The 144179-nt window shown below is 41.7% G+C and overlaps 1 protein-coding gene and 1 long non-coding RNA gene across 2 annotated transcripts; one reads left to right on the forward strand and one right to left on the reverse strand.

Moving 5' to 3' along the window:
• Positions 1–1014: 1014 nt before the first annotated feature.
• On the reverse strand, positions 1015–75963 carry LOC130684560 (WASH complex subunit 2-like). The gene is given in 23 exon segments (XM_057505803.1): positions 1015–1744; positions 3078–3255; positions 4069–4403; positions 4406–4682; positions 16646–16825; positions 18501–18653; positions 22607–22709; positions 27073–27242; positions 28967–29029; positions 29031–29102; positions 30677–30778; positions 33872–33958; positions 35000–35028; positions 35031–35123; positions 36849–37022; positions 37392–37451; positions 38470–38527; positions 39004–39119; positions 40388–40475; positions 41025–41135; positions 55221–55283; positions 74712–74876; positions 75631–75963. Coding segments are annotated over 23 exon segments (3150 nt in total). The 3' UTR covers positions 1015–1604.
• A 4740-nt stretch (positions 75964–80703) lies between these two features.
• On the forward strand, positions 80704–86279 carry LOC130684496 (uncharacterized). The gene is made up of 3 exons (XR_008998774.1): positions 80704–81507; positions 84455–84524; positions 85646–86279. It is a non-coding gene; the product is annotated as an uncharacterized LOC130684496 (long non-coding RNA).
• The last annotated feature ends 57900 nt before the right edge of the window (positions 86280–144179 follow it).

Consider the following 144179-nt stretch of genomic DNA (forward strand, 5'->3'; position numbering starts at 1 on the left):
ACAAAAATCCAAACTTGTTCCATTATTCTGTACTGCTTCCAGATTTTTGTCTTATCTGTAAATTGAGGCCATTACCTATCTGGTAGTTATAGAGACCAAATAAAATAACATGCAAAGTACCTACAACTGGACCATTAGGTTCCCTCCCACTTTCAAACCTCTCAAAATAGCAATTGGCATATTTTCTGACTCAACTGTCTCATAAATTCCCTGGAATCAATCTTAATGGTAGACCATTAGATTCCATCACTCCAAAAAAAAAGCAACATGTTTAACAAATGCTTCTGAGTCAGCCCCACAGTAGGCCCAGACTTGGAGCAGAAAACTATGTACACAAGTAACCTAGCAGACAGAAGGTAGGTGGACAAAAGGGACAGGGAAAAGGAGTAGGCAACTAGTAAGCACCCACCTCTGCCATCAAGTCGCTCTCCTAGCACACAGTAGGGCAAACAGCTGATCTGTGGGAGCTGTACAAATTATTTTGACTCTTGAGCATGAACAACTCCCAGTTCAATCTTAAAAGTGCCCAAAGAAGAAGTCGGTGGTTTCAGGACTGGTGAAACCAACTGGGCTTGCCTACAAAGTTTGTGCTGTGGTATAGATTGAATACTCAGCACGAAGATGGCACAGCATAGGAAACACAGACTGGAGAGGGTGGGGGGGAGCAGTCATCCACAGGCTAGTGGCTACCACACTGGACAGAACAGTTACAGAACACTCCCATCAATGTAGAGTTCTATGGAACAGTGCTGCTCCAGAAGCTGACATTTCCACCCTTGGCACTTCTCCCTACCATTACATGGGTTCATTCTGCTTCTTTCACAAAATAATGCAAAGCTCCAAGGAATGGCAATGGATGCCTTAGAGCAAGGGTCAGCATAGTGTTTCTGTAAAGGGCCAGGGAGAAAATGTATCTTAGGCTTTGTAGGCTATCCACTGTCACAACTATTTAACCTCTAGTATTGTAGGTAGGGTAAAAACAGCCATAAATAATATGTAAATGAATGGATATAGTGTGTTCCAATAAAACTTTATTTACAAAAAAAGACAGTAGAATGCCATAATTTACCAGACCTGGCTTCAGTGAAACTGTACAGGCATCTTATAATTCAGTGGAGTCAGAGGAAATCCCCCTCTCCTATTGCAAAGAATCGTGAAGTATATAATCTCACATCCTCTTCCTTTATTACTTGTCCAGGCTCTGACTAAGCTCGGGCTCCCATCCAGGTTAGAAAGACTCCTGGCCATTTGTCTGGCATCTTCTACTTCTAGGATTCCCTGCCCACCCACGAAAGGCACAAATATATTTATTGTCAAACATGCCCTAAATCATACTGTGATCCTACCAAGGCTAATTAAAATATAGTTTAAAGGGGAAAAAAACAATGAAAAAACCCCAACAACATTGTGAAACATTTATTTTTGTTTTGCAGTATAAAGCCATGATTAAAACCACTGTAGAAAAATACAAAGTACACTGGATAAGAGGTAAGCTAGCTGTTTCAGTATTTGCTTATATAATTCAGTTAAGACAATGGGCACCTAAGATAGCATCATTAGCTCAAAGATGTAGCTGAAGGGTTAGATATGATGCCCCGTTCATTCTACTGGTCTCCAAAAGCATTCAAGGGATCATCAAATATGTCTGACACCTTCTGTTCAGATTTTAGTTCAGGCACTGCCTGTGAGGATCGACTTTTCGGTTTGGTTTTCTTAGCCTGGACACCAGAGGAGCATATGTCATCTTTAAAAAGAAAAAGAGAAAGAAAGAAAGAAAAAGAGATGTGAATAGGCAAGAAAATGAGTGCTTTTAAGGTGCATCTACACAAATCACAAAAGACTTAAGTCTGGTAAACAGTATGGGACCAAAAAAACACTATGACAGAGCCAAGCCTCCCAGATTTTGGTCCTGGCTCTGCAACTAACTAAGCTTTATGATCACATATCAGCCACAGGTTCTTCTGAGCACAATTTTCTCAGCTACAAAGGTATATATGTACATATGCAAGAGAGGAAAAGGGAAAAGAAAATGATATCCAATCCACTCCAACATTGTACTTCATTATACATTCTTTTCCCACTGGATTTTAAAAGAGCAATAAAAGTAAGCAAAGGGAATTTCAAAATAGGAGTTGCCCTCTTTCAGAATAAATGCATCAATCTGAGGCATATCAATGTAAGTGCTAAGAATATAAGTCTTGATGACTCCATTCCTGCTCAGTGTTCCACAGACACAAGTGTTTTATTAAAACAGGCATGGATTACTTTTTTTTATAATAAAACAAAATAAGTTTCTTTTGCACCCCTGGTGATGGGAAGCACATGGAGACAAAGCACAAGGCTCATGTAGGGAACAGAACCACTGTGGCCCTGCCATACCAGCTTTCTCCCAGTTAACCCCCAGATCAACCCCTGGGGGAGGAAGGGGAAAAGTAGCAAATGGGTATTTGGCCTCAACTCAAGCTCTATCTACTGACACAGAACATACCAGAAGCTGTACATTTAGGTTTATGGGACATTTGGATTAGCCCTCAGTAAAGTAGTTACACCATGGAAAGAAAATGAGTATGTTTACACACAGAGATTGTTGGTGAGATGCAATGTATGAGTTATAACCTGCTTTCCTATATAGTCCTGCTCTCCTGCACTGCCCCTCCATTCTCTAAACCACTGATGCTCACTCTCCTGTTAGGACTCTGACTCAATCTAATACCTCACATCCGAGACAGCCACCTCAATCTACTTTAGCCTGTGGGGTAGTTTCTGGTCTCCTTTCATAATCAGAGTGTTCCAGGTAATTGGCAGTGGGTGTACGAAGATATAAACTAAGTTATACTTAAAAATCAGATTCCGCCCCTTCAAATTCCTTAATGTCCATCATACCAAAAAGTTGTTTCACCAAAATGACTAATCCATTCACTTGTCCATCCTCAGCCTAACTCAGGGTTAGATAGCATGCCAAAGGAAACCCACTGGGGAACACTGTCCAGGCAAGGGCCAAGACAAAGGTAGCAGGAGAAATAATCAAGTCACTGAATGAATGACTTTCTATGGCATATGAAGACAGTCAAACTTACCCATATCATCATCAAATATAGACTTGGCTTCCACTTTCTTCTTGGACTTTTCTTTTGGTTTTACAGTTAAGTCAGCAAAGATGTTAATATTATCATCAAACAAGTTGGACTCAAATGTTCTTTCCTTCTTTCTTGTTTTTTGTGAGGGTTTAATTGCTTCTGTAGCAAATATATCATCCTTGTTAAGCCAAAAAATGAAACAATTTTAAATTAAAAAAAAATTTGATTTAACTGCCCCCTCAGCCTGGTATGTACTATTACAGGATCTCTGCCAGCCCTGGTCCTTCTCAGGCCTGTCTCAGCTCAAACGCCAGCTGTGCGGAGCAGCCTTCTCTACCACTCCACATGCAGGAGCTCCTCCCATCCCTATTGGTCATTCTTGTCCCAAGGCCTTGGATTGTTTTCTTTATGACACTTAACTTTGTCTGAAAACTTCTTATTTATCTGTGGCCTTGCCTGTAATCCCCTCTCCTCCCTAAGAACTCTGAGGAGCACAATGCTGGTTCTCGTTCTCCCTGTGCCCATTCCTGGATGCTCAGTGAACCCCCGCCAGAGAGTACCTGACCACTGAAGGCCTTACCGCTGCACTAAATCATCAGCCCCAGCCAGGGCCTGTTTTCCCACAAACCTGAGGTTCAACTCTCAAGCTGTACCAATAGTGGTTTATATATGTCAGAGTGGCATGCCAAGGAAACTGCACTGACATTCTGGTAAAAACGACAAAAACCAAGACCTGTACCAGTGATTATGGCTAACCAGGAACTACCTCCTACATGAAACAAAATACTACTTCTAGGTAAGTTTCAGAGTTATTAATAAGAAAACCTTATTGTAGTTACAAAGCAAATAGTGGTCAGACAGCAATGAATCAAGCTTAATGCAATCTTAATTATGCAAATGTAATGTACATTAATGTCATCAAATAAGCCAATCAGGTATTTTTTCCCTTAACATAAAACCATGCACAAAACATATTTTTATGTCTTATTACCTCAAAAATATCTTGTGATTTTGAGATGACATCCTGCTGATGGTTGGATTTTGACTCATTTTTCTTACCCATCTGGTCTATAAAGAGATCATCCTCATCTTCCAGGAGAGGGAAGGGATTTGTTTTCCTTGTTGGTTTTGGTGTAACAGACTGAAAGAGATCATCATCACTGCCTGCCTCACCTAGAGCAGGAAACACGGAGCTCTTTTCTTTACTTCCCCCTGGAGGTGTAGCTAGGCTCTCTGCTGCCTTCACCAAGACTGTTTTTCTCCCAGTGGACTGAGAAACAGAGCCCTTGGAAAAAATGTCTTCAGAATCAAAAATATCATCCTTATAAGCTGACCCAAAGATTTTGCAAAGGAGTTTACATACATTCCAAGCACGGGACCACCTGCCCAAGATGGAGTAGCAGTTGCCACAGGTTCCTCAGAGTCTTTTCCACCAGCTGTTCTGGGCTGTGGCTGACAGCCATTTGGTGAAATGGTGCCATCTGCCAATTGTGCAACAGATCTTTTGGGGACACTCATGTCCTCAGCCTCACTGGACTCCTGGGCAGCCAACTGCCGAGCTGCGCGGGTCTGTGGTCTGCGCTTTCCACTGACTTTGACCCTGCTCTGCAATGGCAAAAACCAAATGTTGATCTGATGATTAAAAAAAAAAGTTTTCAGGAGACTGGGAGCCAAGATGGCGGCGTGAGTAGGACAATGGGAATCTCCTCCCAATACAACAAATTTAACTATCCCTAAAAGAGAGACCAGAAGACACAGAACAACAGCCGGACTACATCCACACTTGCAAGAACCCAGTGCCTGGTGAAAGGGGTAAGATACAAGCCGCAGCCCAGCAGGACCCGAGGCCCCTCACCCCAGCTCTTGGTGGGAGGAGAGGAGTCAGAGCGGGGAGGGAGAGGGAGCCCAGGACTGTAAAACACCCAGCCCTAGCCATCCGCACCAGAGCGCAGACACACAGTGCATGCGTGGGGTGCTGGAAACTAGGGAAGCAGGACAGTAAGACCTGTGAGCGGGTGGCGCCCCTGGGACAAAGAAAAGCGAGTGCTTTTGAAAGTCTTAAAGGGACAGGGACCCCCACAACTGGACAGAAGCATCCCGGGTCACAGTTCAGGAGCTGGAAATTCCAGGGAACTCCGGGCGAACTAATGCCCTGTGCAACAGCTCTGAGACGCCTCACGGAGGTAAACAGCGAAACAGCCCCCCTGTCCATTACCCCTCCGGGGCCCCGCCATAGCAGAGCAGCGGCCTGAGACTGGCCACACCCACAGCAAGGGAGCTTCCTCCATAACAGACGGGCAAGGTACAGAGATCCAATCTTCACACAATTGCCTAACACAAGCCACTAGGGGTCGCAGTTGTCCCAGTAAAGAAAGACCAGGAGCCAGTAGAAAGAATCTTGGCTCTCCCAGCTGACAGAGGAGTCAATAGCATACCACTGCACCTATCAACATGAAAAGGCAAAAAAATTTGATCCAGACAAGACTAACCCAGACATATTCGACATCTTCTACATCTTCCCCTGAGAAGGAACCTGGGGAGATAGATTTAACCAATCTTCCTGAAAAAGAATTCAAAACAAAAGTCATAACCATGCTCATGGACTTGCAGAGAAATATGCAAGAACTAAGGAGGGAGAATACAGAAATAAAACAATCTCTGGAAGGACTTCAAAGCAGAATGGACAAGATGCAAGAGGCCATTAATGGACTACAAAACAGAGAACAGGAACACAGAGAAGCTGATGCAGAGAGAGATAAAAGGATCTCCAGGAATGAAAGAATATTAAGAGAACTGTGTGACCAATCCAAATGGAACAATATTCACTTTATAGGGGTACCAGAAGAAGAAGAGAGAGAAAAAGGGATAGAAAGTGTCTTTGAAGAAATAATTGCTGAAAACTTCCCCAAACTAGGGGAGGAAATGGCCTCTAAGACCACAGAGGTACACAGAACTCCCATGACAAGGGATCCAAGGAGGGCAACACCAAGACACATAATAATTAAAATGGCAAAGATCAAAGACAAGGACAGAGTATAAAAGGTCACCTACAAAGGAAAACCCATCAGGCTATCATCAGACTTCTCAACAGAAACTCTACAGGCCAGAAGAGAATGGCATGATATACTTAATGCAATGAAACAGAAGGGCCTTGAACCAAGGATACTGTAACCAGCACAATTATCATTTAAATATGAAGGAGGGATTAAACAATTCCCAGACAAGCAAGAGTTGAGGGAATTTGCCTCCCACAAACCACCTCTACAGGCCATCTTACAGGGACTGCTCTAGATGGGAGCACTCTTAAAAAGAGCAGAGTACAAAACACCCAACATATGAAGAATGGAGGAGGAGGAATAATAAGGGAGAGAAATTAAGAATCATCAGACCGTGTTTATAATAGCTCAGTAAGCGAGTTAAGTTAGACAGTAAGATAGTAAAGAAGCTAACCTTGAACCTTTGGTAACCAAAAACTTAAAGCCTGCAATGGCAATAAGTACATACCATTCAATAATCACCTTAAATGTAAATGGACTGAATGCACCAAACAAAAGACATAGAGTAATAGAATGGATAAAAAAGCAAGACCCATCCATATGCTTCTTACAAGAGACTCACCTCAAACCCAAAGACATGCACAGACTTAAAGTCAAGGGATGGAAAAAGATATTTTATGCAAACAACAGAGAGAAAAAAGCAGGTGTTGCAATACTAGTATAAGACAAAATAGACTTCAAAATAAAGAAAGTAACAAAAGATAAAGAAGGATGTTACATAATGATAAAGGGCTCAGTCCAACAAGAGGATATAACCATTATAAATATATATGCACCCAATACAGGAGCACCAAAATATGTGAAACAAATACTAACAGAATTAAAGGAGGAAATAGAATGCAATGCATTCATTTTGGGAGACTTCAACACACCACTCACTCCAAAGGACAGATTCACCAGAGAGAAAATAAGTAAGGACACAGAGGCACTGAAGAACACACTTGAACAGATGGACCTAATAGATATCTATAGAACTCTACATCCAAAAGCAACAGGATACACATTCTTCTCAAGTGTACATGGAACATTCTACAGAATAGACTACATACTAGGTCACAAAAAGAGCCTCAGTAAATTCAAAAAGATTGAAATCCTACCAAAAAACTTTTCATACCACAAAGGCATAAAACTAGAAATAAATTGTACAAAGAAAGCAAAGAGGCTCACAAACACATGGAGGCTTAACAACATGCTCCTAAATAATCAATGGATCAATGACCAAATTAAAATGGAGGTCCAGCAATATATGGAAACAAATGACAACAACAACACAAAGCCCCAACTACCGTGGGATACAGCAAAAGCAGTCTTAAGAGGACAGTATATAGCAATCCAGGCATATTTAAAGAAGGAAGAACAATCCCAAATGAATGGTCTAATGTCACAATTATTGAAATTGGAAAAAGAAGAACAAATGAGGCCTATGGTCAGCAGAAAGAGGGACATAATAAAGATCAGAGAAGAAATAAATAAAATTGAGAAGAATAAAACAATAGCAAAAATCAATAAAACCAACAGCTGGTTCTTTGAGAAAATTAACAAAATAGGTAAGCCTCTAGCCAGACTTATTAAAAGGAAAAGAGAGTCAACACACATCAACAGAATCAGAAATGAGAAAGAAAAAATCACGACGGACCCCACAGAAATACAAAGAATAATTAGAGAGTACTATGAAAACCTATATGCTAAAAAGCTGGGAAACCTAGGAGAAATGTACAACTTCTTAGAAAAATACAACCTTCCAAGACTGACCCAGAAAGAAACAGAAAATCTAAACAGACCAATTGCCAGCAACGAAATTGAACTGGTAATCAAAACTACCAGAGAACAAAACCCCAGGCCAGATGGATTTACCTCAGAATTTTATCAGACATACAGCGAAGACATAATACCCATTCTCCTTAAAGTTTTCCAAGAAATAGAAGAGGAGGGAATACTCCCAAACTCATTCTATGAAGCCAACATCACCCTAATACCAAAACCAGGCAAAGACTCCACCAAAAAAGAAAACTACAGACCAATATTCCTGATGAGCATACATGCAAAAATACTCAACAAAATATTAGCAGACTGAATTAAAAAATACATCAAAAGGATCATACACCATGACCAAGTGGGATTCATCCCAGGGATGCAAGGATGGTACAACATTAGAAAATCCATCAACATCATCCACAACATCAACAAAAAGAGGGACAAAAACCACATGAGTATCTCCATAGATGCTGAAAAAGCATTCAACAAAATTCAACATCCATTCATGATAAAAACTCTCAACAAAATGGGCGTAGAGGGCAAGTACCTCAACATAATAAAGGCCATATATGATAAACTGAGATAACATCATACTGAACAGCGAGAGGCTGAAAGCTTTTCCTCTGAGATCGGAAACAAGACAGGGATGCCCACTCTCCCCACTGTTATTCAACATAGCACTGGAGGTCCTAGCCACAGCAATTAGACAAAACAAAGAAATACAAGGAATCCAGATTGGTAAAGAAGTACTGAAACTGTCACTATTTGCAGATGACATAAAAAACCCTAAAGACTCCACTCCAAAACTACTAGAACTAATATCGGAATTCAGCAAAGTTGCAGGATACAAAATTAATACACAGAAATCTGTGGCTTTCCTATACACTAACAATGAACTAACAGAAAGAAAAATCAGGAAAAGAATTCGATTCACAGTAGCATCAAAAAGAATAAAATACCTAGGAATAAACCTAACCAAGGAAGTGAAAGACCTATACCCTGAAAACTACAAGACCCTTTTAATAGAAATTAAACAGGAAACTAACAAATGGAAACTCATCCCATGCTCCTGGCTAGGAAGAATTAATATCGCCAAAATGGCCATCCTGCCCAAAGCAATATACAGACTCGATGCAATCTCTATCAAATTACCAACAGCATTCTTCAATGAAATGGGAACAAATAGTTCTAAAATTCATATGGAAACACCAAAGACCCCGAACAGCCAAAGCAATCCTGAGAAGGAAGAATAAAGTGGGGAGGATCTCGCTCCCCAACTTCAAGCTCTACTACAAAGCCACAGTAATCAAGACAATTTGATACTGGCACAAGAACAGAGCCACAGACCAGTGGAACAGAGTAGAGACCCCAGATATTAACCCAAACATATATGGCCAATTAATATATGATAAAGGAGCCATGGAAATACAATGGGGAAATGACAGTCTCTTCAACAGATGGTGCTGGCAAAACTGGACAGCTACATGTAAGAGAATGAAACTGGATCATTGTCTAACCCCATACACAAAAGTAAATTTGAAATGGATCAAAGACCTGAATGTAAGTCATGAAACCATGAAACTCTTAGAAAAAAAACATAGGCAAAAATCTCATGGACATCAACATGAGTGAATTATTCATGAACATATCTCCCTGGTCAAGGGAAACAAAATCAAAAATGAACAAGTGGGACTATATAAAGCTAAAAAGCTTCTGTACAGCAAAGGACACCATCAATAGAACTAAAAGGTATCCTACAGTATGGGAGAATATATTCATAAATGACAGATCTGATAAAGGGTTGACATCCAAAATATATTAAGAGCTCACACACCTCAACAAACAAAAAGCAAATAATCCAATTAAAAAATGGGTAGAGGAACTGAAGAGACAGTTCTCTAAAGAAGAAATTCAGATGGCCAACAGACACATGAAAAGATGCTCCACATCGCTTGTCATCAGAGTAATGCAAATTAAAACCACAATGAGATATCACATCACACAAGTAAGGATGGCTACCATCCAAAAGACAAACAACAACAAATGTTGGCGAGGTTGTGGAGAAAGGGGAACCCTCCTACACTGCTGGTGGGAATGTAAATTAGTTCAACCATTGTGGAAAGCAGTATGGAGGTTTCTCAAAATGCTCAAAATAGAAATACCATTTGACCCAGAAATTCCACTTCTAGGAATTTACCCTAAGAATGCAGCACTCCAGTTTGAAAAAGACAGATGCACCACTATGTTTATCGCTGCACTATTTACAATAGCCAAGATATGGAAGCAACCTAAATGTCCATCAGAAGATGAATGGATAAAGAAGATGTGGTACATATACACAATGGAATATTACTCAGCCATAAGAAAAAAACAGATCATACCATTTGCAACAACATGGATTGAACTGGAGGATATTATGCTCAGTGAAATAAGCCAGGTGGAGAAAGACAAGTACCAAATGATATCACTCATATGTGGAGTATAAGAACAAAGGAAAACTGAAGGAACAAAACAGCAGCAGAATCACAGAAGCCAAGAATGGACTAACAGTTACCAAAAGGGAAAGGGACTGGGGAGAATGGGAGGGAAGGGAGGGATAAGGGTGGGGAAAAAGAAAGGGGGCATTATGATTAGCATGTATAGTATGGGGGGCCACAGGAAAAGAAAAAAAGAAAAATCACTGGCATCCTATGGCGTACCATATGTTGTTGTTTAGGATCTCAATTGGGTATTATTCACATACCAAAAAATTCTATATAAAGTGTTTACTTTAATGATTTTTAGTATATTCATAGCTGTGCAAATAGCACCACAATCCAAGTGTAGATCATCCTCATTACATCAGAAAAACTCCCAAACCTATTTATTAGTAATCACTCTCCGTTCCTGTCTGCCCCTTTCCTTACACCCAGGCAACCACTTAGCTATTTTCTTTCTCTATAGATTTGTCTTTCAGGACATTTTAAATAAATGGAATCATATATGTCTTTTGTCACTGGTTTCTTTGATTCAGCATATGTTGTCAAGTTTCATTAATATTATAAATAATTCTTTTTAATGTCTAATAATATTCCATTGTATGGTAACACTACATTAGTTAATGAACATTTATTTAAATTATTTTCACCTATAGGCTATTTTGAATAATGCTGTTGAAAACATAAAAGCTTTTGTGTGAATGTATATTTTCATCTCTTGCATACATACCTAGTAGTGGAATTACAAGGTCATGTGGTGACTCTTATGTTTAACAATATGAGGAACCACCAAACTGTCTTCCAAAGTGGCTACAGCATCTTACATTCCCAAAAGCAATGAATGACGAAGGTTCTAGTTTCTCCACGTACTCACTAACACTTGGCTAATACCAAAAAGTATACAAGGGACAAAGGAGCCAAGATGGTGGCATGAGTAAGGCAGCAGAAATCTCCTCCCAAACCCATATATATATTTTTGAAAATACAACAAATACAACTATGCCTAACAGAGAGACCAGAAGATGCAGTACAACAGCCAGCCTACATCTACATCTGCAAGAACTCAGCATCTCACAAAAAGGGTAAGATACAAAGCCGCGACCCGGTGGGACCTGAGCACTCTCCCACTCCAGCTCACCGGTGGGAAGAAAGGAGTCAGAGTGGGGAGGGAGTGGAAGTGCAGGACTGCTAAATAACCAGACCTAGTAATCTGCACTGGGAGCAAACACACACATTGCCTGGTGTACTGGATATAAGAGAACCAGAAAAGTAAAATCTGCAAGCGGGTCCCCACAGCCAGCTCCCCTGGAATAAAAGAAAAGAGAGTGCTTTTTGAAAGTCTTAAAGGGATAGGGGCTTAATAGCTGGATGGAATAGTCCAGGCACACTCAGCCCAGCAGGCTGCGAATCCTAAGGAACTTCAGGCTCCCTAACCCCCTGGGTCGCAATATAGCTCTGAAGTACCTCATGGCAATAATCAGCCTGCCATTTGTTCCCCCTAGCCGGCACTGCCCTGCCACAACGGCGGAGTAGCGGGAGAGTGGTACCTCCCAGAGCAACGGCCCTGAGTCTCCTCCCAGAGTGCAGCTACCAGGGCCATACCCACCTGCTGCTGCTGGCGTGCAGCTGCCTGGCAGAGACAGAGGAAGTTGGGACAAGGCACGAAGGGGCTCCATTCTTGCAGGAGAACACATCCGGTGCACCTGCAACTCTCCACAGGGCTCTGGGCTACTCTGAGGGCTGCCCCGCCACAGCAGCTCAGTGTATTAAACCAGAGGCTCCTCCCAGTGTGCCGGTAAACAACACAGGCAGTGGAGAAGGGCAAGGCACCCAGCAAGCAGGAAGGGACTTTGTTCTCCCAGCAGACACATGTGCCACCTGCCTACAACTACCTATCGCCATTAAAAGGCAGAAGAATCCGGTCCAGTCAAGAATCACCCAGACAACCACCAAGAGAGGGTGTGGGGAGATAGATATAACTAATCTCCCTCAAAAAGAATTCAAAATAAAGATCATAACCATGCTGATGGACCTGCAGAGAAATATGCAAGAGCTAAGGGATCAAGTCCAGAGGGAGATAACAGAAATGAAACAATCTCTGGAAGGATATATGAGCAGACTGGAGTAGGTGCAAGAGACTGTTAATGGAATAGAAATAAGAGAACAGGAGTACAGAGAAGCTGAGGCAGAGAGAGATAAAAGGCTCTCCAGGAATGAAAGAATATTAAGAGAACTGTGTGACCAATCCAAATGGAACAATATTCACTTTATAGGGGTACCAGAAGAAGAAGAAGAGAGAAAAAGGAATAGAAAGTGTCTTTGAAGAAATAATTGCTGAAAACTTCCCCAAACTGGGGGAGGAAATAGTCTCTCAGACCATGGAAGCCCACAGATCTCCCAACACAAGGGACCCAAGGAGGAAAACACCAAGATATAATAATTAAAATGGCAAAGATCAAAAACAAGGACAGAGTATTAAAGGCAGCCAGAGAGAGAAAAAAGATCACCTACAAAGGAAAACCCATCAGGCTATCATCAGACTTCTCAACAGAAACCTTACAGGCCAAAAGAGAATGCCATGACATATTTAATGAAATGAAATAGAAGGGCCCTGAACCAAGAATACTGTATCCAGCATGATTATCATTTAAATACAAAGGAAGAATTAAACAATTTCCAGAAAAGCAAAAGTTGACGGAATTTGCCTCCCATAAACCACCTCTACAGGATATTTTGAAGGGAATGCTCTAGATGGAAGCACTTCTAAGGCTAAATTGATGTCACCAGAGAAAATAAAATCACAGCAAAGAAAGTAGACCAACCAAATACTAACTAAAGGCAAAAAATAAAATCAACTATTCACAAAAGCAGTCAAAGGAAACACAAAAGAGTACAGAATAAAACACCTAACAAATAAAGAAAGGAAGAGGAAGAATAAGAAGGGAGAGAAAGAATCATCAAACTGTATTTATAATAGCTTAATAAGTGAGCTAAGTTAGACGGTTAGATAGTAAAGAAGCTAACCCTGAATCAGCGAAGAAATAAATAAAATTGAGAATAGAACAATAGAAAAAAATCAATGAAACCAAGAGCTGGTTCTTTGAGAAAATAAACAAAAATAGATAAGCCCTTAGGAAGACTTATTAAGAGAAAAAGAGAATCTACACAAACAGATTCAGAAATGAGAAAGGAAAAATCATGATGGACCCCACAGAAATACAAAGAATTCTTAGAGAATACCATGAAAATCTATATGCTAACAAGCTGGAAAACCTAGAAGAAATGGACAATTTCCTAGAAAAATACAACCTTCCAAGACTGACCAAGGAAGAAACAGAAAATCTAAACAGACCAATTACCTACACAAAATTGAATCGGTAATCAAAAAACTCCCAAGAATAAAACCCCGGGGCCAGATGGATTCACTGCTGAATTTTATTGGACACATAGAGAAGACATAATGCCCATTCTCCTTAAAGTTTTCCAAAAAATAGAAGAGGAGGGAATACTTCCAAACTCATTCTATGAAGCCAGCATCGCTTAATACCAAAACCAGGCAAAGACACAAAAAAAGAAAATTACAGATCAATATCCCTGATGAACATAAATGCAAAAATACTCAACAAAATATTAGCAAACCGAGTTCAAAAATACATTAAGAGGATCATATACCATGACCAAGTGGGATTCATCTCAGGGATGCAAGGATGGTACACCATTCGAAAATCCATCAACATCATCCACCACATCAACAAAAAGAAGGACAAAAACCACATGATCATCTCCATAGATGCTGAAAAAGCATTCAACAAAATTCAACATCCATTCATGATAAAAACTCTCAACAAAATTGGCATAGAGGGCAAGTACCTCAACATAATAAAGGCCATATATGATAAACCCACAGCCAATATCATACTTAACAGCAAGAAGCTGAAAGCTTTTCACCTAAGATTGAGAAGAAGACAGGGATGCTCACTCTCCCCACTGCTACTCAACATAGTACTGGAGGTCCTAGGCATGGCAACCAGACAAAATAGAGAAATACGAGGCATCCAGATTGTTAAAGAAAAAGTCAAACTATCACTATTTGCAGATGACATGATATTGTACATAAAAAACCCTAAAGACTCCACTCCAAAACTACTAGAATATCTGAATTCAGCAAAGTTGCAGCATACAAAATTAATACAGAAAAATCTGTGGCTTTCCTATACACTAACGATGAACCAGCAGAAAGAGAAATCAGGAAAAGAATTCCATTCACAACTGCATCAAAAGAAAAAAATACCTAGGAATAAACCTAACCAAGGAAGTGAAAGACCTACACCCTGAAAACTACAAGACACTCTTAAGAAAAATGAAAGAGGACACTAACAAATGGAAGCTCATCCCATGCTCTTGGCTAGGAAAAATTAATATTGTCAAATGGTCATCCTCCTAAAGCGATCTACAGATTCAATGCAATCTCTATCAAAATACCAACAGCATACTTCAAAGAACTGGGAACAAATAGTTCTAAAATTCATATGGAACCACAAAAGACCCCGAATAGCCAAAGTAATCCTGAAAAGGAAGAATAAAGCAGGGGGATCTTGTTTGCCAACTTCAAACTCTATTACAAAGCCACAGTAATCAAGACAATTTGGTACTGGCACAAGAACAGACCCACAGACCAGTGGAACAGAACAGAGACTCCAAACATTAACCCAAACATATACAGACAATTAATATATGATAAAGGAGCCATGGACATACAATGGGGAAGTGACAGCCTCTTCAACAGTTGATGTTCGCAGAACTGGACAGCTACATGTAAGAGAATGAAACTGGATCATTGTCTAACTCCATACACAAAAGTAAATTCAAAATGGATCAAAGACCTGAATGTAAGTCATGAAACCATAAAACTTTTAGAAAAAAACATAGGCAAAAATCTCATGGACATAAACATGAGCAACTTCTTTATGAACATATCTCCCTGGGCAACGGAAACAAAAGCAAAAATGAACAAGTGGGACTACATCAAGCTAAAAAGCATCTGTACAGCAAAGGACACCATCAACAAAACAAAAAGGCATCCTACAGTATGGGAGAATATATTCATAAATGACAGATCCGATAAAGTATTGACATCCAAAATATATAAAGAGCCCAAGCACCTCAACAAACAAAAAGCAAATAATCCAATTAAAAAATAGGGACAGGAGCTGAACAGACAGTTCTCCAAAGAAGAAATTCAGATGGCCAACAGGCACATGAAAAGATGCTCCACATCGCTAATCATCAGAGAAATGCAAATTAAAACCACAATGAGATATCACCTCACACCACTAAGGATCGCCACCATCCAAAAGACAAACAACAAGAAAGTTGGCAAGGGTGTGGATAAAGAGGATCCCTCCTCCACTGCTGGTGGGAATGTAAATTAGTTCAACCATTGTGGAAAGCAGTACAGAGGTTCCTCAAAAAACTAAAAATAGAAATACCATTTGACCCAGAAATTCCATTCCAAGAATTTACCCTAAGAATGCAGCAGCCAGTTTGAAAAAGACATATGCACCCCTATTTTTTTTTATCACAGCGCTATTTACAATAGCCAAGAAATGGATGCAACTTAAGTGTCCATAATTAGATGAATGGATAAAGATGTGGTACATATACAGAATGGAATATTATTCAGCCATAAGAAGAAATCAAATCATAGAATTTCCAACAACATGGATGGAGCTAGAGGGTATTATGCTCAGTGAAATAAGCCAGGTGGAGAAAGACAAGTACCAAATGATTTCACTCATATGTGGAATATAAGAACAAAGAAAAACACTGAAGGAACAAAATGGCAGCAGAATCACAGAACCCAAGAATGGACTAACAGTTACCAAAGGGATGGGGACTGGGAGGATGGGTGGAAAGACAGGGATAAGGAGGGAAAAAAAAGGGGCATTGGTATTAGCAGACATAATGTAGGAGAGGGCACTGAGAGGTTGTGCAACACAGAGAAGACAAGTAGTGATTCTATAGCATCTTACTATGCTGATGGACAGTGACTGTAATGGGGTATGTGGGCGAGACTTCACGATGTGGGGAGTCTAGTAAACATAATGCTCCTAATGTAATTGTAGATTAATGATACCAAAAAATAAAGTGTACAAGTGTTGATGAGGATGTAGAGAAACTGGAAGCTTCAATTCTTCAGCAACTCACATGACAGAACTAACATCATGAAATGAGATTCTTTTATCCTTTCAAAACTTGAACTGTACTACTTTTTGCTCACCTTTCCTACTGTCTTTGGCACTTGGATGCTGTTCTGATCCTCTGTTTTATCCTCTTCCTCATCATATAAGCTAAGAACAGTATTGGTTCTATTTTTGGTTTTTTTGTCCAATGGGGAAGATGAAGAAAGTAAATCAGAATGCTTGGCTGCTTCCTGAGAAGAGAGAGTCAAAGGTCCTTCCTGAAAATGGAAATAATAAGGAAAATATTAAGTATCACCTGGAAATACAAATTCTATTGTGGGGCCTCCAAAACTCCTTATTAATTCAGTAACTGGCACATTTGCATGTTTTGGGGCCCTACAGATAATCACATCTGCTCCCAGGTAACAAAACCCTGAGCTAGTTCTTCATTGGCTGCTCCAATAAAGAGTCCTGCACAGATAATTCATAGACAAAAGTAATTTTTCCAAACAGTTTAAAGCCATGGGTCCCTCCTTCCTACCATTATATATATACAAACACTGATACACACAGGTTGCTCAAGAACTGTAACTTCTAAGTCATAAAGACAACACAAATGCCAGTCATTGGGAGAGGATCATGTATTTCCTAGTATTTAACTAATACATAAGTCTCTAAGAGAAACCTAATTGACAAAATCAGACACTTAAATTTTAAAAGGCTTACACTGTATTACACAATTATAAGAATCTCTAAAATAATCTAAAATGCAGCATTTATTCATTTCACAAGTATACCACATTTCAGGTAAGATGCCACTGATTTAAGAACCACTATTACTATATGAACCACCAAGGACAAAAAAAACAACTCTCAATTAACATGCCACTGATTACAAGAGGTGTATCCTAGTTTCAGAGTGGTTAAACTGTGGGAAAAACATGCTTCTTTGAGGAAATGTAATTTTTAAAGTGCCTACTATGTGCAAAGTAACATGACAAGTAGTACAGATACAACGGTGAACAAAACAAACCTGGCCCCCATCTTCACGGTGCTTATATTCAAGCAGAGAGATGGTAGCACAGGAGAGCACAAGTGTGGGCTGGGTTATGACTGGGGTAAGCCAGGGGCTTCTGGACACAGAAAAGGTCCTCATGCAAACTTGGAGAAGAATGTCACACAATAATAAAATACAGCGTTTCTATCACTGTAGCCCCACGGAGCCTCAAACAGGAAAAGGATATGCAATGTTCTTCACAGGCCCTAGAAGAGAGATTAAACCTAAGTTCCTGAACACAAAGTATACAAGGAAAGTTAGAAAATAAGAAAAGGTTCATAGAAACAGCAGGTAATCACTGGTTCCCAGATGTATCCAGAAGCCTTATCCACAGACTTATGCCATCTCTTGCAGATGACAGATCACCATGGAAAAGAAAGCTAATGTTTCAGAGGAAAGACAAATATCACTTTACATTGGAATTCACAATATAAAAAAGTGCTAAACCATAATTTCTTAAAACTGCCATTTTAATTCAAGTACAGGTCGGGGCTAGAAGAGAACTGGAGCTAAAAGAAGCACTACAGAGAAGATTAAGTCAGAAAAAGCAGACATGCCAAGAAAAAACACCATGGCAAATAAGATGAGGAAGATCCTAGGGAGAGAAAGGAACAGACACAAAGGGACAATAATGTAAAATGGGAAAACAACACATCACTGTGTGCGCAAGCACACCCAGAGAGGTAACTGAAAGGCAGGAGCAATGTTGAAGGCTTCCCTGAATGGGGAGGATCACATGTTTTCTTCTTTGTACTTTGTACTGTTTTCAAATCTCTCAAAAAATGAGTCATTTATTTTCTGTGGTAGAAAATGTAAGGTGTGTGCACGTGTGGGTTTTACAAGAACAAATGAGAGACAAAACCTATCAGAATATACAAGAAAAATAAAAACTTGACCTTTTCTGACTCCTCCACCTGAGTTGTCCCAAGTTCTGATGATTCTTCAGCAGCCTCAACCTTCTTACCCACAGGTTTCACTCCGAACTGTGCCTCCTTCTCTTCTTCCCTGCTAAACAGCAAAGGTTGTACCTCAGGAATGGTCTCTTTTTTCTACCAAAAGAAGAGTAAATGACATCATCAAAAACAAAAAAAGTGTGTCTGACTAGCACGACAATGTGTAACACATGCCGAAACCACAGTTCTGTTTAGGGCATCTGCTAAGTGTGGTTGTGGGAAAGAGAGGAGAGCATAGTGAAGGGGCACAAACAGGAAGCAGGAAGCACTACAACCTCCAATGCGCAGACACAGCACTTCAGTTTCTGCCACACCGTCTGCTCCCGTCTCCTTGTGCCTGCTGACTGCACGACGCTGTCACTGCCTGGATCCTTACTTCTGCCCCCCAACTACTGGTCTCTCCTCTCTGCTTCCTTCCTCTTACATTTCAGATACATGACTACCATCCAGAGCTCTTGCTAAAATAAAACACCCATCCAATTACTTTATCTCCCACCCCAAACCTGCATTTTTGCAATAAGTTAAGTATTGAACATGACAATCAACTGACACCTCATTTTATCCCCCTAGTCACCTGCACCCCATCAGTCTCACCTATTCCTTACACGTAAACTCTCACACGTCCACACTTGTTTCTCCCTCTGTAGAAGCAAATCCTCCTCATCTTTTTAGCAAGGCTCAGCTTAGATCATCCTGCCACCCATGAAGGTTTCCTGTTCTTGTCAGTAAGAATCCATTTACTTCATTGATTAAGAATGCTATTGATATCTCTACCTAGCCCTTACATTACTCTCCCCCTAATTTACATGAATAGCTATCATACAGCTTTTTATCTATCCACTTGGAAGGATCATACAGTGCATTTCCACAGCCAGTCATGGTGTTTTATACCAGGGTAGGTGTCACCACAGGTTTCTGAGCACTTTGCACATTTCTCATCTGTTTCTTACCTGGGAGCTAGGGATTTCAGAGATTAGGAAACTGAGGTTACTAACTTACCTAGAGTTATTGGCATCCTTGGGGAAAGCGACTTATCAAAAATCCTTGAGAAAAAAAACTAAGTCCATCATACTAACTAGACTATAATATGTAAGGAAGTAAGCTTAATGCAATACTCATCAAGTTATCAAGACATTCAGCAAACTAAAGAATATTACTATGATAGAAAAAATGATAAAGTAGAATAGGATAAAGAGATTTTTTGTTATTGTTAGGAAAAGGTCCTTAAAATGCATGCTCATTTAAGCTTGAAATAAAAGACTGGAAACCCACAAAAGAGTTTCAGAAGAGGTATGGCAAACTGAAGTGATTAAAGGAAAAAATTTCTGTGCAATGTGCTGGACTCACTGAAAACTACATATAATTTCAATGCAAGCTGATAGGGAGAAAAACGAGATTAAGTATGGAGAAACATAACCTTTCATATAACCATGGTCCTTAAATCAAGGAATATGCTGCCCAAACTGTTGATTTTAAACCTTCCTAAAGATAAACTTCTTCATAAAATTAATTTTATTGATAGGCTTCAAACTGAGTCAAATTTAATTTACTTTGAAATATCCTAGGATCTCTAAAGAAAAAATATCTTATATGCTAATTGTGATTCTGTCTCACAAATGGTAAAAATAAAGTGTGCAGGTGGTTTAGCTACCTAAGAGGCATATCTTTGACCTTTTGTCTTATTTAACAATTGTAGTTAAACAGGTTGAAAGAAGTTTACATTTCCAGAACTTTCAAAATTCATTAGATTATTGCTCATTTATCCAGGGTAGAAGTTACTTTTATGATTTACACAGAAAATCAGATCTCTCAACTTTTAACCATTCAGCCACTAGATGTCTTCTTTAGGGAGACTGAAGGGTAGGGTTATGAGCACCTCAGAAGCAGGAGCAGGGAACTCCAGAGCCCAGGGAAGGCAGCGCTCCCCCAATGCTGAAAGCTTCTGGAACAACCTGTGCAACCCCAAATGTGGTGAGGAAAGAGTGCTTAAATCATGGACCTGCACGTGCTTCATCCAGGAAGCTTCAGAGGACAGGTTAACATTTCTACCATGTCTCAAAGTATGAAGAATGTTTCTATATAAGAGATAATAACCCTCCTCTGGAGTATTCTGGGATAGGATGAGTCACCTAGAATATATGCAAATGAGGCTGGAAAAGAGGTGTCCAGGTTGGAAGAGATTACAGATGGCACAGTAGGCTCAGATAAGGCATTTTGCCAAGAGGACAATGGGACTGGGTCTCTGAGACAAGAATGAGGGCAATGGTCAGGAGAGCAGATGGAGGGAAGGAGCATTCACAGAGAGACCACATAAGAAAGCACCTCAACAGTCAAGGCTAAAGATGACAAAGCAACAGGGATGGGAGGAAACAGCCTTAACTGGCAAGAAACAATGACGATTCCTCCATCAAAGGAGAAATAGCCACATGTGTCCTAGTGGTTATATTGCAGAATACTATATAGTGGTAAAAAAGGGCAAGGTGAAGCTTATGGGAATGAAAAACATGCTGTGGGACAAAAACTGATGCATAAAAATGTAGACATGATCATATTTAAACAATGCAAAACAGATGTGGATGCCTAGAAACAGGCCTGGAGGGACTGGCAATGCCTCACTATCAGTGATTACATCTCAGAAGGAGTATGGAGTGGGACTCTGGGTTCTTTATGCATTTGCTAAACCTTTCTTAAGAAGACATCTGTGTATTACACTGTAATTTAAAATAAGCTTTAAACAGAAAATATTTAGGAGGTATAGAAAAACCAAGTATCGTCTCTAGAAACAGGAAGTTCCAGGTTCTTTTACTGCCATGTGCTTATTTCACTGTATACAAGGAGAAGCCAGGTCCCTAGGGCCACACAGGTTTCAGGAATGTGGTCACCCATCACCACGGTGGGAGGGGGAAAGTCTTCATCAAGTGTCAGGGTAGGAGCAGCCATTTTGGATTCTGTGGCTGTTCCAACACGGGAAGTTTCCCTGGGGGCTCATACCTCCTTCCCTGTCTTGCAGGACTTTCTGCCCTCATCCATGCCAAACTGGAGTGGTCTCAAGTTGGGTGGGAAGACCGTCACAGCAGGCTGTGAGCTGGCTGGATTCTTGGCCTTTTAGGCTAACCCAGCACAGGTAAAGAGGTCTCCATGGGGCCTAGCCTAGAAAGTTCACTGTTAGCAACTGCCAGTTGGCAATAAAAAAGTGCTTGGCCTCACTGTTCTATGTGCACATACTTCAGGAGTGTGCTGGGGAGGGATTAATGACAGGCCAAAAGCAGGCTTCCAGTGTGTCTAGGTTCCAGACAAGCATTACGTTAATGACACCTTCCTCTCATTCTCTAATACTCCTTTTTGACATAAAATGAGATTGGCTATGTTTTAGCTTAGGTAACTGTGGTAGTGATGCCATTTAGACAAAATCACTGGAGGGACACTTAGATTAACTATTTCTTTTCTTATCATATATTTTAATTTTTAAAAAAACTTTAACTGTGGTAAAAAACATATAATAGAAATTTTTCCATCTTAACCATTTGAGCATATAGTTCAGTGGTGTTAAGAATAATCGCACTGCTGTGCAATCAGCTCCAGAATTATCTTGCAAAACCGAAACTCTTCACATCAAACAGCTCCCCATTTCCCCCTGCTGCTACCCTGGCAACTACCATTCTACTTTCTGTCTCTGAATTTGACTGCTCCAGGTACTTCACGTAAGTGGAAACATACAGTATTTGCCTTTTTGTGCTGGCTTATGTCATTCAGTATAATGTGCTCAAGGCTAATCCATGTAGTAGCACGTGTCAGAATTTCCTTCCATTGGTACTCTGCCCCCTGAAGACTATACCTGACACTGAATGGGTTGCAGACACGGAGGAGTCCTTTTTTCCAGGCTTCTGTATGTGTGCTTCATCTGTAAAATACCACTAACCAGAAGCTATCTTTCTAAAACTAGGAAAACAAGTTTTCCAAGGTCAGGTTTTAGGAGCTGATTCAAGGAGTATCACTATTCTGTAACACCACCTCAAGGATGTTTCCTGGGCCTAAGAGGTTAAGAATACCTTTGTTGCAGGAGGAACAGATGCAGGAGGAGAGCCAAACAGAAAACTTCCACTATCGGCATCCTCTTTGAAGAGCAGTGATACTCTCTGGGTCCTCTTTTGGCTACACAAACAGATGAAAGACCAAATTAAAGGCAAATGGGATTAAAAAAAATACAATATTCTTTCTAGGTCACACCTCTATGAACCCACCTGCCACCAACATGCCCAAGCTATCAGCTGACCTTATACAACTGAAAGCAAGTAAGAAAAACCTTTGAAGTAGGTGCGATTTGTGCCTAGCAAGTCATCAGCCTCTGTCCCCCACCCTTATGTAGAAGAGCTAAGGCCCTCCTCAACCTGGCCCTTGTTAGTTATTTCTGATACGGTGCGGGTGCACTAGCTGTTAGCTTTGTGAGGCACATGACACTACTAGCACTCTACTCTCATCACTTCTTAGGGCACAGGAAGAAACAGAGAACATGAACGCCTATTTCCAAAGTGGTCAGAAGGCAGCTGTCAAAAGATCACAGGGCCAGGGCCTGCTTCGGGCTGTGACCTGGTACCTCCTTGGCCACCTTATCCTGTCTTTCTAAGCATCCCCCTCCTTTCCCTTCAAACCCCAAATCCATCCCTTTCCATCCCCACCAGACAAACCTCTCAGAGCTGGAAAAGCAGAACTCATTTCCCTGTTCATCACATCACTAGGCACCCAGCTCCTACCCCATGTTGGGCAACCAGAGCCGAAATGCGGTCACAGCTCTCCTCACCACCTTCCTCTAGCCTGTCTTCACCTACCTCCTTACCTGGGATTCTGGCAGGCCCCTACACACAAGGTGCTCAGTAAATGCCAGAACAACTATTCATCAGTACATTTTCGGGAACAGAAATAATATGAAAGTGGAAAAACACAGGGAGGCTTAGCACTGGACTAATTTTTACTATATGATAAGGAATCATACAACTAACATACTAGAGAATTACCAAAGTAATGAAAACTTCAAAATCATTTTTTGCTAGGAAAAAAGCACAGTAATAGTAAGTCACTTCAGTAAATTTTTTACCATATCCATCTACTTCTATTAGAACAAAATTATAATTAACAAGGCAAAATCTATATAACTTGTTAGTTTAATATTGATGTCTATCTACATCTAAAAAAAAACAAAAAAACTAAGGATCAACCAAACAGTTGAGTGCACTTTCACTGGACACATACACTAAAGGACAGTTACAAACTAAGTCTGCACTTTGAAGAAGTTATTAAAGCAAAGAGCCAATTTGTAAAGGCACAGTAAGGTGGTACCTAGTATGCCTTTAAGGACATATACCAATACAGAGTTACACAAATGATAACCAAAATATTTGACTACTAGGTGATGAATGATCACAAAGTATTGACTATATCAGATGCCTGAAGAGTGCCGAACGCCTCATTAAGCAGCTATAGCAGAAAATCTAACTCATCATGTTCCGAACAAGAAATTCTAAACAAACTAACCAACCAAAACCTCCAAGAAAAACCCACAAGACATCTGGTGACTGATTCTGAAGGTAAGCTACTACAGAAAAGCTAGTTAGCTCTCTGGACAAGGTTACATAAAAGACAACAGTCCTTACCCTCGGCCTCATTCCCTAACTCTCAGCTTCTGCTGGTTAAATGGGGGCCTCCCGTGGAGACCTGTCCTCAGGAAACATGTGCTTGTTCAGTGAGCTACAGTATTTCTCATTATAAGTAACAGGTTAAGTATTTTGATTTATTTAAAAGGTACAGAGAAAATGATCATAGAGTCTATGGGTCTAAACCAGGCACTTTTGAGAGTGAAAGGGAAAGTTATTAATAATCATGCTGGAGTGAAAGGAACAAAGCAGGGCTGCCAGGCAAGCCAGGGCATTTGAATGCCCTGCTAATATTTCACAACTTCATTAGGGACACAAAGCTTCTTTCTTTTTTTAGAATGGTTGTGAGATACAATTTACATACCATAAATCTTACACTTTTATAAAAGTGTACAATTCACTGATTTTTAGTATACTCAGAGTTGAGCATCTATCACCATAATCTAAGTTCACAGTATTTCCAACAACCCAAAATGAAACCCTACTTGTTAACATTCACTCCCAATTCTCCTTTCCCCTCAGCCTCAGGCAAACACTAATTTACTTTCTGTGGCTATGGATTTATCTGTCTGGACATTATATACCAATGGACTCATACATGTGGTCTTCTGTGACTGGCTTCTTTCAGTTAACACAGTTCATCAATGTTGTGGCATGTCTCAATATTTTGTTCCTTCTCATTGTATGGGCGGAATACATTTTGTTTATCATTTCATCAGTTGATGGACTTTTCAGTTACTATGTACAATGCTTTGATGAACATTCATGTGCAAGTTTCTGTGTGGACAGGTTTTCATTTCTCTTGACCGTATACCTAAAAACGAAGTTAAGTCCTTTGGTAACTCCAGGTTTAACTTTTTAAGGAACAACTGTTTCCCAAAGTGGCTGCACCATTTTACATTCAGTGTCTGTAAAAGCAATTTTAGAGAGTCTGATGAAAGCTATGAATTATTTCCTCAGAAAAATGACCATACACAAAACTTTAAAACCAACTAGAAATGGAATAAATCTGGAGCAGAGAAAGCATTAATGAAAGCTAAGTATTGGGTATAGCTGGTATTGGAACCTCCAAGTGAGATGTTTCCAGGTCTCTAAACTGGTGACCATGTGTGCGTGGTAGGGGGCAAAGGGAGACAGCGCACATATGTAACGTAAGTTCTATACAACCTAGAAAATGCTCAAGTGCAACATGGCCAGAGATGAGGGCATATAAAGAGGGAATTATTTTTGCTCTAGACTTTGACTTTTTCTTCTCTCTCTCACCTGTCTTTTAGGTCAAGAAAGGATTCTTATAAGAGAGGGCTTAAACTGAGTCTTGAAGGAAGCTGGTCAGGTAAGAAGGGAAGAAGAGCATATCTCAGGAGAGAGAGTGCAAGAAAAATAAAGGAATGAAATGTTATTTCCTCTGCAGTCATGATGATAAATGGTAACATGTTAAGTGACTGCAATCTAACAGTTGTGCTAAGCATTTCCCATTTTTTGGATTTCATTTAATCCTCTCAATTATCCTATGTGAGAGGTACTATTATTATTTTTGTTTAACTGATGAGAAAACTCAGGCCCAGAGAACTTTGGTAACTTGCCCAAAGTTATTGTTATTCAGAAAGGAACTGGCCGGGCCAGAATTTATCAGGTACTGGAATTCCAGAGCCTATATTCTTCTTTTTTTTTTGTTTTAAGGAGAGCAAGGTACCGGCTTTTATTTAGAGATAAAGTGAGAGGAAAGAGCTTCCAGCTCACTCCAGGAGGGGACAAGAAAGTCCCCCAGAGCCTATATTCTTAACCAGAGGCAAAATATAAACCCAAGGGTAAAGTCACCAGCACCTAAAAGAAACGGTGAGATTTTAAATGATTACAATATTTAGAGATAGAAATATGAGGTACTTTTGAATCTATCAAATCAAAATTAAGGCTTAATCGCACCAACCCACAGGATTTATATGTCCCATCAATTACCTCTTTATGGTACTATCATTCAGTTGAATTCCACAGTAATCATTTAAAGCTCTTGAGGAAAAAGTACACATATTCTGTATTTGCAAGGGAATTATTCTAGATGCACAGCTAATCTGGCAGCATGTTACACCAACCACAGCCTATGCTCAGACTATACATCCTGCTGGCTTCAGGCCAAGTGTTAATGTGAATCAGCTAACACTTACCAGCAACTGGTGTGATAAACACAGCACTGTAGAAAACCATTCTCCTAACAGGATGTGTATCAATGCTAAGGGTATTTCTGTTCAAATGACAAACTTACATACCCTCAACCACACTTTGCATTCTTTAGGATTTCCCAGAGGAAAAACAAACAAAAGACAACAAATTGTACTTAAATCTCTAACAAACTAAGAAAGATGGTATTTTAGGGTTAAAGAGAAAAAAGTTAGGCAGAAGAAATTAGGTAAGCATCCCACAACAAAAAACAATGCCCAGTATCGGGGAAGGACACCTTACAAGTGAAAATCAACATATTTATTTTTATGACTACTGGGTAATGAGTGATTATCATGTCACCCCAAGCAACTGCACCTTGTGAATCAAATACATCTAACACTTGGACAACATGGCATTTAGGGGCATGTTGTCATCTGTCCCACAGCTGAAAATCCACACATAACCTTTAACTCCCTCCAAACTTAACCACTAACAGCCTACTGTTGACCAAGTCTCACAGACAACACAAACACTCAATTAACACGTATTCTGTATTACTACATGTATTATATACTGTAGTCTTATAATAATATCTAAGTGGATCCACTGCAGTTCAAACCTGTGTTGTTCAAGGGTCAACTGTACCTTTATACTTGTTACCACAGACACTGAGACACTGATTAAATCACTTCTTTCCATGACTAGCTCACCTGTCCTTAGCAATAACAAACAGGTCATCTTCATCATCGTCCTCAAACAGGCTGGTCTTTTTCACAGCCTTGGCCTCCTGGACCTGGGTGGTCCCAGAGTCCCGAAGTTCTCCTTTAGATCTATTATCAGATGATGAGTTGGCCTGTGAATCAGTAATATTCCACTGGTCCTTAAAATATAAAATGTATGTTAAAATTCAGTAGTAATTTAGACTGAGGAACCTGGGAAGTAAAATAATTCATCATTAAACAAAATTGTATTTAAACTAAGCATTAAATTAAGTACATTACTCTTGAAGAAAGCTGATGTCCAGGACTTTTCTTTGAAGTCAAATGTAGACAGCTGGGTTCTCTAGCCTCAAAGACATTCTCTTACCTTTCTCCTCCACTGCCTGCCACAATGTTTCTCCCCTCTATGGTTCTGTTGTGTGTTAGGACAAGGGAAGTTATCTACTTTAGGGGTTGAAAATTAATTTTAGAGGGGAATGAGAAGGAAGAGTGTTGAAAAAAAACTAACACTTGGAGGAAAGTGATATTTTAATTTAAAAACCTCAATGCAGGTTGGAAAAAAATGTGTAAAAAGCTCCTGTAAACAAGACACAGTGAAGCTGCTAGTGACCTTTTTTAACCACAAGTCTGAATCTGGCCTTTATAAAGTATTTGAGGGAAACCCCACCTGGCTATGCTCACCCCTTCATATCAAGTAACTCTTGAGCGCTTGCCAAGTGGTCCTTTGGTCTCTAGAGTCTAGGGCTTCAGAAATCAAAGTGGGGTGCACAGGAAACACCATGGGTTATGTAGAATCTCAGATTTCACCCCGACTTTCTGAATCGGAATCTGCATTTGTAACAGGATGCCCAGGTGATTTCTCCACACTGTTTGGTTTGGGATATGTTTCTCTAGAACAGTGACACTCAACAGTGACTACATGCTAGAATCCCTGACAGAGCTTTAGGAAATTCCAGTGATAGACCATACCCAAATTAAACAATTCGTAATCTCCACTGATGGAATCCAGTATCACTACTCTTTAAAGTTCTACAGGTGATTCCAATGGGCAGCCAAGGTTGAGAGTCACTGATCAAGACCCTGGGTTATCTTCACTTGGCCAGTACTGTTGCTCCTGGCTTTGGCAAATGTTTTTACTTTCCCTGAGTATGGTAGGAAAATGTCCTATCATGATGATGGGCCTTTACTACAGGGAGAATAAACAACTACCAACAATGCTAAGAATAAAAAAAGGAAAATCCATGATAAATTCATACATTTGAGTAGAAAAAACAAATTACGTTGTATAATTTTAGGTTGCTTTCCATAAAAAACATTAACATACCTCTGGTTTATCTATATACATCATACCCTCATAATTTGCTTATGGTATTAAAATGAAGAGGAGTAATTATAATAATGAAGATTTTTAATGCTTAGAGTTTTTAATATAATGTATGAAGTCTTTTTCTGTATAGCTCAATCTGAACAGCAGATAAATTATATTCACTACTGGCTCTGCTTATATGTATGTAGATATAGCAAATGGATCAAGACTCATAAAAAAGGGGTTCAACTTGCAAAAGCATACACCTACGTCTAGCTATAGTTCTTAACTAAATACAGTGTCATTCAACAAGTTAAAATAAGGCCTAACTCATTTGATTAGCATATATTACAATTTCAGGGACATATTTTATTCCTAACCATTTTGAAAAGATTAATCTTTTAAGTTAGTATATTAAGTACCTTTCTTCAAAAAAACAAGTCCTGTGAACATACAAGTCTTTGGTGACTGAACTTCACTAGATGTAAAAAAAGATAGAAAAAAAAAATGTTTAGGATAGCTTTAACTCCTAAATCCCATCAAACTATTCCTCTTTTCTAGGAGAAACTTTCAACCCACCTCCTCATCATCACTGCTGAACAATAAGGCAGATGCTTTTTTTCTAGAGGGCTCAGAGGATTTTTGATTTCTCTTGACTCTGAGTTAGCAGAGATGATGTCTGTTTCTTACCAGCTGTAGTCCCAAAAAGATTATCCTAAAAAACAAATGGCAAAATGTTCATACACTTAAAACTTCATACACATGAAACTAAGGGTCTAAGACAGTCTCTCAGATCAGACTGTTTTAAGTTTCTAGTCAGGTACAGAATATACGTAACATCTCTTGCAGGGGGCAGGGGGAGTATCACAAAATTCTTATAAATCCCACTTCTCTCATGTATAATCCCATAACAATAGCCTACAGTCTTCAAACTGTATACTCTATCCACAGAAGGTTAACAGATACCTTAGAACTCAAAGGTAGAACACTTGTGGGGGAGGGATGGTAATGTGGGAGACAAGCTCAAAGAAATGGGAGGAAGCCTGGTCCCACCCAAATCTGCTGGGGCAGGCCCTCTAGACTCTGTAGGGAGGACCTGCAGCCTACGTGGGCAGCAGAGCCCCACAGGCCCCTGCAGCAGACAGCAACTTGCACCATTCTTTCTATGAATTAGAAACTGGAGCAACAGACAGAAGAAGAGAAATAAAGAGCTTTCTCTAATCCCTTACATGTATTTAAAATAAAGACCCACACCTGGAACAGAAGAAAGGAATGACTGTGTTTCTGGTTAATTTTAAAGAGACAATACAAATTGATGAAGTAGTTTACTAAATAACATCACTAGCCTACTAAAGAGCTGCTTCTTATAGGTTCAATGGCATTTGTCAATAATTGTATAGTCAAGCACCCCAAAAGTACCTTTTAAGGTACTTTCATTAAGGTAATGGAACCAAAATCATCACAGAGCCTGAGCCCAAGTTAGAGAAACACTCTTTAACAATATCCTAGGTGAATAGTCATGAAATGTAAAGATTCAAAAAAAGGCAGGCTTTAAGGAGAGTGTGGGAAGATAGGAAAGGCCATGAGAAAATGAACTGGCATCCAATGGGGATACTAATGATAGGAACTAACCTTTACTCTGCATCTACTAGTGCCAGGTTCTGTGCCCAAAACACTATACATCAGCTGTTTAAGCTGTCACAAAGATCCTATATATTTCTACACCATATGAGATTCAGAAAAGTGAAGTTGCTTGTCCAAGGTCCCTAAATTCCAAGTTGAAACGCTGGGATATGCACACAGGGGTCTGACGCAAAGCCCATGAGCTAAGCCACTGCACAACGCTGCATGGAGGGAAGGTCTGTTTTGTCTTCTTCCTGATTTCTTTCCCCCACTTTGCTCTCATTCACGGTGGGAAGAAAAGCAAGGTGAGATATAACCTTCTCCACTCCACTCCCACTTTACCCAAGACATTCTTGTATCACTGGGTTTAAGAGAATTATAAAGTATTCTTTTTATCCTCTTAAAGGCAGATTTCAAAAATGATATCTGGGTCAAGAATTCAATGTCCTGCCCACTGTACAGTCAACAGAACCTAAGAAGAGTCACTTAAGTTAAAGAACTTAAGAAATAAACCCAAGATATTTTTGTTATGTAAGCCTCGGATAGCGTGACTGCTTCTCTATCACCTTGTTCTACTGAGTGAGCCTCTGGCTATAAAGCTATATCAGCAATGGTTTTCTATTTATCAGAAACTTGATGATCTTCTGTTGCAGTAACAGAGTTTACCTCTTTATTTTCATCATCAAAAAACGAGACTGACATTGGGGGTTTGCTGGGCAGGAGAGATGCATCTTTCGGCTTACTCACATTTTGAGAAGAAAACAAATCCTGTTGGATCAAGATTAAAGTTCTCAGCAAGATGTATTGGTTTTTAGAGTACCAGTCAGATATGAAACTCTAAAGACTATGACATAATGGCCAGGTCTAGGTCCCTGTCAAAGAGGGATGCTGGTAGGTTCAAGCTTAGGTCCTTTACTTTCCCTAATAAAACTTTTCCTTTTTTAAAATAAAATTTAAAAAAGAGAGAAGCTGGCTGAGACAGACCTTGAGGACCATGCTTCCGGCTGTATGCGACAGAAATACTTCTGTATGAGAAGGGAGAGACCCACATGAACTCCAGGGGGTCTCAGAGTTTTCTACATTCCCACTTGGATGGCTTAAGGTGGAGGAAATTTTCCAGTCAATCTCCTATCAGACTAAAAAGAATGAGAATGACTTCCTTTTCTTTGTCTACAAAGATATTAAATTCAGTAACAGAAATAGAGGCTACATTCCCAAAATACGGGATGTTACAACTCTGTTTTACTAACACTCCTCTGTCCTTTTATGAGAGTATGCTATTTCTTTCAAACCAACAAAAATTTTTATTTTAAAATTAGGAGATGTTGCAAAGTAGAGAAAGACCTGGTAGACTGAAGAAATTTTCAAAATGCTATAAAGAATCAACCTATAAAGCAAAGAAAGATCTGCAAATTTAGCTCCATGAATCAGAAACAAAAATAGGACTATTCCCTCCAGAAGAAAAACTTAAATACACAAGAGCCAGACAATTAACTAGGATAAGAACATAATTTATAAGTCCTCTTTGGAAAATATTTCTTACTATGGATTCAGTCTACTCTTCAAATACAGACTTAATGAATTCATTAATTGAAAAGAGCTCCTTTCAGCCCAGTGGTGTTTTGCCTGGGCCTCACGGAGTTTCATGGGCCTGTTCAGGTGTAAGAGGTCACACAGGCGGACTTCAGGCTTCTCCTGCTTCTCCTGCATTTTACACATTGGCAAGATTTCACTTAGGAAAAGGGTTCTACTGCTTTAAAAAGTGAATGAATGGATGAATAATAAACAAACAAAACAAATTTAACCTCATGGTTTTGGACCTTTGACATTAGTCTTCTTTGGTGTAATAAAAAAAGGCTTTTCCATTACCTCAAACAAGTTTCCAAAATTATTTCACAGAGCAAGTTTTAGCTCCACACTTGAGATACAGAGGCAGGAGTACAAAAAAAATAAAATCAACCCTTGTCTAAAGTTTTCTCTCCTAGACTGCATTGTTTTACTTCTTCTTGACCAAGTACTCTAACAGCATCAAAAAAAAACAATCTATGATAATACTCATGGGAGAAAGCCTTTGGTGATGGTATTAAAATCTGTCCACAAATTCTTCTACACTCTACCCATGATGAGGTGGAGTCTGTGCTGCCTGCCCTTGGACCTGGGCAGGCCTTTTGTGATGGCCGTGACCACAGAGTGTGGCAACAATGACAATGCTCACTTCCGAGGCTGGGTTACAGAAAGCAATACAACTTCCGTGCAGCTAATATGGGAATCTTACTTTGAAGCCCTGGGCTGCCACGTAAGAATACAGCTTTCCCAAAGCTGCCATGCTGGGAGACCACAGAAAAACAAACGGGGTGCCCCAAGAGCCCCAGTTGTTTAAGTCTTTCCTATGGAGGCACCAGACATGTGGGTGAGATGACTCTCAGCCTGGCCACCTTCAGACTGGAACTGTATGAGAGACCCTAAGTGAAAAACTGCTTACCTGAGCCCTTGTAGAACCATAAAAGGTAGTAAAACTTACTGTTTTTTTTAAGCCTCTAAGTTTTGGTGTATTATTTCACAGTAATAAGTAGCTGAAACACCTTTTAAGTCTGAAATTGGTGCGTGTTTGTTTGTTTTAATATAGTTGACAACTACTTGATGACTTACCAGGTGCCAAGCACCAGTCTAGATGTTAGGGGTATAAGCAGAAAACAAAACTGCTTGCCCTCACAGAGCTTATTCTAGCCAAGGCAATGAACAAGTACGGTGACAATGAGCATGTTGAAATGACATGTCATGTGGCAGTACATACTGTGGAGAACAATAAAGCAGAAGAATGGGCTAAGCAGTGCGCCGCGGTGTGTGCTGGCAGGCTTGTTATCATGCAAAGGGTCATCGGGGGAAGCCTCACAGGGCAGTGGAAAAATGTGAAGTAGCAAGCCATCCAGATTCTTGGAAGTGTATTTCTAGAGGGAGGGATAGGAGGAGAGGGGCAAAGACCCCAAAGTGCAGGTGTGTTTAATGATGAGGAAGTGAGAGTGTGGGTTAAGACGAGAGTCTGAGGTCCCAGTTTGCAGTGCTCATGTGTCATGAGTTTGCCTTAAGTGGACTTTTTCATTCCTATCTTCTGTACACTGGCTGTAATAAAAAAATAAGCCTCAAAAGGCTTTATTTACATCAATGGCAATCACTCTGCTTCCGAAGAGCTGTATGTTCATCCTGGCTGTTAGTGCAAAGTAACCAGAAAGCTTAACCCAGAGTTCACGGCTTCTTGAAATTACAGGTAAACTTCTGCCATGTCCACATATCTTTCTGTGCATGGGACTTATTACTGCCCACTACCTTCTCAGACAGGGCTTCAAACCCCTAAAAACCTAGCTGAAAATTATCTCCAAAGGGATGTGAGCCCATGGGAGTCAGACAAGGCAGTGACACTTTTGGAAACCGGTACTGTTCCACTGGAAGGGTACTTCAGGCAGATGCCAGCCCACAAACCGACACTGGTTACAAGAGAAAAGGCTATGCTGAAATATGTCACTAAGCCTGCTATTTAGTGCTACTGAAAAAGGAAGTAGTGTGCTGATTTCCATTCTGGTACAAGCACTTCACTGCACTGTGGGTCAACAAACAGCCTTACATTTGAACATCCTGAGTAGAATGTTTTCCTCCTAGGACATAAACTGGATTCAAACCCAACAGTGAGAAGTACTGCATACATAATGCTTTCTAAAGGCCATGTGTTCAAGACATTATTTTCAAAGAAGGAACTAAAGTCTTTAATAAAGTCTTGCATCTTTCTGACAAAATCCTGATTCAGAAATAGTTTCTTATGTCATATCAAAGGACTAATTCCCAGAACTAAGAAAAAGAATTCCTTACCTCAGAGTCCTCCTCATCTGAAAATAAGCCTTTTTGAGTCTCTGTTTCTGATGAGAGCTTGAGATTTTTGCTGGAAGATATGGCAATCTTTGAAGGAAAAAAAAAAAGAGAGTTAAACAAGACACCTGGAAACAAGGGTACATTCAATCATTCATTTAGAAAGTGTAGGCAGTCTCTGCTAGGATAAGGCACCAGGCCATGCACCAGGGCAAAGGAGATGCTGTGGACATGTATCAAGTTTGTATAAAGAATAATACAAAAGGACAAGTATCATAAGAAAGAATTTAAAGATTGGTATATAGGAAAGAGAGAAGAAACAGTTCATTGATAAAGTAAATTTCTTAGGACAGACAAGGCCTGGACTTGGGAGATGGTACAAGCAAGAACATTCTCTGCAGGGGCAGCTGTGTGTGAGAAGAGAAAACTAAGGTGAAGCAGCGGGTGGGTACATCAGGTGGATCAGAAAGTAGGACAGACCGCCCACCTGACACACAAATGGGACACACGTGACTGAAGTCAGCAAGGGTGGACAGCCCTAGGATCCTGCCAGGGTGTGAGTGCTGAGAACTAGGTGGCTGGCAGCGAGAAGGTCAGGATATCATGGAGAGGACAGGACACAAGATGTGCTTTAGAAAGATCAAGCTGTGCAGGGCAGCAAGGGAAGGGAGAGCAGCCAGAAGAGCTTAAAGACAAATGCAGACACATCCCACCGGCCAAATCCAGGGCATTTAGAGCATAAAAAAGATGACGACACTCATGGACTCTAGAATGTCGGCTGAACGGAGAACCCATGATCCTATTCCTATAGTATATCAAAAGAGTGGTAGAGGAGGAGGAGAACGCCAGCTAATAAACATGAAGAAATGAAAGAATTGGAAAAGCATTCTTTTGCACCCCCCAACACGGTCAGACAAATGCTATCAACGGAGGGTAAAACCAATGAGCAAGCAAAATACAACTACTGAGCCTGAGTGGTAGTTCTGTGGGCGCTCACTGTACTTTTCTTTCAATTTTCTGTGTTTGAACACTATACACACAAAAGGAAACAATACTTCCCTCTGAGTTCCAAATGAATTAACAAGATGCCCCAAATCAATACTCCTGTGTTTAGTCTTCCCACACGCTTACCCTTTTTTTTGCTCTTGCTTGGTGTTCACCTGATTTACAGTAGCTTCCGGCAAAGCCGCTGCTTTTTCTTTGAACAGATATCCTTCCTCATCATCAAAGATATTGACAATGGATGTGACTTTGTCTTTAGAAAGACATGACAGCATAAAATTGCATGAAGGTCAAAAATGCCTCCACAAAATCCAGACAAAAAATTCTTCCCAAACAATAAACAGAAAAGTGTGTTTATTTTGTGACAAGCTTGAAAAATCTTATGTGAACTAAACTGGAATTTTTCAAAGACCACAACAGCAGCTCAAATGAAACACGGGACAGACTGCTTAATCATCTGGCTCCCACGCCATGCTTACGAGTAGCTTGGACTGGCTTAAAAGGCAAAGAGACACCTATAAGAGAAAAATACCATTTGAGAGTCAACAACTCTAGGACTCTGAGACGTGAGGGTTGGCCCCTGCTTTTTTTAAAGTCAAACTGTACAAAGGCACATAAAAGCAAATACTGAAAACACCCCTGTAGCTCTACCTGCCCATCCAAACATGATGGCCATCAGGGACAGTTTGGTATACATGCTTTTAACTTACCCAAAGGATATACTAATGTATTAACTTTAGTTATTCATAAGTAAGGCTATAAATGGTAAGATAATTTGCATTTTCCACTTAATGCACATGGGGAATCTTCCCATGCCAAAATTATAGGCTCCATCCTTTGTAATAGCTTCACAGAATTTCAGAGTGGAGGGACCACAATTAACCTTCTGATGAAATACTGGGCAGTTCCCAACCTTTAACTACCATAGCACTGTTGCACCAAGTGAGGAGTGTGGCACTGAAACAAGGTCAAGGACTCATTAAAGTTCCACAAGAGCAACAACTGTCAACTTATTTGTGATTCCAAATCAGTTCTCAATGATATCCACTAAGTGAAAAGCTCCAGGCCAAGAGATGCACTATTGCCTTTATTTACTATCACCTCATCTTGTCGGCCTATATCTGCCTCTATTATGTCTGTGCTTATACTCTTTCTAAAATAATGAGGTATTATTTCCCTCATGTTTCTGCTTCTGTCCTTCCTTCCCTCACCTGCCTCTCAGTACATCCTGGTCCATCTCATCCAACTTTTCTCAGGTTGCTGGAACTCCTGTGCACATTAGTGGTCTACCCTTTTAGGGAAAAGCACCCAATGGACCCAAGCCTTGCTCTTCCAAGTGCCATCCACAGAGCAGCAATCTCTGCCCACCAGAGAACTCGTTAGAACATAGAATTCCCAGTACCAACCCACACCCACTGAATCTGAATCTTTGCCAAGAGTCCTGGGAGAGTCACCCGCACATGGAAGAACAGCTGGTTTAGAGGAGTGACTTTTATGAACACACTGACTTAACCGTGAGAAGAGAGGAGAGTGCCACAGGGACCAAGGGGCTGGAAATCTTGTTATATTAAGAAAAGGTCAAGGTTACCTGGGCTTTCTGTTCTGGCACAGAGAACAGCTAGCATGTGACATTCTGCTCATATATTTTACTAAGGGCTGCTAGAACAAAGTGTGATGAACACTTTCCTGTAATTCCAAAGGTCAGAACTAGAAACTTTGAGCAGCAGACATTACAGGGGAACAGATTTCAGCTCTCTAAAAGAAAGAATCCTAGTGATTGGTTTCCAAAGCAAAAAAAGATTGGCTCATAAAACAGAGACCTCCAAGGCACTGTAACTGTTTAGGTGGAGATGAGACTGTTCTGAGCGAGGAGGGGTTCTGCATCGCACAAGCTACAGAACCAGAGGAGCGTTCTGCCCTTTTTAGGTTGACATTCTTCTTCTGGCTACATTCCCAAAAAAGAGGCAGGAGCAGGTACCTGTCATGGAAGACTTGCTAGATGATGCCGCAAAAAAGGTGTCGTCATCATCAGTGTCATCGAAGAGGCCAGTGGGCGCTGCGAGGTACGGGCTTTGCCCTGCGGTGGGCTGCTTGTGCTTCTGGGGTTCCTTCAGTGACGGAGCAGAGGTGGCACCAAACACATCAGTGTCCCCTGTGGGTGGAGAGAAAGGACAGTCACAAATGTGAGCCAGTGTGGGTGGGCCTCCTGACTTTACAGAAAAAAAACCCAGTATCACCCACCAAGAACTTTGTTTCGGTTCATCCACAAAACCATTAAAAGAACCCAATAGCCCCTATCCTTCTGTGCTACAGAATCACCTGGTCAGTGGAACACTAAAAAGTCCAAGGCCATTGGTTTCTAAGAGAATATGAACTAATGCCAGTAAACAAGCTCTTTCTGTAGGCAGTCAGATGCCCTTGGAAGCTCCTCATGCTCTCAAGCCACGCCTTAGCTAACGAAACTTTAAAAATGACCCAACACACTTAGATGGTTTTAAAAAACAAACTCTAAGTTTGATACCTAAAAATACCGAAACAGCTCCTGCTGGGATTTTCTTTGCAGGTATCAAGGATGAAGATGCTAAGAAGAGAAAGAAAAAGAAAGTCATTTCAACAGAAAATGACTTGTTAAATGCACTTGCCTGAAATATGTACAACACAATACATAGCTAACAGGAGACCTGTTAAAACAAATTTTTCCTGTAGAGCCATTTAAAAATTCCTTAGCTTACTTAGTCTTCTCTACTGATGTCATGACTTTTTTCTTAGTCCTAATACAATTTAATCTGTGATTCCCATGCAAGATCACTCTGACTCTGATCAACAATAGCAGTGGGGTTTGCAGCGGAGGCCAAGGAAGGTGCAGAGCACAGATGTGGGAGGCGGGGTATGTGCAAGCAGGCTCCTCAATCAACTCTATCTATTCTGATTTGATGAGAATGAGCAGGTAAAAGAGAGCAGCTAGAAATCTGAGACATCAGTGAAAAAAATGAAGACAGTTAACAGGAAATAGGGAAACAAGGCAAGTCACTGGTGCCAGGAAGTGGAGAGCAGGGCCTGCAGGACAGTCAAGTCAGCCAGCATCAAAGCAAGTACAAAATCTGACGACTCATGGCCTGGGGAGATAAGGTCACTTAAAAGAACTAATTCTCAATTCACCAGAACTACCACAGAACTAATGGAATAAATATTACCAGCTGTTTCTTTTTTAATGTATGCTCCACAGATGATTCTGATGCACACTGGACTGGGGATTTACTGATCTCCAACTTACATGGAACTTTAGAAATGTTTAAATTAAACAATTACATAAAATATCCTCCACACCACTATAGAGTACTTTTCATTTGACTTTGTATGATTTCTGAGAAAGAAGCAAAACTGTGATGTGAGTCTATAGTTGGTGCTTTTGGCTTTTTTCCAAAACGTGTAGTGAAGATGAACTGCTTTTAACTAGACCAAGGCAAACACAACAGCTTCCTGCCTAACTAAGAAGCAAGGCCTGGGAACAGCCTCAGGGGTTCTATCTCCTAGCGAGAGGTAAGCAGTTTTGGAAATCTGTTCAGGAAGAAGCAGAGTCAGCCCCAGTCCAAGCTCACCTGCATTAATGGAGGCTCGAGCTTCCTGATCCTGAGGCGCTTCCGTGAAGAGGTCGCTCTGCTCATAAGAAGGTACACGACACAGATTTCAAAACAGCACAGGACATGGTAGCTGCACTTGAGGATTTCTAAAGAAAAGATTTTTGTAAAGTGTAAAGATATATATTTACTGTTCTGCCAGAAAACCAGTTCCAAAGTGAAAACTATGGCAAAATCAGACTTTAAATAATCTGGTCTGTCCAGGAGTTAAATACAAAAATGGAAGAAGAATGATAGATAGAAAAGAAACAGTTGCCTAATCAAGTAAATTATTTACTACTTACACTCCAACATCCTCTCCCCACCTCACAAAGGGTATCAGGATACCGTATTTTTCACTTAGTGATTCTTAGTTTAAAATGTCTCAAAATATGAAAGTAGAAGCAACTTCTAACTAAGAAGCCATTTTTCCCCTGCCAATGGACCAAAGTGCATTTCTTCCCTGTGGACCCATGACAAAGCTTTGGAGAGCTTCACTGCTTACCACCAACTCACCTCTTCCTCCCCATCAAAAAGTCCCTTCCCTCCACTGAACAGGCCGCCTCTGGAGCCAAATGGTGAGAAGTCTTCATCAGTCAGCTTGGGGGGCACAAAGAAGTTATCGCCTTCATCTAGCAAACAGAAAGAAAGTTTTGCAGGGAGGGATAAAGATTGGTATTGGCAGCCAGAAATTTCACAACAGAAACTCATTCAACAGTCCACCAAATCCCTTAAAAGGCTCTGTGGGTTCCCACCCTCAAGTCTGTAATGTCTGGAGCAGGAGGAATTCCACGGGTATTCCCACCATCTAGATTTACTTCTTTTTTAAAACTAGTAAATATATGGCTTAATTGCTATTCAAGACCCACTCCATCAAGAACTTGAAGGAAGGGCAGACTGAAGAGACATCTATATACTGACCAGTCACAAGCATGAACACAGTGGATGCTCCTGTTTACTACGAAAGCACCTAACATATTCTTTACTGAGAACAAATGCTAGAGATCCCTAGTTTCTATATTTCTGAAGAATTCTGGAAAGATGGCTAATGGTTGCTACAACACTTAATAATTCAGATTCTACAGTATTTCTACCTCATACTCACATCTCCTTCCAGCATCCCAAAGCATGCTTTTAAATGCTTTGGAAATATGAATGGCAAAAGACCCAATCTGTCAGCACTTATAGAGGTACTTTATGAATTACAATGACCATGTCCCTGAGTTCAGTGCCTCCCAAAATAGCAGACTGGAGGGAAGAGGCCTACCATCTGAGGGAGTTCTTTCTTTCTTCTCTTTTACTGTCTCCCGAGGTTTTGCTTCTCCTGGAGACAAGACTTGAGGAATAGTTCACAGTTTTAACCATAGTCAGTCTACCCTTGGTGTTTACCCACTGCTTCTTTACACACAGGCCTGTCATCCTCATGGCTCCTAATCTTAGAGCAAGACATCAACTTTGTATCTCAATAGTGCCTCTTTCCAAGGCAGAAAGCTTCAGCTTACATCCTAAGGTATGTGTATACCAGGACTGCAGCTGCTGAAAAGAATTATTCTGACATCTCTTTACCCTCTTAAATCACTAGTATATACTATATAGTATGTTTTTATTTAGTCAAAAGATAAAAGTAAATATTAAGCAAGAGAGTCTTAATCTGGACCCCATGGTTCTCTGTGACATCTATCAGTCCCCTGAAATTGCATACAAAATGTGCATATGTACATTTTTCTTCAGAGTTCCTCAGTGTTCAGTTATCAAAGAGTCTAGAAACCAAAAAAAGAATAAGAACTACAGTTTAAGCCTCTCATGCCTCAGTAAATTAAACAGAGAAGTCTATCCTCCGTGAAGCCCAGCAGAGGGTCTTGCACTTCCCCACCACCATTAACTCATCTCAGTGGCTTACTTAGCTGCTCCTCTTCTTTCTGGCTCCAGGCACCCCTGTTGATCCTAGCAGCCAGCTCATCAGCAAACGATGTAGGTCTACTTTTTGTCTATCAGCAGAAATAACCAAAAGAATCACTTTTGGTGACATACAAATTAATACAGTTTACTTCCAGACACCTAACAAAATTATGTAAAAAACAGCAAATAAATTGAACTGATGAGAAAACAGGGTTTAACTAACTGAATGTAAATAGATGCACCCTATACAGATCACCAAGAAGCAGAACTCAGTGGTCCTTCCAAGGAAGATGCTCCTTATTTCCCTACCTTGTTAATACTTCACTTTAATATTCAAAGAGCTAGATAAGAAAGCTTCCATGAAGCACTTGGGGTGGGGGGAGGAGGGAATTTAGGGTTTTAAAACTCTGGAACTGAATGCATTTTGAATGATGTGACTTGTAAAATTTTAACATTTGGAAGAAAAGGTAGTACTTGTAAAGCAGCTTGGGATCCTCAACCATTATTTTCAAAAGCGTAAATGAAATGACAAGTATGCAAAATGAGAGAGTTATAAACATAAATGACAATAAAGAAATGAGGCCTAGGTACCATTTCTAAAACTTTGGCATGAGATAGCAAATACCAGTCTTTCTTACAGGTCTAGTATTTTCTTCAGTGTCCTCAGTAGCTTCCTCCTCCTTCTCAGAGTCAGCAAAAATGTCACAACCATCGTCCTCCTCCTCTTCATCACTCATCTGTGCAGTGTGCTAAGAGTATAAAACCATATTAGAACAATTAGATAAGGTCACCAAGCTGAAAAGAGATACTGCCATTCCTCTTTGAAGGCAAAATGGTAAGCAGCTTGTTAAATGATGATGACAATGCCCAAGTTATGAAGCAGTCAATGTGCTGGAACAAGTAAACACTCAAATTTCAGTGCAAGAATAGCAAAATATTGAAATATTAACAATGTCCATCACTAGAGAAATGAATAAACTAAATAGGATTTTATCTTAATAAGAATGCTAAGTTAAAAGTAATAAGCTGTAACAACCAGAGGAACCATCCAAGGCACTGAGGAAAACAAATGCCGATGGGAAACCCAGTGTGCCACCCGGCCCACTCCACCATTTCTATGGACACAGCTGTATTTGTAGAAGCAAAGAAAAACACTTGGAAATAGATACTCTCAGATCACACCACCAGGCACCTCTGGAGAGTGTAAGAAGATGAGGATTGGAAGGCTCAAACTAAGTTTAATGGTTAAGTTCTAGCTTTTATAAAAACAACCACTGATATGTATAATTTGCATTAAAAATTTTTTTAATGTTTAAATCAATAAACCACCAGGCACTATGCTAAAGTACTTTATTAACTAATTTAATCCTTAGAACTTTGAGGTTAGCGGTGGCACACAAAAACAGTATCTCTTTAACAACATGAAGGGTTAAGCCGATACTTTTTTTAATCACTATATTGTATTGTTTGAAAACTGTCTGAATCTATGAATCTCAGTAGTAAATTTCATAGAAATAAATATCCTTTAAAGAAGAATTAAGATTATAGAGACTAGCAACATATGTAAATACAACTGGAAAAAATATAAGTACCAACCAAAAAGTTCTAAATCCTTCATTTGATAGTTGAAAATTTTTGTGAAAAATTATTTCCTAATTAGCAAACTGAAATGCAAAATTAGGGTGACCTCAATACAGTAGTCCCCCCCTTACCCAGTTTCATTTTTGCAGTTTCAGTTACCCATGGTCAACCATGTTCTGGGACTAAATGATTCTCCTATGAATCAACAGATCAATAGTAGCCTCACGCTAGATCACAATGCCTAAGCCATTCATCTCACTTCATCTCATCATGTAGGCATTTTATCATCTCACATCATCACAAGAAGGTACAGTAAAGTAAGATATTTTGAGAGAAAGAGACTACATCCACATAACTTTCATTAGAGTATATGGTTATGATTGTTCAATTTTATTAGTTGTTACTCTCTTACTGTGCCTAATTTATAAACTTTACTGTAAGTACAGACGTATAGGAAAAGAACATAGGGTTCAGTACTATCCATGGTTTAAGGCACACTGAGTACTATTTGCAGTTTCCCCCATTCAGACTGGGAGTCCTGGAACATGTCACCCGTGGATAAGGGAGGATTACTGTATACCACTGTTCATATACTATGGTAGCAAAAATCATAATCCCAGCGATGATGATATTGTAGGAAAATCATTACACATGATCTATAATCTGGAATGTCCACCAGATAATAGTATCAAGAGCCTTTAATGTAACTCTACACCACCTTATTCTTAAGGCAACAGTTCACATAAGCAAAGGGTTTTTATGTATGAAAAGACTAGATGTAGCATTCTCTCAAAAATAAAATCCCCAAAATAAACTGTTTTCGATTTACATTTAGGGACTATGACAGCATCATTTTATCAGTATTCTTAGAATACAGAAGTTTGCAAAGGAAATTACAAAGACAATAACAAGGAAACCCTTATGATATGTAGGAAATATGATAGTAGAAAATAAACTATGCATATTATGAAAAGATGTTTCATAGATACCTTAGAAAGGTATACAAAAATTAAGACAACTATGCTAAGGCAGTAGGATTAGAAGATTTTCATCTTTTGAGTGTTCCTAACATTACTGCTCTATTGTCTCTATTTTTAAACAGGGGAGGAAGATTCATGTGAAAAATTCAGTTTGGGTACCTGGGTCTTCTTTCAGAGGCTTTGTTTCCCAATTTTGCTTTTTAAATTTTTTGCTTCTCAAGAAAAAAGAAAATAAAACATAAAGCAAAACTGGAGAAATATGTAGTGGGGGGTACTGAGCCTTAGCCTAAAAACATGAAATGCTTGAAGGAAAATTAGTTGTAAACAGGGATAAATGCTTACTTTCCCATAAGCCATTCAAAAGTTAATTCTAGCATATATTTAGAATGTATGTTACATTTCAAGTAAATTTCAAAGTCAAATCACTTCAATACATGAAGCTTACCCGGTTTCAATCATTGTCACTATGGTTGGCAAAATCTTCACCTGATTCCTTTAGGAGAAAAAAAACTTTGTTGTTAATGTTAGGCAGGAAAATAGATATGAGTGGGATGGAAAGAGAACAAGGTCAGTAAAGCCCCCTAGAAAGGACTCAGTTAACCAGTTAAAACTAGAAAGCAAGAAAAGACTCAGTTAATGAGTTAATCAGTCAGAGCTCAAAAGGTCAGAAGCAACTTGGCCTGGAATGTTTGAATATTCCCCAGATAAAGAGAAGTATCTGAGCATTGCCTGTGTCTTCATTGTGCCATTGTGATTTACTCTAGCCTGCTAAAAGGCCCACCTATAAACAGCCTAATAAAGACAGAGAAATACCACCGCAAAGTCAAAATTGCATTTTGAAAAAACCCAGGAAGTCAAAAAGAAAAATTCTTAACATACTCTTTATCAAACAACAAATAACTCTGACCACCTTGGAGGAAGGGCAGACAGTCTTGATTGATGTGCTCCCAAACCAGGAAGCTGCTATCCTGGGAGTCTGGGACCAAAGCAGTAAATTTCTTGTTAAGCTAATTTTGCAGAATTTCCTAGAGGACTGATAAGAAACTTGATGTCTCATTAAAGATTCTTGAGACCACTTAACAAATCCACACCTTTGTCACATTCCTGAAATCCTTAAAAGGGGGAACCCCCAACCTTTCAGTGCGCTCCTCTCTCTCAGGTCGCCCGCACTAGAGTGTGTAATTAACTTTGCCCAACCTTTCAGGGAGCTCCTCTCTCTCTGAGGTCACCTGCACTTTCTAAGTAACTTTAAAATAAAACTTTTACACTGTTTCACGACTGTGTCTCTGCCCTTCAATTCTTTGTTGCGGTGGGGACAAGAACCAAGGAAAATACACAACGCCTCTCCCCCAGTATTAATAAAGGCTTTGCTCAAGAGCACAGAAGTTCCATCAGGTCTAAGTCTCCAGGGCACATCAGTACTCGATCCCTTTGTACTGATTACTGTCACCTGAAGTATCAAAGTGCAGATATGGTAGATTAGTTGCCAATATGCCTGAGGGTTGTCCTGGCAAATGTGTAATTTTTGTGGTCAATTTAAGTATCTCTAACAGTTTGTTCATATCTATCTGAAGTAGCATTTCTAGCCTTTCAATTTAAAGAGTTGCACATTCATTAACTAAATTATCAGAAGTTGGCTTCTTTCACATTTTGGACTCCACTCTCTATATTCCTTCTAGGTAAGATAACTACTTCATTTGGCCCAAAAAGGAAAATCAGTGTTTGCTACCAGCAATTAGGTAAACAGCTGCATTGACAGCTAAAAGCAAAGGATTCAACTAGTGACCATTAGCTATAGTGAGATTACTCAGGAAAAGCCTATTTCCTACTGTTAAGGAATTTTGTTTGGAGCATGGGTGGAAGGAAGGCTATGGAGAGGAACTGTGGAAAGAAAGAGGGAAGAGAAGAGAGAAGCATGCATACAATACTGTCTCCTTTTAGAAATCCACACTCAAGAATTATCCTTTGAACTCTCTGCCCTCTGCAATGACCATGTTGTCTAAAGGGACATCTCCAGATACAATAGTCAAGGTCATCAGACCCTGAGACCCTAGAGCAAGGAGTCAGATTACGCTCCATGGATATGCTAGAGTCAGAAGCAAAGCTAAAATGTAAGTGGATGCATTCTTCTGGTCTGGAGATTATACAGTAAAAAAGTTTTAAATGTGAATGTTTTTCCATAGAATTATTCAAATACAGAACTTACTCAAAGACTATACATACCTCAGGTAGAGATTCCACCAAAATATCTAAACTGCCACCCTCAGGACATACAAGTATGAAGAGGACTTGGTGCAGAGGTGGGAAAAAGTAATGGTAAAAGGGATTAAAGTAGTTTTCTTTGTTTGTGTACACACAAAACAAAGAGGAAATCCCAAGGAAAAACTTCAGGATATGGACACTACCACTGTGAAAGGATTTATGAAAACAGATTGCTAATTCACAGCTATGTTATTTACTTTGCCTACTAAATACCCCCTAAGTTTCCTTCCCACCGTAACGTGGAGACACTAAACAGCACTTACCTCTTCTTCATTCTCTTAGTCACTGTCCACAATACTGCCACAATCGCTGCCTTTTATAAGCGGACCAAATAAAGCAGAGGAGACTGTGTACACAATGACACATGTTGGAGATCTGTCCACTTCAGTCCTCTACTTCTGAGCCCCACCCATCACACACATTAAAAATTATGGTCAAGAAAGTGCTTCACCCTAGGACAACATCCCATCTCCACCTGCCACAGAAAAAAGCTAACTTCTCCTTTACCAGGCATGACCTTTGGACATATCTCCTCCCTAATGACCCTTGGAGGACAGGGGAGAACAATTCTGATGCTTCACACAACAGAAATTCTGGGAAGGTTAATGTTAAGGTTAAAGACACAATGGCAACTAATTTAGTGCATAGAAACCGAAGTGCTAGTTGGGCTAACTGTTTCACTGACTCAGAGGGTGTTCCCACATCTCCCTGTCAAAGAGAAGGTGATGTCTGACTTGGAAGTAATATGTCTGGCAGGCAATGTTTCCTAGGGTCCCTGCTGACTTCTACAGCTCTGCAGTGGCAAAGCAAGCCAGCAAATGTACAGTGCTAAAGGACTGGTCCCAACTTGGTATGACACTGGAAGCTCCAATCGGAAGAAAAGTGTGCTAAGATACAAGTGACTTCTAGAAGAATTTTTTGGCATGTTTTGTGGTATATTTCACTTCATAAAGCACTGGGTGTCAAGACTCAAAATCAATACAGCAACCTTTTGTGTTTACTTCTGAGTGGCTCTATGTTGCCCTAATTGTCTCCTTTGCCAACAGGAGAGCAATAACTACCTGCTAGGCTAACAGTCTGTTCATGAATGCTCACAGAAGCTTTATACATAATAGCCAAAACCGAACAACCCAAATGTCTTTCCACACCTCCATGGTCTCCCTAAGAGCAAGGTACTGAATTTCAGGTTCCCAAAATCTCTACCTGTCATGAGCCTCTTTCTTCATCCTTTAAATACCAGTTCAAGTCTCATCTTTACCCTGATTTCCCCAGCTGGAAGTCAGTTCTCTCTCAGAGCACTTACAATGGTGACTCATATAAGTATCTTTTCTCTCCTGCCATCTGCTAATGCTGCAATAAACATCAAGAGAATAGGAATGATGTCCTGCACCTTTGTACTCCATACTTGGCATCCTGCCTGGTACCTAGTAAGTATTCGACATAAATGCTCGAGTAAAGCAAGCGTCTTTCAACATGACATTGCTACATGACATGCTCACTTCCTCAAAGCAAGGTCCATGTCTTCCTAATTCTGTGTCCAAATAAAGTACCCAAAAAACACAAAAGGCTTTAACAATATAAATAAGGGAATTGAATGTCTTTACCTTTGGTTCAAGGATCAGTTCCACCCGTTCATTAGCATCATCTTCTTCAGAGTCTGAGTTTCCTGCTTTTATATACAGTTGCTCAAATGCACTGTCCAATACTTGTAAACCATAGTTCACAGCCTTCTGAACTTTAGGAATCAAATCCACTTCCTTCTGTTCCTGGGTCTTCTACAAAAAACTACTACTCAGTATGGATCTCTGATAAATTGATACCACCCTAATAAAATACTGTGACTGTCTTCTAATGCCTAAACTAATGCTCCCCATAAATGTCTCAAAAATGTTAACAAAGGTCAGGTTCTGCTGAATGGCTCAACACAGACTTTGGAGTAAGTTTTAAATCCCAAGCTTGTCACTTCAGGTCATGGATCCAACTACCTAAGGTACCAGAGCTCCAGATTCATCATCTTCAAAAACAAAAGCACAACCATTGTGTTAGGGTTCAGCCAGATAACTTACATAAAGGCATCTAGCAATGAACTGGCACATCATAAGCCCTCAAACAGCATTTTATTTCCTGCTATTGGAATGAAGGGCCTAGACCTTTAGCTTCACCATGACTGTATCCCATTAACCTTGGTTAATGGTCCTGTGGACAATTTTTAAAAGAAAATACTTCAGCTAGAGATGTCATTTTCAATTAGAGTTAAAAACAAAAACACAACATCAGAGAATTATACTTATTTTATAAATCTGTTTCAAACAAAGTTTCGTCTCTCATCTATCCTTTACCTCAACCTAGAACAATGCCTCCCACCCACAAAAGTCTAGACATAACCAATCTGCTGAAAATATTCCACAGGTGTCCATTTCCTACCATAGCTGCTCTCAGTGACAGTCCCCTCACTCAACTATGTCACCAGTTGTGAGAAATATTGAAAAAAAAAATTGTGTCATCTTTCCTCTTCACAAATATTATAGAGGTTGATAACATAATTACAGGAAGAACCAAACCATATAGTATTGTTCTGAGGGCCAAAAGGGAAATCCCTGTGAGTTTTTTTATACTTTATCTCTAGTATGGAAGTCTGTCTAATTTAACTTTTTTGTTTTGGCTGCATCTTTTTTCCATTCTGGTATGCTTGGTTCTAGTTAAATACCTATCATTGTACTACATGTGTGAAACATGTTTGTGAAATAAATATATAATGGCTTTAAAAAAATAATTCCCTAAATACGTATCACTTTAAAATTGAACACTGATCTGGTGTAACCAGATACCATTGCATTTAAATAGTGAGCAAATCCTTGAGAACTATTAAAAATGAAATAACTTCTTTAAAAAGGCTAGTAGGCAAAACTATAGCTGGTTTCTAATATCCTTTCCTAGTCTAGTCTCATAGCTTCATATGTTATAAGTAATAGTTACTGATAAAGTACCACTTTTTCAACTGATTTGTATTTTCTGAATAAACTAGAGGTGATTAAATGCTACTCCCACAATAAAACTTACTCACACTACACTGTGCTTTCCTAAGTGGAAAAAAAAGGGTACAACTTCTGCCAGAGTGCTAGAAAGTCAAGATCGTCTGATGTAGGCTTTGGCCCTGGCAGGTGAGAGCCACCAGGAAGAATGGTTGTGCATCTGCAGGATGAGAGGCCCCCAGGGAACAAAAGGTAGAAACTGCTGCCCCTTAACTCCTTGGGCTGTTTATGAATCTCCTACTCCACTCCCTTTCCTTGCCCTTACCTGACGTCCAATAGCTTCCACTAACACAGTCCATAAAATACCAGGTACAACCCAACTCTGAGCCTTAGCTCACGGCACTCTCTCTTGCTGCAATGGCCTTAGAATCTGGCCCATCTTTCCTCACCCAGTAACATCTCATCCTTGAAGCTTTTCCCCGCTATCTTACATCACTGAGCTCCTTCTCATCTGAACTTCCAGAACAGCAGCCACGCAGCTCTGACATGCTCTGTCATGTTGCCCCAGTTAAGACTATAAACTCTTAAGGACAAAGTCTTTCTCGAAGTCACCAGTTCCCTGCAATCTGACTCAAGTCAGAAACTGTTCACTGCACATTCTGTGTCCTCTAATAACACATCGTGTGGCACTCAGAAGGCACTCAATGTGTGGACTATGCCAGCATTCACCATGCCGTAGTTTCATACTGGTAGGAATAATAGTCAAAGCAGTTAATAGAAAGATAGGGAAACACAGCCTTCCAAGAACTAACAAATAACAGCCCCACCTGCGACCTGTTTTTCTATAGCCCTCAAGGTAAAAACGGTTTTTTTTTTAAAGAGGGAACGAGAAGGTAAAGAAGGAGGAAGAGACAGAGAGCATTGTAGCACACAAAACCTAAAATATTTACTATCTGGCCTTCTACAGAAAATCTCTGCGGACCTAGGCTCTATTACAATTATTTTTTTTTTGGTATCATTAATCTACAATTACATGAGCAACATTATGTTTACTAGACTACCCCATCATCAACTCCCCACCACTTACACCATTACAGTCAATGTCCATCAGCATAGAAAGATGCTATAGAATCACTACTTGTCTTCTCTGTGTTTTACAGCCATCCCCATGCACCAACCTGCTACATTATGTCTGCTAATCGTAATGCCCCTTTTTTTCCCCTTATCCCTCCCTTCCAACCCATCCTCCCCAGTCCCTTTCCCTTTGGTAACTGTTAGTCCATTCTTGAGTTCTGTGAGTCTGCTGCTGTTTTGTTCCTTCAGTTTTTTTCTTTGTTCTTATATTCCACAGATGAGTGAAATCATTTGATATTTTTCTTTCTCCACCTGGCTTATTTCATAGAGCATAATACCCTCTAGCTCCATCCATGTTGTTGCAAATGGTAGGATTTGATTTCTTCTTATGGCTGAATAATATTCCATTGTGTATATGTACCACATCTTCTTTATCCATTCATCTACTAATGGACACTTAGGTTGCTTCCAAGTCTTGGCTATTGTAAATAGTGCAGCGATAAACATAGGGGTGCATATGTCTTTTTCAAACTGCTGCTGCATTCTTAGGGCAAATTCCTAGGAGTGGAACTCCTGGGTCAAATGGTAGTTCTATTTTTAGTTTTTTGAGGAACCTCCATACTGCTTTCCACAATGGTTGAACTAATTTACATTCCCACCAGCAGTGTAGGAGGGTTCCCCTTTCTCCACATCCTCAGCAACAATTGTTGTTGTTTGTCTTTTGGATGTTGGCCATCCTTACTGGTGTGAGGTGATATCTCATTGCGGTTTTAATTTGCATTTCTCTGATGATTAGCGATGTGGACCATCTTTTCATGTGCCTGTTGGCCATCTGAATTTCTTCTTTGGAGAAGTGTCTGTTCAGATCCTCTGCACATTTTTTAACTAGATTATTTGATTTTTGTTTGTTGAGGTGCATCAGCATTTTATTTAATTTGGATGTCAACCCTTTATCACATATGTCATTCATGAATATGTTCTCCCATACTGTAGGATGCCTTTATGTTCTGTTGGTAATGTCCTTTGCTGTACAGAAGCTTTCAGCCTGATATAGTTCCACTTGTTCATTTTTGCTTTTGATTCCCTTGCCCAGGGAGATATGTTCACGAACAAGTTCCTCAAATTTATGTCCAAGAGATTTTAGCCTATATTATTTTCTAAGAGTTTTATGGTTTCATGGCTTACATTTGGTTCTTGGATCCATTTTGAGTATACTTTTGTGTATGGGTTTAGACAGTGATCCAGTTTCATTCTCTTACATGTAGCTGTCCAGTTTTGCCAACACCAGCTGTTGAAGAGGCTGTCATTTCCCCATTGTATATCAATGGTGCCTTTATCAAATACTAATTGACCATATATGTTTGGTTTAATATCTGGACCTTCTATTCTGTTCCACTGGTCTGTGGGTCTGTCTGTTCTTGTGCCAGTACCAAATTGTCTTGATTACTGTGGCTTTGTAGTAGAGCTCGAAGTTGGGAAGTGAGATCTCCCCTGCTTTATTCTTCCTTCTCAGGATTGCTTTGGCTATTCAGAGTCCTTTGTGATTCCATATGAATTTTAGAAAAATTTGTTCCATTTTGTTGAAGAATGCTGTTGGTATTTTGATAGGGATTGCATTGAATCTGTAGATATCCTTAGGCAGGGATGGCCATTTTGACAATATTAATTCTTCTTAGCCAAGAGCATGGGATGAGTTTCCATTTGTTAGTGTCCTCTTTCATTTCTCTTAAGAGCGTCTTGTAGTTGTCAGGGTATAGGTCTTTCACTTCCTTGGTTAGGTTTATTCCTAGGTATTTTCTTTTTTTGATGCAATTGTTAATGGAATTGTTTTCCTGACTTCTCATTCTGCTAGTTCATCGTGTACAGGAAAGTAACAGATTTCTGTATATTAATTTTGTATCCTGCAACATTGGTGAATTCAGATATTAGTTCTAGTAGATTCAGAGTGGAGTCTTTAGGGTTTTTTATATTCAATATCATGTCATCTGCAAATAGTGACAGTTTGACTACTTCTTTACCAGTCTGGATGCCTTGTATTTCTTTGTGTTGTCTGACTGCCATGGCTTGGACCTCGAAAACTATGTTAAATAACAGTGGGGACCAAGTGGGCATCCATGACTTGTTCCCTATCTTAGGTGAAAAGCTTTCAGCTTCTCGCTGTTAAGTATGATGTTGGCTGTGGGTTTGTCATATATGGCCTTTACTGTGTTGAGGTACTTGACCTTTATGCCCATTTTGTTGAGAGTTTTTATCATGAATGGATGTTGAATTTTGTTGAGTGCTTTTTCAGCATCTATGGAGATGATCATGTGGTTTTTGTCCTTTTTGTTGATGTGGTGGATGATGTTGATGGATTTTCGAATGTTGTACCATCCTTGCATCCCTGGGATGAATACCACTTGGTCATGATGTATGATCCTCTTGATGTATTTTTGAATTTGGTTTGCTAATATTTTGTTGAGTATTTCTGCATCCATGTTCATCAGGGATATTGGTCTTTAATTTTCCTCTTTTGTGGGGTCTTTGCCTGTTTTTGGTATTAGAGTGATGCTGGCTTCATAGAATGAGTTTGGGAGTATTCCCTCCTCTTCTATTTTTTTGGAAAACTTTAAGGAGAACAGGTATTATGTCTTCTCTATATGAATGATAAAATTCAGCGGTGAAATCATCTGGTCTGGTGGTTTTGTTCTTGGGTAGTTTTTTGATTACTGATTCAATTTTGTTGCAGGTAATTGGTCTGTTTAGATTTTCTGTTTCTTCCTTGGTCAGTCTTGGAAGGTTGTATTTTTCTAGGAAGTTGTCCATTTCTTCTAGGTTATCCAGTTTGTTAGCATATAGATTTTTACAGTATTCTGTAAGAATTCTTTGTATTTCTCTGTGGTCCGTCGTGGTGTTTCCTTTTAAATGTCTGAGTCTGTTTATGTGTGCAGATTCTCTTTTTCTTTTAATAAGTCTGGCTATGAGTTTGTCTATTTTGTTTATTTTCTCAAAGAACCAGCTCTTGGTTTCATTGTTTTTTTTCCATTGTTTTACTCTTCTCAATTTTACTTATTTCTTCTCTGATCTTTATTATGTCTCTCCTTCTGTTGACTTTGGGCCTCATTTGTTCTTCTTTTTCCAGTTTCAGTAATTGTGACTTTATGGACTATTCATTTGGGATTGTTCTTCCTTCTTTAAAAAGGCCTGGATTGCGATATACTTTCCTCTTAGAACTGCCTTCGCTACATCCCACAGAAGCTGGGCCTTTGTGCTGTTGTTGTCATTTGTTTCTACATATTGCTTGATCTCTGTTTTAATTTGGTCATTGATCCATTGACTATTTAGGAGCACGCTGTTAAGCCTCCATGTGTTTGTGAGCCTTTTTGTTTTCTTTGTATAATTTATTTTGAGTTTTATACCTTTGTTATCTGAGAAGTTGGTTGGAAGAATTTCAATTTTTTGAATTTACTGAGTCTGTTTTTGTGGCCTACTATGTGGTCTATTCTGGAAAATGTTCCATGTGCACTTGAGAAGAATGTGTATTCTGCTGCTTTTGGGTGTAGAGTTCTGTAGACATCTGTTAGGTCCATCTGTTCTAGTCTGTTGTTCAGTGCCTCTGTGTCCTTACTTATTTTCTGTCTGGCATATCTGTCCTTTGGAATGAGTGGTGTGTTGAGTTCTCCTAGAATTTTCTTACTGGTCTGTTGCATTCTATTTCCTTCTTTAATTCTGTTAGTGTTTGTTTCACATATGTCGGTGCTCCTGTATTGGTTGCATACATATTTATAATGGTTATACTCTCTTGTTGGACTGCCCCCTTTATCAATATATAATGTCCTTCTTTATCTCTTGTTACTTTCTTTGTTTTGAAGTCTATTTTTTCTGATACAAGTAACGCAACACCTGCTTTTTTTCTCCCTGTTGTTTGCATGAAATATCTTTTTCCATCCCTTCACTTTTAGTCTGTGTATGTCTTTGGGTTTGAGGTGAATCTCTTATAAGTATTATACAGATGGGTCTGGCATTTTTATCTATTCTATTACTCTGTGTCTTTTAATTGGTGCATTCAGTCCATTTACATTTAGGGTAATTATCCAAAGATATGTATTTATTGCCATTGCAGGCTTTGGATTCATGGTTATCAAAGGTTCAAGGGTAGCTTCACTACTATCTAAACATCTAACTTAGCTCTCTTTTAAGCTATTAAGACAGTCTGATGATTCTTTATTTCTCTCCCTTCTTATTCCTTCTCCATTCTTTAGATGTTGTTTTTTTCTGAACTCTTTTGTGTTTCCTTTGACTGCTTTTGTGGCTGGTTGATTTATTTTTTGCCTTTAGTTAGTATTTGGATAGTTGGCTTTCTTTGCTCTGATTTTATTTTCTCTGATGACATCTATTTAGCTTTAGGAGTGCTTCGATGTAGAGCAGTCCCCTTAAAATATTCTGTAGAGGTGGTTTGTGGGAGGCAAATTCCCTCAAGTTTTGCTTGTGTGGAAATTGTTTAATCCCTTCTTCAAATTGTAATGATAATCGTGCTGGATTCAGTATCCTTGGTTCAAGGCCCTTCTGTTTCATTGCATTAAATATACCATGGCATTCTCTTTTGGCCTACAATGTTTTTGTTATGAAGTGTGATGGGTTTTCCGTTGTAGGTGATCTTTTTTCTCTCTCTGGCTACCTTTAATACACTGTCCTTGTCTTTGATCTTTGACATTTTAATTATTATATGCCTTGGTGTTGTCCTCCTTTGGTCCCTTGTATTGGTAGATCTGTGGGCTTCCATGGTCTTGAGAGATTTTTTCCTTCCCCACCTTGGGGAAGTTTTCAGGAATTATTTCTTCAAAAATATTTTCTACCCCTTTTTCTCTCTTCTTCTTCTTCTGGTACCCCGATAATGTGAATATTGTTCCGTTTGGATTGGCCACACAGTTCTCTTAATATTCTTTCATTCCTAGAGATCCTTTTCCCTCTGTCTGCCTCAGCTTCTCTGTATTCCTGTTGTGATTTCTATTCCATTAACAATCTCTTGCACCTCGTCCAGTCTCCTCTTAAGACCTTCTATTGATTGTTTCATTTCTGTTATCTCCCTCCGGACTTCATCCCTTAGCTCTTGCATATTTGTCTTCAAGTTCATCAGCATGGTTATGACTTTTATTTTGAGTTATTTTTCAGGAAGACTGGTTATCTCTATCTCACCAAGCCCTCTCTCTGGGGATCTCTGAGTGATTATTGACTGGACCAGACTCTTCTGCTTTTCATGGGGACAGAAGTGGTTGCACGTGTGTCTGCTGGGAGAACAAAGTCCCTTAATGCTTGCTCGTCACCTTGCCCTTCTCTGCTGCCTGTGTCGGTTACCCACACACTGAGAGAAATCTCTGGGATAATCCCCTGAGCTGCCATGTGCGGGGAGGCCCTTGGGATAGCCTAGAGCTCTGCCAGGTGTTCCAGGTGTGCCGGGTGTGTGCTCCTGCCAGAACTGCACCCCTTCCTGCCTTCCTGACCTTGCTCCAGCTTCTGCTACATGTGCAAGTTAACCTGCACACTGGGAGTAGTCTCTGGGGTAATCCACTGAGCTGCCATGGTCAGGGCAGCCCTCGGGATAGCCTGGAGCCCTCCGTGGGGTCTCCTGCGGGAACAGCACCCCTTTGTGCCTTCTAACCCTTGCTCCAGCTTCTGCTGCCAGTGGTGGTTATCTGCACCCCAGGAGCAGTGTCTGGGATAATCTCCTGACCTGCCGTGGGTGAGGTGGCCCTCAGAATAGCTAGGCTCTATTCTTAAGCCTGAATTCAGGAACTTTGTATTCCTTAACACACTATATTTCAAAATACAAACCAAAGACTTTAATTGTTGGGCTTTCAGAAGTAGCCTTTCCCATTTTCTCCAATAATCCCCCTGCCCACCATCCCCCACCAGACACATTACAAATGTCCATAATTTCTCGCTTCCAAGTTAGTAACTAAATGGAAGAGAGATTCAGTGCAATTACCTGTTCTGCTTTCTCCACCTCAGGCTTGAGTACTGGCTCCTCCACTTCTTCATCATATATATGCTAAATATGGAAGAAAATTCACTTTTAAATGAATTATAAACATCATGTGGAATAAATCATAATGGAAGATCTCAACATACAATAAAAAAGGGCAAAGATAGGGAAGGAATATTTCAACAGCCAGAAGGAAGATTTTTCAAGAAATGCCTAGGGCCACTGGTCAGGGACAAAAAGCAAAGAAGAGTAATCAATTAACCAAAAAATTACATTTTATAAATATTAAGAACTACAGATTTAGAATTCAAGATGGCGGCATGAGAGGTGAGACAGAGAATTCCTCCCCAAATCACATACAGTGTGAAAACATAGTTAATACAATTAGCCCTAAAAGAGCAACAGGAAAGAAGGCTGCACCAGACTGCATACAGACCTCACGAACAGAGCAGACGTCACGAAACAGGGTAATGTACAAAAGCTTTGATTTGGCGGGACCCAAGCCCTACCCCCACCTTAATTCACTGGCGGGAGGAAGGAAAAGGAGCTGGAAGGGGGTGGAAGCCTAAGACTGCTGAACACCCAACCCTGGAGGTCTGCTTTGGAGGAAAAACCTACATTGTGTGGTGCTCTGGAGGTTGGTGGGGTTGGGAAGCTGGGATAGGCAGAGTGCTTGAGAGACTGAGACTCTGGCAGTTTGTGAAGGATGGGGATCCACAGTCAGCTACTCTTGAGAGAAATGAAAGGCAGGTGGTCTGAGAGGCTTCCTAGCAGTGAGAGGGTTGCTGAAGGGGTGGGGTTTGCACAGAGCTGGCTACGTGGGAGAAGGGATAGGTGGACAAGTTTTTCTGGGTGCACTCTGCCCAGCAGGTTGGGAACTTTGAGGAGCTTCAGGCACTCCATCCCCCTGGTTGCCTACTCAGCTCCAAGGCTCCCCCACTGTGATATGCAGCCTGCTGAGCCTTCCTCCTGGCCTGATGGTACCTGCTTACAAACCAGCAGTCCCTGTGCCTGCGGCAGGCCAGGCAGGAGGCCCCGCCCACAGCAGCTAGAGATGCCAAGCACAGAGGCTGACACCTGTGTGCTTGGCCCACTGGCTCTGATATTGGAGACAGACACTGCAGCCGGGAATCAGGAAACAGCTCTTTCCTCCCCCCAGGCACCAGCACCACTCCCCTATGACCCCCAACCTCACTCTAGGGGCTGAGAAGCACCAGAGACTAGAGCTTCTGGGCACTAGAGGGCACCACATAGAATTATGAAGCATCAAAGGAACCTGGATCAGACCAAACTCTCACAATCCCCAGAAAAAGGGACAAATGAAACTGAACTCACCAATCTTCCTGAAAGAGAGTTTAAAATAAAAATCATAAACATGCACATGGAGGTACAGAAAAATATTCAAGAAGTCAGGGATGAATTAAGAGGGAGATTCAATCAGTAAGAAATTCCATATCGGAAATGAAACATACAATGAAGGGATTTTAAAGGCAGATTAGATGTAGTAGAGAGATGGTAAATGGAATAGAAATTAGAGAAGAGGAATACAAAGAAGCTGAGGCAGAGAGAGAAAAAAGGATCTCTAAGAATGAAAGAATATTGAGAGAACTGTTTGACCAATTGAAACGGAACAATATCCGCACTATAGGGGTACCAAAAGAAGAGGAGAGAGAAAAGGGGATAGAAAGTGTTATTAAGGAGGTAATTGCTGAAAAGTTCCCCAATCTGGGAAAGAGACAGTTTCTCAAGACATGGTGGTGCACAGATCTTCCAACAAAAGGGACCCAAGGAAGACAACAACAAGACATATAATAATTAAAATTGCAAAGGTCAAGGCGAAAGACAGACTTTTAAAAGCAGCTAGAGAGAAAAAAAGATCACGTACAAAGGAAAACCCATCAGGCTATTATCAGATTTCTCAACAGAAACCTTACAGGCCAGAAGGGAGTGGTATGATATATTTAATGCAATGAAGTAGAAGAGCCTTGAACCAAGAATAGTCTACCTGGCAAGGTTATCATTTAAATTTGAAGGAGGGATTAAACAATTTTCAGATAAGCAAAAGCTGAGAGAATTTGCCTCCCACAAATCACATCTACAGTGTATTCTGGAGGGACTGCTATAGATGGAAGTATTCCTAAGGCTAAATAGATGTCACCAGGGGAAATAAAACCAGAGCAAAGTAGAACAATTAATTACTAAGCAGATCCAAAATCAAATCAACAACCACCAAAGTCAATCAAGGGATAGACAAAGAGTACAGAATATGATACCTAACATATAAAGAATGGGGAAGGAATAAAAAAGAGGAAAAAAAAGAACCTTTAGGTTGTGTTTGTAATAGCATACAAAATGAGTTAAATTAGCCTGTTAGATACTAAGTGAATTACCCTTGACCCTTTGGTAATCACTAATCTAAAGTCTGCAGTGGCAATAAGTACATACCTATTGATAATCACCCTAAACATAAATAAATGGTCTGAGTGCACCAATCAAAAGAAACAGAGTCATTGAATGGACAAAAAAACAAGACCCATCTATATGCTGCCTATAAGAGACTCACATTAAATCCAAAGACATACACAGACTGAAAGTAAAGGGATGGAAAAAGATATTTCATGCAACTAATAGGGAGAAAAAAGCAGGAGTTGCAGTACTTGTATCAGACAAATTACACTTCAAAACAAAGAAAGTAACAAGAGACAAAGTAGGACATTAAATAATGATAAAGGGGTTAGTCCAACAGGAGGACATAACTATTATAAATATCTATGCTCCCAACACAGGATCACCAACATATGTGAAACAAATACTGACAGAATTAATAGGGGAAATAGAATGCAATGCATTCATTTTATGACACTTCAACACACCACTCACTCCGAAGGACAGATCAATCAGACAGGAAATTAAGTAAAGAGACAGGGGCACTGAACAACATACTAGAACAGATGGCCCTGACAGACATCTACAGAACAGTTCATCCAAATGCAACAGGATATACATTTTTATCAAGTGCACATGGAACATTTTCAAGAACAGATCTTATACTAGGCCACAAAAAGAGCCTCAGTAAAGTAAAAAAGATTGAAATTGTACCAATCAGCTTCTCAGATCATAAAGGTATGAAACAAGAAATAAATTAAAGAAAGAAAATGAAAAAGCTCACAAACACATGGAGGCTTAATAACATGCTCCTAAATAATCAATGGATCAATGACCAAACTAAAACAGAGATCAAGCAATATATGGAGACAAATGAGAACAATAATTCAACACAGCAAAATCTGTGGGACACAGCGAAGGCTGTGCTACGAGGGAAGTATACTGCAATACAGGCCTACCTCATGAAAGAAGAACAATCCCATATGAACAGTCTAAACTCACAATTAACAAAACTAGAAAAGGAAGAACAAATGAGGCCCAAAGTCAGAAGAAGGAGGAACATAATAAAGATTAGAGCAGAAATAAATAAAATTGAGAAGTATAAAACAAAAGAAAGAATAAATGAAAGCAGGAGCTGGTTCTTTGAGAAAATAAATGAAATAGATAAACCCCTAGGCAGACTTATCAAAAAAAAAACAGAGTCTACAAAGATAAACAGAATCAGAAATGAGAAAGGAAAAATCACTATGGACACCAGAATAATACAAAGAATTATGAGAGAATACTATGAAAAATTATATGCTAACAAACTGGATAACCTAGAAGAAATGGACAACTTTCTTGAAAAATACAACCCTCAAAGGCTGATACAGAAAGAAACAGAAAATCTGAATAGACCAATTACCAGCAAGGAAACTGAACTGGTAATCAAAAAACTATCTAAGAACAAAACTTCTGGACAATATGGTTTCACTACTGAATTTTATCAAACATTTAGTGAAGACCTTTTATCCACCCTCCTCTAAGTTTTCCAAAAAGTAGAAGAGGAGGGAATACTCCCAAACTCATCATATGAGGCCAATATCACTCTAATACCAAAACCAGGCAAAAACACCACAAAAAAAGAAAATTATAGACCAATATCCCTGATGAACATATATGCAAAAATACTCAACAAAATATAAGCAAACCGAATTCAAAAATACATCAAAAAGAACATCGATCATGATCAAGTAGTATTCATCCCATGGATGCAAGGATAGTGCAACATTTGAAAATCCATCAACATCATCCACTACATCAACAAAAAGGACAAAAACCACATGATTATCATCATAGATGCTGAAAATGCATTCGACAAAATTCAACATCCATTCATGATAAAAACTCTCAACAAAATGGGTTTAGAAGGCAAGTACCTCAACATAACAAAGGCCATATATGACAAACCCACAGCCAACATTATACTTAATAGCGAGAAGCTGAAAGCTTTTCCTTTAAGATCGGGAACAAGATAAGGATACCCACTCTCCCAACTTTTATTCAACATAGTTCTGGGTGTCCTAGCCACGGCAATCAGACAACACAAATAATTGAAAGGCATCCAGATTGGTAAAGAAGAAGTCAACTGTCACTATTTGCAGATGACATGATATTGTATATAAAAAACCCTAAAGAATCCACTCCAAAAGTACTAGACCTAATATCTGAAGTCAGGAAAGTTGCAGGATACAAAATTAATGCACAGAAATCTGTTGCATTCCTATACACTAACGATGAACTAGCAGAAAGAGAAATCAGGAAAACAATTCCATTCACAATAGCATCAAAAAGAATAAAATACCTAGGAATAAACCTAACCAAGGAAGTGAAAGATCTATACCCTGAAAACTACAAGACATTCTTAAGAGAAATGAAAGATGACACTAATAAATGGAAACTCATCCCATGCTCTTGGCTAGGAAGAATTAATATTGTCAAAATGGCCATCCTGCCTAAAGCAATCTACAGATTCAATGCAATCCCTATCAAAATAACAACAGCATTTTTCAACGAACTGGAACAAATAGTTCTAAAATTCATATGGAACCACAAAAGACCCTGAATAGCCAAAGCAATCCTGAGAAGGAAGAATAAAGCGGGGGGAAATTATGCTCCCTGACTTCAAGCTCTACTATGAAGCCACAGTAATCAAGACAATTTGGTACTGGCACCAGAACAGACCCATAGATCAATAGAACAGAGAGCCCAGAGAAAAACCTAAACATATACAGTCAATTAATATCCGATAAAGGAGCCATGGATATACAATGGGGAAATGACAGCCTCTTCAACAGCTAGTGTGGACAGCTACATGTAAGAGAATGAAACTGGATCATTGTCTAACCCCATACACAAAAGTAAACTCAAAATGGATCAAAGACCTGAATGTAAGTCATGAAACCATAAAACTCTTAGAAAAAAACATAGGCAAAAATCTCTTGGACATAAACATGAGGAACTTCTTTATGAACATATCTCCCCAGGCAAGGGAAACAAAAGCAAAAATGAACAAGTGGAACTATATCAAACTAAAAAGCTTCTGTACAGCAAAGGACATCATCAGTAGAACAAAAAAACATCCTACATTATGGGAGAATATATTCATAAATGACATCTGATAAAGGACTGACATCCAAATTACATAAAGAGCTCACGCACCTCAACAAAAATCAAATTATCCAATTAAATAATGGTCATAGGAGCTGGAGACAGTTCTCCAAAGAAGAAATTCAGATGGCCAAGAGGCACATGAAAAGATGCTCCACATTGCTAATTGTCAGAGAAATGCAAATTAAATCCACAATGAGATAAACAACAAATGTTGGCAAGGATGCTGAGAAAGGAGAACCCTCCTACACTGCTGGTGGGAATGTAAATTAGTTCAACCACTGTGGAAAGCAGTATGGAGGTTCCTCAAAAAACTAAAACTAGAAATACCATTTGACCCAGGAATTTCACTCCTAGGCCCTAAGACAGGAGCCCAGTTTCAAGAACACATATGCACTCCTGTGTTTATTGCAGCACTATTTACAATAGCCAAGAAATGGAAGCAACCTAAGTGTCCATCAGTAGATGAATGGATAAAGATGTGGCACACATACACAATGGAATATTATTCAGCCATAAGAAGAAAACAAATCCTACCATTTGCAACAACCTGGATGGAGCTAGATGGTATTATGCTCAGTGAAATAAGCCAGGTGGAGAAAGACAAGTATCAAATGATTTCACTCATCTGTGGAGTATAAGAACAAAGCAAAAACTGAAGGAATAAAACAGCAGCAGACTCACAGAACCCAAGAATGGACTAACAGTTACCAAAGGGAAAGGGATCAGGGAGGATGGGTCACAAGGGAGGGACAAGGGGGGAAAAAGGGGCTTTACGATTAGCACGTATAATGTGGCGGGGTGGGGGGACAAAGGGAAGGTAGTATAACAGAGAAGACAAGTAGTGATTCTACAACATCTTACTATGCTGATGGATAGTGACTGTAATGGGCTATGTGGTAGAGACTTGATAATAGGGGGAGTCTTGTAACCATTATGTTGTTCATGTAATTGTACATTAATCATTACATGTAATCGTAGCAAAATCATTAAAAAAAAAAAAAAGAAAACTACCCCCCTTCCACCGAAAAGACATTAAGAACTTCAAATGACTAGAAAAGAGGAAAAAAGGAAAGCTCAATCTCATTGCTGACCAGAGTCACAAAAGCAGTAAGATACCAGTTTTCATACCTTTTTGTTTAACCTAATACTTAATGCAGACAGAGCAATGATACAGGTACTCAAATGTGAGGCTACTGAGGTTGTCATCCAGGAGAACTCATCTACTAGGTAACAAGAGCTTTTAGTATTTTGAGCAATGGAAATGGTAAAGGTTAAAGTTATTTTCACCCTCTTATTTAAAATAGTTGTTAAGTTTTTATTATCCCGTTTATATGAAAGCAGGCCAACCCCACCAATGATCTGCTAGAAGGCCAGGCATCTGACTGACTTAGAGAGCATGGGCAGTCAGGCCTCTGTTTTGAAATAAGGCTATTGTTCTGACAACTCGTTGTGATTTTCTTTTAACTTTTTATTGTTTTTTAAGCTACCAATGTAAAATATGCTTGTTATAAATAGTGGGGTGATGAAAACACTCTGAAATTAGATACTGGTAATGGTTACAAAACATAAACATACTAAAACCTACTGGCTTGTATTAACTGTTAAATGGGTGAATTTTATGGTATGTTAATTGTACTCAATTAAAACTAAGTCAATTTAAAGATATATGTGAGAAGAATATATTTAAAAACATTCCATCCCTACATCCAACCTAACCCTCAGAATAACCAAGGTAAGCTTGGTGTGAGTTCCTTTCTGTTTTCTGTGGCTCTAATGCAAACACACACAGACATAAGCAAATATTCAGAGTTCTCCCATCCTTTCTGCTTCTGAATAAAAATGCAACCAATCACATTCCTCTGCCCCAGTTTTTCACTTAAAGCTCTCATAAACCACTTTCCAGATCAATGAATACAGATTTGACTCAATTTTTAAAATATCTGCATAATATTCTTTGGCATGAACTTCACCATAACTAATTTGACAGCTCCTCATTGGTGAACATTAAGGAGAGTTCCAGTTTTTGGTGTTATAAACAAACTGCTGTAAACATATAAACACATATATTCTTAGGCCCTGGCCCTTTTATTGCAACAGGCTTCCCAAAAGACAAAGCTGATTTTTAATCTTATTTGGTACTTCCAGATTACTATCCATAAGTGTGTAATAACTCACCTGTCACCACCAATGTATTCAAATACCCATTTCCCAAACCTTTGCCAGCAGTGGATATTTTCCACCTTTTAAAAATATCTGCCAATCCAATCAATGTTTTTAAATATTCCTATCTTCTGACTCAAGAATTCTTTTTCTTGAAATTTAGTTACAAGAAGAATAATCATAAATCCAAACAGGAAGATGCTTATAACAAATTTTAGTGGACAGTCACAAACACTGAATTTGTAATTCTATGTAATTCCAATCACTATGCCATAGAATTTTCTGTGGAATTTAGCAAAATCCTCAAATTCACAAATCCAAGGATAACCATGACAATTCTGAAAAAAGAAGTCATGGGGACTTGCCTATTAAGACTTACGAGAAGTACCTATTAAGTACCTATAAGACTATTATGAGAAATCTCATATTTAAGATTGCGATGCTCACATACAGCAAATAAACAAAAGACAGAAACAAGAGACAGGCCGACAATCACATGTAAGCATGATTTTATGTTCACAAGAACACACACAAATGCATATATACCCATATACACAGTCAGTGAAAAGGGAAAAACACAAAACATAACCTCTACCTCAGCCTACACAACATGCACTCCTACACAGCCATACAGATGTATCCACACTAGGCAGGAAGAATAAAAAGGTAGAGATACAAAGGAACCCTCACCCAAAATGTGTAGAGTTAAGGCAAAAATAAAAATAGGGAGTTGGTTCCTTTGGTGCAAATATGGCAAATTATTAAAATCTGACAATGCAGGGTGATGTGTATTATTAGCAGTGTGGCTATTACCCATTTTTTCATAGACATATGAAATTTCATCAAAGAATTTGATATCGAAGGCTTGTTAAATTATGACAGTCATATAAAGGAATTAAGAACAACTAAGTTCACAAGTCTTAAAGACGTGATAAAAGACTTATAAGTTAATATTAAGAAAAATGACGCCTACAAAAACAATAATATATATATATGTATACACATACACACACAGAGAGAGAGAGAGAGAGAGAGAGAGAGATGGGGTGTGGAAAGAAAAGGTTAAAGTAAAAAGAAACAAAGACTAGAAAGAAAGGCCAAAACTTTCAATGATATGTCTCTTTTACACTTTCATACTTTTAACTATGTCAATCCTTCCTACAAAGAGTGTCCATTATTTTTTTTTTTTTGAGAGGGCATCTCTCATATTTATTGATCAAATGGTTGTTAACAACAATAAAATTCTGTATAGGGGAGTCAATGCTCAATGCACAATCATTAATCCACCCCAAGCCTAACTTTTGTTAGTCTCCAATCTTCTGAAGCACAACGAAAAAGTTCTTACATGGAGAACAAATTCTTACATAGTGAATAAGTTACATGGTGAACAGTACAAGGGCAGTCATCACAGAAACGTTTGGTTTTGCTCATGCATTATGAACTATAAACAATCAGTTCAAATATGAATACTCATTTGATTTTTATACTTGATATACATGTGGATACCACATTTCTCTCTTTATTATTATTATTTTTAATAAAATGCTGAAGTGGTAGGTAGATACAAGGTAAAGGAAGAAAACATAGTTTAGTGTTGTAAGAGAGCAAATGTAGATGATCAGGTGAGTGCCTGTAGACTATGTGTTAATCCAAGCTAGACAAGGGCAATAAAACATCCACGTATGCACAAGATTTCTCTCAGAACAGGGGGGGTGAGGTTCTAAGCCTCACCTCTGTTGATTCCCAATTTCTCACCTGATGGCCCCCCTGCGACTGTGCCTGTCTTAGGTTGTTCCTCCCTTGAGGAATCTTACCCGTCTCTGGCTAACCAGTCATATTCTGGAGCCATACAGGTAAATATAAAGTTAGTAAGTGAGAGAGAAGCCTTATTGTTTGAAAAGGTTAGCTTTTTACTTCTTTGCATATTAGTGCCCTGTGGCTTCTATGCCCAGCATTTGTCTTGAGGTATCTTTACCACTTGGAAGAATTATGATACTTGGTAAATTTGATATGAGGCACGAATTCTATTTAAGGGTTGTAATTAGGAAGGAAGAAGAAAAGCTATAGAAGTAGCAGGCGGAAGAAAACATGGGAAGATTGATTATTTCTTTGACATATCTTCTTGTAGAGTAACATCAGCATGTACAGGTTTTAAACCACTAATTAACTTGCGCACACACATTAACATAATAGGAGTATAGTTACATAAACAAAGCATACCTGTAATTACCAGCCATCTCCAGTGAAACCAAGAAAACCAGTTAGGCACCGTAGGCATTTGTGAAAACTTATCTATGATATGGTGGATATTGTCCAACTGAGCTTGAACAGTCTGAGAGAAATCAGACAAATTAAAACAACCCATTCCTGGGGACTGTTCACATCCCATATGTTCTTTTAACAGTAAATAGTCTGTAGTTGTAAGATTTTGGAGCGCTACAATTTGCACTTCTCCTAATTCTTGGTTGAGTTCCAACAGTATAGATCCAGTCAAATTTGTTGTTTTACTGTATGCACAGGCCAGCTTAGATATCTCCTTCTTCATTCCCATAGCAAGTCCAGGAACTGGTGGGATGAGTGCATCTACACCTGTAGCAGTGCGTGGATCTTTGTTGGGGTTTTTTGATGATCATCTTCTGGCATGAGTCTTCCAGAGAGTGCTGACGTTGGAAGTTGTTTTTCATATCGTATCTTAGTTGACTTTCAGGGTAGCCAAATTAGGCTTTGATCCTCTGTATAAACACAAACAGGCCCTTTGCCTACACTTTTATATCCCTTTATACCCTTGTGTAGAACTCATTGGAGGTCACCACACATGAACTGCCTTTTTTTTTTTTTTGGTATCATTAATCTACACTTACATGATGAATATTATGTTTACTAGGCTCTCCCCTATACTAGGCCGCCCTATAAACCCCTTTACAGTCACTGTCCATCAGCATAGCAAAATGTTGTAGAATCACTACTTGCCTTCTCTGTGTTGTACAGCCCTCCCCTTTCTCCCACCCCCCATGCATGCTAACCTTAATAACCCCCTTCTTCTTCCCGCCCCTTATCCCTCCCTACCCACTCATCCTCCCCAGTCCCTTTCCCTTTGGTACCTGTTAGTCCATTCTTGAGTTCTGTGATTCTGCTGTTGTTTTGTTCCTTCAGTTTTTCCTTTGTACTTATATTCCACAGATGAGTGAAATCATTTGGTATTTCTCTTTCTCCGCTTGGCTTGTTTCACTGAGCATAATACCCTCCAGCTCCATCCATTTTGCTGCAAATGGTAGGATTTGCCTTTTTTCTTACGGCTGAGTAGTATTCCATTGTGTATATGTACCACATCTTCTTTATCCATTCATCTATCGATGGACATTTAGGTTGCTTCCAATTCTTGGCTATTGGAAATAGTGCTGCGATAAACATAGGGGTGCATCTGCCTTTTTCAAACTTGATTGCTGCATTCTTAGGGTGAATTCCTAGGAGTACAATTCCTGGGTCAAATGGTAAGTCTGTTTTGAGCATTTTGATGTACCTCCATACTGCTTTCCACAATGGTTGAACTAATTTACATTCCCACCAGCAGTGTAGGAGGGTTCCCCTTTCTCCACAGCCTCGCCAACATTTGTTGTTGTTGTCTTTTGGATGGCAGCCATCCTTACTGGTGTGAGGTGATACCTCATTGTAGTTTTAATTTGCATTTCTCAGATAATTAGCAATGTGGAGCATCTTTTCATGTGTCTGTTGGCCATCTGTATTTCTTTTTTGGAGAACTGTTCAGTTCCTCTGCCCATTTTTTAATTTTGATATTTGTTTTTTGTTTGTTGAGGTGTGTGAGCTCTTTATATATTCTGGACGTCAAGCCTTTATCGGATGTGTCATTTTCAAATATATTCTCCCATACTGTAGGGTTCCTTTTTGTTCTATTGATGGTGTCTTTTGCTGTACAGAAGCTTTTCAGCTTAATATAGTCCCACTTGTTCATTTTTGCTGTTGTTTTCCTTGCCTGGGGAGATATGTTCAAGAAGAGGTCACTCATGTTTATGTCTAAGAGGTTTCTGCCTATGTTTTCTTACAAGAGTTTAATGGTTTCATGACTTACATTCAGGTGTTTGATCCATTTTGAGTTTACTTTTGTATATGCGGTTAGACATTGGTCCAGTTTCATTCTCCTACATGTAGCTGTCCAGTTTTGCCAGCTCCATCTGTTGAAGAGACTGTCATTTCGCCATTGTATGTCCATGGCTCCTTTATCAAATATTAATTGACCATATATGTCTGGATTAATGTCTGGATTCTCTAGTCTGTTCCATTGGTCTGTGGCTCTGTTCTTGTGCCAGTACCAAATTGTCTTGATTACTATGGCTTTATAGTAGAGCTTGAAGTTGGGGAGTTCCCCCCTACTTTCTTCTTCTTTCTCAGGATTGCTTTGGCTATTCGGGGTCTTTGGAGTTTCCATATGAATTTTTGAATTATTTGTTCCAGTTCATTGAAGAATGTTGCTGGTAGTTTCATTGGGATTGCATCAAATCTGTATATTGCTTTGGGCAGGATGGCCATTTTGACGATATTAATTCTTGCTAGCCACGAGCATGGGACACGTTTCCATCTGTTAGTGTCCCCTTTAATTTCTCTTAAGAGTGACTTGTAGTTTTCAGAGTATAAGTCTTTCACTTCTTTGGTTAGATTTATTCCTAAGTATTTTATTTTTTTTTGATGCAATTGTGAATGGAGTTGTTTTCCTGATTTCTCTTTCTGTTGGTTCATTGTTAGTGCATAGGAAAGCCACTGATTTCTGTGTGTTTTGCAGTATTCCGATATCAGTTCTAGTAGTTTTGGGGTGGAGTCTTTAGGGTTTTTTATGTACAGTATCATGTCATCTGCAAATAGTGGCAGTTTAACTTCTTCTTTACCAATATGGATTCCTTGTATTTTTTTGTTTTGTCTGATTGCCGTGGCTAGGACCTCCAGTACTATGTTAAATAACAGTCGGGAGAGTGGGTATCCCTGTCTAGTTCCCGATCTCAGAGGAAATGCTTTCAGCTTCTCGCTGTTCAATATAATGTTGGCTGTGGGTTTATCATAGATGGCCTTTATTATGTTGAGGTACTTGCCCTCTATTCCCATTTTGCTGAGAGTTTTTATCATGAATAGATGTTGAACTTTGTCAAACGCTTTTTCAGCATCTATGGATATGATCATGTGGTTTTTGTCTTTCTTTTTGGTGATGTGGTGGATGATGTTGATGGACTTTCCAATGTTGTACCATCCTTGCATCCCTGGGATGAATCTCACTTGGTCATGGTGTATGATCCTTTTAATGTATTTTTGAATTCGGTTTGTTAATATTTTTGAGTATTTTTGCATGTATGTTCATCAGGGATATTGGTCTGTAGTTTTCTTTTTTGGTGGGGTCTTTGCCTGGTTTTCGTATTAGGGTGATGTTAGCTTCATTGAATGAGTTTGGGAGTATCCCCTCCTCCTCTATTTTTTGGAAAACGTTAAGGAGAATGGGTATTGTCTTCTGTGTATGTCTGATAAAATTCCGAGGTAAATCCATCTGGCCCAGGGGATTTTGTTCTTTGGTAGTTTTTTGATTACCGCTTCAATTTCGTTGCTGCTAATTGGTCTGTTTAGATTTTCTGTTTCTTTCTGGGTCAGTCTTGGAAGGTTGTATTTTTCTAAGAAGTTGTACATTTCTCCTAGGTTTCCCACCTTGTTAGCATATAGGTTTTCATAGTACTCTCTAATTATTCTTTGTATTTCTGTGGGGTCCGTCGTGATTTTTTCTTTCTCGTTTCTGATTCTGTTGATGTGTGTTGACTCTCTTTTCCTTTTAATAAGTCTGGCTAGAGGCTTACCTATTTTGTTAATTTTCTCAAAGAACCAGCTGTTGGTTTCATTGATTTTTGCTATTGTTTTACTCTTCTCAATTTTATTTATTTCTTCTCTGATCTTTATTATGTCCCTCCTTCTGCTGACCTTAGGCCTCATTTGTTCTTCTTTTTCCAATTTCGATAATTGTGACATTAGACCATTCATTTGGGATTGCTCTTCCTTTTTTAAATATGCTTGGATTGCTATATACTGTCCTCTTAAGACTGCTTTTGCTGTGTCCCACAGAAGTTGGGGCTTAGTGTGTTGTTGTCATTTGTTTCCATATATTGCTGGATCTCCATTTTGATTTGGTCATTGATCCATTGATTATTTAGGAGCGTGTTGTTTAGCCTCCATGTGTTTGTGAGCCTTTTTGCTTTCTTTGTACAGTTTATTTCTAGTTTTATGCCTTTGTGGTCTGAAAAGTTGGTTGGTAGGATTTCAATCTTTTGGAATTTACTGAGGCTCTTTTTGTGGCCTAGTGTGTGGTCTATTCTGGAGAATATTCCATGTGCATTTGAGAAGAATGTGTATCCTGTTGTTTTTGGATGTAGAGTTCTGTAGATGTCTATTAGGTCCATCTGCTCTACTGTGTTGTTCAGTGCTTCCGTGTACTTACTTATTTTCTGCCCGGTGGATCTATCCTTTGGGGTGAGTGGTGTGTTGAAGTCTCCTAAAATGAATGCATTGCATTCTATTTCCCACTTTAGTTCTGTTAGTATTTGTTTCACATATGCTGGTGCTCCTGTGTTGGGTGCATATATATTTAGAATGGTTATATCCTCTTGTTGGACTGAGCCCTTTATCATTATGTAGTGTCCTTCTTTATCTCTTGTTACTTCGTTTTGAAGTCTATTTTGTCTGATATTAGTACTGCAACCCCTGCTTTCTTCTTGCTCATTTGCCTGAAATATGTTTTTCTATCCCTTGACTTTTAGTCTGTACATGTCTTTGAGTTTGAGGTGAGTTTCTTGTAAGCAGCATATAGATGGGTCTTGCTATTTCATCCATTCTATTACTCTGTGTCTTTTGATTGGTGCATTCAGTCCATTTACATTTAGGGTGACTATTGAAAGATATGTACTTATTGCCATTGCAGGCTTTAAATTTGTGGTTACCAAAGGTTCAAGGTTAGTCTCTTTAGTATCTTACTGCCTAACTTAGCTCGCTTATTGAGCTGTTATATACACTGTCTGGAGATTCTTTATTTCTCTCCCTTCTTATTCCTCCTCCTCCATTCTTCATATGTTGGGTGTTTTGTTCTGTGCTCTTTCTAGGAGTGCTCCCATGTAGAGCAGTCCCTGTAAGATGTCCTGTAGAGGTGGTTTGTGGGAAGCAAATTCCCTCACCTATTGTTTGTCTGGGAATTGTTTAATCTCACCATCATATTTAAATGATAGTAGTGCTGGATACAGTATCCTTGGTTCAAGGCCCTTCTGTTTCATTGCATTAAATATATCATGCCATTCTCTTCTGGCCTGTAGGGTTTCTGTGGAGAAGTCTGATGTTAGCCTGATGGGTTTTCCTTTATAGGTCACCTTTTTCTCTCTAGCTGCCTTTAAAACTCTTTCCTTGTCCTTGATCTTCGCTATTTTAATTATTATGTGTCTTGGTGTTGTCCTCCTTGGATCCTTTCAGTAATCCCTCCAGACTTCATCCCTTATCTCTTGCGTATTTCTCTGCATCTCTGTCAGCATGTTTACGATTTTTATTTTGAATTCTTTGTCAGGAAGACTGGTTAGGTCTGTCTCCTTCTCTGGTGTTGTCTCTGTGATCTTTGTCTGCCTGTAGTTTTGCCTTTTCATGGTGATAGGAATAGTTTGCAGAGCTGGGACAAGTGAAGGCTGGAAGAACTCCCTTCTTGTTGGTTTGTGGTCCTCCTCTCCTGGGAGAACAGCGACCTCTAGTGGCTTGTACTGGGTAGCTGCACACAGACAGGGCTTCTGCTGCCTGCCCAGCTGCTATGGAGTTTATTGCAGCTGTTGCTGTGGGCGTGGCCTGGCTCCCACTGCTGCTCCAAAGTGGTGGAGTTGCGTTGGAGGGGGAGCGGCCGGGAGGCTATTTATCTCTGTAGGGGGCCTCCTTGCTCCCTGCAGCCCAGGGGATTAGGGTGCCCAGAGATCCCCGGATTGCCTACCTCTGGATTAAGTGTCCCGCCCTGCCCCTTTAAGAGTTCCAAAAAGCACCCGCCAAAACAAAACAACGACCACAAAAAAAAAAAAAAAAATTTTTTTAAATTAAAAAAATAAATAAATAAAAATAAATAAATAAAAAGTGGCCGCTCGTTTTTCTTTATTCTCCGGCCCCAGCCTCAGGTATCTGCTCACCGGTCTTGCTGCCCTGTTTACCTAGTATTGGGGTCCCTATCCGTTTAAGACTTCCAAAAAGCGCTCGCCAAAACAAACAAACAAAAAAATGGCCGCTTGCTTTTCTTATGTCCTCCGGCAGCAGGCCTCTGGTACCCGCTCACCGGTCTTGCTGCCCTGTTTCCCTAGTATCCAGGGCCCCGCGAATGCACTGTGTCTGCGCTCTGGTCCGGATGGCTGGGGCTGGGTGTTCAACAGTCCTGGGCTCCGTCTCCCTCCTGCTCTGCCTATTCTTCTCCCGCCGGGAGCTGGAGGGAGGTGCGCTCGGGTCCCGCTGGGCCGGGGCTTTTATGTTACCCCCTTTACAAGGCACTGGGTTCTTGCAGGTGTGGATGTGTTCTGGATGTTGTCCTGTGTCCTCTGGTCTTTATTCTAGGAAGAGTTGTCTTTGTTATATTTTCATAGATATATGCGGTTTTGGGAGATTTCCGCTGCTCTGCTCACGCCGCCATCGTGGCACCACCTCTGTCCATTACTTTTTTAACAAGAAAGGAAAAATCTGAAAGCCCAACGTCTGCAAGGCATTCGGACTATACCCCAAAAAGATGCTAGCCTCCTGGCTAGCATCTGAAATTTCTGATGCTGCTTCTTTTTCTAGGTTTTTTTCCTAATGGTTCTATAAAAATAAAAAATGTGGGGGGTGATTGTCAGACAAGAACAAAAAAATATTTATCTTAAAATTGAGACTTCTATACATAGCAGCTACCAAGTTCACCTTAGACTTTAAATAGCAAGACCAATTCACCTAAAAGGTTGAGCTTTACACTGAAGTGTAAACAGCACCAACACCGTACTTTTTTTCCTGCCCACCTTTAAAAACTGCCTCATATCACATCAGCAGCCTCCAGCTGGAAAAGTTAAACAGGACATCTAAGAAACCAACAAATACATGAATCCCCTGGGATCTTTCAAAGGTGACTTGGACAATGTATCTCAAGTACTCAGTACCCAGCAGATAATTAACCCTAAATTCCTTTGCCCTTAACAGGCTGAACTCAAAAGCGTCACGTTTTTTGGTAATTTTAAAATCAGGTAGTTATTCCCAGAATTGTGAACAATTTTTGGTATTTCCCCTCAAAGGATCTTTTCCTCATTTGGGGAAACCAGATAAGAGGGGAAGGTAGGGAACTGGAGAAAAAGGGACTAGAAGCCAGGGACTTCTTAACAGATCAGATACAGCCCTGGCCCTTTTCATCTGTTTTCTCATTCCTTCATCCAAATCCTCACTGAGTCCCCACATATAAGGCTTGTGCCGAGCCCAAGGAAAACATTTAACAAAAATATGGGGCTTGATTTAGTAGGGGAGTTTGATGTATCAAATCACATACAAAAATGTAGACTTGTAATTGTGGGGCGTGCTACTAATGAAGTCATTAACTAGGTCACAATGTTTCAGGTCAAAATTCCTAAATTAACAGATTAATGAAGCTTTAAGAATTGTACTCCTTTCTGATAACACATTTATGCACTAGCCACTGTTAACTAGTCTTTCTCCTCATTCATAGTCCTCTCTTGAGCCTTTACTAAAGGTACTAATTTCTGTTGCCCTAGAAAGTCCTGATTCTTCAGTTTCACAATTCTGTTTGAAACCTGGTAGCTACTCCAGGTTAATTACTAAAATCCAGAAACCTGACTTTGAATTTCTTTCCAATAAACTGCCATGAACCAAATAGCACCATCATTCAAGTCAGAAGTATAATACATGAATGAGTACCAGTGACAGGGTTTGAAGAAAACACATAAAAAGCCAAATCACTGCCATATGTATTTCCAATATGTAGATTTTTTTCAGAATTCTATTAAGCATTAGCTCTGCCACATCATCATGCTCTGCGACAAATGAATGAAAAGAACATGTAATGGCATAATGAGGCCTGGGAAACAGATAAATTTGCCAATGACAACAGGCCCATCTAGTGTGGAATTCTGGCGGCAGGTGGAAGGGGAAGAGGCATAAGGGGCAGGAGAGATGGATGGAAAACGGAATCCAAGAAGTGAACAGAAATAAAGAACTATTATAAAAAAGACAAAAAGAGAAAGAAAAAGAAAAAGAAAAAAAGGAAGAAAAAGGTAAAGAAAACAAAAAACCCCACAAAAACTAAATCATGGAAAACTCAGAATCTAAGAAAACTTGGCCAAAAAAGAACAGCTGGAGAAAAAAAAAGGCCTAAAGGCTGTGATTCAGAAAGAGAAATTTGTAATCCCCACTCACCCCCATCATCAAAGATCAATCAGGTATCAATCGAGTACCAAGGGGATACAGGCACATCAGGTACAAAAGAAGCCTCCCAATTCTATTCCTTGCCCAATCTAGAGCTGCAACACTGACTACAGAGAAGAGCTGGGCACCTAATTCGGCAAGAAAAGGAACAGAATGAGAGCAACAAGTACATTTAAGAGGACACCAAATTTAGCTTGGTGAAAACCTGCTGGGGCTGCATCTATCAGTAGTAGAGGTGAATCCTGTAAACTTCCTCTTCCAAAAAGAAAGATGCTCAGGACCAAGCATGGACATTCTGTACAGACAATCAGAAAATAACTACAGAGTTTACTAGAATTCTCATTATATTTTAAACTTACTGACAAAGAGATTTCTAAGAATTTTATTAAGATCTTTATTTCACACATAGCACCTCAAAAAGCTACTAGCAGTAGCATTTCAACCCAAACTACCAAAAAATGCACAATGATGCATAAGATACCCACAGACAGTATTTGATCTTAATCCTGATTCTTGGGGGCTTTTTACAATCTTCCATTTTCAAAATCTTTCCTATTACTGTTCATCTAACAGTCTCAGTAGACAGCCAACTTTAACAAAATCATCTTTTCACAAATTAAGTAATGCTGATAGTCAGTCGCCCTATGAGAAATACAGATCAACTTAAGTTTCCACTCCATTCTCATCTCTTAAGAGCCTCTTCACTCACCGAGCTCCAGCCACACTTGAGCCCTATTACTATAGTGTAACGGAAAACTGTAATCTTCTCTAAAAAAAGGCTCTAATTTATGTATTACCAGGGCCTACCACTTTGAAATACAATATACAGAAAAAAAATCACACACAGGTTAAAGCTCAATAATTGTTTAAGGATGAGTCTGTACCAGATTTGGCCATAACAACAAAACATTAATGAGAATATTCCAAGTAAACATATAGGCCTATAATATACTTTATAAGAACATATGGACACAGTGACTGCAGCCACATGCTGGTATCCAAAGGATTAGAGCAGGTGTATGGCTCTCCTTACAGAATGTGCACAAGGGTTGAGTGCGACACAACTCAGCACAACTGCTAGCTATTCTCAATACTAAGGGAAAGACTAGAATATAAGGAAATTTCATTATTAAACTTTTTAAAGGCTTGGCAAAAAAATATTTTCTTCACTTTAGTGATTTTAAAAAACGGATTAACCCTAGAGAAAGAAGCTTCAATTACCCAGAACCACTGTGTCTATCAAAATTTGGGAGGGACCCTATTAATAGATTATGTAGTATCACAGTGACTCCTGCTCCTTGAAAAAAGTATTACGTGTAAGTTCGATGTAACTAAGTAATAACTCACGTTTTCAATGAACTGGGTATTGGACAGCATAAGGAAGTCATTGAAGACATTATGTAGGCGACAGTCTGTGGCTTTAGTTTCCCGAATTAGTCCATCCACTTGTTTCTTGATTTCATGGGTCCTAGAGATAGTCTGCTGTGAGAATTCCTGCATTAACTGTAGTAGCTATTTAAAAAATAAACGTACAGTAGTATCAATATTTTATGCATCTATTGTGTGTCAAAACAAGAACCCATTCCCATTCACCTCTGTGTGTTGACGTGTATTGGAATGTGAAAGTGGTAATTTTTGACGGTACTAAAACCAAACAATTCAAAGACATCACCAAAGCTCATCAAAACAGTGGCAAGGAGTCAACGAGTACTTGCTATTTTATTTCCGGAGGAATTTTCAAGTCCTATTTGGTCGTCATTGTACAGGGATCACAAAGGGTAAAATAAACTGCCACTCTGATCCAGAAAGTGCTATTCATATGGGACTTAATCACAGTTCTGACTGTCTTGGGTCCTTGCCCTGAGGAGTACCATACAAGGATATCCACATACTGACGGCTCTACCCCTGACTCAGTCCAGGTCCCAACTTGGAACCGCCTCACCAGTGCCACAGCCATCCCCCGGCGCGGCGGAAACCTATCTGCCCCATTCAGGTGCATTGCTAAGAACCCCAAACCAGGCAAAGAACTCCGCGTCTGGGCAGCAGGCAGAGTGGGGGCACTCAGCGGCTACGGTCAGCCCGCGCCCTGGTGCCAAGAGACCACCACAGTGGAGTTTTCGAGGGAGAGAAGGGATGGGATTAAGACCAGAAGCAGCGGGGCGCACTGGATGTTGAGGTAATCGAGGCTCCATCCTCCCGCTCGCAGGCCGGGCGCCATCTCAGGCGGCCTGCCCTCCCCTCCCGTCCCTGGGGCCAGCCTTTCACGCCCGCGTCGGCCGCTAGTGACCAGCTCTGGCTGCTTCTGCGGATCTCCTACACCGACCAGGGCCGCTCCCACACGGGATCCGACGCCGGTGTCCTCTCCTGGTCGGGGGTTGTCCCGTTCTGCAGCGAAAAGGACGAGAAGAGCGGCTGTGCCGCAGGGAGGCCGCAGCCCAAGCCACCCCCGCCAGACCGCGGCGCGCCCTCCTCACCAGCCCTGCAGTGAGGCTCAGCCGGCGCGCGTGGGGACCGCACCCTCCCACACACGCAGATTTCCGGAAGCCGAGCTCCAAGCAGGTCGGGCTCAGCACGTGACCTAAACTCACGGGAACTCATACTCACGTGACCGGGCGTGTGGCGCAGCCGGAAGGAAGCTGCTGCCTCCGCTGGGGACGGGAGGTAGGCGGCATGCAAGCTGGGTTGGCGAAGCTGGAGAAAGGAAGGTTTCGGACGCCAGGTGGCGCTGAAGGGGTTGGGTCAGTCCAGTCACACCTCACCGAAGAGCGCAGATCACTGCGTCGTGATCAGCCTTTGGAGCACACAGCCAGCCCGCGCGTCCCGAGGAGCGCAAAGGGCACTTGTGGAACCAGTCTAGGGCTTTAGACGTCGGCGATGTGGCAGGAGGAAAAGCCTGCCCCTGCTGAGCCCCTTCCATGCTGCACCTCCGTTGCCTGTCTCCGGAGCCAGTATACAGGTGCTCAGTAAATGGGGAATGACCTATCTAGCTGTCATCATGCTTTTGGTAACATGGTCTTAGTGTCAACTCACTTTGTAGGGCCTACTTAAAATACTTTACTCCCTTGGCATTGCCCAGGGATTCAAGTCCAGGCTTCTCATACGGCGGGCAAAAACCCTATATAATCTGATCCCTTCCTGCAAATGCATCTTCAACTCTCCCAGCTCCCCACTATGCTCAATGATCATCTATTTTATCTCACACTTCCTTGAAGTTCCTTCTGCTGAGTCCCTCTTGTGCTACTTAAACTTACTTTTTAAAGTAAAGATCCCAATTTCATCCCATGCCTTTGTGCCCAAGACCAAGTTATCGAACCTCCCTGAGCTTTCCGCAGTGAAAGACAAATAAATTATCTGCAGAGATGTAATAGTAAATGTGATAATATTTGTATAACAGCTAGCACGGTGCCTGCCATACCATGAGCATTCAACAGATCTGACCACTTCTGTGCCATTTGTCCAACTCTTGGACTTCTTTGTTTTTGCCTCTATCACCACAAAACTCCCTTGATTATCCCCAGTATAGTTTATATGCCCCTCAGTTACTTTCTATATGTTTCATATGTAATACCAAAGGATTACCTTGTATTGTCATTTACTTAGGTATCTTGTCTCCCCCTTAATAATAGCAAACATATATGAAGTGCTCAGTATTTCCCATTTTATTTAAATCCTATTTCTCACAGTGACCCTAGGAGGTAGGTACTATTATTCCCATGTTGTAGTTGAGGAAACTGAGGCACAAAAAGATAAGTTACTTCAGGGGAGGGTAACTAAGGTTAGACAGTCAGTTAAAGAGGCAGAACCAAGAACCCGCACAGTTAGCCATTATGTTACAGTGTAGCTAGTCTTTCTTTCTTAAGGGAACTACATTTTTCAGTTGCCATCTACCAACCTCCTAGTCATCATTAAAAAAAATACAGCATAAGGAATATAGTAAAAAATATTATAATAACTTTGTATACTCAGAGAAGGTAACTATGCTTACAATGGTGAGCATTTAGTAGGGTAATTGTTGAATCACTATGTTGTACACCTGCAACTAATACAATATTGTATGTCAACTATGTAAACTACACTTCAATAAAAAATTTTTAAATTTTAAAAATAAAATCACTTCACAAAATAAATAATTTTAAAATTAAAAAAATAAAATGTATGAAACTATGGATAATGACATTGTCCAAAAATATAATTTAAAGTTCTACATAGGAGTATCTCCTAAAGGTGTAGCTAAAATGACAAAAAACATTCAGCAATAGTTACTCATAAGAATTTATATATTCATATATAAATTTATTTTTCAAATCAATATGTTGACATCCCACTATTAAAAAAAAACCCAAATCCAAAAACTTCAGAATTTGATTAGTAAAATTGAGGTGAACGAGTTATCAAGTTACCTAACATCATCATGGGCTACTTCAGTAGCTGTGTGGATCACCTTGGCTTCAAGGTGCTTTAACAACCTTAATCTATATTCCACTTCTCAAAGCTCCTCATCACCTGCACCTGGATCTTACCACCTGAAACTTTCTTACTTCTAAATATATAGAGAAGCCTCTTAAACTTTCAGATCTCTCTCTGTTCACTGGTCTGTTCTCAACTAACCCAAGCCTCAGTCTCTCAATGCCCCCTTTCCCCCCCTTTCAACCCTTTTAGCTTTACTTCCTTGCCTGTGCTGCCTAGAGCCCATGAATTAGCCTTCACCTTCCTTGACAGCCCTTTAATATCCTCACTTTATGTTTTGACACATACTCTCTGCCAGCTCCTAACTTTAAATCAGTCCAACTATACCCTTTCTCCTTTTCTGCACCTAATTTCCTGAAAGAAATCACAACAAATTCATATTCTGCAAATTTGGCTGGACCTTCAGCACTGATTAGCAGTCTTTTAACTTATCCTTGATCTTTATACTTATCCTTGATCAGCTCCCTTCTATAACTTCATCACATTTTTCAAGCTATCCAACCCACTTGCCTCTGTGAGAGAAAACAGACTTCCTCTTCTCACCTAGTACCTAAAGGGTTTTTGTGTGTACACTTTCTGTATTTCACACAGTTCTTTATTTGCACAAAACAGAATTGACTGGAAACTCAAACAAAATACAATTTTTTGTAAAGATAGTACAAAGTTTACAGAACTTAAGGAACAGCTAAGCAGACAGGTTTTGGGAGAGCATAACTAGAGAAAGTCAGAATGTCCTTTGAGCCACTGTCATCAGAATGACTCAGCTCTAATCATTTGCCTTCGTGTTTCTCTTTTCAAGTTTCAAATTCCTAAGACAAATAGAATCTAACTGGCATTTCTTAGGTTATATTCCCACTCCTCTAATTAGTACTTCTACCAAGACTACACAGAATGGAAAGAAGTGTGTCTGCAAACATACATTTGGGACTGTTAACCAAAAGCAGTGAGAAGCAATGTAGAGCAAACAGAAACAACAGCCTCTGTGCTCCCTTAACCCCTTTCTTCCAGTCTGGTAAAGCAATCCCTGCTCTTGCCCAGGACTGATAACCTTGCTCTTGACAGAACCCCTCTTGCCTCCCCTGGGATGGTGCTGTCTTGAACTCCCCTTCCTGTGCTTTAATCCTGCTTTCTTTGTTGGCCCTTCTCCCATAGACCTTTTCAAGTGTTTTTCAGTCATGTCTTTTATTGAAGTTGTTCACATTAGAGAATTCTTCCACTGCCATAACCATGCCTGAAAATTCATAAAAATCTACCCATCATATAGTATATAAAACTTACATTCATGTGCATTTTGAAAAGTTCACAATTGTTTACATAGTTACAAGTGTTGGAATTTTAAATTGGCTACAGGTCTTTAGATTTTTGGTACTATAAGACATTAAGTAATACTTCCATATATTTATCTTAGTTTCTCTCTCAATAATATGATCTGACACAAGATTTTGCCAGAAAAGCATATTTTTCAGGGAAAATACATGCTTCAACATCTAAGAGATTATTTGTCATCTTGTTGGTCTTCAAGTGAAATCTTCAGTTTAACCAACAATCCTTTGTTTTTCTTTTAAGCACCTACCTCCCCTTGGTTCAGCTACTCACCCAAATACATCATAAGTCAGGCATTCAGCCTGCACCCTCAAATAATAACCAAAATCTTTGTCAGAAGTGGCTGTTACATCTATCAAAAAACATTGCAACCCTCCTATGAGTCCAATTCTTGAAGGGACAGTTTAATTAAACCTAAACTAGTATAGGAAATGCTCCCTATCAGGATTAGGTTTACTCACCCATATGCTTCACTCTTTCCATTTGCAAATCTGAAACTCCTGCATTTGGTAAAGAGATTGGCTTTATATATAAAGAAATGTATATATATATATATATATATGAATATACAATATAAACATATATAATCTGTATATTTAAATGCTCATAATGAATATGTATTATATAGAGTATATTTATTATATGTAATTATTATATATGATTTGAATTTTTAATGTTTTATTTTTCATTTGAATTCATTTCAGGTTTTGTTTTCCAGTTACCAAAACAGTACAAAGAATTCCCATATATATTTTATCCAGTTTCTTCAAACATTTGTAAATTACTGTGGGTAAAATTGTAACATTTCCAGAATATCTTGCCTGGCTTTAGTACATTTGCATATCCTCAGGGCTGGAGAGAAGTTCATCTTCTTATCAATGGGTAATTACCTGGGCAACCAAGGGTGTGTCTGAACCAGAGAGGTTAAAGGGAGGGGCTTGCTTGCTTGCTTGCTTGCTTACTTCCTCCAGAGCAGAGGAGAGAGATGACCCTGGAGTGCAGTTTGTAAGCAATGAACAGGTTTTAAACTTTATTTTTCTCCCTTTGACTGATTTCAATTTTTAGAGGTATTTTGCCCTGGAATTTCCTCTCCCTGGACTTACACTTACATAAATGCAGTACAATCAAAACCAGTAAATTAGTATCAGTGCGCTATTATTATCTAACCTACAGTCCTCACTCAAATCTCATCCCTTGTTTGTGTCCCGTGACGAATTCCATCCAAGAGCGCACAGTTCACTTGTCATGTTTCCTTAGGCTCCTTTAATCTTGGAAAATTCCTTTATCTTCCTTTTTCATTCACGACCTTAACTCTTTTGAAGACTACTAGACTCTTGTTTTATAAAATTACCCTCAAATTTGGTTTCTGTTTCCTCATTAAATTCAGGTTATGCTCTTTTAGTAAGAATGCAGTGCAGAAAAAAACAAATATGCAAGAATATTTAGGAAAGCAATGAACAGGGAAAGCTGAGGGGGACTAGCTTTACTAGACATGAAAACGTACTATTGAGACAGGGACCGTGGATGTAGTCAGAGTATGGTGAGGGCCTCCGGAGGGGGCAGGGTGAGATATTTGCCATCAGAGCAATGTAACTACATGCAAGGAAACCCCCCTACTAAAACTCCAGGTTAAACATTGAGCTCTAGAATCATTCTTCAGTGAAATCAGTTAATGTTCCCCAGATAAAGAAGAGTAGCACATGTTTTATTATGCTAACCATTTATAATCATGTGTAAGGTTCTCTTTAGCATACTAAAAGGCCCAGGCCTATGTGCTGTCTTTCCTCCTTCAGATCTGATGAAGTGATTTTGCAAACTGGGCAACTAATTTAGCAAGTAAGCCCAGGCATAAACAACACAGTAAAAGGCAGGAAGGATTCCATCTTAAAAATAAGATTGCATTTTAATACCCAAGAAGTTAAGACGTTAGAAATTCTTAACTTACTCTTTAGCAAACAATACCTCAGCCTACCTTGGGGGCTGAGCAGGTGGCCTTGTTTCATATGCTCCCAGACCAAGATGCTGGTATCTCAGAGAGAAATTATCAGAGGAAGTTACTTGTGTTAAGTTAATTCTAAATATTCAGGGACCACTTAACAAGTTCACACCCCTAAGTTTTTCCATGTTCTCGAAAAATCCTCAGCTGCCTATAAAATCCCCTAGACAACACACCACTACGGACTCTCTTGTCCCCTCCTGGCATGAGCCGGGAGCTCTATCCTTTCACTTTATCTCTAAATAAAAGCCTGTACCTTGCTCTCCTACCTTGGCTGTTTGTGAAGCTCATTCTTCGGCTCCGCAAATAAGAACCCTGGCATCATCTTTGGGGGCTTCTCTGGGATAACTTCGAAGGTGAGTATCAGCATCCAAGCCTACCTTTTCTTTTGTTGTCCTTATAGAAGGAAGCTGTCTATGGCACACAAAATCGGGCGCTTGTCAGCCACTTAAATGGGACTAGCCTGGCTGCCGATCTCAAAGTCTCAAGCGACAGGTTTCCCTGTGTCTCCCTCAGTGGATCCCCGTCTCCCTTGGGAGCCGGGAATGTCAGCTGAGTGGAGGCCAGGATTCCCTTTCAGAGGCATCTCCTTGGATGCGAGGGACTGAGGAAAACCGTGGGCAACTGAGAGAGTCTAGGCTGAGGCTACACTTCAGCGGCTTCTCAAAGGCCCGTGTGTCTGGAATCAGACCCCGACAGCCCAATTGGATATCTGTGAGGAGCACCTCTCTGTCTCTGCCTCTGACTCCCAACCTGCTTCTTCAGGCCACCCTGGCCTCAGTGAGGTAGGGGGCATTCCTAACTCCCTTCTAACTTCATCAGTTTCACAGAACCCGATGCTCACCCCCGCAAGGTAGGAGATCCACTCTCTGCTCTTATTCCTAACTAAATGCTGTACTTTTTATCTCATAAAAATGTGTCTGGGCACCCGTTAGCCACTTAAAAGACGATTAGCGTTGGCTACGAGTCTTAAGTCTTGGGTGAAAGGTTTCCTGGTGTCTGCCGCTCCTTGATCCCCCGCCTCTAGATGGACGGAAATGTTGGGGAGTGGCTGAGCCAATTTCCTACTTTCCTATCCTAATCTGTGAACTCCGAGGGCCGACCGGACTGGTAGACAGTAGTCCTGGATCTCGGCTCCGGCTGATTGATCCCGGTGCTGAGTGAACCTCAGGCTAGGTTGCTGCCTATGCGAGAGTCGCAGATGACCCCTGACCTCTTGTCTCATAGATCAGATTTCTTACAGTGGGTGACTAGCAGGATAATTTCCGGGCAGTGGCAGAAACTGGTGTTTGAGAGTATAGACAGCACCCCCCGAAATGTCTGTGGCAGTCCCTGAATTTTATTTCTAGCCTTAGCAAAAAGCTCCCTTGCTCCCCATTCAAAGCCCTCTCAGGCCTGCGCCACTTTCTCCTGTGTAATGTAAATGAAGTCTGTAAAGTAATCAAGCTGAAACCTGAGACCAACATGTAAAGGGCTCTATTCTGTTTATCTCCTTTCCTTAGAGGCAGTCATCCTGGGGCTAGGCATTTCCTTTTCTGCAGCCCCGGGAAAGCAAAACAGGCTTGTGACTTAGATCAGGGCTCTGGCAGCAAGAAGTCACACAGTCCCTGCACTTATCAGACAGGCAGGGGGCGCTCAAGGAAAACTTATGCAGAGAAAACTAGGGAAACTCCCCAAAGGCGTCAATAGGAGCACACTGGTAAGGTCCCACTAAATCCAGAGCTCCAAGGCGATTCTTGCTGAGTGGGAAAGCAAGAGGGGAATCAAGGCAAGGTGCAGACCATGCTGGTAAGGAGTGGTTAAATCCAGTAGGCCTGGCAGAGGAGGTGATTGACCACTGTCACCCAGGCTCCAAGGAGAGGGGACGCCCTCACAGAGAAAGGCCAATGAGGTGTCACACACCTATTTTTCTCACTTCCAGGTGGGAGCTTCCTCTTCAAGTTTAAAGCCAGACACGCCTCTGGCATGCATTCTAAAAAACTGGGAGCAATTTTAATCACCAGACCCTGAAAAAAAAAAAAGTGCTTTATCTTCTGCACACAAGCCTGGCCTCAATAAAAATAGTCAAAAGTCCCAATGGACTACAACATGGAACTAGTTTTCTAAATTATTTTGGTAGAAATCTATTCTACTTATTGGGTTCATTATCTTCAAAAATTGAGAGGTTTTTAAACTAGACTCCCTGAAACAGAAGAAATGTATCTTCTGCAATACAGCCTGGCTTTAAATGACTGGAGCTAGGATTGTACTTGCATTTCATTTCCAGCCACCTGAAGACAGACACACAGTCCCTATCAGTTCAGAGCCTTAATCAGCCCTGTTAGTCTGGGGCCATCTAAACTTTAACCCAGTTATATAAACTGCTTGCCTGTAGAGTGTATTCTTGAAAACTGAGATACTTTTAGTCAAATAAGCTAAAAGGAAAGGCAATTGGATATCAGTAACTCAAGTCTCTGTGTAAGTTTATCTATCTGTGTATATGTTCTTTTTATGAAGAGTGTTGCTATCTGTAGTCATGTCTCAGTCTGTATGTTTGTGTGTCTAAGCGTGTAGATGAAAGATTTTCTACCTCCAGATGGTATTAATGGAATTGATTTAGAGACAAGCGCTTGTGAAAATTGCACATTCTAAAACTTCCAGAGAATTCTAATGGAAAATATTCAGCATTAATGCTAATTCAAGTTGAACTGAAATTGACATGTCCTTGTGGTTCTCAGCTGCCTAAGTTTACCTAGTCATTTAAGTTGATGTTATCTGCTAACTCTTTCAAGAACAAAATGCTTAGAGGCTTGACTTTGTCTAATACTCAGTAAAGGTCTTGTAAGTAGTCTAGCATAGTTGTTAGGAATGAGTGAACTAAATAAGTGTGGCAAGTGAACTTACTAATAATTGTGTGTTACAGTGTGTATACCTACCTACAGCCTGAGAATCTTTGTGGTAACCTAAAACCTTAAAGTTTTGCTAAGTTAAGAAGATATACTTTGTGTTTAGTGAGAGATTGTGCTGTAAAGCTCATAGTTACAGAAATTATAAAATGTTCATAAATTTGTCAATCTAAAGAATGCTAGTGTAACAGTCTACAATAGCCTGCTTCTCAGTGGTTACTAAACATTAAGATACCTAATAGTTTTAAGTCCTAATAGTTAATTTTCCAGAGGGCCCCTGGAATATGTCAGAGGAATTTTTTTCTCATTGGAGAAAGTATTTGGCTAATTTGGCTTATTTATCTGATATATATTTACCTTGAAAGCACTGTCAAAAGGAATGATGCTAAACTTTGTTACTGAATGTTTTGTATTACAGAAATATCAGAATTTCCTTATGTCAACTGTCTTACAGTAATCTCTCATCAGATCTTTAACCATTGTCATTTGTAAGTATTTTGTCATTCATAGTTACTGTTTTATTATTCCTTAACTAGTAAAGAACTAGATTTCAGGAGAACAGGTATTGGTTATATAAGATTAAGTAAACTAAGGGATATGATTTTGTGGCTTTTTGTTTCAGATGTTGCTGATAAAGTGTTTTGAGCTTTTTCTCTTAAGCTGAAAGCAGTTTATTAAATGACTAATCTTTGTAAGCAGAATTGAAACTCATTTTTCTGTCTACCTGATCCCTCCAGAATTTAAAAACTTTCAGTGACTATTTTTATATTTCATGGCAGTATGTTTATTTGCATAAATTCAATAAGAACCTGCTTTCCTTGTAAGAGGACCAATTAAAAACACAGATTATACTACCAAAGCTTTAACTGAAATGTCATATGTGAGAGACACATGCATAAAGCTCAGATATGAGCAGCTTTAAGGAACTAAGGTTGACTTTATACAGCCAACAAAACCCCTTGGAAGAACTGGCCTGGTACCTTGCTTACAGGGTTCCCAGCAGCCTTACCAGGTAAGTAAAGAAGGTCACTTCCTGGCAGGTGCAGGAACCTCAGGATGTCTTGGTAGCCTCGAGAAGAGAGGAATTCACCCCAATCTACAGGTACTGCAGGCAAAACCTGACGGCAAGTCTTACTTGGCTTTCTGGCCTCAAGAGGCCTTTAAAAGTTCAATCTGAAATTCCTTACAAAAAGTTCCAGCAAAGCACATTTAAAAGAGCCTATGTAATCAATTGCTCTTCTTGTTGCACTTCTGCAAATAATAAAGCCAAGTGTTAATTATTTTCTTAATCTGGTTACTTCTAATAAAAATGAGGGTGATTTTAGAGAAAAGTATTGTTTCAATAATGCAGCCTTATCGATACTAAATCCTAATACTAGTAATTCAGACGTAAACTAGATCCAGAATTCTAGCTTCTTCAAAATATCTGACTATGATTCTCTAGATGTTTTAGTTTTCTCCTATCATTGCAATTAAAGTTTTACTATTTCTAGTTCTCATATTCAACCATGCATTCTTAATCTCATCAAGTTTGTCCTTCCAGAATGGAAAATCCAACTCCAGATGTTGCTACTTAACTTAATAACACAATTTGTTCTATCTTGCCTAGAAGCCACAAAACTGCAAATGGAGATAGAACCTGGAATAAAAGTGCCCATCTTCTGAGGCCCTCTCGAATGACCACTGATGGAGACCTAGCTGCACCCCTTACTGCACCACCTCTCAGCATGAAACAACCAGAGCGGTCATCGCCCCCTCTCCCTAGCAGCAGCTAGGGTCTCTATCTGTAGAGGGGGGAATGAGACAGGGACTGTGGATGTAGTCAGAGTAGGGTGAGGGCCTCTGGAGGGGGCAGGGCGAGATATTTGCCATCAGAGCAATGTAACTACATGCAAGGAAACCCCCCTACTAAAACTCTAGGTTAAACATTGAGCTCTAGAATCATTCTTCAGTGAAATCAGTTAATGTTCCCCAGATAAAGAAGAGTAGCACATGTTTTATTATGCTAACCATTTATAATCATGTGTAAGGTTCTCTTTAGCATACTGAAAGGCCCAGGCCTATGTGCTGTCTTTCCTCCTTCAGATCTGATGAAGTGATTTTGCAAACTGGGCAACTAATTTAGCAAGTAAGCCCAGGCATAAACAACACAGTAAAAGGCAGGAAGGATTCCATCTTAAAGATAAGATTGCATTTTAATACCCAAGAAGTTAAGACGTTAGAAATTCTTAACTTACTCTTTAGCAAACAATTACCTCGGCCAACCTTGGGGGCTGAGCAGTTGGCCTTGTTTCATATGCTCCCAGACCAAGATGCTGGTATCTCAGAGAGAAATTATCAGAGGAAGTTACTTGTGTTAAGTTAATTCTAAATATTCAGGGACCACTTAACAAGTTCACACCCCTAAGTTTTTCCATGTTCTCGAAAAATCCTCAGCTGCCTATAAAATCCCCTAGACAACACACCACTATGGACTCTCTTGTCCCCTCCTGGCATGAGCCGGGAGCTCTATCCTTTCACTTTATCTCTAAATAAAAGCCTGTACCTTGCTCTCCTACCTTGGCTGTGAAGTTCATTCTTCGGCTCCGCAAACAAGAACCCCGGCATCACTATAAGGCCTCTATAATTCAAACAGTGTGGTATCAGTGCATGGGTAGACAAACAGAAAAGTGGAATAGGGAAAGCCCAAAATTAGACCCTATCTATTTGGAAATTAAGAATATTAATAAAGGTGGCATCTCAAGAAAATGGTACAGAAATGGGCTTTTACAAAAAAGGTGCTGAAACGACTGGGTAACCATGTGGAAAAAGATAAAAGTAGAACCATACCTAACGCTTGACATAAAAATAAATTCCAACTGGAGTGGAATCTAAATGTAAGAAATGAAACCATACAAGTAATAGCAGAAAACATGAATAACTTCCTCTATAACTTCACTGTAGGAAAAAGTCTAGGACCCAAAATACAGAACATTAAGAGAAATGACTGATAAATTTAAATACATAAAAATAAACTTTTTTCATGGCCAAAAAACCATCATAAATAAAATCAAAAGACAATTGACAAACCAGAAGAAAATATGTACAACATGTCTCACAGAGGAATGACTAATATCCCTCATACCTAAAGGACTCCTCATAATTGAGTGGCAAAAGATCAAAAACTCAATAATGAAGATTGAAAAAAGAAAAGAAAAACGGCACTTACCAGAGAAAAATATGCTCAAATATTCAAAAATTAAAAGCAAATTAAAACAGCACACATACTATTTTTTCACCTAACAGACTGGCAAAAATTAGAAAGTATGATAGCACATTCTGTTAAGGCTGTGCAGAAAGCCTTTCTAGCACAGTATTGGTGGGAATGCAACCCAAATGGCAGGGGAACTTGGCAATAGCTAGCACTATCCAGCAAAATTATACATGTATTTTTTGACCCAGGAATCCCAACTTGAGAAATTTACCCTGAAGATACATTTCCAACAATATGAAAAACATATGAACAAGGATGTTCAATGCAGAATTGTTTGTAATTGCAAAAGCTTGGACACAACCTATAAGCCCACCAAGAAGTAGAAAGCAACCGCTGATATCTGGGAGCTGATTTGGTACTCTCAGCTAGTCCTGTAGTTCTGTTGAACATAAACAACTGAAGGTCATGCAGCATTGTTTGTCCCCATGAATAGTTTTAGACTGTGGAAACTCCAGAGGTTAGAATTAATTCCAAGGAGAAATAGACAGGGGAAGAGGTTTGCTGATTTTGACAGAGCATAATCTAACCTCTGGAGTGCTTAGATTAAGTTTTACCTGTGAAGCAGCCATGGAGACTCTAAACGGAAATTGTTGCAATGCAGTCCCACCAAGATTTGTGACCTTGGCAAAGCATAACAGATACATGGCTTTCTCCTCTGCCTGCACACATTCACAGTATTGCTAGCATAAGTATTACAGTAGATGTTTACAGGGCTCACTAATTTAACATGAGCTTTGGTATCCGATAGACCTGAAGTCAAAATCCCATACTATTTTTTTTTCTTTTTTTTGTATCATTAATCTACAATTACATGAAGAACACTATGTTTACTAGGCTACCCCCTTCACCAAGTCCCCCTGACAAACCCCATTACAGTCACTGTCCATCAGAGTAGTAAGATGCTATAGAATCACTACTTGTCTTCTCTGTGTTGCATAGACCTCCCTGTGCACCCCCCCGCCACATTATACATCCTAATCGTAATGTCCCCTTTCTTTCCCCCACCCATATCCCTCTCTTCCCACCCATCCTCCCCAGTCCCTTTCCCTTTGGTAACTGTTAGTCCATTCTTGGGTTCTGTGAGTCTGCTGCTGTTTTGTTCCTTCAGGTTTTCTTTGTTCTTATACTCCACAGATGAGTGAAATCATTTGGTACTTGTCTTTCTCTGCCTGGTTTATTTCACTGAACATAATATCCTCTAGCTCCATCCATATTGTTGCAAATGGTAGGATTTGTTTTCTTCTTATGACTGAATAATATTCCATTGTGTATATGTACCACATCTTCTTTATCCATTCATCTACTGATGGACACTTAGGTTGCTTCCATTTCTTGGCTATTGTAAATAGTGCAGCGATAAACATAGGGGTGAATCTGTCTTTTTCAAACTGGGCTGCTGTATTCTTAGGGTAAATTCCTGGGAGTTGAATTCCTGGGTCAAATGGTATTTCTATTTTGAGCTCTTTGAGGAACCTCCATATTGCTTTCCACAATGGTTGAACTAACTTACATTCCCACCAGCAATATAGGAGGGTTCCCCTTTCTCCACAACCTCACCAACATTTGTTGTTGTTTGTCTTTTGGATGGTGGCGATCCTTACTGGTGTGAGGTGGTATCTCATTGTGGTTTTAATTTGTACTTCTCTGATGACAAGCGATGTGGAGCATCTTTTCATGTGTCTGTTGGCCATCTGAACTTCTTCTTTGGAGAAGTGTTTGTTTAGCTCCTCTGCCCATTTTTTAATTGGATTGTTTGCTTTGTGTTTGTTGAGGTGTGTGAGCTCTTTATATATTTTGAATGTCAACCCTCTATCAGATCTGTAATTTATGAATATATTCTCCCATACTGCAGGATGCCTTTTTGTTCTATTGATGGTGCCCTTTGCTGTACAGAAGCTTTTCAGCGTGATATAGTCTCACTTGTTCATTTTTGCTTTTGTTTCCCTTGCCCAGGGAGATATGTTCATGAAGAAGTCATTCATGTTTATGTCCAAGAGAGTTTTGCCTATGTTTTTTTATAAGAGTTTTAGGTTTTCATGACTTACATTCAGGTCTTTGATCCATTTCGAATTTACTTTTGTGTATGGGGTTAGACAATGATCCAGTTTCATTCTCTTACATGTAGCTGTCCAGTTTTGCCAACACCAACTGCTGAAGAGACTGTCATTTCTCCATTGTATGTCCATGGCTCCTTTATTGTATATTAATTGACCAAATATGTTTGGGTTAATGTCTGGAGTCTCTATTCCTTTCCACTGGTCTGTGGCTCTGTTCTTGTGCCAGTACCAAATTGTCTTGATTACTGTGGCTTAATAGTAGAGCTTGACATTGGGGAGCAAGATCCCCCCTACTTTATTCTTCCTTCTCAGGGTTTCTTTGGCTATTCAGGATCTTTGGTGTTTCCATATGAATTTTAGAACTATTTGTTCTAGTTTGTTGAAGAATGCTGTTGGTAATTTGACAGGGATTGCTTTGCTTTGAATCTGTGTATTTCTTTGGGCAGGATGGCCATTTTGACTATTTTAATTCTTCCTAGCGAAGAACATCAGATGAGTTTCCATTTGTTAGTGACCTCTTTAATTTCTCTTAAGAGAGTCTTATAGTTTTCAGGATATAGGTCTTTCACTTCCTTGGTAAGGTTTATTCCTAAGTATTTTATTCTTTTTGATGCAATTGTGAATGGAGTTGTTTTCCTGATCTCTCTTTGTATTGGTTCATTGTTAGTGTATAGGAAAGCCACAGATTTCTGTGTGTTAATTTCATATCCTGCAACTTTGTTGTATTCCTATATCAGTTCTAGTAGTTTTGGAGTGGAGTCTTTAGGGTTTTTATGTACAATATCATGTCATCTGCAAATAGTGACAGTTAACTTCATCTTTACCAATTTGGATTCCTTGTATTTCTTTGTTTTATCTAACTGCCATGGCTAGGACCTCCAGTACTATGATGAATAACAGTAGGGAGAGTGGGCATCCCTGTCTTGTTCTTGATCTCAGGGGAAAAGCTTTCAGCTTCTTGCTATTCAGTATGATGTTGGCTGTGGGTTTATCATATACAGCCTTTATTACGTTGAGGTACTTGCCCTCTATGCCCATTTTGTTGAGAGTTTTTATCATGAATAGCTGTTGAATTTGTTGAATGCTTTTTCAGCATCTATGTAGGTGATCATGTGGTTTTTGTCTTTCTTTTTGTTGATGTGGTGGATGATGTTGATGGATTTTTGAATGTTGTACCATCCTTTCATCCTTGGGATGAATCCCACTTGGTCATGGTGTATCATCCTTTTGATGTATTTTTGAATTCGGTTTGCTAATATTTTGTTGAGTATTTTTTCATCTATGTTCATCAGGGATATTGGTCTGTAGTTTTCTTTTTTGGTGGGGTCTTTGCCTGGTTTTGATATTAGGGTGATGTGGGCTTCATAGAATGAGTTTGGGAATATTCCCTTTTCTTCTATTTTTTGGAAAACTTTAAGGAGAATGGGTATTATGTCTTCTCTGTATGTCTGATAAAATTCTGAGGTAAATCCATCTTGCCCGGGGATTTTGTTCCTGGGTAGTTTTTTGATTACCACTTCAATTTCTTTGCTGGTAATTGGTTTGTTTAGATTTTGTGTTTCTTCCTTGGTCAGTCATGGAAGATTGTATTTTTCTAGGAAGTTGTCCATTTCTCCTAGGTTTTCCATCTTATTAGCATACAGGTTTTCATAGTATTCTCTAATAATTGTTTGTATTTCTATGGGGTCCCTCATGATTTTTCCTTTCTTTTTTCTTATTCTGTTGATGTGTGTTGATTCTCTTTTTCTCTTAGTAAGTCTGGCTAGAGGCTTATCTATTTTGTTTATTTTTTCAAGAAGCAGCTCTTGGTTTCATTGATTTTTTCTATTGTTTTATTCTCAATTTTATTTATTTCTTCTCTGATCTTTATTATGTCCCTCCTTCTGCTGACTTTAGGCCTCATTTGTTCTTCTTTTCCCAATTTCGATAATTGTGACATTAGACTATTCAGTTCGGATTGTTCTTCTTTCTTTAAATATGCCTGAATTGCTATATACTTTCCTCTTAAGACTGCTTTCACTGTGTCCCACAGAAGGTGGGACTTTGTGTTGTTCTTGTTATTTGTTTCCATATTTTGCTTGATCTTTATTTTAATTTGGTCTTTGATCCATTGATTATTTAGGAGCATGTTGTTAAGCCTCCATGTGTTTGTGGGTCTTTTTTGCTTTCTTTGTACAATTTATTTCTAGTTTTATACCTTTGTGTTCTGGGAAGTTGGTTGGTAGAATTTCAATCTTTTTAAATTTACTGAGGCTCTTTCTGTGGCCTAGTATGTGATCTATTCTGGAGAATGTTCCATGTGCACTTGAGAAGAATGTGTATCCTGTTGCTTTTGTATGTAGAGTTCTATAGATGTCTATTAGGTCCATCTGTTCTCGTGTGTTGTTCAGTGCCTCTGCGTCCTTACTTATTTTCTGTCTGGTGGATCTATCCTTTGGAGTGAGTGGCGTGTTGAAGTCTCCTAAAATCAATGCATTGCATTCTGTTTGCTCTTTTAATTCTGTTAGTATTTGTTTCACATATGCTGGTGCTCCTGTATTGGGTACATATATATTTACAATGGTTATATCCTCCAACAAGAAGATATGTAATGTCCTTCTTTATCCTTTGTTACTTTCCTTGTTTTGAAGTTTATTTTGTCTTATACCAGTACTGCAACACCTGCTTTTTTCTCCTTGTTGTTTGCATGGAATATCTTTTTCCATCACTTGACTGTGAGTCTGTGCATGTCTTTGGGTTTGAGTTGAGTCTCTTGTAAGCAGTATATAGATGAGTCTTGCTTTTTTATCCATTTTATTCCTATGTGTCTTTTGATTGGTGCATTCAGTCCTTTCACATTTAGTGTGATTATTGAAAGATAGGTACTTATTGTCATTGCAGGCTTTAGATTCGTGGTTTCCAAACGTTCAAGGTTAGCTTCTTTTGCATCTTACTGTCTAACTTAAGTCACTTATTAAGCTATTATAAACACTGTCTGGTGATTCTTTCTTTCTCTCTCTTCTTATTCCTCCTCCTCCATTCTTTGTATGTTGGGTGTTTTATTCTGTGCTCTTTTGTGTTTCCTTTAACTTCTTTTGTGGGTAGTTGATTTTATTTTTTGACTTTAGTTATTATTTGGTTGTTCTGCTTTCTTTGCTGTGATTTTATTTTCTCTAGTGACATCTGTTCAGCCTTAGGAGTGCTCCTACCTAGAGGAGTCCCTCTAAAATACCGTGTTAAGGTGGTTTGTGGGAGGCAAATTCCCTCAACTTTTGCTTGTCTGGGAATTGTTTAATCCCTCTTTCATATTTAAATGATAATCGTGCTGGAGACAGTATTCTTGGTTCAAGGCCCTTCTGTTTCATTGCATTAAATATATCATGCCATTCTCTTCTGGCCTGTAAGGTTTCTGTTGAGAAGTCTGATGATAACCTGGTGGGTTTTCCTTTGTAGGTGACCTTTTTCCTCTCTCTAGCTGCCTTTAAAACTCTGTCTTTGTCCTTGATATTTGCCATTTTAATTATTATGTGTCTTGGTGTTGTCCTCCTTGGGTCCCTTCTGTTGGGAGTTCTGTGTGCTTCCGTGGTCTGAGCGATTATTTCCTCCCCCAGTTTGGGGAAGTTGGCAGCAATTATTTCTTCAATTACACTTTCTATCCCTTTCTCTCTCTCTTCTCCTTCTGTTACCCCAATAATGCGGATATTTTTCCTTTTGGATTGGTCACACAGTTCTCTTAATATTGTTTCATTCCTGGAGATCCTTTTATCTCTCTCTGCATCAGCTTCTATGAGTTCCTGTTCTCTGGTTTCTATTCCATCAATGTCCTCCTGCATCTCATCCATTTTACTTTTGAATCCTTCCAGAGATTGTTTTATATCTGTAGTCTCCCCCACTACTTTGCCCATTAGATCTTGTATTTTTCTCTGCAGCTCCATCAGAATGATTGTGACCTTTATTTTGAATTCTTTTTAGGAAGATTGGTTAGGTCTATCTCTCCAAGCTTCTTCTCAGTGGTTGTCTCTGTTACTTTGTTCAGGATCAAATTCTTCTGCGTTTTCATGGTGATAGAGGTAGTTGTGGGGAGCTGGCGTGTGTGTTCCCTGGGAGAACGTCCCTTCTTACTAGTTTGTGGCCTTCCTTTCCTGGGAGAACGTCAACCCCTAGAGGCTTGTGCTGGGCAGCTGTATGCAGACGGGACCTCTTATTCTTTCCCGGCCTCTGTGGAGTAAGCTCCATGGTTGCTGTGCACGTGGCTGGCCTCTGGCTGCTTTTCTGCTATGGCCGAGCCTCGTCAGTGGGGGAACTGTTGGGAGGCTGTTTATCACCATGTGGGCGCTCCGAGCTGTGCTGCCACCGAGTGACTTAGGGCACCTGGAGTTCCCCGGGATTCCCAGCTGCTGGGCTGAGTGTGCTGGGGTGCTTCCGTCCAGGTGTGGGGTCCCTGTCCCTTTAAGACTTTCAAAGGGCACTCACTTTTCTTTGTCCCAGGGGTTCCAGCTACGGGGACCCACTCGCAGGTTTTACTGTCCCATTTCCCTAGTGTCCAGCACCCCATGCACTGTGTGTCTGTGCTCCTGGTGCGGATGGCTAGGGCTGGGTATTTAGCAGTCCTGGGCTCCCTCCCCCTTCCTACTCTGACTCCTCTCCTCCCACATGGAGCTGGGGGGAGGGGCGCTCGGGTCCTGCCAGGCCATGGCTTGTATCTTACCCTCTTCGTGAGGCGCTGGGTTCTCACAGGTGTAGATGTAGTCTGGCTGCTGTCCTGTGTCTCCTGATCTCTCTTTCAGGAATAGTTGTATTTGTTGTATTTTCAAAAATATATATGGTTTTGGAGGAGATTTCTGCTGCTCTACTCACACTGACATCTTGGCTCCTTTCACATTCAATTGGCCTGAACTTTTGCAATGACTTTAAAAATTGAATCTGAAACCCATGATTCTTGGCACTTAAAGATAAAAACATTCTTTTTCCAAGAAAAATGAGAGATTGTTACCTGTAAGGTATCGTTTTATATTTAGCAGATCCATTATTTTAACTAAACTTTCCTTCCTTATATTTCAACAAGTTTCATTTATATGAATACAATAGAAAAGAACTGGTCAGTTTCAGACCTGATATGACCCCACTTCTTCTAAATGTACAAGAGACACTAGAGTTCTTCTAAATATGGTAGAAATTAGACCCAACATAGAACTGTCTTGAAAGACCTTGGTCACGATCTCTGCCAGCCTTTATTGGCAGGTCACACACATATCTGTCTAGACTGCAGAGCTTTGAAGAATGTCTTGACTGTTTTGCCAAGATTGAAGTTCTTCAGGACTGAAGAGCAGCTTTATAGATTTATTTTCTTTCAGAAACTTCCATCTTAGTGCTGATACAGTTCTGTGATTCCAGTGGAGGGGAGGTGGTGCAGTTTGGCAATAAGAGGATTTTCCCAAATGTTCAAATCTAACAGGATTGCTGAGTTGGGTGTGTGTTTTCATTATGGCAACCAGGTGCATCCATGTACAGAGTATTTTTCAGGCACTAAAGTGTACCTTGATGGCTATTAAGTTTCTGAAAATAGAAGTCTCAGTGTTGACTTAAAAAGAGAAGAGATAAATTATAGGGTCAATGCACAATTGATGTGTCACATTATCAAAGACTGCTGTTTTCAGAGCGCTATGAAAATGGATTTAATTGAGAAAATGGTTTATGGTATGGCATTTTGGAACATATTTTTCATTTTAAAAAAGTAAAATATATGGCAAATATATCGGTGGGGACATGTGAACACATCACTTTTTATGCTTTTGTCTTTTTTATTCCTGATATCCAACTATTTAAAAATTTCAACTATTAAAAAATATTATAGTCTGTTAGGATTTTAGATGCTGGTAAACTGTTATTCATGACTTTTCCAGTGTTTGATTCTGAACTTGCTGGCTTATCAACTATAACTTTTAAAATCAGATGTATTGCATTAGGAGTTGAATTGTTTTTAAGTCATAAAATGAGCTGCTAAAAGCTCTTTTCCTACATTTTTCTGATAAATGTTTTCAGAAATACCTTTAAAATATCTAATTGGAAAATATTTTACATTTAAAAGTGCTCACTAATAAAATTAGAGGCAATATTTTTTCTGCACTCTTGCTACAACTAAAGAAGTTGCTGTAATTTTGGGATTCCATTCTTGTTCACCTACCTGGGGTCCTCATGGGAAGGTGTTCTGGTGGCATAGATCCAAAGACACTGAAGTAGCTCTGAAATGCAGCCGCTTTCAAATAAGTTCAGTTGGCAGAGCTCCCAGTGCTCCTTGTAGTATTTTATAATATAAATAGTAGATGCTATTGGTGCCCACCCTCTCTCCTGGTTCACCTTACACTTCAGGGGACCGTGTTCCCATATGTGGAGGGCTTCCTACCTCAAGATTCTGAGTTCCTTGCCTGGGGACTTTCTTTAGTCACAGGAATTTGCCTGGCTCTCTGAATGTGGCAGGCTTCAAGCAAGGGAGTTTCATGTTTTCAGGAGCTACCTTCAACTGCACAGGAGTAGGAATTCATGGAGAGGAAATACCTCGGCTTGCCCCCTTCTCCATGGGACAACTCTGGAGTGTGTTCTCTATTCCCTTAGAGGCCCCAGTAGGCTTGCATCCCATTTACCCACAACGGTACTTCACATTCTTTCACACACCCTTGATTGATTTTCCTTCTTTTGGTGGCTCATTTTCCTACTGTCTGACTATGTTTCTCAAAATATTTGACCTCAAGTCTTTGTCTCAGGGTCTACTTTCTGGGGAGCCCAAAAGAAGATACCACATGGGCTAAGTAATATGACAGAACTGTTAGTCTTATTGGGTGGTAAAAATTCTTTGTGGCCTCAAAACTACTTGAAAGAATGGGGAGTTAAAAAAAATTACCAAGCCCCAGTAGGAGAGGGTGTATTACTAACAAATCTGATGGACCAAGAGAAATAGATGAAGCACTACCCACACCCACACACAAACCCACCCCCACACCCCCTACACACCCACACCCATACACCCTACATGCACACACACACCCTACACCTCCCCACACACCCACACTAACACACACTACACACCCATGCCCCCCACACACCCACACCTTACACACACACACACCCTACACACCCACACCCCCCACATGCCCGCCCCACCCCACACACCCCCTCCCACACACAGATATTGCGAATGAAATGAGTATTATTTTGAACTCAGCATTTAAGATGAGTTGTTAGACTGCATAATGAATGATAAATATTTATTTGTCATCTGTTAGCTTTTTAGATGTTAGTAAACTTTTATTTATGACTTTTCCAGTATTTGATTCTGAACTTGGTGCCTTATTAATTACAATACTTTTAAAATAAAATTTATTGTGCTGGGAGTTGAAATGAGTTATTTTTAAGTCATAAAATGAGCTGCTGAAAGCTCTTTCCCTACATTTTTCTGATAAACATTTTCAGACATACCTTCATGGATAAAACTTTAAAATATTTAATTGGAAAATATTCTACATTTAGAAGTGCATACAAATAAAATTAGAGACACAATATTTTTTCTATAATTTTTAAACAGAAATAATAAGTATTTATTATTTAGACTAAATAATAAAAGAATAGGAAAGGATGGGAAAGTGGACTGAGAGACATAAAGAATCACTGAAGTCCTACATTTCATGAAGGGCAAATACAGTTTTGTGTGTTTATTGTTATTTTAAGATATATTTTAAATGAGGCTGATACTGTTTCAGGATAACAAATGTGGGATCAAAACTGAGCTGTTTTCCTGCTTAACCTTTTAAAAAGGGTAGAAGTGAATGGGAATACATTCACTCATCTAAAAAAAAGAAATAGACAAACATAAAAAGTTGGATGTGGTTTGGGAACGTCCACAGTGCGCCTCCCTGGTGGCACAGAAGCCCCTTCCCCCTCCCACGGTCCATCAGACACTGCGTCCTCCCAGTTATACTCCTAACTATTGGATCGATCTGCTGCCTCCTCTCTTTCCTCTCTGCTACTCCACAACATGTGGACTTTTTTTTTCTGGATTTCCAGCATAGGTTCTTCAATGTTGATTTGTCTACAAATTATAATTCAGTATGCATATTAGGTACCCCATAAATAATAAGTCTTAGTGGCTAGACAAAAACTCCCAAGAAGGGACTTGGGAGCAGTCCCAAGTCTGATGCTTCTAGAAACAGGTGTGTCTATGTACACATTTATGCATGTTACATATAATGTAATCCTCACAATAACCCTATGTTGCAGGCATTGGCTTTCCCTCCACCCAAGGGACCCATTTTGTGCTCAAGGTCTCCCAAAGTGGTCAGTTGGGGATTCTGCCCAGGTCTGACTCCAAGGGCCTCACTTCTTCCAACTCACTTGAGTTGTCTTGATGGGGTGTGCACTGGACTGCAACAGGGTCACTTGAAACAAAATAACCCAGAAAGGCTTTATCAAGTATAAACAAAACACTGACATTAATGTTAACATTAAAAAAGCATTGTTTAGTCAACAGAAAATGGATTATATATGCAGCATTTAACAAAAATTATGATCAATACTAAAGACACTGTTTATAAAACTGTGAATTTTGTTACTTTTTGACAAAGATTTTGACATAAACATTAAGAGTTAAGGAATATTTGACAAAATGTGCTATTTAGAAACTTGAATTTACTATTATCAGTTTATATTAAGTTAAGCTGGCAAGAGTAGGTATAGATTGCAAAACAATAAAACAGAATCAATTGACAGGATTTGAGCTTTAGAGACTTTCTACTGTTTGAAATCTTTATAAATTATGATGTATAAAGAACCAATACATTACAAAAGTAGAAAATTTTACAGGCTATAAACTCTTTCCACAATATAGCAAAACTGGTAACAATGTATATTTCAATGGAATTACAAAACTATGCATTAAAATTGCTCATTTCTCTTTCAAGTAATAATTGGCTAGAGTGGGAAATTAGAGACTACAGCAACATAATATTTATTGAATGACAACACTACATATGAACATCTGCAGTATTTATCAAAGTAATACTAAGAGAAAATTCACATGAAGTGTTTTTTTAACCACCAATAAAGAAAAAAAACAAAAGAAGAAAACACTCAATATTCATTTCTTGGAAAGGGGGATTCAAAGAAGTAGCAGACAAAAATAATATTAATAAAAGGCACATTAAGTTAGAAAACAGAAACTAAAAATTATAAACCTCAGAAAAGACAACTCACTAAAAAAATTGGTCAAGGACAGATAAATATGTACAAACAATACTATAATTAAAGAGTCTGGCAATGGTATAATTTATTTTATAAAATTATAAGCAAATACTGGTTGTAACTCAAGTACTTTGGGGAAATTTAATAGGTATTTTGGTGTGTTTGGTCTCACTCATGACCACCAGAGGGCATAGCACTTTTAAGTTTCTTTTGCCCTCTTTCCTGCAAAGTCCTGGATGAGTTCTAGGCAGTTTACTTCATCGACAGAGTGGGAGCAGCAAGCCTGCTCGAGGCTTAAATGCTCATGTTCCGAAGGGTTCAAGGAGATTCTGGGTTGCTCACCCTCCACTGGAGGGAACATCAGAATGACAGTCCTAGGGACCTGGTGGGAAAAGAAAAAGACATGCAATTTATAGCATGATTGGTAAATTGATATAGTTTCTAAGAAAAGAGTAGGGGATTTGAACAGGAAAAAGATGCTAGCTCAAGCTGTGAAAGTCCAGTTGAGGAGCACTGGGCAGGGAGGGACTGTGCTTCTCCTCTCCTTGTTGAAGGGGCTTCAGAAACCCAGAGGGGAGGAATGTTGTCCCTGCCCCAAGAGGGCAAACAATCTCCCCAGAAAAACAGTGCCAACTTAGGAAAGAGGTTCACCAGAGTTCCTTTCTTTCCAGCCTAAGGATTTTATCCTTAAATAACTTCCAGGACCATCTTTGGTCCCATGGTGGTAAGTGTACAAATGCAGGAATCACACACCTGGCAGAGATCCATCTTTCTGTGCTTCTGGGAGACCACTGAGGGTACTGTGTGTGTGGTGGAGCTGTGAGGGTTAGATCTGGTAGTAATGTTTCACTCTGTGAACAACATGAAGCTGCCTGTGTACATAATGGTGTCACTTTTCCCAGTGGTCCTAGAACTACCCTCCCTCCCTCAGACGTCCCACAGCACTTTGTCAGTGTGTGTTACAAACCTTGCTCTTTTCTATGCAGCATTAACAATAGTTACATGTCTCTCCTTGACTAGGAGAGCAAGAGCTTGACGAAGTGCATCTGTGAACTCCCTTCATTACTGTCAGCAGCATACATGTAGCAAGTAGTCAGAGACTATTTAGGAAATGAATAGATGAACATTTGTTCAATAATCCCCAAATGATTCCCATCTTTATTTCTAACCTCCAGAGTAGACAAAGCATGCAGATTGGAAAAGAAGTAGTGAAACTGTCATTAGTTTCACTTTGTGCTGTATGTAGAAAATCCCATGGAATATGGGAATAAGACCACTAGACTAATAGGATTTGGTTAAGGTCACAGGACACAGTCAATAAACAATTAATTGTATTCATATATAATGACAATTAGAAAATGAAATAAAAGCACTTTTTTATAAGAACATCAAAACCACCAAATATCTAGGAAGAAATCTAACAAAATACCTATAAGATCTCTATACAAATATTGTATGACTCCACTAGCAACAAGGACCTGGAATCAAATTCACTGAGACAGAAAGTAGAATGGTGATTGTGAGCAGCTGCAGGCAAAGTAGGATGGGGAGTTAGTGTTTAGTGGGCACAGAGTGTCAGTTTGGGAAGATGGAATAGCTCTGGGGATGGGTGGTGGAGGCTGTACACACAGCAGTGTGAATGTACTTAATGCCACTGGGTTGTATACCTATAAATGGTATGTTCTATGTTATGTATATTTTACCACAATAAAAAAGAGTAAAAGAATTTTTCATTGACGCTATGTACAGATTGTCATCACAAAAGTTGTGATGACCCGCAACTTCTGTGATGCAGCAGGGAAGGACAGAGCAGAGCTCATGCGTCTCCCTAATGGCATGCTCCCAGATTGTCCCAAAGTCCCATGGGTGCCACGGGCATCACCACTTGCTCTGTGCAGGCCCTCTCCCAAGTGCTCTCAGAAGGTTGATTTGTGTGCATGATTGGTAAATTGATATAGTTTCTATGAAAAGAGTAGGGGATTTGAACAGGAAAAAGATGCTAGCTCAGGCTGTTAAAGTCCAGTTGAGGAGCACTGGAGAGGGAGGGACTGTGCTCTGGGTGGCGGTGGGGTATGTGTTGGGGGCACTGTCACCCTCCTGGGAGAAGCCTTGTTGGGGAGGCTGTGTTAAAGAGCTTGCCCCTGACCCTGAAGCCAAGAAGTCAGCCCCAGGTTTGCACCTCTGACCACTGGACCCCCTGCCCCCACATGTCCCTTTCTCAGCTCCATCTGCCATGCAACCCCTCATGCTCCACTTTCACCACGGGAGCTCTTCCCTCAGCAGGCAGCATCCGGTCCTGTTTGGGAGGGAGACCCTCCAGGCCTGGCCCAGCTCCTCCAAATGCAGCCACCAGAGCAGGCTTCCTGGGGCCACCCACTGCCTCTGTCGGAAGCACATGGTGTTTTCTTTTTGCCCAAGGTCAAACACTCCAACTGCTTATCTTCTTGGGGAATGTGCTCTTTCATATAATCCTCACTTGCTTCCAAATGTCCTTTCTTTTTTAAAGCGAAGATGGTTTTAGGATTTTAGGAACAATACAATTTGTAAGAATACAGAAAAATGCAAGGAGGGAAAATTTGTTACTATCAGAGAAAATCACCATGAACATTTCCTTTTCTTGGATGCATTTCAAAGATGCAATGTGGTCATATTAGTGAATAGAAACAGCCCCCTCAGTTAAACAGTTATTATTAATTATAACTATGCTCAGGTTGTTGGACACTTAGGAGGTTTCAAATGTGAACTTTAATGCTGGGTACCTTTTAAAGGTTTGTAGGGCTATTTTACATTATTGTGGCCCCTCCTTTGGGAGGTCCTCAGAGCCTCTCCTGCCCACCGAGATTAGGGCATAATCTCTCTCACTTCCTGGGACTCAGAGGCCACCTCGCATAGGATCCCCTCTCCTGCCGTTGGAGGATCTTCCAATGTGCAGGTGGATGGCAGAGGGAACAGTGATGGGGGACCCCAATGGCGACAACCCGCAGTCCTTACAGCACGTTTGTCGCCTACTTGGGCTACTCGTTGACCCAGACCTGGCGGCTAGCCCGGCGCGCTCTGTGTCTGCAGGCTTGGATGGGGCCCTGCGCAGCCCACCTGCCCGTCAGTGTCGGGTGGTGTCCCCTGGAGGGTCGGCCGTACAGCACATTCCAGGAGTGGGGACGGTGTCCCCCGAAGGCCAGTGGCTCTGAGGGGCGCGCACGACGGCCCAGCAGGGGCAGTGGAGCAGCGGGCGCGGCGGTGCTTGGTCTCCTTGGGGCGGAATCCTCGGAAAGCTTGGAAGGCTAGATCTTTGTTTATGGTCTGAAGTTCATCGATTTTCCCTGCAAATGGGCCATTCCTACCGGAAGGCAGCAGCACTGATTATAATCAGTGGATCCAAGGGAACTTGCTACCCCCCTTTGCAATTTCGTGTGACGTTGGCCACAAGGATGGCCTGCGGGAGGGGCAGGGAGTTGGCGTCCGCAGGTGCAGCCGTGGCGCGCACGGTCCTGAGGGTTAGAGCCGCAGGCTGCAGGAAGGGCCTTTGTGGCTGGCCAGAGCTTGCCCGTAGGCTTGGGTATAAGAGAAGTGCAGCTCCCACGATCTTCCCAAGTCCAGTCTGGCTTCTTTGTCTTCTATGATTTATAGAGATAAAGTAACCACTTCCTGGTTAACTCTGCCGAGTTAGTGATTGCTCAACCATTTTAGGTCTAAAACTGTCCGAATCCTCCTCCCCTCGTTCTTGGGTTGATTCTAACCAGGGAGCACAGGGCTTGACACAACTGCCCATCTGGCGCTGGGGCCAGAGTGAGCCCTTCTGAGTGGAGGGAGCAGGGCTGCGTCCTTGTATCTCACTCCTCCTCTGTGCCCCCGGGGGTGGTCAGGTGGAGGCCCCAGGCCCAGCCGCAGCCAGGTGGGGACTTGCTCATGACCCTTCATTGTCAGTTCCCAATCCTTTACTGAGAAGAGGAGGATCGGGGCAGGACTCGGGAAGTGTTGAAGTCTCTGAGCAGATGCAGTAAATGCATCCCCATATGTCCAAGTTCTGAACAAATAGAGGAATATCCCACGAGAGTGGTAGATGGAGGCCAAAGCATGTCTCTAGCGAGGTAGTCAGGGCCAGATGCCAGGCTCCTTTCTCAGGTCTGTTATTCTTCCCTTGGCTTATTCCAGGGTCTTCAGATTCCCAATAAAATGTATAATTTGGGCTCAGATTGTGGGGATGGGGTGGGGGCAGGAGGACTTTGTGCCGGTGGCTTGGCAGGCAGCGCAGGACACAGTGCCCACTCCCCGAGGACGGGGTCCCACTTGCGGAGCCACGGGCAGCTGTATTGGCGGACCTGACTCGTGGGGGCTGCTGGTGGCTGGGTGGTGGGAGACGGGGCAGCGGGAAAGGAAGGGAGGAGGAGAGCTTGAGCGTTTGTCTCTCGGGTTTCCTGAGATAACTGCTGGTGAGCTCCTGGGGCTCCACCTTCCTAACTCCGGTCAGAGCTGAATCAAACCTCGGCCTGCGTTTTGCGTGCCGTGGGCGTCTTGCTGAGTCCCCCTGGGCTTGAAGAAGGTAGTCTGCACAACATGCCAGGCCCAGAGAGGTCCCACGTTCTGACAGGAGTCGTTGTACGCGGATGAGGAGATGGAAGCTGGTTAGTGCTGATCGAGGGACTTGTCAGTTCATGGCGGAAAGGGGGTTGGCTGAGCCATAATACTCAGCCTTTCCCTTGCAGCATCCCTTTCCCAGGGTCCTAGAGAGCTCTGAAGGGCCTCTGGCCCATTGTACTGCCCCCTCCCCCCCACCGTGTACCCACAAAGACCCATTGTCCCCACACTCAGAGCCAGGCTGCTCCTGTGCAGCTGTCATAACACGGATCCACTGGTCCTTCCTCAGACAGTTTTGTTACAAGATCTGGGTCTCACATTTGCTCTTTATCTTGCCCCCACTCCAGGCCCTACACGGAGCTCTAGGCATCCCAGGTCCCCTGCGTCCCAGCTGACAGGCACCTTGGGCTTCTGGAGCCTTCTCTGTGCCCACACCTGTTTTGCTGTGGGAACTTGACCTGGCTTTTCTCCTTGCCTGAGAGTGCTGGAAATGTCAGACTTGGGGGCAGGGGACACAGATCACTGCTGTTCCTTTCCTCCGCATTTCCCTAGTGAATACAAAGGTTTTGGTTTAAATTAGATATGGTGGACCTTATAGCTTTGTAAATACCCCTTGGTCTCCGTCTCTGACCCTTTTCCTTCTTCCTCTTGACACCTGGGCACTCATCGCTGGGTCCTGAAGCCTAGAGCCATGTTACCGACTCTCTCCCCGTGCTTCCTGGTGTTAGTAGAAGCAGACATTTACCTCCAGTGCCCTGTTCTCACTCCAGCCATTCCATCCCAGGATTACACATGCTAATTATGTGCAAAGGGTGTTCATTTCCTCGTCACATAACTTCTGTGAGGTCACAACCTCCGGTAGTGAAACTGAGACAGGAGGAGGCCAGGCGATGACCCGGGATCATGGAGTCACTGGAAGAGCTTGGCCTCCCTCGGGTTCTCCTGGGCCTCAGCTCAGAGTCCTTTCAGAATTGGAGCTGCTGTGCTCTGCCATGTGGCCGACTGCCCCGCAGAAGGGCTGCCATGCAGAGTGCTTGAACCAGCAGGTGCCAATGACCTCTTTTCTGTCACTCCAGAGTTGGGTAGAAACAAGATGGTGGGACTCACTTACCCGAGAAAGGCTTTCTGTTTGCAGAACACCTTCAGCGTCTGGCAGAGCACCAGTCCAGCCTGTAGGGACTGGCGAGAACAGCACAGCATCGCCTCCTTCCTCTGCCCTTCTCCCTCCTATCACCCAGTTCCAAAAGTTGTGGAAGAGAGATCTTTTTGTCATTTACACGACATCTTCTGGGACTCCTGTGAGTTAGTTGCTCGCTAACTTAAACTGAACAAATGATAATTGCAAAACCGGAGAAAAATTGCCACTCAAATTCCTACTTGGTATAGAACTGTTTATTATAACAGTTTCCAGTAGGTGTCGTGAAGGGCAGGTGCCATGATCTGATTGTGCAGCATTTGTTAGCTGGCAGCGGGTCCACCCTTGGCACCTCTGTTAAAGCTGTCTCCACTGGGCTGGAGCTGCAGCTGGGGGAAGACCACGCTGGGCATGACCTTGAGGCTCCTGCTGCCTGGTGCCCTGGAGGGAGTGGGTGCAGGGTCCTGCCTTCCACCAGAGCCAGCAGGTGCCCTGGAATGCAGGCCTGGCCGTCGGGACTGCCCTGGTGGCTCCCAAGGCACACGGTTTAGTCCAGGGTCCTTGAACTGTGGCAGGTGGGCCGAATCCAGCCACTGCCTGGTTTTGTTTGGCTGGCAAGGTAAGAATGGTCTTTACATTTTTAAATGGTTGGGGAAGAAAAATTAAAAGAAAATAATTTTGTGATATGTGAAAATTACACAAAATTTCTATTTCAGTTTCATGAAGGAAGCTTTATGGGGACACAGCCATGCTTTTTTAATTTACCTGTGGCGCTACAGCTGTCACACCAACAGCAGAGCTGAGAAGTCGTGACACACTCTGTGGCCGCAAAGCCTAATACGGCCCTTTACTCGAAACTGTTGCCATCCCCTGGGTTGGTCCTTTGGGACTTCCACTGGCTCCCAACTGTCCTGGTGTTTTCGGGTCTGCAGACATAAGGGGCACGTGAGCTTAGGCTGAGATGGAGTGGGAAGAAGTGGGGGTCTCTGGGACCCTTGGTAGAGGTGGCTGTGGGCTCTCTGTTCCTGGCTGTATGTTGGGGCCCAGTGCCTTGGGGGAAGGGTCTTCCCTGCCCTGGGGGAGCTGGTCCCAGGCCTGGCTCCAAAACTCCACCATGTGTCTTTGCTCTAGCATCCGCCTGACTGTGCCTGCATCCATGGTGACCCCTGGGCCTCGCAGAATGCTTCCAGCTTTTCAAACTCTTTTGCTGAGTTTCTAAGAATATGTAAGGGAAATCCTTCAGGACCCTCTGGACAATAGGGTAATGTTCTTGGTCAAGAGGCTGCCATACTCTGAAAACTTTGGCCTGCAGCTCCTGGTCCAGCAGTGGTCCAGGGTTCTCCGTGGAAACATCTCCAGCAGACCAGTTCTGTAGAAGTGGTGTCCACAGCCCAGTGGTAACTTCCTGGGCCACATTCTGTCCAAATGATGTGCTTCTGATATCTGACCGATATCCACCATTTGCCAGGAGGTCTGTCTCTACTTTCAAAAATGTCCAAGTTTCAATTTTACAAGGTGAAAAGAGGTACAGGGGATGGCCACACAACACAGTGTGAATGTGTTTAATACCACTGAACTGTACACTTAAAAATGGCTAAGATGGTACATTTTATGTTCTGTGTATTTTACCACAGTAAAAATGAAAAAGGAAAAAATGCAAAAAAAAATATGGTGTTTGAAAAGCTGGAAGCCTTCTGTGAGGCCCAGGGGTCACTGTGGATGCAAGGATAGCCAGGGGGATGCTAGAGCAAAGACACGTGCCAAAATCCAATCACTTACGTCTCCTGTGCTGTCACTTGGTCCAAGCACTGCCACCTTGTTCCTAAGGATTATTGTGAGAACTTACCCATCTCCCTGCTTCACCCTTCCTTGGCTGTGGTCTGCTCTCAACAGAGCAATTTCAAGTATCAGAGAGCTCACGACCCTCTTCTGTTTAAATTCCTGCCACACCTCTGAGCTCACTGAGAGCAGGAGCTCAGTCCTTTAATTGTGCACAAGTTCTTCTACAATCTGGACCCGAATCTCTGACCCATCAGTTTGCCCCTCCCTCATTCCGGTCTGTCTCCTGTGGCCTCCTTGCTTTTCCTCTGCAGCAGCAGCCATGCACCCATTGAGAACATTTGCACTTCCAGCTGCCTCTATCTGGAATATTCCTCCCCATGGTATTCTTCTAGTCAAATGTCATTTTCTCCATAAAGTTGAGCTTGACTCTCCTTAATGTTGCACCTGCCTTCCCACTGTCTTTGTGCTGCCCTGTTTCTTACACTATTATACTTATCCTCTCTGATGTACTGTATGATTTGCTTATTGTCTGCCACTTATTCTTACTAGGGATGCAAACTCCATGAGGTCAGGCATGTTTTGTTCATTGATGTACCCCAGGTGTTTAGAATAATATCTGGCACATAGCAGCTGCTCAACACATATTTTTTGAATGAATAAACAAACAAATCCTTGAGAGGCCAGCCTTCTTCAGGACTGAAGACTGTGTTGGAACTATAGGTACCTCTCCTGCTAATAAACTGTCTCGAAATGGATAGAGGTTGTTGTAACCGGGTTCCTGGCTAGGATCCATGAGGCAGCTTCTTTAAGTGAGGTAGATATTCTTACTATTTTTGTTAAACAGAGGAAGACACCAAGGCATCCCATGGACTTGAACCCAGGGCTGCTGGCTCTGGAGTCCACGCTGTTAATGCTATGTCATGCCCCCTTACCTGCAGTGTGTCACAACCCAAACTCGTCTTCTCTCCAGACAAGGTCATTTCCTGCCTATGCCTGATTGGCTTTTTCCTTAGTTGCCCTGCCCCTTTACCCCCACTTTACTGGGAGGGAGTACAGATACTTTTCCCTTTCCAAGTGGGGAACTGAAGCCTAGCTATTTTCAGTGACTTGACCCCGATCACAACATTAGTAGGTAGTAGAGCTGGCCTGGGACCTGGGCCTTCCCAACATCACAGCTGAGTCCTTGTCAATAAATAGGGTGAAGATACTGAGTAGATGCCAGTTAGGTCAACAATAGTAGAGGTGGGTTTATATATACAATATAGAGGAAGAATTTAGAAGTCTCACCGGGGCCCTTGCTGGCAGTCTGCAGCAGTTTCCCATGTTCCGAAGTGTCACATTTGGCATGCACTCCTGGAAAATGAGGAAACCTTTCAGTCTTTTTCAATTAAATTCCATGATGCTGTCCCTCTTGCCAACCTGGTGTTAATTTGCCTCGCAATGCTGCACATTCAGTGGGTTCCCGTTTCCTTTAGGACAGACTCCAGAGAAATTCACAATCTGGCACCAATATACCTGAGACTGTCACTTCCCTCCCATGTCCTCCGCTCCAGGCTTCGCCTCAGCATGGGCTCGGATTTCTGAGATGGGGCCTCAGTGCTCTGGGTCTCTGAGCCAGGGGGCCGGGTATATCAGTGGGGGAACTGCCTTCCCTTCCGTGCCCTGGGGTTCTTCTTTTACCTCTTCTCATACTGTAGTGCAGTGGAGGCTGTGATGAGCAGGGAGAGAAAGTCATTCTTTCTAAACGACTGTGGGCCTCTTTGAATCCAGCCAAGATTGCAGAGACTTACACTAGCAGGCATTCAGCAACAGGAAGTTCCACAACTGGATAATTCCTGCAGTGTGGAGGCACCTCATTGTCTGGTCTATTTGATCTTCACACGGGAACCCCCCTGCAGGTAAGACACAGCTCACAACTCCTCCCACGTCACCTGCCTGCCAGTCCAAGCATGCCTACCTCCACTGTCCCTCCTGTGACAGCACCTTTCCCCTTCCTTGAGGTTCAGACTGGCACAGTGTGCTCCTCCTGTAATTATATTTGCCACCTCCCCTCATCTTATTATTTTTGTCATAAGGAGGCTATAAACTAAAATCAGAGAGAAGAAATGCAAAACAATTCCTTTCAGAATCAAATGGGACTAGACCAGCACTGTCCAGTAGAAATTTAATGTGAGCTAGATTTATACTTGAAAAATTTCCAATAGCAGGTGAGTTTAATTTGAAAAATATTTTATTTAACTCGATAGGTGCAAAATATTATTTCAAAACATATTAATATTAAAATGATCAGAAATATTTTGTTTTCTGATTTGCTGTTCCAGGTCTTAGAAAACTGGTGTGTCTTTTATCCTCGGGGCACATTTCAGTTCAGCCTCACTCTATCCCAAGTGCTCAGCAGCAGCCTCTTGTAGCAGGCGGGCACTGTGCTGACATGGCAGGTCTGCGGAGGCTGCAGGCTAAAGGGTGCTAGCTCTAGAGTCACATGGAGCTGAGTTGGAATCCTAGATCTGCCACTGCTAGGCTGTCTAGATTAAGACAATGCCTTCACTTTTATAAGCTTCAGTGTTATCTATAAAAATGGTGATATTAGCAGGTTAATATTAACCTGCTCAGAGGGCTGTTGTAAAGATAAAATGAGATAATGCACATTCCAGAACATAGTAAACATTTAATAAATGTTAATTGCTCTTATTATTTTAGCTAGATTTTAAATTTGAGCATTTATGTGTAAGACTGGTGATAGTATATTTTCTTGCACCAACTTCATTCCATCAGTGTCCATGGGAGACAAGTTAAGTTGCTTTGAGGACTTCAATTGGTGGGCAGTCTTAAAGAACACATCCATGAAGCTGGTTTTAAAAATTTGTGTCTTTTTAACATTTTATTATGAAAATATTCAAACAGAAAAGTTGAAGGAATAATACAGTGAACACCTGTATATGTATTGTCCAGAATCTAAAATGAACATTTTACTCTATTTGCTTTATTAGATACCTATCTTTCTATTGTTATATCCATCCATAAACCCTCTTATTTGATTTTTTGAATTTTTACAATTATTGGGGCCAATGTTCATACTGTAAAAGTTAAAAAACCTGTTAAGATGCATTAATTGTGTGTTTTTGCACATCTTTCAGAGAATTGCCAAAATACTGACAACAAATGTATAAGAATTTAGATGACTTTTGTAATACAATTAATACAATTGATGTACTGTAATATTTAAAAAATAAGACACATACTCTTTTCTAACACCCAGGGAAATTTTATGACTATTATTACAAAAATAAGAAAACATGCATACTATCCTTTCTGAAGGCAGTAACTGCAAAAAAGGGAGTCCCTCCAAACTGATCTACTTTGAAAATAAAAACAAAACCAAAGAAACTAAATCACAGTTCTAAACAATGCTTGATTATAGGGAATATCAATTAGGAAATGCAGACTATTTAGAAATGAATACCACCTGCAGCATGACATATGATTATCTCCATGCAGCTCAGAAGAGGGTTCCTGCTTTTAAATGTATTTTTGGAAGAAGTCATTAAAGAGTAAAGAAAGCTCAAATTAATGAAGATTGACAAGGGAAAAAAGATGATTCTTTGAAGTATTAAAATAGATGAATTTCTTGACAGTAATCAAGAGAAAAAGAGAAAACAATATCAGGACTGAATAATGAGAAACAGTGTGGTTCATGAAAGGTAAGGTATTTTAGAAAGAAGAAATTCTTTACAAATATTTTTGAACAATATAAATGAGAAGAACAAATTCTGGGAAACTATGGATTTCTAAACTTGATTCAAGAAGGGTCCAAAAAACTCCCATAAATATGGAAGAAATTGAAAAGGTGTTACAAAATACTATGAAAATAGTCACTATCTTTCAAGGAACTGATACTTTCTATTATTTAAACTATTCCAGAACACAACAAAAGATGAAACAGACCTCATTTCTTTGTAAACTGTGAACATAACCCTGGTCCCACATTGGAAAAAAGAAGAGCATGAAAAGTAAAATGTATAGGGTAGCCTCATTCATAAATAAAGGTGCAAAATCTTAGTTGAAATGTTAACAAATCAGTGTTCATAAAGAGTAGTAAGTGTAGGGGCCGGCCTACGGCCGAGGCTGAGTCCCACTATGGCTGAACACCGCCCTTCCACTGTAGCTGGCCAACACCCTAAGATGGCGCCCGCTTCCTGGGCGCCACCCTTCCTGGTTTGGTGGCATTAGCATAAGGAAGTTGCTCCTATAGGCTTGCCCCATGCTTCCGCACTCATGCTCAACTCATGCAGAAGGCATGCTACCAATCAGCTTAAAGGTCACGCATGATCTTGATCACCATAGGCCAGCTTCCTTTATATAAGGCATAAGCAGGAAAGAGAAGGAGAGTCTGTCTCCTCTCATTCTTCCTCTCACTCGCTCTCTCCGGCTGTTGCTTCTTCTCACTCACCTTCTCCAGACCTTCCGAGCAACAATAAAGAACTGAAGTGAACCAGGTCTGTGTACATATCGCTGTCGTCACCACCACAAGGAGCGAACGCGATATCTGGTGCCGAAACCCGGGAGTTTTTCTCCAACCACCCAGAGGAGAAACTGGCGGACGCGGACACCATAGAGCTTCTTACCCTGAAGCAGTACCAGTGGACTCCATTCGGAAGGATCGTTTGGGAGGGCACCTCGAAAGAGGAGGGTGAGTGGATCAACAAGCAAAATGAAAGTAAGCAGCCGAGGTGGGGATTTCTATTCTGTCTGTTCGTCTTGTTCATCCTTGTGCTTATTATTGTGTTTGTTGTTGCTAAGTATGTTAGATGAAGTAAGGGCACCAGTGAAAGTTCGCGGGATAGCGACAAAGCAAGGAAAGTTCGCGGTATAGCGACGAATGTAAATTAGTGATAAGAGTACCCCCTACCTATAGACATCAGGAGTATATATTAATCTCTTCACTATTAACATGGGGTCTGAAGGGTCTAGACTGAGAGCAGAAGAGCCTTTGAGAGCACTTCTGAGGGCCAATGGAACACCATTAAAAACAAAAACCGCAAGGGCTTTCCTCCACACGGTAGAGAAGCATGCTCCGTGGTTCCTAGATGAAGGAAGAATCACTACCCCCATGTGGGAAAAGTTAGGCGAGGATCTGCACAACGCAGATCGCAGGGAGCTGCTCCCGGCTGGGACGCTCCCCATATGGGGGCTGGTTAGGAGCGGCCTAAAGGAGGATAAACCTAGTTGTAGAGAGGCCATAAGGGAAGGAGAGGAGGTTCTTGAGGAAGTGAAAGAAGAAAGAGCCTCTGTGAGAGCATCTGAAAGAGGATCTACACAGGGGTGGTCCTCTGATGAGGAAGAGGACCAAGAATTATCAGGAGAAGAGTTAGAGGCTAGGGCTGCTCAGAGAAGACATCGGCCCACATTGTACCCCTCACTGAGCCAACTGAGAATAAGCAGAGAGGAAGGAGAGACTAGTTCAGCCCCTCTCCCCAATAAGAGCAGGAAGGTAGAAGAGATTGTGCCAACCGCCCCAAATCATCCATTTTGCTCTCCAACCTATAGAGCAGAGCCACCCCCTTACCAGAGTTACTCATGTTGTGGTGGCCAGGGGTGCCAAGAACAATTGGGCAAGAATAGATGGAGGGAATGGCTAACCATGGAGGGGAATGCAGCCTTCCCAGTAATAGAAGATCCAAACACCCAGCAAAGATACCATCAACCCCTAGATTTTAAGCTTGTAAAAAGCCTAAAGGAAGCTGCCACCACCTATGGAGTGCGAGCAGCGTTCACTGTGGCCATAGTGGAGTCATTAGCCACTCAGAATCTAACACCAGATGATTGGGCTAATGTAGCCAGAGCATGCCTTACTGGAGGTCAGTACCTGCTATTCAAAACTGCGTGGGCAGAGCTTTCACAAGACACTGCCCGGCGCAACGCTGCCACAGGGAACAATGAGTGGAACCTAGAGATGCTGATGGGCACAGGACCTTACTTAGGACAGCATAATCAGATAAATTACTCGCCTGCAGTGTATATGCAAATAGCTACAGCAGCTGTCAAGGCCTGGAAAACACTCCAGGGCTCTGGTGATTTACAGGGTCAACTATCCAGAGTACTCCAAGGATCAAATGAGCCTTATGCAGATTTCTTGGCGAGACTGATGCAAACCGCAGGCCGTATATTTGGAGATGCTGACACAGCCATGCCCCTAGTAAAACAGTTGGCCTATGAGCAAGCAAATAAATGGTGTAAAGAAGCTATCAGGCCTTGGAAAAATAAAGATTTAAATGTGTACCTCAAAGTTTGCCGAGACATCAGTGATAGTGTAGTGCAAGGACAAGTGATAGCCACAGCCATAACTCAGGAACTGCAACAGGCGCGTAGCAGGGGTACCCCTGCTGGGGCATGCTTCCATTGCAAGCAGATGGGTCACTTAAAGCGAGATTGCCCGAAATTAGGCGGAGGAGGAGCCAGTGTGACCAACATCAAACCACAACCGAGATTATGTCCCAGATGTAGAAAAGGAAACCATTGGGCAAGAGAGTGCAGATCAGTAGTAGATGTGGAGGGATGCCCACTACCCCCGCAGCAGGCAAAAAACGGGAGGCCAGGCCCCTCACTTCAGGGCCCTCAAATGTATGGGGTGATCCAAAAAATTCCCAGGACACATTTTCATCTGACAGATCAAGGATCCAGCTTGGAGTTGAAGAACCAAGGAGAGCCACCGCAGGGAGCGCAGGAATGGACATCCATGCCACCACCAGACTCGTATTGACACCTGAGATGGGGGTCCAGTTAGTAGAGTCAGATTTTAAAGGTCCATTACCTAAGGATACAGTGGGACTCCTATTGGGCCGGAGTTCCACAACCAAAGCAGGATTGATAGTACACCCAGGAGTTATTGACCCAGATTATGAGGGAGTAGTAAAGATTATGGTCTCCTCCCCAAGAGGCGTTACAGCCATCAATTCTGGAGACCGCATTGCTCAAATTCTTATGCTTCCTAGTAAGTATAGACAATATGGACATAAAAACATGAAAAGAGGTCAATCAGGATTTGGATCATCTGGGGCCCCTCTGACCTGTCTCACATTAGAGCTGGGAGACGGGCCTATGCTTGTCCTGAAGATTAGAGATAGGAATTTAGGACTATTAGACACAGGGGCAGATCGCAGCATTATAAGGGAAGCTGAGTGGCCTAAAGATTGGCCTCTAAACCGAGCTGCTCAGACTCTAAGAGGGCTGGGCATAGCTCAAGCCCCATTATGTAGTGCTGCCACACTCCCCTGGAAATATCCGGAAGGGCATGAGGGAGTAGTTCAACCTTATGTGCTGAGCATACCGGTGTCTCTCTGGGGAAGAGACATACTGACCCAGATGAATCTTAAACTAACAACAGAAACCTTCTATAGTAATCAGGCAAAGTCCATTATGAGGAAGCAGGGCCATACAGGGACCGGGGGCAAAGGAAAAAACTTGACTGGCAGAGAGACACCCATCCCGCTCTCAGGAGTGGTACCCAGTAGGATTGGAGGCCCAGGACTGGGTTTTTCCTTGGGGCCATTGAGGACAGACAAGAACTAAAAATACAATGGCGATCAGAGGAGCCCGTGTGGGTTCCTCAGTGGCCCCTTACTAAAGAGAAAAGGGAAGCAGCCCACACATTAGTGCAAGAGCAAATTGCCGCAGGGCATCTTCAAAGTTCTACTTCCCCATGGAATACACCCATATTTGTCATAAGAAAGAAATCAGGAAAATGGAGATTGCTGCATGATCTAAGAGCTGTAAATAAACAGATGATTCTCATGAGATCAGTACAATTAGGTTTACCATTGCCTATGGCCCTGCCAAAAGATTGGAAGACCATTGTTATAGATATCAAAGATTGTTTCTTTTCCATCCCTCTTCATCCTGAGGATTGTAAAAGGTTCGCCTCCACGGTACCAGCCGTCAATCATGGTCACCCAGATGAGCGGTATGAATGGAAGGTGTTGCCACAAGGCATGGCGAATAGCCCTACTATGTGCCAATTGTTTGTACATAAGGCCCTGGCAGAAGTTAGAAAAAGGTTCCCTGAAGTGATTACCTATCATTATATGGATGATATTCTCTTATGTCATGAAAGGAACAGTGTAGTAGAAGAAGGCTTCTGCTTCTTGCAAGAACATTTTAAACAATGGGGCTTAGAACTAGCACCAGAAAAGGTACAGGTAACTTGTACCAAACAGTATTTAGGAATAAAATTGGAAGATACTATTGTTAGACCATTAAAAGTGATCATAAGAACAGATCATCTAAGCACCCTCAATGATTTTCAAAAACTCCTTGGAGATATAAATTGGGTAAGGCCATTCCTAAAGCTTACAGATGAAGAGCTCAGTCCATTATATGAGACATTGAAGGGTGATTCTGATTTATCATCTCCGCGCTGTCTCAGTAAGCAAGCCAAGGAAGCCTTGAGCCTAGTCCAATCCCGCTTGCAGCTTGCCCAGGTAGACAGAATAGACTATGGCAAATTGCTATTCCTTATAGTGATACCCAGTAATAATAGCCCAACAGGGGTACTTTGGCAGGAAGGGCCAATTCTCTGGGTATATCTGGCCCACTCTCCAGGAAAAACATTAAGATGGTATCCTCAGAGTATAGCTGATTTGATCATCAAGGGAATCAGGACAGCTATAAAAACATTTGAGATTCCCCCAAACATAATAATAACACCTTATACTGCTGAGCAAATTGAATATCTTACTGCATGCTGTGATGCATGGGCTGTTGCTTACACCATCACCAATGCTTCCTTTGACAACCACTACCCAAAACATCCTTGGCTACAGTTCTGCCTCTCTAATCCCGCCATATTTCCTAAAAACACAAGATGTAATCCCATACCCAAGGCTAAGGTGGTGTTCACTGATGGGTCAAAGAATGGCATCGGGACTGTGGTCACTGGTGAACAATCTTGGACATTCAGTTTTCCAACCACTTCAGCCCAACAAACAGAGCTGTTGACTGTAGCACAAGCCTTTACACTTTTCTCACAGGAACCTTTTAACCTTTTAGCAGATAGTTAGTATGTAGTGAATGCTGTGTCCATCTTAGAGAATGTAAGTTATATTAGCCAGTCTTCCCCCGTTGCCAGTATTTTTAGAAAGCTACAACAACTGATCTGGGATCTATCAACACCTTTCTTTATTGGACATGTAAGAGCCCACACTTCCCTCCCAGGACCCATTGCTGAGGGAAACAGACGTGCCGATGCCCTGACCCGTGAGTCTAATATCTCAGTGATATTTGACCATGTAGAACAAGCCACACAATTTCACAAACAATTTCATGTGAATTCAAACACCCTTTGCTTAAAATATAATATTACTAGAGACCAAGCTAGAGCCATAGTAGTAAGTTGTAAATGGTGTGTTACACTCTTACCCACCGTTTCAGAGGGAGTCAATCCAAAGGGACTACTACCCAATCACATTTGGCAAATGGATGTCACTCATATTTCAGAGTTTGGCAAGATGAAATATATTCATGTGTCTGTTGACACCTGCTCAGGCATCATTTTCGCCTCTTGCCATACAAGGGAAAAAACTAGAGATGTCATAACTCACTGCCTTCAGGCGTTTTCGGCCTGGGGAAAGCCCAAGCATGTAAAAACTGATAATGGACCAGCATATACATCCCAATCCTTTCTTAGATTTTTAAGGGTAATGGATATCACCCATACCACAGGTATTCCCTACAACCCTCAAGGGCAAGGCGTGGTAGAGTGCACCAACCTGACCCTTAGAAATGCTCTCTATAAACAAAAAGGGGAAATAGGGGCAGACTTCAGATTCCCCAGAGACAAACTTAACATCATATTATTCATTTTAAATTTTTTGACATTGGACAAAGATGGCCACAGTGCAGCAGAGCGGCATAATCGCCATTCCAGGCCTAAAGACATGCCCACAGTTATGTGGAAGGATGTATTGGAAGGATCATGGAAAGGCCCGGATCCAGTGTTAATCTGGAACCGAGGCTCTGTTTGTGTTTTCCCACAGGACTGAAAGAATCCCATCTGGGTGCCTGAACGCCTGACACGGAGAGTGACAAGACCAGAACCAGAAGTGCGAGATGCCGACCCCACTGATGCGGATCCTGCTACTGATCCTCAGCAGGCGATAGCGGAACCCAGAGAACTATGGGGTCTAGTGAAGGCTTGGCCTCTACCACTCCCAGTGAGTGAAACTGCACATACCTTTCCCACCTTTTTCTCTACCAATAGTACACTTAATCTCCCATATCTGCCCTTTGAGAAATATTGAATGTTAGTTCCCAAAAGGTAGAGGTGCTGTCTGTAGCTCAGTTTGCTGAAGCCGTGCTAAATGCCACCAAAGCCTGGTCAGGCATGGGTGTTATGGGTATATTACTCCTTGTAGGTTTTCTCCTACTTGGGAGAAAAGTCTGTTCAATGCAACGGCAACATCGGGAAGTGCGAATGGCTCTGGTGCAGGCCATGGCAGCTATAGAGGAAGGCATCTCCCCTAGGGTGTGGTTCAATAAGTTGGACCAGTAGTCAAAGACGGGTAAGATCAGGAGGTACGCATACCAACCTAAGACAGGGCACAGACCTTAGCTGTCTGTTGCCCTATGATGGGTAAGGATGCTGCGCCTCCCTGACAACCTAAGACAGACATGGTCCCCGAGCCTCATTGTGTTAAAAAACAAAAAAGGGGGAGATGTAGGGGCCGGCCTATGGCCGAGGCTGAGTCCCACTATGGCTGAACACCGCCCTTCCACTGTAGCTGGCCAACACCCTAAGATGGCGCCCGCTTCCTGGGCGCCACCCTTCCTGGTTTGGTGGCATTAGCATAAGGAAGTTGCTCCTATAGGCTTGCCCCATGCTTCCGCACTCATGCTCAACTCATGCAGAAGGCATGCTACCAATCAGCTTAAAGGTCACGCATGATCTTGATCACCATAGGCCAGCTTCCTTTATATAAGGCATAAGCAGGAAAGAGAAGGAGAGTCTGTCTCCTCTCATTCTTCCTCTCACTCGCTCTCTCCGGCTGTTGCTTCTTCTCACTCACCTTCTCCCGACCTTCCGAGCAACAATAAAGAACTGAAGTGAACCAGTTCTGTGTACATATTGCTGTCGTCACCACCACAAGGAGCGAACATGATAAGTAAGTACTGACCAAGAATGGTTTGTCCCAGCCATGCAAGGATAGTTCAACGAAAGGAAATCTGTTAACATTATTTGCAATGTTACTAAGGTAGAAACAAACTAACCCCCTGATCTTCTGAATAGATGCCAGAAAATACATTTGAGGAGTTGTAAAACTCTTACTTGAGGACGTCCACTGGGTACAGTGCTTGAAAGGGTAAACAGATGTCACTAAACAGTTGTCACAATGGCCCTTCATTGTCCCCAAGTGGGTAAATGCCTATTGGGTTAAATTAATGTGTTCTCTAACCCCTGATTCTGCCTAAGTCAGTTAAGAAACACCTCGCTCCATGGATATGCAATGGGGAAATGACAGCCTCTTCAACAGCTAGTGTTGGCAAAACTGGACAGTAACATGTAAGAGAATGAAACTGGATTATTGTCTAACCCCATACACAAAAGTGAACTAAAAATGGATCAAAGATCTGAATGTAAGTCATAAAACCCTAAAACTCTTAAAAAAAACATAGGCAAAAATCTCTTGGACATAAACATGAGCAACTTCTTCATGAACATATCTCCCTGGGCAAGGAAAACAAAAGCAAAAATGAACAAGTGGGACTATATCAAACTAAAAAGCTTCTGTACAGCAAAGGATACCATCTTTTGGTGTAGAACAAAAAGACATCTTACAGTATGGGAGAATATATTCATAAATGACATCCGATAAGGGGTTGACATACAAATTATATAAAGTGCTCATGCACCTAAACAAACAAAAAGCAAATAATCCAATTAAAAAATGGGCAGAGGATCTGAACAGACACTTCTCCAAAGAAGAAATTCAGATGGCCAACAGGCACATGAAAAGATGCTCCACATCGCTAATCATCAGAGAGATGCAAATTAAAACCACAAAGAGATATCACCTCACAGCAGTTAGGATGGCCAACATCCAAAAGACAAACAACAACAAATATTGGCAAGGATGTGGAGAAAGGGGAACTCTCCTACACTGCTGGTGGGAATGTAAATTAGTTCAACCATTGTGGAAAGCAGTATGGAGGTTCCTCTAAAAACTAAAAATGGAAATATCATTTGACCCAGGAATTCCACTCCTAGGAATTTACCCTAAGTATGCAGGAGCCCAGTTTAAAAAAGACATATGCACCCCTATGTTTATTGCTGCACTATTTACAATAGCCAAGAAATGGAAACAACCTAAGTGTCCATCAGTAGATGAATGGATAAAGAAGATGTGGTACATATACACAATGGAATATTATTCAGTCAGAAGAAGAAATCAAATCCTACCATTTGCAACAACATGGATGGAGCTAGAGGGTATTATGCTCAATGAAATAAGCCAGGTGGAGAAAGACAAGTGTCAAATGATTTCACTCATCTGTGGAGTATAAGAACAAAGCAAAAACTGAAGGAACAAAACAGCAGTAGACTCACAGAACCCAAGAATGGACTAACAGTTACCAAAGGGAAAGGGACTGCGGAGGATGGGTGGGAAGGAAGGGATAAGGGGGAGAAAGGGCATTACAATTAGCATGTAAAATGTGGTGGTGGGAACCTGGGGAAGGCAGTATAACACAGAGAAGACAAGTAGTGATTCTATAGCATCTTACTACGCTGATGGACAGTGACTGTAATGGGCTATGTGGTGGGTACTTGATAATAAGGGGAGTCTAGTAACCATAATGTTGTTCATGTAATTGTACATTAATGATAGCAAAATAGAAAATAATTTTAAACATGAGGTATTCTGGTTACTTGCATTGATAATATAACATTTTACTGTGAAACACACATGAAGAAAAAAAAAAGAAACATCTCCCTGTCTTCAGCTCTGTTTATTTACATCTTGGAGAACATTTATATTGTTTTTGTGAATTTTAACCCCAAAAGTGCAGGGCCCACAGCTACTTTATCCCTCCAGGATAGAAGTGGAGTTACAGGCTCCTGAGATTCCAGGATGTACATGCTTCTGTGCTAATGGCACAGAGTCTTCAGGCAAAGTTAGGAGAGTGTTCATTCCAAATGAGAGACTGTGAGCAGGGTCCCAAACTGTGCAACACACGTGGTCACTCTTTGACCTTTCTCATGATGTGGAGTAGCTGGAGAATTTATACAAATCGTGTTTTAATTGTAGCGTAAGTTATTAATTTAAACCAGACAAATGCCCTTGGGAATTCTTCATTCTGTGGAGGGGTTTTTATAAACTTCCATGATTTTTCACCAAATTCTCCCATGTTGACTTTTGTTGAGACATTAAATATTTCATAGTTTAGACTTTTTCACCTTTGGAAATAAACCAGACTTGGAAGAAAAAATCTTTTGTTAGAATTTTGGATTAATTTAGAAAGCTGTGAAATCAGGAATGCTAATTTAAGGAAGTGCAATAGACAGAGTGCAGCCTGGGCCTGGGTCAGCACTGGGCCTCCTGATGTGGGCCAGGGCTCAGGTGGCTGGAGGCTGTGGTCTTCTGGGCCACTGTACATGATGAGCCCGATGGGATGAACAATCGACCTCGGTTTTCATGGTACCCAGCACAGAAACATTTGGCAGAAAGGGACCCCGTGAGAATCCAGTTAATTTCTCTGAATTTTTAATTAGATCGGTAAATAATTTCTGACAGAACAGCTCACCAACTGACTTCAGGCAGAACTGGCCCACTTGCATGTGGCAAATTTATCTCAAAGGATCAAAGGATATGTGTAGTGGACACAGCTAATCAACTATTTGGTGTTTGCGTCCTGAAAAACTCCCTCAGGGGCACAGCACGCACAGTGGTTAACTATGCGGCCTCTACTGTTGCCCACATTATCTCTTGAACTTCTCCCTTTTTCTATTTCCTACCCCCTGGGATGAAGCTGAGCACCCACCCCAGTTCTTGCTGTGGATGGGATACAGAAATCTATGTTGGAATAGTGGGGTCTCCTCTGGGCAAGAATGAAGGTGCATGTCGTCTGGGACAAAGACAGAAGCTCAGAGCTTCATGACATTGCAGAGTCCCTGTGCCAACCAGTTCTGGAGCTGTCTTACCTCTTGGACCTCCACTTACATGTTTTAATTGTTTTGAGCTGAGCTGAGTTGGGCTTTCTCTTATGTGCACTATTAAAGCTCCTAAGTAAGAAACAGTGAGAATTATTCTCTGTAGTTTTCTGAATGTGTGACTCCTACTTCCCTTTCTATGGACTCTTTCCTCACTTACAGACTTAAAGTAAAAAATCTCCCAAGCTAGCCATTTCTTCCTTTGAATTGTTTCTTTTTAATGGTGTTTTTAAGCCCTGGATCACGGAGTAAATAGCCAATATTTACTGTGCATTTGCTACTTGTTGGGCACTTTCAGAAGCATTTTATGTGTGCATTTCATACAGTAAAACAGAATGCATTTAGAAGGGGTAAGTTTGCCTTTTCCCCAAGAGAATATTTCAATTATTCCTAGTGTGGGTGGGTAGTTAAGCTCTACGTATGTATTTATTAACTAACACCTACTCTAACCTTCTATTCAAATGGCTCTATAGTGCTCCGAGGCCAAGGCTATCAGTCCCCAATTTTAAAGATGGAGGTAGAGACAGGTGCCTGAGGCCACACATCGGTGACAGGGCTGGACTCAAGTGCAGTCCCCGGGACTGTGCACTTTACCTCCTCCTTGCGGGTTTGACAGGACACGACTGGGCTATTGCTGCATCTTTCTCCAGATATCATGGGCAGGCTAAGCAGAGAGGTAAGTTTTATGATAAATATTTGAACGAACATTATCTCTTTGTAATTGAAAACACGATTAATTGTTATAAGTGCCCCTAAAGCACTATTTGGCAATCAAGAGCAAAAGTAATGTGAATGCTTCTGAACCAAAGACTGATTACATAGTAGTTAGATTCTTTATATCTTCACTTTTATGTACTTGACCTGTATAAAATGTGTATTAAATATATAATAAAATGCATATTAAAGTAGATATGTTAAAAACCTCTCAGAACACTGGTTTATTTTAGTTTGCCCTTATAATTCCTGTAGGAATAATTTTATGTGTTAACTTAGAATGTTATTTGGTCCTGGAACCATAGTAAGGGTTAAATGTCCTTTTTAAAAAATTGTCAAAAATTTTTTTATTAGAAATATTTTGAGTTTAAGTATAGTTGACATAGTGATTTAACATTTGTATACATTACAAAATGCTCACCACTGTAAGTGTAGTTACCGTCTGTCACCATCTGAAGTTATTATAACACTATTGACTACATCCCCTATGCTGTCCTTTCATCCCCAATACTTATTTTACAACTGGAAGTTTGTATCTCTTTATACCTACTTCATCTGTCCTCTTAATGTATGGCAACCACCAGTTTGTTCTCTGTATTTGTGAGTTTATTTCTGTTTTTTCATTTCATTTTTTTGGTTTCCACATATACATAAAATCATATGATATTGTCTTTCTTTGACTTATTTCACTTAGTGTAATACCCTCTAGGTCCACCCATGTTGTTGTGCATGGCAAGATTTCATTCTATTTTGTGGCTGAGTAATATTCCATTGTATATTACACATATTTATCCATTCATCTATTGATGGACACATCATAATATGACCCTCTTTGTGCCTTTGTATGTCTTTCCTACCCCTAGAATTCTATGTTGTGTTTGTTGGGTAAACATTAAAAAACTATTGAAGATTTGTAATTACACCTTTAGTAACAGACCAAGAACACAAGGTATGACATGGCTTCTTTAAAGGATTGTTTCTTCCTTGTTTATTCTTTATTTGCCCCAACAAACAAGCAAGCAAACAAATATGGAGACCAGTGGAGGGCCAAGGAAGGGCAGTTACTATCTGTCAACATAGGAAGATGCTACGGAATTACAGGCTATAAACTTCATGCTGTAATGCCATCCCCATGATCAACTTATGTTATGACTGAGAATTTTTGTGCCCCTTTATCCCCTTCACCCTCTCCATCCACCCACCCCAACCCCTCTCCTATGGTAACCACCAATCATTTCTCAGTGTCTCTGAGTCTATTGCTGTTCTGTTCCATTTGTTTTGTTCTGTTTTTACACTCCACAAATAAGTGAAGTCTTATGGTATTTGTCTTTCTCTGCCTGGCTTATTTCACTTAGCATAATACCCTCTGGGTCCATCCATGTTGTTGCAAATGGTAGATTTCTTTCCTTTTTATGGCTGAATAATATTCCATTGTGTATAGGTACTATGCCTTCTTTATCCATTCATCTATTGATGGACACTTTGGTTGCTTCCATACCTTTGCTATTGTAAATAATGTGGCAATAAACATAGGGTACATAGATCTTTTTGAATCAAGGATTTTGTTTTCTTTGGGTAAATTCCCAGAAGTGGAATTACTGGGTCATTTGGTATTTCCATTTTTATTTTTCTTGAGGAACTTCCATACTGTTTTCCACAGTGGCTGTACCAATTTACATTCCCACCATCAGTGTAGGAAGGTTCACCATCTGTTCTAGACATTTAACAAATACTCTTTCACATAAATGAGCTTATCTTAAAACCTATACTTATATTTTGACTAGGGAAATAGTTATCTACTTTACAATTTGGATTTACCATACGCTATATTTCAGACTATTCTTGACCCAAAGGGACAATCTAGGCAAAGTATAGTGAATAGACATGGAGGTAAAATGAGTTTTATATTTCCCCCAAAACCACTGTTTTCCACAGTTTTGTATTAATATCATGGCCTCTGCTTTCTTTTGGTTGGTTTGCACTGGTCCCTTCTTTGACTTACAGGTTTCTGAGATTTCACTTTAGGGATCTCTTTTACAGTTCGACTTAACTTTTTTGGGCTAAAGTATTCTTGACTCTGTGGTTCAAAATGATTTTTCCTGGTATGATCTTTTTAGTTGCTGTTTTTGTTTAAATCCATGGTAACATAGTTGAATTACTGTTGGGAGTAGCCATTTCACATAACATTTAAAAATATTGGCCAAATCTGTTTGGCATAGCACTTTACAACAGTAGGATTAAATTCTCTTCAACAAATGTTTTAATTGCTGAGAAATGAAAGGAACCTGGGAGGGGGTCTGGAGGAGTCTCGGCTGGTGTCCCTGTGCCTGTTACCAGGTGCTCTCAGGGCCGTGAGGAGCTCTGGGGGGCAGGAGGATACCAGGAACCAGTCCTGCCAATTCGGCATGTGGCTTATGCAGGTTCCTGACTGTCCACCTCTCCCCTCATGCCTGTTGGACATGGCGGGACTCACTGTGCCTCTATCCCCAGAGTCCAGTCGGAATGAATTGCATGGGCCCTTGGTGAGGGAGCGAAGAGCCTGGGACGGGGCTTCCGCTCCCTTCCCAGGACGTGTCTGCCTACACAACTGGTCAGTCCCCCATGCAGAATTGCTTCAGTGCTCATGTATGCAGTCCAGAATAAGTTGTCACTTGATTCAAAGTTGTTATGCTTTATTTTGAAAATTAACATGCGACAAGTGTGACTTCTCTGGGGTGTGCGCAGTTCTATGAGATTGAACACACGTACACACTCTCCACGATCAGGACCCAGCATCATCCCTCACTCCAGAAACTCCCTGGGCTGTTCTGCCCCTTAGCCTCAGCCCCTGGCACCTACTGAACTGCTTGCTCTCTGTCACTATAATTGGGTCATTTTGAGAATGTCATGTAAACGGAATCAGGGTACATAACCTTTGGGACTGGCTTCTTTGCCTCAGCATTATGTCTTTCGGATTCATCCAAGCTATTGTGTGTATGATAATGTGTGTCTTTTTGCTGAGTGGTATTCCATGCATGGTATGGGGACACCACAGTTTGCTTATGCATTCAACCACTGAAGGAAACTTGGCTTATTTTCAGCTGTTGGTGGCTATGAATAGAGCTGCTATGACCACATGTATAGGTCAAGTTATTTTTAAAAAGCTCCTTTTTATATTTCTTTTAAAGAGGTTTCTTTTTGAGTATCATTGCGTCCTGTGGAGATTTAAAAATGTTCCTGTAAATTCTTTGACATTCTTCCCATTAAAGGTAGTATCTATGCCTCTTTCCCCCAAATCTGCATGGGCTGCCATCAACAGTAGTACATCGCAGAGGTGGTGCTACGTAACTTTGGGACTAGGTTGGAAGAGACACGCGGTTTCTGCCATGTTCACCAGAACACCTGCCCTTGGAAGCCTGACACCATCTGAGAAGTCGGCTCCTCTGAGTCACCGTGCTGGAGAGGGTAGGGCTGGGCTTGCTGGCAGCCGCAGCTGAGCCGACCTCCAACCTCCTCTACGTTGCTGGACATGAGTGAAACCAGCTTGGTCCCTCTAGAAGAGTCACCTGCCAGCTGAGTACCGCCAAGTGACCTCTGGAATGCCATGAGGAGCAGGAACCCCCCCAGCAAACTGCCGCATTTCCTGAGCCAAGAAACTGGGAGATATAATGCCAGGGCTGTTGTTTTACCCAGGAAGTTTGGGTTTGTGGGGTGAGCAGCTGTGGATAACTGGAACACTCCCCAGTGTGTTAGCTTCACAGGAACAGGGACTGTGTTTGCTGACAGACCTAAACCTTTTGCTGCAGTGGTGATCAATAAGCATCACTTTTAGTTTTTAAGACTGATTTCCATGTTGTGCTTGGCAAGGCACCTTAATAATGCTGTGTGATGGTGATGATAAGGACGTGGAATTACTTTAACAGTTACCTGGGTGATAAGAAAATTATCCAATAGCTATCAAATGCCCTTTTTTTTACTCATGGATTCGCCACCTGCTGAAGCTGGAAAGGGGGTTAAAAGGCCATGTATTGCATCCCTGCATCAGTCAGGCAGGCTGTGAGGTCTGAATGTAGGAGGCTCTGGCAGGAGTGAGGATTTGGAACCCAGTGTCTGATTTCCAGCTCCAAGGGGATCAATCCAGGCCTCTGTTCACAAGTGTGGATGGGCCGCAAAGCACCACTGGGTGGCTCTGTGAGCCAACTGTGCATAAGCAGGGGTCTAGCCAGGCAAACAAAGGACCTGACTCAAATAGCTGACACAGAAAACAAGTGTCTTTACACAGTTCTGCTCTGTGATCTCAGAAGACATTCAGGCCTAGTGCTTTGGTTAAACCCAAGTGTAAGGGTGTTATGGAAAAGGAGCAATAGGAGAACAAGAGTGTGTTTCTGGAAAAAAGAGTCCACAAGGCCCAAATTAAAACAAAACTCACTAGAGTGACAAATGACCCTAAACTGAGGTGAAGAAGGAATGGAACTTGAGGAATCCTCACAGATCAGAGCAAAAGTAAAAGTGCTGGAGATTATGGGAAAGAAGATATAAAGGAGAAAGATGGAGGGCTATGAGGGGTTTCTTTGTGTTTTCCATTTCTTCTTATTTTAGTTGTGGTAAAATAGACATAACATAAAATGTACCATCCTGACCATCTGTAAGTGTGCAGTTCCGTGGCATTAAGTACATTCACACTGATGTGCAGCCAGCACCACCATCCACCCTCAGAGCTCTTGCATCTTCCCAAACTGAAGTTCTGGGCCCCTTAAACATCAACTCCCCTCTGCCGTCTCTGGTACCCACATATTGCTCTCTCTGCTTCTATGCAGTGGCTGCTTGAGGTAACTCCAGGTACGTCGTACACTGAGATTATACAGTATTTGTTCTTCTTGAGTTGAACACCCTATCTCATGGTGTTCTCATAATGATCTCAGGGTTCATCTGTCTTGTAGCATATGTCAGAATTTTCATCCTTTCCAAGGCCGAATAATATTCCATTATAGACAGATACATTTACGTTTTCCATTCACCAGTGGATGAACACTTGGGTTGTTTCCACCTTTGGCTATTGTGCGTAATGATGCTGTGAACATGTGTGGGCACGTATCTCTTGGAGACCCCCACTCTCAGTTCTGTTGGGTATATGCCCAGAAGTGGAATTGCCGGATTATAAGAGAGTTCTATTTTTGGAGCAACCACGATCCCATTTTCCACAACAGCTGCACCACTTTTGTTCCTACCAACAGTGCATAAGGGTTCCAAATTGTCCACACTTGCTATTTCTTGTTTCTGTTTGTTTTTTTGTTTGGTAGTAGCCATCCTAGTGAGCGTGAGGTGTGGTAGAGGCTTCTTTTCAAGCTACATAAATGTTACTGCATTTGATTTTACTGTAATGATCTGATTGAGGGGGAATTGGAGGAGGCAGAGAGGAGCTGCTGGGTGATTGAATAGACAGGAGTGTGGGAGTCTTATCCTGGGTGGAGAGCATCCTGGCTAAGAACTCAGAGGCAGGAGGAGAGGCAGAGCAGATGGGCACATACGCAGGTGAGGGGATTGCTCTTCCTAATACTCGGTCTTCTCAGGGAAATAAAGGCCACTGTCCTAGAGGGAGCATTTGGGGAAGGTGCTGGAAAGTTAATGAGAGAGCAGAGGGTATCAATAGTTGCCAAAGCGAGTGGAAGTGTGAGGTCTGGGGCTGCAGGGGTATTTACTTTCAGGCAGCCCTGGGAAGCCCCCTGAAGATGCTTGTGGTCACTAATTTGAGATGCCACCTGTCCCTCCCAGGCACATTCAGCTGCTCTGATGCAGGCAGCAAGGAGCAGAGAGTAGGATTAACTACGTGAATGTGCAGAACTGAGAGAGGGACAAGGTCCTTGAGGGCATATTTAAGGCAGGGCTTCAGTTACAGGTCATGGAATTCAGGCTGGGGACCAGGACAAGCAGGCGACAGTGGTAAGGTGCATGACTGAAGCACCCAGTGAGGGCAGGACTGTCAGAGTCAGGGCACAGAGGGCACCATGGGGGTCAGGAGGGGAATGGAAGTGGTTGGTGAGCATGGCCAGGCTGACCTGAGCTCCTAGGGTGACTCCTGTGATCAGGACGAAGTCCATGAGTCAGCTCCTGGCCCCAGCCCAGTCCCTGGTCCCAGGAGTGAGTGTGTGTGCAGGGATGGTGGGTCTGGAGCCCACCTGCCCCTGGTTGACATTGGTGTGCAGGCTGTCTGGGGTGCTCCACCTCCCCTTAAATCTCTGCAGAGAGCCTGCCAGTAGGCACGACTGCTACTGTCCGTCATTATTGACTCCTTTGCACAAAGTCTCGTCAGGGAAGGGGAACAAGAACTGGAAGCAAGGCCTTTGCGCCCAGCACAGCTCCTCATCTCCTCGTGTGCTGGCCTCTAGCGCAGAATGTCCACTCCCACCTCCACCCGCCCACTGAGCTCTTTAGCATTTTCCCCTGTCTCGGTACAGGATACATGGTTCACCTCATGGATGCACAGGGACACTGGAAACGCCAGGCCCAGGTGCCCAACCCGCTCTGGCCTTTAGAAGGAAACAGATATCTCTCTGCAGCAAGTCCAGGGCCTCTGGAGAGCTGGGGTTGCGTTTACTAATGACCATCACAGTGGGGAGTGCTCTTTGTGCCCAGGTGGCCACCATCCACCTTGGCCCACGTGGCTTTTGTCCACCACCATGTCCACCTGCCTCCTCTGACAATGGGCCACATGCTCACTACTGCTGGAGCCAGCCACAGATATTGGGAATGTGTTTCTTCAATGGCGACTGAGAAGCTGACCACGCCTCTCAGTAGGAAAGCTTCTCTGGGTCATAAACCCTGGTGGGGAAACTGGCTGCTGGGGGACGGCTTGCTCTGGCAGGCGGTGGCTTCCAGATGCTGGTAAGGTGGTCCAGGAAGAGTGGAGGGTGGGGGTTCTCTCTCCATGTCCTTGCTGCTGCCTCAGCGGAGGGGGACCTCTGACTGCTTGGATCTGTCCCCAGGCCCCAGAGGGGGTGCAGTGGGATAACATCACTTTTTGACACCATGTGCTCTCTGCTAGCCCCTACTCCTTGGGACAGAAGCCTGGCTGGTGGTCTTGGAGTAGTGAAAGGAGAAGGAAGCACTTGCATGATTAAAAAAGAAACACATTTTTTTTTATTGTGGTAAAATACACATAACAGGAAATGTACCTTTTAAACCATTTTTATTATACAGTTCAGTGGTATTAAGTGCATTCGTATTATTGCAACCATCACACCCTCCCTCTCCACAATTCTGTTTACCTTGCAAAACTGAAACTCTGTACCTATTAAATAATAACATTCCATTCTTCCCTTCCCCCAGCACCTGGAAACCACCATTGTACTTTCTGTCTCTATGGATTTGACCAAACTTGTATGTTGAAACCTAATCCCCAACATGATGGTATTTGGAATTGGAGCCTTTGGGAGGTGATCAGGCCATGAGGGTGGGGCCCTTGTGAATGGGATTCATGCCTTTATGAAAGAGACCCCAGAGAGCTCCCTGGTCCCTTCTGCCATGTGAGGACACAGTGCACCAGGAAGTGGGCTTTCACCAGACACCAAATCTGCTGCCATCTTCATGTTGGGCTTACCAGCCTCCAGAACTGTGAGAAACAAATTTCTGTTGTTTATAAACTGCCCAGTCTGTGCTATTTTTGTTATAGCAGCCTATGGGAACTAAGACCTGTAGGCACCTTGTTTCAGTGAAGTCATACCATACTTGTCCCTTTGTGACTGGCTTACTTCTCTTAGCATAAGTCTTTAAGGTTCATCCCTATTGTGGCATGTAAGAATTCCCTCCCTTTGTAAGGCTGAATGATATTCCATTGTATGGATATACCACATATTGTTTATCCCTTCATCCACCAATGGACATTTGGGTTGTTTCTACCTTTTGGCTGTTGTGAATACTGCTGCTGTGAACATGGGAGGGCCCATATCTGTTTGAATCCCTGCCTTCAATTCTTAGGGGTGTGTATACGCAGAAGTAGAATTGCTGGATCCTATGGTAATTCTGTGTTTAATATTTTGAGGAACCACCATTCAGTTTTGCATAGAAGTTGCAAGATGTTTTGGAAGTGGCATATATTCGACACACTTTTTAAGGTAATATTTTTGACCAAATGGTTGTCCTAACCATGGTGAAAGAGCTGCCAGACCCTGGGAAGGTGGCTGACAGTGGCATTCTTTTTCTTTCTTTCTTCATGTTCCTGCCAGGCCTGTGCCTTTGATGTCAGCTTGGCTTCCATAAGGAACTTAGGGGAGGCCCTGGTGTGGCACTCTGGGGCCTGGAGTGCCCTTTCCTTAGTGTCCACTCACTCTTTTTTCCTAAAAGAAACATAATTTCTGTGTGGGTCTCCCTCCCTCTCTATATAGCTGTCACAGTAAGTTGAATGTTTCTTGTTTTGCTTTGGGGGAAAGCAGCGGGATCTCAGGAGGATGCAGAAGAAATGGCTGTAGACCAGCTGCTCAGCAAGAAGAAAGTGTCATGAACTGCTAGGATTTTGGAGGTGTTGAGCCTCTCAGGGTCCTGGGCCCTATTTTACAGATAAAGGAGCAAATACTGCTGCAAGGAGGAGAACATGGAAGAAGACAGTTCCAAGGGAACAACATGCGAAGACGTACTTACCAGTCCCAGAGGAGGACAGCATCAGTAGTCCTGGGTTCCTGGCCTGGGGCTACTCGTGGCGTTGTGTGGGCACTGCATGAGCACTGTGCATGTGGACAGTTCACATTTTCCTCCATGCATCTTGGATGACCCTATAGATTTGTTTGCCTATGTCTACTGAGGCAAACCGTGAAGTTTGTCTGTTTAGCTTTTATCTGCTGTGTGTTGAAAGAGAGGTGGCGGTACAAGATTAGGAAACCTTTAAGCAAGGCTTTAAGGGACCTAGCTTGACATTCAAAATCGAACACTTAGATGCCTGGTAATATGAAAGTCTTGCCAATTCTCATTACAACACACATTGCAACACGCCTCTCTTCTCGTAAATGTCTTTTCAAGGTCACTTCAGCCTGGTCTGATGCCTCTGTCCCTTGACCTTCTGCCAATGCCCAGCTGTGAATCAGTGGTGCCAGTTGCCCATTGTCTCTTGCTCATCTGCAGGTAAGGGCTAGTCCAGGAGCCAGGGGAGGTACAGGATCGGTTCAAGGACCAGTGTGTGGTCTTTACACTCCACTGCGCACGGGCCTGTGCCTGGAAGCCTCTGCTTTCTCACAGAAGCCCATGCCACCCATCCGCACTCTCCTCCAGCCTGTCCCTGCCTCATCCTCCATCCCAGCGCCTCTGTGCACTTCCTACCTTGTGTAGAAGAGGGTTCCTGCAGTCTCCTCCCAGACCCATAGGTGCCCTCGCCTGCTGCTCCTTCTGTTCTCAGGTCTCTGAAGCAAAGGTGCCGCCCTCTCACCCAGGGATGATCCCTTCATCCTGGATCTTGATGCCTCATCTCCTTTCTCTTAGATACTTTGTTTCTTTCTTGTATTGAATCCCTGGCTTTCCTGAGCCCTCAAGTTTCCTTCTTTGACCCCTTCCCACGGACTGTGAGCATGTACAAGTTCAAAACACCAGCAGAAGCAAAATGGGGGAAGAGAGCAAAAATGCTCTTGCTCTGCAGCCCGGCTGAGAGCATCTCATCTTCGCAGGCAAGCTTCTGGCAAGAGAACCTGGCATATGCTGCTCCTCTCCCATCTCCCCTTTCGTCACTTGATGCAGTGCTTACCCCCCAAACTCCACGGGAACCGGGCGGCATCCAAGCCCCAATTACCAAGATGCCTGGGAGATTTAAATGGTCTCCTCACTCGCTCTCCTTCCAGCATATGAAGGCGTGGCCTTACCCTTCTTCCCCAACAATCCTTTGGCTCCCAGGATGGTGGAGAGAACATGAGCTTTGCAGTAAATCGGAATCTTAGCTCTGCCACATATTGGCTCTGTGGTTTTGTCACTGAACGGCTCTGAGAGTCACGTTTCTCATCTTTGAAATGGTGAGAGTAGCAACAATGGACAGGCTTTGGGATGACTGATAAGGCACAGAGAGAAAGTACTTGGCACACAGAAAGGTGTGTACCTCACGCATATCTTCATTCTATAAACTCTGTAGGAACTAGGTGCCCCATGGGGCTCTGCTCCCTGTTAATTTACCAGATGCTCTTTCTGAGTACCTCACACCCCTTGGTGTTCTCCTACAACGTACCTGTTTCCTGACCCCAGGGGGGCCAACCTGGCTGCCTACTGGATCTCAGCCCTGGATGGTCCTGTACCCACGGTCAGGACTGAACTCCTTTCCTCCCTGACATCTCCTCTTCCCCGTTCCCAGTCTCAGTCAGAAACACCACCTTTGGCTCCGGCTCCTCACCCTTCACACTGGGGTCCCTTCGCCCCCATTAAGGTACATCTTTGGAACTCACTCTCCTTTAATAGGCTTGGGATTACTCTCCTTTCCTTATTTATATTGTTACTTCCTTAGTTTAATTCTTCAAGAACTTGGCATTTGCATGAGGTATTTCCTCTCTCTGAACTGCCTTTCTCTTTTCCTCTACCTGTCAGATTCCCACATGCCCCCTGCTCAGTGTCACTTCCTGGACTCGCTGGTCACCCCCTGTGCTGGGTGCCCCCCTTGTCTCCCCGTCACAGGCCAGCTGTGACAGTCTGTCCTCCGGCAGCTGGACCCAAGCTGCTCAGGCCACCACCACCTCTGCTCCCCGTGCATGTGGAGCATCCCCAAAGGCGCAAGGAGTGAGTTGAATGTTCAGAAAAATACACCTGTGAGTAGCACGTTTATCTCAAACAATATTCATATGATAAAAATTAAATTCAGGAAGATAAAGGCAGCCTCTGTGGACCCTGGCCTGTGACGTTAACAGGCATGCCGACATGATGTCAAGCTGAGCTGGAGGCTCTGCTGATGAGTTTCTGGGGCCTCCAGTGATGCACTTGTGTGAACAGGCGTAGTGAATGACACTCACGTACTGGAGCCCGATTCTTCCTGCCAGGGGAGAGTCCTGTGCAGCCAGAGGCCCTGCAGGCGGGGGTGTGCAGTGAATGGTGAAGCTCCCTGACATGGCAGAGAAGCAGGTCCCTGGCCCCTGAGAGCCCATGAAAGGAACTCCAGGGCCCCTTGTCAAGGCTTGTCAAGGCTGTTTCTGTCTTGGGTCTCCTTCTGCTGTGTGTACCTCCCCAGGCCAAGCTCCCCACACCATCTGATTCTCTTCCAACCCCTGGCTGCTCTGGCCTCCATGCTCCTGAGACCTCTTTTCTCCAGCATGCTTTCAACCTGTGGGATTCTTTCTGCCAGCTGAATGGCTGATGCAGATGTTGGTTTTGAAACAGTCAGCACTCTGACTGCAAAGCTCTGACACACAGAGGGGCTGGGGGGATGCAGCACACATAGCTGGTCCTGACCTGGGATCAACACTCCTGGGCCCCTTGGACTTGCCCTTTGCCCCCTCCTCTCACAGCTCCCCTTAGTCATTCAGCCACACTCTGGATTGTAGCCTTGGGGCCCCTGGCTCCTCTGTAGTGATTTCAATGGTCAAAAAGCACTGGCAGGAGGATTGTTATAAATAAATGGTGCATTAAATACCCTGTGGATGGTGCCATCAAATGACCTCATTCCTCAAAGGAAATAATGTGACCACAGTATGAGGTTGTGGTTACCACTAAATGACAGTGGAGTCCCAGGGACACCAGCATGGCAGCAAGTGTTTGTGAAGAACTCCCAGGGATTAAAATCCAAGCAGGAAGCACAGAGAAGGAAGCAAGGAGAAAGTTAGCCTTTGCTATAGGTAAAGGCATGGTCCTGCCACAGCAGAATCACCCAGTCTGCTCTTTGGACAGGGGTAAAACCAGACTGGGCTTTGGCTCTAAAGCCCACAGGCTTAGAGTAGGTAGCTTTCTGTGCAGCCAGGGCACCAACAGCATCCTGTCTTCCTTGCCTTGGGTTTAGCAGCTTTTCTTTCTTCTGGGTTTACAGGTTCTTTAGCTGAGAATATAATGCAATAAAGGAGAACTGCAGATTACAGTCCCCATTTTCTTCCTGCCACTGGGACTTCCCAGCAGGGTAAGAAGACTGTTCCCTTTCTCTCTTGAGCAATTTCTTGGGGACACCTAGGCTCCTTCTGTTCTGTTACTGGCACTGTCTTGGTAGAGATTTTGACTCTTTGCACTCTATCTGCCGGCCTAAGAGAAACCCCGATGTTGTCCATTAGCCTCACCTTTGCAGTTTAATGGCTTCAGCCACACCCTCGATATCCCCAGTCTCACTCAATTTGATCCACTTTCCATGTCACCACTGGCATGTCCTCAGTGGGACACATACATGAGGGTGTCACTCTTTGGCTCTTGTCCTTCACTGGCTCTTTGCCTATGAAATGGCTTTCAGATTTCTGAGTGTGCAGCTCAGGGACCCACCCCACCTCCTTACACACCACCTACACTTCAGCCTCTGCGACTGAGAATGTCCTTACTTTCCACCCCACCACATCCTCTGTAAAATGCTCTGACCTCTCAGACTGCCCTGTCGCAGAATTATTTATGGGTGTGCCTTAGCTCTTCCAGCAGTGAGTGGCCTCAGCAGTAGGTAATGCTGCATTTTATTAATTTTTAATTTCCCCATGGGAGCTAACATGGGGCTGTGTGTGTGTGTGAGTGTGTGAATGTCAATGTATATGAGTGTGTGAATGTGAGAGTGTGAGTGTATGTGTATGGTCGTTATTGATTTTCTAGGCTCAGTCTTTAAAGTTTTGAAGAAAATTGATTCTGCCTCATCAAGTTATTTCAGGTAAATAGAAAGGATCTCAGCATGCTTTGCTATAATCCAGCATCATTTTCAAAAGAGAAATAGTGTCATTCATACTCGTTCTTGCCATTTATGATAGAGGCAAGGAATCCTATGAAGCTTAATGATAATTGATTTGAGGAAAGGAATCTATTACAGTGATTAAATTACATTAAGCTGAGAACACTTAGTTTTGATTTATTTTGAATTAGACATCTAGAAATACAGATGTACAAAAAAATTCATGCTTATTCTGGACCGTGGAGGGGGGATGTCGTCCATTATGTCACTGACCTATTATCATTTAGTTTAAAAACATGTCTGGTAGAAAGCATCTTCTTCTGAAATAGAAAGTGAGAAATGTTCCCACACAAGCAAATTCCTGTAGGCCGAGTGGGTGGCAGGGCTTGCCTGCCGTGTGGGTGCCCACGTCTGCCAGGCGGGCCCCCCATGCGTGAGGCAGGCCCCGAGATGCAGTGGGACCCAGCTGCCCCCCCGAAGGGGCTGGCTGTCAATGGGCAGGAGAAGCAGTCCTTGCCTACATCAGGGCCCCTGGGGGCTGGCCTTCTCTGAGCATCTGCCCTTTTGCCTTCTCGGCATTGGCTTCTCCTGTCAAGGAATTTCCCCAGTGCCTGCAACCCCTGTTTCTGCACAGTGTGCACAGCTGCTGCTGAGAGGTTACGCTGTCCACGGGAAATGTGATAATGAGATTTGAGTTTAATCGAGCAGGTCTTATGGACGTGATTTGTCTGTGTTGATCTGCACTCAACTCAAGCTGGTTGCCCCTGGACTCCAGCGAAGCCCCCCACGTCCACGTCTGCACTCCATGCTATGTTTTCCCTGACTGACCCCCTCCCTGGAGTGGGAGGGGGAGAGTGCCAGCAGACGACGGGGCTTGTGTCCTCCGCACCAGGGAGTCCAGGGGGAGAAGAGCATCACCCTCCAGTCCCAACACAAAGCCTCAGAGAGGGACTCTGGTGGGCCAGCTGGGCCCGCTCCGCCGTCCCTGGTCCCAGGGCTGGCGAGGGGGTCCAGTCATGGCCATGTGCCCACGTGGCCCTTCCTCAAGGCATGCAGGTGTTCTTACCAACCAGGAAGAGAGTAGGTCCTTGGGGCAGAGAAAGACAGCACACCAGCTACATCCTACAAAATGTGTTCATGTCTCAGAATCATGATATCAAGACTTTAAATGAACACTTTGTAAAATTACTGTTAAGTGAGGGGCACTGGAGGTCACCAAGCAGCGTATTGTCTCTCCACCTGGACAGGCTGGGCCACCACATGTCCCTCTGCATGTGTTAATGGTGGCTGCTTTTCAGAAAAGGGTCAGGCTGGGCCCCTCCGTGGGGAGCCCAAGACAGTGTTCTGTCCTGTTGAAATGCCAGAGCAGGCTGAGGAAGGAGAGGAGGGACTGCACGGCCTTATTTTCTCTGGTGTTCCACAACCTCTCCAGGCTCCATTACATCACCATTTCATGCCAGAGGATTACGTGTGTCTGCTCTGCCCAGAGGCATCTCTGTGGGGTCTGCTGGGACTCTGACTGTCCCCTGCCACTCCCCCCACCTGACTCACAGGCCAGCCAGGCCTCGTACGTGAGATGGCACTGAAGTCAATGGACAAGCCCTGGCTTATTTACTTCTGAGGGTGTGTGTGGGTGTGCTGGTTTTGTGGTGTGTCTAGGTGAGCAAAGATGTGTGTTCTGTCTGTCTCAGTGCCAGGCCCTTCTCTGCGCATGTTTTTGTGCGTCTGCATTTGTGTCTCTTGTGCTCATGTGCACAGGTAAGAGGGCGCGTGAGCTGGATGGGTGTCTGTGTTTAGGCTGATAGTGGGTATATCCGAGTGGCCAGGGCAACAACGTTCCTTTCCTTACATTTGGTGGTTTTGTCCTTGAGGTGCTCACTTTATGAAGCTGCCAGCTGCCCCCTCTCCCCCAGCCAAGCAGAAGGCAATCTGGCCCAGCTGTCTTGCTGGAATGCTCCAGCTTTTCCCAAGCAAGCTTTATTCTGATTATTTTTAAAGCTTTTGGAAGGCCTTGTGAGAGAGGTGCTGGGAGTTCATTGCAGATTATGCTTAATGGCAGAATTCCAGAGGAATGTGGAGAGCTGGGTTTCATTGGCAAACTCTTTTCTCTTTTCCATCTTTAAAGTAAACAAGGCTCCATTTTTTACATTAATGTGTCCTGCGTCCCTCCCCTTTTTAATAATCCTCCAAATGTACCCATGGGCTCCCAGCCGATGTGCATGGAGCCCTGTCTGGGGACACATGTGCCCCTGGCCCCGTGTGGGAGAGGGGCTCAGCAGAGCCTTGAAGACCCGGCTCTGTGCAATTCCGTGTGTCCTCACAGAGCCCCTGGCTTCCCCTGACTAAGGTCAGAACATGGTGTGGAGGGCACCCTATCAGCTGGAGAAGCTTCTGCTATGTTTGGTGGCAGCTCCTTCCTTCAAACAGCCACTTGTCATTTCAACACAACCCAGTTTGGTTTTAAATATGCATGGCACCCCTGCTTAGTTCCAGGCGTTTTTTTTTGTGTGTGTGTGTATGTGAATGAAGGCTGAGACCCCTGCCTCTCCTTGAGAGTGTTGATGTGTCAATGACACTGGCCCAAACCTCAGTTCTTCAGACTGTGATATGGACTCCCTGCATCTGTGGGTCCTGCTGCACCCTTGAGCTGCCCTGCATGGTGGCAGCTTTCCTGCTCTGCTTCGGTCATGGGCAAGGAAGCCTGCCCTGGCTTCAGCAGGTCCATGTGTAGCCAGCCCCTGGTGATTCCTGTGCTGTCAGGGCGTGGAGCTGCCTGCAGTGCCTGCTCCCTGCCTCAGTGCAGCCGGCCTTCTGTGTGGCCTCAGGCTCCCAGCACGCCCTGCTGACTGTTGCAGGCTTGGTACGTTTCTCTGAGTGAACAGAAAGAATTTTGAGTTGTGCACTGTTGTGCCTAACAATGTATATGGAGCACACAGCCAGGGAGGCGCTTGTTTCCCACCACTTTTATAGGATGCACTACTTGAAGGAGAAATTGCTTATGGTCAACAATTTCAGGAAAATGGTTCCCTCACTATTTCCAGGATTCCAGGAACCAGTGAGGGCTTCAATATATCTGTTTCTCCAAAGCCTATCTTCCAGCCTTCCCCTTCTTCATCTTTCTCCCTCTCTCCTCCTCTTTTTCTCTCCCATATCATAAAATGTGAAAGCTGCTCCCTGTGCCAAGTTCACGAGGCCAGCTCACAGTTAGCTGGAGGGCTCACAAATCTCTCCGGCATCAGGCCTGCACAGCTGTAAGAGCCCAGGTGTCAGGAGCAGAGCCAGGTCTGGGGACTGTCACAGCCCTCCAGGGGCTGGTGCTCTCCAAGGGGCGGAGGATGTGTGCACAAATGGCATAAGGAGAGCGTGGTGAGTGCTGGGAATCTGGAGTCTGGGGGGATTCCTCCTGGCTGAGGCTCAGGCACAGCTCTGCAGAGGACAGAATGCAGGCTGCCCTTAGGCTGCGTGAGATCCAGACAACCTGGGGAAGAGGAAGACAGCCAGGGTTGGTGCACTGCATGGCATGAGCACAGGGCTGAGCAGCTCCAATGTGTGACCTGCTCCATGTCCCCAGCACTGAAGGGGCCAGCAGGAGCTAGATGGGAAAAACGGGCTGAGCCACGTCTAGGAGGAAATGAAGACAAGAAGCAGGGGTTTGGATGTTGTTATTGAAATATCTTGAATAAGGAGGGATGTAGGCTGCACTTCATGCAATGGGAAAAATAATGCACTTCACACAGTAACCGGAGGTTGGCAAGGAGAGGGTCATGAGCACGCCACTGGAACGCTGCCGCATGCTTGCCAAGCCTCAGGTTAAGTCCAGGTGTATTCTCGGTTGGTTGACTTATTTAATATTAGAGTGACTATTTTTAGTAACACCAATAACAGGGACATTATTTAATCCTCCTTGTCTCTATGAACAATTTTTTAATGCTATATTTATACTTCTTTCCTCCCATTTATCCCCATAACAGAAGTACTTCTGATAGGTAGGACAATTCCATGGTTTTAAAAAACTAAGAGGAGAGGTTTTTTTCCTTTTCTTTTATTATGGGTTTGAACTTCTGTCTTGGAGCTCCTGCAGCCTCTGATACTGTAGAAGGTCTGGATGTTTATGTGACGTAGGTGTGTGCCTGCTCTGGGCTGGGCAGCTTGGGGGAGTGGAACATGAAGCACAGAAGGTGCGTGTTTGCAGGTGAGTCCACCCCACCTCCCCACCTGTCCACATCTTCACTGTTCATGTGCTTTTTGAGCTGGGGTTGTCAGAGCCCCCAAAAGTCTCTTCTGCTGCTTCAGGCATGATAGTTAACCTCCGCCTTCATGTGTATATGGAATGTGCTGTAGAATAGCTAGTTGCTGTTTGAAATGGCCCAGGAAAGAATTATTCTTTCCTGAAAGCACATGCAGAATCCCTCTGTTCTGACTCCTGCAGGCGGTGGGGTGCAGGCAGGTTGGGGAACCCTTTGAGCTCTGATAGACTGTCACAGGTGGGCCAGGGCTTGGAGAGCTGGCTGCTTGCTGGTGGCATGTTTACTCAGATTCACATCTCCCCAGGAATCAGGACAGCAGGTGGGGGCAGTGCTCCCGCCCGGGACTCATTCTCCAGGGCAGAGGAGGGAAGGTGGGAGGGGCGGCTGCTGCTGGAGTGGTGGGCGCCCAGGCGCCTAGCTGGCATCCTTGTTTTTCTGCCCTTCCTCAGCGATCCTTGCTTGTTTCCACTAATGACCCAGGTAAGGGAAAAGGACAGACCTGTTCAAGCTTTCTCTGGACTGCTGCCCTCAGCCCTACTGAGCAGAGGAAGGTAGGCATCTTCAGAAATCCTGCCTCTGTCCTGGCCACAGCTGTCCTCAGATGCTGCCCTGGGCTGTCAGTGGCTTGCTCTTGCTCAGTAAATGTGTCTGGGAGCAGGCTGACCTGGGTTGTGGGCCTCCAGAAGCCACGCCGGGTGAAGACCAGGGGCCCCAAGAGGAGTCTGGGAGTTCCCATGGACCCAGTCTGAAGTCTCAAGGGGGAAGGAGGAAGAGGCCTGCAGGGAATGTGGACAGTGGCTGCGACAGGCCTCAGGGCAGCCAGGCATGCGTTCTGACTGAGGATGGGAGCCAGGTCTGTGTGCTGCAGAGCTGCCCCTGGAACAGAGCCCCACACGTGACTGTGGAGCATATCAGAGGCACTCCCAGCACAGCCCTCACCTCGGTTCTCCTGGAGGAAGATGCAAACCTCAGGATTCCCAGCAGCCAGCAGGAGCTCTGTGGAGCCCCGGCCCCTGAGTCCACAGCAACGTCACACACTGACTCCCCGTCTGGGTGGTGCTGGTGCTTTCTGATGACCTTTGAGTGCCCCTCCTGTCCTGTGACCTGTTATATCCCAGTCCCTTGACCTACATCCCAGCCTGGTCCCAGATGAGCTTCTGCTTCCCAGCACCTCAGCCAACTCACCTCGTTTGTGCTCTCCTTACCGAGAACCTACTGTGCGTCAGCTGCTGGGCTCCGAGCCTAGCTGCAACCCAAGGCAATTTTAGGCCCGACTAATCTCTCTTCCAACTTGTCCTTAAAATACACATGAAAGCACAGAAAATGACCAAAAACCACACAGACAGTCCACAGGAACACTGTCGACAATTGTTAGCCTTGTTCCATTATCACCAGCAACAATGAGACAGATTCCCAAGCACAATTGATGACATTTTCATTGTTAGTGGCTCAGTTGGCCAGAGGTAGGTGAGAAGAGGCCCTCTACTCCCCAAGGTCAAAAGAAATTCTCAAATGAGCAGAGTATTGAATGGGACCCTCCCCTCCCCCTCTGCCCCAACCTTTTACCATCTGGGGCCTTGTGGGCCAGGCACAACGAATCCTGACAGATGTGCCCCAAAGGCACAGCGCTGCTGTCAGGGCTGAGGGAGGAAGAGCACTGCTTTGCCTTCTGTGTGTTGTACCTGACAGAGGAAAATTAAGCCCCCTGCCCCACATATTTATGAGAGCAGAAAGTGTCCCTCGATGTGCCAGCCGAGTGAGTACCTGACACCAAGCACGGACACTGGGACGGGTGTGACCTGACTTTTCTTTCTGGCTTTGGCTCTGCAGGGGGCCTACCCCAGGGGACCAGGGGCCAGGGGGTGGGCACAGGGGGTGAAATTGGGCTGCAAGTCTTCCAGCGACAAGATGTTTATGGAGGATGAATATGCAGAAGACTGGACCATGGCAGAACCCATGAAAAAGTTCCAACCACACTTGAAAATAAAAGGTTTGTAAAAATTACTTTTAGGAGGAAATAAAAAATAATTTAAAGAACACTAGTTTATGTTCTCAGTGAGCTTTAAGAACATGTGAGATCATTAGAAGAGATCAGGATGATGAAAAAGCAATAGGCTGTGAGAAGGATTTTGAGGGAAAGGACGACACTGAAATTGGGAACAGACTTTAAAAAACTTACTAGTGACGCAGAGCTAACATTTATTGGAGACAGTAAAGGAAAGCATGGAACTGGCTGAAAAGTGCTATAATGTTGAGGGGAACCATTAATTGCTCCCCTAGAATTCATTGAAGACAAAGGGATCACAAAACTAAGAAGAAATATACAGGCACACCTCAGATATACTGCAGGTTTGTTTCCAGACCATTGCAATGAAGTGAGATAAATGAATTTTTTGGTTTCCTAGTATGCATAAAAGTTATGTTATCTGTTAAGTGTGCAATAACAATATGTCTACTAAAACAAGGTACATACCACAGTTAAAAAATACTTTATTGGCCATATATGAAAACCCACAGCCAACATCATACTTAACAGCGAGAAGCTGAAAGCTTTTCTTCTAAGATCAGGAATAAGACAGGGATGCCCACTCTCCCCAATGTTATTCAACATAGTACTGGAGGTCCTAGTCATGGCAATCAGACAAAACAAAGAAATACAAGGCATCCACATTGGTAAAGAAGAAGTCAAACTGTCACTATTTGCAAATGACATGATATTGTACATAAAAAACCTTAAAGACCACTCCAAAATGACTAGACCTACTATCGGAATTCAGCAAAGTTGCAGAATACAAAATTAATAGACAGAAATCTGTGGCTTTCCTATACACTAATGATGAACTAACAGAAAGAGAAATCAGGAAAATAATTCCATTCACAATTGCATCAAAAAGAATAAAATACCTAGGAATAAACCTAACCAAGGAAGTGAAAGACCTATACCCTGAAAACTGTAAGACACTTGTAAGAGAAATTAAAGAGGACATCAACAAATGGAAACTCATTCCATGCTCTTAGCGAGGAAAATTAATATTGTCAAAATGGCCATCCTGCCTAAAGCAATCTACAGATTCAGTGCAATCCCTATCAAAATACCAACAGCATTCTTCAATGAACTGGAACAAATAGTTCTAAAATTCATATGGAAACACAAAAGACCCTGAATAGCCAAAGCATTCCTGAGAAGGAAGAATAAAGCAGGGGGCATCTTGCTTCCCAACTTCATGTTCTACTACAAAGCCACAGTAATCAAGACAATCTGGTACTGGCACAAGAACAGAGCCACAGACCAGTGGAACAGAATAGAGAGTCCAGATATTAACCCAAACATATATGGTCAATTAATACATGATAAAGGAGCCATGGACATACAATGGGGAAATGACAGCTTCTTCAACAGCTGGTGTTGGCAAAACTGGACAACTACATGTAAGAAAATGAAACTGGATCATTGTCTAACCCTATACACAAAAGTAAATTTGAAATGGATCAAAGACCTGAATGTAAATCATGAAACCATAAAACTCTTGGAAAAAAACATAGGCAAAAATCTCTTGGACATAAACATGCACAACTTCTTTATGAACATATCTCCTGGGGCAAGGGAAACAAAAGCAAAAATGAACAAGTGGGACTATATCAAGCTGAAAAGCTTCTGTACAGGAAAGGACACCATCAATAGAACAAAAAGGCATCCTACAGTATGGGAGAATATATTTATAAATGACAGATCTGAGAAAGGGTTGACATCCAAAATATATAAAGAGCTCACACACCTCAACAAACAAAAAGCAAACAATCCAATTAAAAAATGAGCAGAGGAGCTGAATTGACAGTTCTCCAAAGAAGAAATTCAGATGGCCAACAGACATGTGAAAAGATGCTCGACATCGCTAATCATCAGAGAAATGCAAATTAAAACCACAATGAGATATCACCTCACACCAGTAAGGATCACCACTATTCAAAACACAGACAAAAACAAATGTTGGTGAGGTTGTGGAGAAAGGGGAACTCTACACTGCTGGTGGGAATGTAAATTAGTTCAACCACTGTAGAAAGCAGCATGGAGGTTCCTCAAAATGCTCAAAATAGACATACCGTTTGAGCCAGGAATTCCATTCCAAGTATTTACCCTAAGAATGTATCTGCCCAGTTTGAAAAAGACATATGCACCCCTATGTTTATCACAGCACTATTTACAGTAGCCAAGAAATGGAAACAACCTAAGTGTCCATCAGTAGATGAATGGATAAAGAAGATGTGGTACATATACAGAATGGAATATTATTCAGTCATAAGAAGAAAACAAATCCTACTATTTGCAACAACATGGATGGAGCTAGAGGGTATTATGCTCAGTGAAATAATCCAGGTGGAAAAGACAAGTATCAAATGATTTCACTCATCTGTGGAGTATAAGAACAAAGAAAAAAACTGAAGGAACAAAGCAGCAACAGACTCACAGAACCCAAGAATGGACTAACAGTTACCAAAGGGAAAGGGACTGGGGAGGATGGGTGGGAAGAGAGGGATAAGGGGAAAAATATGCAGGCATTACTATTAGCAGACATAATGTAGGGGGGAGGCACAGGGAGGGCTGTACAACAAAAAGAAGACAAGTAGTGATTCTATAGCATGTTACTATGCTGATGGACAGTGACTGTAATGGGGTATATGGGTATATGGGGGTGACTTGGTGATGGGGGGAGTCTAGTAAACATAATGTTCCTCATGCATTTGTAGATTAATGATACCAAAAAAATACTTTATTTGCTAAAAATTGCTAACCATCTCCTGAGATTTCAGCAAGTGGTAATCACTGTTTATAGATCAGCACACCAAATACAATAATAATGAAAAAGTGTGAAATATTCTAAGAATTGCCAAAATGTGACACAGAGACACAAAGTGAGCAAATGCTTTTAGAAAAATGATGCCTAGATACTCGGCTCAAAGCAGGATTTCCACAGGCCTTCAATTTGTGAAAAACACAGTATCTGAGAAGCACAATAAAGTTGGCTATGCCTGTAATAGTTACAGAGTCTAATAAAAGGATAATCAATCTTTGAAGAATACAGCTATCATGAGGGTGAAATAAAAGTATATGTAAAGAAGCAATAACCAAAGCATGTTTGAAAACTTCTCTTAGCTGGGAAACATGTTTTTGGTTTGTATATACTTAAATACTGATATTTAGGGCAAATTTGTAAAAAAAAAAAAACCCCAATCAGACATTATATCCTAGTAATTTAATCAGTGATTTAGAAATGGGTATAAAAGCATTCAATCTGAGAGTAAATGTTACTCTGAGAGGAACAGAATGCCAATCACAATAATGTTAGACCATCCATAGCAGTACGTTTTGGAAGACAATGAAGCGACTCCTAAGTTTTCACAGAAAAAATGTTCATTACCCCCAATTTGACTTTTGTAATTTAAAACGATGAAAGCACTTTTCACATGCAAGGGGTCTGAAAATATATGCTAAGCCTATATTATTACAACTGGGGTGGAGAGATCAATTGATAAGTGTCTGCATGAAGCCAACTTGCATGAAAAACCAGAGATCAGAACCAAGGCTAAAAACACTTAGTGAAGAGGTACAAACTTCCAATTATAAAACAAGTAAGTCACGGGAATGAAAGTACAGTATAGGGAATACAGTCAATAATGTTGTATTGACTTTTTGTGACACATGGTAAGTACACTTACTGTGGTGAGCATTTTGTAATGGATATAATTGTTGAATTGCCACAGGATTTTTTCAGTTAGAATGTACTTGTCTTCTAGTAGTAGAGACCAAACATCATAATGTCTAGGATCAGAAAGAAGGGTGTTTTTCCTCTGCTATGTAAAGAGTAAGATGTGCATCCAGGGACAGCACGGTGGCCCCAGAGATTAGGGACAGAGACATCTTCTAAGTTTTGCTACCCTTAGCTTGCAGCTTCATCCTCAAGGTCAAGTCAGAGTCGGTGATGGCTGCTAGAACTCCAGCCATCACATTTCGAAAGAGGAAGGACAAGAAAGCTGGAAAGGCTCATGCTACCTGTCAGTCTCCCTCTTAACTTGCTTTCCTGGGAAGTTCCACTCACAACTTCCACTTACATCTCTTTGGTCCCCTCTGTCTCAAGGGAGGCTGTATTGCAGCTTTTCTGACTCTTAATATCCTCAGCTACAAAAATATTCTCA

This window comes from Manis pentadactyla, chromosome 8 (genome assembly GCF_030020395.1).
Source record: "Manis pentadactyla isolate mManPen7 chromosome 8, mManPen7.hap1, whole genome shotgun sequence".
NCBI classification, from domain to species: Eukaryota; Metazoa; Chordata; class Mammalia; order Pholidota; family Manidae; genus Manis; species Manis pentadactyla.